Source organism: Aegilops tauschii, chromosome 4, assembly GCF_002575655.3.
Source record: "Aegilops tauschii subsp. strangulata cultivar AL8/78 chromosome 4, Aet v6.0, whole genome shotgun sequence".
Lineage (NCBI taxonomy): Eukaryota > Viridiplantae > Streptophyta > Magnoliopsida > Poales > Poaceae > Aegilops > Aegilops tauschii.
Genome location: NC_053038.3, coordinates 276,319,600 through 276,463,778, shown reverse-complemented (window position 1 = coordinate 276,463,778; position 144,179 = coordinate 276,319,600). Strand labels below are relative to the sequence as shown.

The 144,179-nt window shown below is 45.7% G+C and overlaps 1 pseudogene; it reads right to left on the bottom strand.

Annotated features, from left to right (window-relative positions):
* Positions 1–65,535: 65,535 nt before the first annotated feature.
* Positions 65,536–111,878, bottom strand: LOC109742078 (uncharacterized; annotated as a pseudogene).
* Between the last annotated feature and the right edge of the window lie 32,301 nt (positions 111,879–144,179).

The following is a 144,179-nucleotide window of genomic DNA, read 5'->3' as shown; positions in this document are numbered from 1 at the left end:
TACTAAAGATCATTAAGGTAAAACCCAACCATAGCATTAAAGTATCAAGTCCTCTTTATCCCATACGCAAACAACCTACTTACTCGGGTCTGTGCTTCTGTCACTCACGCCACCCACCATAAGAAAATCATGAACATATTGCAAACCATACAGCGGGAATCCCTCATGCTTGCGCGACATGGAGAGCACCATAGGACGGCACCAATAATAAAACATGCAACTCAAACCAATCTTGATCATCAAATAGCCCATAGGACAAAACGGATCTACTCAAACATCATAGGATAGCCATACATCATTGGGAAATAATATATAACATTGAGCACCATGTTTAAGTAGAGATTACAACGGGTAAGAGAGAGGTTACACCGCTGCATAGAGGGGGGAAGAGTTGGTGATGATGGCGGTGAAGTTGTTGGTGAAGATTGCGGTGATGATGATGGCCACGGCAGCATTCTGGCGCCACCGGAAGGGAAGGGGAGAGGGGGCCCCTTCGTCTTCTTCTTTCTTGACCTCCTCCCTAGATGGGAGAAGGGTTTCCCCTCTGGTCCTTGGCCTCCATGGCGTGGGAGGGGTGAGAGCCCCTCCAAGATTGGATCTATCTCTCTGTTTCTCTCTGTTTCTGCGTTCTCTTCTGCTGCCCTTTCACCGTTTCGTATATATATGGAGATCCGTAACTCCGATTGGGCTGAAACCTTCACCGTGATTTTCTTACCAAAAATTAGCTTTCTTGCGGACGAAGAAGGGTATCAACCGCCTTACGGGTGGACCACGAGGGTCAGGGGCGCGCCCCCCTACCTCGTGCCCACCTCGGACACCGTTTCGCGTTGATCTTTCTCCCAGATTTTCCGAATATTCCAAAAATAAGCTCCGTCCGTTTTTATCCCGTTTGGACTCCGTTTGATATGGATATTCTGCGAAACCAAAAACATGCAACAGACAGGAACTGGCACTGGGCACTGGATCAATATATTAGTCCCAAAAATAGTATAAAAAGTTGCCAAAAAGTATATGAAAGTTGAATAATATTGGCATGGAACAATCAAAAATTATAGATACGACGGAGACGTATCAGCATCCCCAAGCTTAATTCCTGCTCGTCCTCGAGTAGGTAAATGATAAAAAAGATAATTTTTGATGTGGAATGCTACCTAGCATAATCTTCATGATATGTCTAATCATGGCATGAATATTAAGACACGAGTGATTCAAAGCAATAGTCTATCATTTGACATAAAAACAATAATACTTCAAGCCTACTAATAAAGCAATCAAGTCTTTTCAAAATAACATGGCCAAATAAAGTTATCCCTACAAAATCATATAGTCTGGCTATGCTCCATCTTCACCACACAAAGTATTCACATCATGCACAACCCCGATGACAAGCCAAGCAATTGTTTCATACTTTTGAAGTTCTCAAACCTTTTCAACTTTCACGCAATAAATGAGCGTGAGCTATGGACATAGCACTATGGGTGGAATAGAATGTGATGGTGGAGGTTATGTGGAGAAGACAAAAAAGGAGAAAGTCTCACATCAACTAGGCGTATCAACGGGCTATGGAGATGCCCATTAATAGATATCAATGTGAGTGAGTAGGGATTTCCATGCAACGGATGCACTAAGAGCTATAAGTGTATGAAAGCTCAAACTGGAAACTAAGTGGGTGTGCATCCAACTTGCTTGCTCATGAAGACCTCGGGCGTTTGAGGAAGCCCATCATCGGAATATACAAGCCAAGTTCTATAATGAAAATTCCCACTAGTATATAAAAGTGAAAGCATAGGATACTCTATGAAGAACATGGTGCTACTCTGAAGCACAAGTGTGGTAAAAGGATAGTAACATTGCCCCTTCTCTCTTTTTCTCTCATTTTTTGTTTTCTTTTCCCTTCTATTTATTTTTATTTTTTTGATGGCCTTCTTAGGCCTCTTTTTTTATCTGGGCTTCTTTGGCCTCTTTTATTTTGATAACCTCACATGGGACAATGTTCTAATAATGATGATCATCACACTTTTATTTACTTACAACTCAATATTACAACTCGATATCTAGAACAAAGATATGACTCTATATGAATGCCTCCGGCGGTGTACCAGGATGTGCAATGATCTAGCGTAGCAATGGCATCAAAAAACGGACAAGCCATGAAAACATCATGCTAGCTATCTTACAATCATGCAAAGCAATATGACAATAAATTCTCAAGTCATGTATATGATGATGATGGAAGTTGCATGGCAATATATCTCGGAATGGCTATGGAAATGCCATGATAGGTAGGTATGGTGGCTGTTTTGAGGAAGATATAATGAGGCTTATGTGTGATAGAGCGTATCGTATCACGGGATTTGGATGCACCGGCGAAGTTTGCACCAACTCTCGAGGTGAGAAAGGGCAATGCACGGTACCGAAGAGGCTAGCAATGATGGAAAGGTGAGAGTGCGTATAATCCATGGACTCAACATTAGTCATAAAGAACTCACATACTTATTGCAAAAATCTATTAGTCATCGAAACAAAGTACTACGCGCATGCTCCTAGGAGGATAGATTGGTAGGAAAAGACCATCGCTCGTCCCCGACCGCCACTCATAAGGAAGACAATAAATAAATAAATCATGCTCCGACTTCATCACATAACAGTTCACCATACGTGCATGCTACGAGAATCAAAAACCTCAACACAAGTATTTCTACTAATCCACAACTACCACTAGCATGACTCTAATATCACCATCTTTATATCGCAAAGCTATTGCAAGGAATCAAACATATCATATTCAGCGATCTACAAGTTTTATGTAGGATTTTATGACTAACCATGTGAATGACCAGTTCCTGTCATCTCTCTAAATAGATATAAGTGAAGCAAGAGAGTTTAAATCTTTCTACAAAGATATGCCCACGCTCTAACAAATATAAGTGAAGCAAAAGAGCATTCTACAAATGGCAGTTGTCTATGTAATGAGAAACAGGCAATCCAAACTTCAAATGATATAAATGAAGCACATGAAGCATCCTATAAAGCCATACTCAAAAGATATAAGTGAAGTGCAATGAGCATTATATAAATCAACCAAGGACTATCTCATACCAGCATGGTGCATAAAAGAAAAAATGAAAACTAAATGCAAAAGACGCTCCAAGATTTGCACACATCACATGAATGAAACGAATCCGAAAACATACCGATATTTGTTGAAGAAAGAGGGGATGCCTTCCAGGGCATCCCCAAGCTTAGACGCTTGAGTCTCCTTGAATATTTACTTGGGGTGCCTGGGGCATCCCCAAGCTTGAGCTCTTGCCTCTCTTCCTTCTTCTCACATCGAGACCTTCTCGATCATCGAACACTTCATCCACACAAAACTTCAACAGAAAACTCGGTAAGATCCGTTAGTATAATAAAGCAAATCACTACTCTAAGTACTGTTAAAAATCAATTCATATTTTGTTTTTGCATTGTGTCTACTGTAGTATAACTTTTTCATGGCTTAATCCACTGATATAAGTTGATAGTTTCATCAAAACAAGCAAACTAAATCTGTCTAAAATAGAACAGTCTGTAATAATCTGAACACTCACCATACTTCTGATACTTGAAAATTTCTGCCAAAATTTGGAAAAATAATCAATTTGTATGTAAAGACATTGCAAAAAGAATCAGAACCATTTGACATTCCGGTAAAAAATTAAAAATCGTGCACTACAGCCAAAGTTTCTGTCCTGCACCGTACAAACCAACAAGCATTGTAAACATCCTAAAGGCAAACCTTGGAACATTATTTTTATAATACAATGGAATTGTACAAGGGGATAATTATTTTTGTTGAAATGTTTCTGTAATCAAGATTCACAAAGTTGCCGTGACGATGAACAAAGTTCAAGGAGCTCTCCCACTTCAACAATGCTTGTCTTTCTCACTTTCACTTTCCTTTTTGAAAAAGTTTTGGGTTCCCCTCTTTATTTTTGTTGTTTTTAAACTAAATGAAAGCACTCAACAGAAATAAATGACTCTCTAAAACTTCCGGGTTGTCTCCCTGGCAGCGCTTTCTTTAAAGCCATTAAGCTAGGCATATAGTGCTCAAGTAGTGAATCCACCCGGATCCCAAGGTATATCAAAGCCAATTTTAATTAGCAATGAGTTGTAATTTAGTAGTGAGCACAAAATAACGTATATCATGTAATGACGAAGTCTAACTCTCTTCCTATGCATCGGCATGTCATAAAAGAACAATTCATGCACACATAGTAAAGGCCAATACATAGTATAAACAGTTTCTTGCAATTTTATTGTATTGGAAACATAGAGAGGTGGAGATATAGTTCCTCTCTCATAATAATTGCATGTAGGAGCAGCAAGCACATGCATATTATATCTATCAAAATCATCATGTGCAACGGTAAAAGGCAACCCATCAATGTAATCCTTAATAAGTGCAAACTTCTCCGATATAGTGTAGTTTGGAGAATTCAAAAAGATAATAGGACTATCATGCGTGGGTGCAATAGCAACAATTTCATGTTTAACATAAGGAACTATAGCAAGTTCATCTCCATATGCATAATTCATATTGGCATCTTGGCCACAAGCATAGCAGGCATCATCAAAAAGGGATATTTCAAGAGAATCAACGGGGTCATAACAGTCATCATAGCAATCATCCTTCGGTAAGCACGAAGGGGAATTAAACAATGTATGAGTTGAAGAGTTACTCTCATTAGAAGGTGGGCACGGGTGATCAATCCGCTCTTCCTCCTTTTGTTCTTCGCTCTCCTCCTCATCTTTTTCATCCAATGAGCTCACAGTTTCATCAACTTCTTCGTCCATAGATTCCTGCAAAATATTAGTCTCTTCTTGGACAACGGAGACTTTCTCAATAAGTGCATTAATATCGGAATTGTATTCATAATTCTCATAGAAATATTTGAGGATAGCTAAATTTTCAGGTCTATAAACAGCATCATCAAAATATTCAAACTCTTTAAACATAGATTCAATTTCATAAGCACCCATAAAAGCAACAAATTCTTCTATTTGTTCCACATCATAGTAATCATATATACCATTAGCATAAGAAGCTAAGGTTTTATTATCATTAAATTTGCATGAAAAGGGAAGGTGTGGAGCCTTCATCCTAGAGCAACAAGTATAATCATAACTCAAGCATACTTGCCGAGCATACCACTTCAATATATAAATTTGATCCCATAATAGTTTCCCTTTTTGTGTCAAGCGATAATCCCTAAAGTATTCACGTTGATCCAACGTTACTCCCATTACCAAATTGAATGAAGTTTTCTCAGGATTATCAAAGTGGTACATAATATTTTTCACATATTGAGCATCGAGGGTTTTAGGAGGTTCCCCATCTTCATGAGCAGCAAGTACACCTAATTTTTTTTGGTATTTCATGTTCCATATCCATAACTAAAGATAGAGAACAACTAAGAACAGAAAATAAAAATTACTTAGTGATAAAGCAAACAAGCATACACGAGAATATTCACCCCACACTATTGCTCCCCGGCAACGGCGCCAGAAAAAGGTTTTGATAACCCACAAGTATAGGGGATCAATTGTAGCCTCTTTCGATAAGTAAGAGTGTCGAACCCAACGAGGAGCTAAAGGTAGAACAAATATTCCCTCAAGTTCTATCGACCACCGATACAACTCTACGCACGCTTGACGTTCGCTTTACCGGAAACAAGTATGAAACTAGAAGTACTTTGTAGGTGTTTTTGGATAGGTTTGCAAGAATATAAAGAGCGCGTAAATAAAAGCTAGGGGCTGTTTAGATAAAGACACAACTAAATTAGTTTTAGTAAAGAGCTTTTCGTCACGAGAAAGTTATTTGTCCCTAGGCAATCGATAACTAGACCGGTAATCATTATTGCAATTTTATTTGAGGGAGAGGCATAAGCTAACATACTTTCTCTACTTGGATCATATGCACTTATGATTGGAACTCTAGCAAGCATCCTTAACTACTAAAGATCATTAAGGTAAAACCCAACCATGGCATTAAAGTATCAAGTCCTCTTTATCCCATACGCAAACAACCTACTTACTCGGGTCTGTGCTTCTGTCACTCACGCCACCCACCATAAGCAAATCATGAACATATTGCAAACCCTACAGTGGGAATCCCTCACGCTTGCGCGACACGGAGAGCACCATAGGACAGCACCAATAATAAAACATGCAACTCAAACCAATCTTGATCATCAAATAGCCCATAGGACAAAACGGATCTACTCAAACATCATAGGATAGCCATACATCATTGGGAAATAATATATAGCATTGAGCACCATGTTTAAGTAGAGATTACAGCGGGTAAGAGAGAGGTTACACCGCTACATAGAGGGGGGAAGAGTTGGTGATGATGGCGGTGAAGTTGTTGGTGAAGATTGCGGTGATGATGATGGCCATGGCAGCGTTCCGGCGCCTCCGGAAGGGAAGGGGAGAGGGGGGCCCTTCGTCTTCTTCTTCCTTGACCTCCTCCCTAGATGGGAGAAGGGTTTCCCCTCTGGTCCTTGGCCTCCATGGCGTGGGAGGGGCGAGAGCCCCTCCAAGATTGGATCTATCTCTCTGTTTCTCTCTGTTTCTACGTTCTCTTCTGCTGCCCTTTCACCGTTTCGTATATATATGGAGATCCGTAACTCCGATTGGGCTGAAACCTTCGCCGTGATTTTTTACCAAAAATTAGCTTTCTTGCGGCCGAAGAAGGGCATCAACCGCCTTACGGGTGGACCACGAGGGTCAGGAGCGCGCCCCCCTACCTCGTGCCCACCTCGGACACCGTTTCGCGTTGATCTTTCTCCCAGATTTTCCAAATATTCCAAAAATAAGCTCCGTCTGTTTTTATCCCGTTTGGACTCCGTTTGATATGGATATTCTGCGAAACCAAAAACATGCAACAGACAGGAACTGGCACTGGGCACTGGATCAATATGTTAGTCCCAAAAATAGTATAAAAAGTTGCCAAAAAGTATATGAAAGTTGAATAATATTGGCATGGAACAATAAAAAATTATAGATACGACGGAGACGTATCAATCATCATTATCAATAGGTTCATGTTCATTACTAGATTGTGTTTCACCATCAGAAATAGAAATATCATTTGGATTCTCAGGTGTGTCAACAACAGGTTCACTAGAAGCATGCAAAGTCCTATCATTTTTCTTTTTCTTCTTCTTAGAAGGACTAGGTGCATCAACATTAGTTCTCTAAGAATCTTACTCAACTCTCTTAGGGTGGCCCTCAGGATACAAAGGTTCCTGAGTCATTCTAACCCCTCTAGTCATAACTCTAACAACATTATCATTTTTCTTATTATTTAATTCATTAAGCAAATCATCTTGTGCTTTAAGCACTTGTTCTACCTGAGTGGTAACCATAGAAGCATGTTTACTAATAAGTTTAAGGTCACCTTTAACTCTAGACATATAATCACTCAAGTGTTCAACCATATAAGCATTACATTTTAATTGTCTACCAACATAAGCATTGAAGTTTTCTTGTTTAACAATAAAATTATCAAACTCATCCAAGCATTGGCTTGCAGACTTATTATGAGGAATATCACCTTCATCAAATCTATAGAGAGAATTTACCTTTACTACCTGTGTCGAGTTATTAAGACCATGTATTTCTTCAATAGGGGGTAAATTCTTAACATCTTCAGCTTTAATACCCTTTTCTTTCATAGATTTCTTTGCCTCTTGCATATCTTCAGGACTGAGAAATAGAATACCCCTTTTCTTCGGAGTTGGCTTAGGAGTTGGTTCAGGAAGTGTCCAATCATTATCATTACTCAATATATTATTCAATAGCAATTCAGCTTGCTGAATAGTTCTTTCCCTGAAAACACAACCAGCACAACTATCCAGGTGGTCTCTGGAAGCATCGGTTAGTCCATTATAAAAGATATCAAGTATTTCATTTTTCTTGAGAGGATGATCAGGCAAAGCATTAAGTAATCGGAGAAGCCTCCCCCAAGCTTGTGGGAGACTCTCTTCTTCAATTTGCACAAAATTATATATTTCCCTTAAGGCAGCTTGTTTCTTATGAGCGGGGAAATGTTTAGCAGAGAAGTAATAAATCATATCCTGGGGACTACACACACAACCAGGAGCAAGAGAATTAAACCATGTTTTAGCATCACCCTTTAATGAGAGCGGAAATAACTTAAGGATATAGTTGTAACGAATTTTTTCCTCATGAGTGAATAGGGTGGCTATATCATTCAATTTAGTAAGATGTGCCACAGTAGTTTTAGATTCATAGCCATAAAAAGGATCAGATTCAACCAAAGTAATTAACTCAGGATCGACAGAGAAATCATAATCCTTATCAGAAATACAGATAGGTGAAGTAGCAAAAGCAGGTCCATATTTCATTCTAGGATTCAAAGACTTTTCTTTCAGCTTAGCTAATAGTTTCTTAAGATCATATCTATCTTCGCAAGCAAAAAGGTCTCCAGCAGTTTCTTCACCCATAACATAACCCTCAGGCACATCAGGAAATTCATATCTAGGGGGAGAATCTTCATCATCACTTTCATCAATATTATCTGTTTCAATAATTTCATTCTCTCTAACCCTAGCAAGTTGTTCATCAAGAAATTCACCTAATGGCATAGTATTATCAAGCATAGAAGTAGTTTCATCATAAGCATCATGCATAGCAGAAGTGGCATCATCAAAAACATGCGACATATTAGAATCAATAACAGGTGTAGGTGTCGCAAATTTACTCATAACAGAAGGTGAATCATGTGCAGAGCTAGATGGCAGTTCCTTACCTCCCCTCGTAGTTGAGGGAAAAATATTGGTTCTTTCATCTTTCAAGTTCCTCATAGTGATCAACAGATATAAATCCCAAGTGACTCAAAGAATAGAGCTATGCTCCCCGGCAACGGCGCCAGAAAATAGTCTTGATAACCGACAAGTATAGGGGGTCGCAACAGTTTTCGAGGGTAGAGTATTCAACCCAAATTTATTGATTCGACATAAGGGGTGCCAAAGAATATTCTCAAGTATTAGAAGTTGAGTTGTCAATTCAACCACACCTGAAAGACGTAATATCTGCAGCAAAATATTTAGTAGCAAAGTAGTATGGAAGTAACGGTAACGGTGGCAAAAGTAACAGTCGTAGTTTTTGTAGCAATTGTAACAGTGGCAACGGAAAAGTAACTAAGCAAAGATCAATATGTGAAAAGCTCGTAGGCAATGGATCAATGATGGATAATTATGTCGGATGCGATTCCTCATGCAACAGTTATAACATAGGGTGACACAGAACTAGCTCCAGTTCATCAATGTAATGTAGGCATGTATTCCAAATATAGTCATACATGCTTATGGAAAAGAACTTGCATGACATCTTTTGTCCTACCCTCCCGTGGCAACGGGGTCCTATTGGAAACTAAGGGATATTAAGGCCTCCTTTTAATAGAGTACCGGACCAAAGCATTAACACTAAGTGAATACATGAACTCCTCAAACTACGGTCATCACCGGGAGTGGTCCCGATTATTGTCACTTCGGGGTTGCCGGATCATAACACATAGTAGGTGACTATTGACTTGCAAGATAAGATCAAGAACCCACATATATTCATGAAAACATTAGTTCAGATCTGAAATCATGGCACTCGGGCCCTAGCGACAAGCATTAAGCATAGCAAAGTCATAGCAACATCAATCTGAGAACATAATGGATACTAGGGATCAAACCCTAACAAAACTAACTCGATTACATGGTAAATCTCATCCAACCCATCACCGTCCAACAAGCCTACGATGGGATTACTCACGCACGGCGGTGAGCATCATGAAATTGGTGATGGAGGATGGTTGATGATGACGATGGCGACGGATTCCCCTCTCCGGAGCCCCGAACGGACTCCAGATCAACCCTCCCAAGGAAGATTAGGGCTTGGCGGGGGCTCCGTATCGTAAAACGTGATGAATCCTTCTCTTTGATTTTCTTCCTCCCCGAAAGTGAATATATGGAGTTGGGGTTGAGGTCGGTGGAGTCCCAGGGGGCTCACGAGGCAGGGGGCGCGCCTTGCACCCTCGTGGACAGGGTGTGGGCCCCCTGATGTTGATTCTTTCGCCAGTATTTTTCATTAATTCAAAAACATGTCTCCATGGATTTTCAAGTCATTCTGATAAATTTTATTTCTGCAGAAAAATAACACCATGGGAGTTCTGCTGAAAACAACGTCAGTCCGGGTTAGTTCCATTCAAATCATGCATGTTAGAGTCCAAAACAAGGGCAAAAGTGTTTGGAAAAGTTGATATGTTGGAGACGTATGAGTGACATAGCCCGCCATAGGCCGTCACTGTCTATGACCTCGATGTCGTAGCCGGCGGCCGAGACATGCCCGCATACTCTAGCCCGCTGCTTGAGTGCCTGCCGCCAGTAATGGTCGTCAGCTTCCTCGGCGACGGCGGGCGTAGAGACCGCAATACACCTCTTTTGGGCCAGTCGCTCCTCGAGCTCCATGGGAAGCGTAGCCGGGCTTAGGCTGCGACGCTCTGGAGTGGGGTGGGGATGGGGATCTATGCGAAAGGGGGCATTTGGCAGGCGTCATCTAAGAAACTCAGGGCGGACTGGGTATGGAGATCGGTGGGTAAGCTGCAGGGGCAAACCGGCAGATGTTGACTGTCGCGCCCAATATGCGATACTATCCTAAAGAGACTCGAAGGTCCCACCAAGGATAGAACCGCATATCGACACGCTTTTTCAAGGTGGATATCATTACATCAACATTACATAATAGATGGGGATACATACCAGGCATACAAATGCCGCAAGAATACATCATTACAACATACATAGAACAACATCCGACTACGGATGAAACACAAACAGAATCTCAAACGACATCCACCCTGCTAGCCCAGGCTGCCGACCAGGAACCTATCCCGTGAACGAAGAAGAAGCGGAACAAGAACTCCAAAACAATAAACATCTCTCTTGTGTCATGATCATCGCATTACCTGTACCTGCAACTGTTGGTGTAGTAATCTGTGAGCCACGAGGACTCAGCAATCCCATTACCATGGGTATCAAGACTAGCAAGGCTTAATGGGTATGGAAGGGGTAAATTGGTGAGGTTGCAGCAGCGACTAAGCAATGTATGGTGGCTAACTTACGAATACAAGAGTAAGATGAGAATTAACGCAAACGGTCGCAAACTAGAAATGATCAAGAAGTGATCCTGAACTACCTACGTTCAAACATAACCCAACCGTGTTCTCCTCTCGAACTTCCCCGAAAAGAGACAATCACGGTTACGCAACGCGGTTGGTGTATTTTAATAGAGTTTACTTCGAGTCCTCTACAACCGGATATTAACAAATTCCCATCTGCCACATAACCGCGGGCATGGCTTTCGAAAGTTTAAACCCTGCAGGGGTGTCCCAACTTAGCCCATGACAAGCTCACGATCCGCGGAGACAATCCTCCATCGCGGGACCCTCCGATCAGACTCGGAATCCCGGTGCACAAGACATTTCGACAATGGTAAAACTAATCCAGCAAGACCTCCCAATGCACCGACCTAGCCTGATAGGAGTTCCGCGATCTCGTTCTCAGGGTACACCCCAAGTTGCCAAGGGGCGGTCCCGCATGATGCTCTAGTTTGGACTAACACTCATGTGGAGCACTGGCCCGGGGGTTGATTAAAAGACCTCGGGTGCCGGCGGGTCCCTATGCAAGTTTTAGTCATTATTAGGCAAATGGTAAAACCAATGTTGGGCCTTGCTGGAAGAGTTTTATTCAAAGCGAACTGTCAAGAGGGTCCCATACCCCTCACCGTGTTAGGGACACAAAACCAAGGAACATAACACCGGTATGACGGAAACTAGGGCGGCAAGAGTGGAACAAAGCACCAGGCATAAGGCCGAGCCTTCCACCCTTTACCAAGTATATATGTGCATTAATTAAATAAGAGATATTGTGATATCCCAAGAATATCCATGAAATCCATGTCCCAACATGGAACAACCTGCAACTGCACCTACAACTAGCAACGCTATAAGAGGGGCTGAGCAAAGCGGTAACATAGCCAAACAACGGTTTGCTAGGAAGGGTGAAAAGGTTAGAGGCTATCATGGCAATTTGGGAGGCTTGATAAACAAGTGGTAGGTAGCGTGACATAGCGATAACATCGAGACAACTAGCATAGCAAAGATAGTAGTGATATCCAAGGTGACGTTCATCTTGCCTGAGATCCCGCTAGGAAGAAGAACGAGTCCATGAAGAAGATGAAGCCACGTAGACGAACCAAGCGTAGTCGAACGGGTCCTCACAATCGCAACGAAACAGGAACTATCGAGAAGGAGCACAACCGGAAAGAAGCAAACAACATGGTAAACAACCATCACATAAACATGGCATGATGCACAAACAAGTATGATGCCCGGTTTAATGATTCATGGCATGGCAAAGTGCAACAAACAATACTACAAGTTAAGTGGAGCTCAATATGCAACGAGTTGCATATTGACAGAACACCACATGCATTTATTTAGTTCTCTCCCAATTATGCTACCCAACAATATTAAATGTTGTTGAACATGGCAAGAGGTGAAACATAAGTAAACTAACTATGTAGGCAAGTTTAAATGAGGCCGGAAATAACAAACAACAATTCCGGAAAATCCTCATGTGCATATTTTAGATTTGGTATTGTTCTTCCCTAAACCATATTTTAGAGTTGTTAAACATGCAAAGTAATGCCACCAAGTTAAACTATGCATTTTTCTACCCCATTTACATATAAAGATTGTTTAAAATGGAGCTATGGTTATTTAGTTATGAAATAAACCATTTTAACATGACATTTATGCAAAATAAAGCAAACAACAAGTTTAACATTTTAAACATGCATGAAAGTGGCATATTACGAAACTAGATGAAATTCTAAGCATTTTACATGTTTAAAACATTTTAATCCGATGCACGGTTGTGGAGTTATTAAATGCATGATCATGAAGGGGTTTTCTGAAAACTGCAGTTCTCTGGATAATTAGCAAAACGTCCAGAACAGGAAAAAAACACATGCGGGCCGAAACAGAGGCTGGCCCAACGGTGCACCGGTTTGGGGTGGCTGCTCACATCGGGCCACTAGGCCGGAAGCGGAGAAGCGGCTGGGCTTGGCGCGGGCGACTTGGAGGCCGGCCACGCTGGGGCTGGACCAAGTCAACGAGGGGCGCTCGCTCGTTCCGAACTGCTGCTCGATACTGCAAGCGACGCGGAGGAGGCCGGGAAGACGGGGACGAGCGCCTGGACTTGGATCCCGTCGAAGGGCGCGGGGACGGCGAGATCCGGCGGAGGTTGGAGCTGCAAGCGGCGGCGGAGGCACGGATCCGGGCGGTGGAGGTAGCAGGCCAGCGGCGACAGCTGATGTTTACAGAGAACCAGAGAGAGAGATCGGGAGTGAGTAGAGGCAGGAGGAAAAAACAGAAAGGAGAAGGGAGGAGCAGGGGAACGACGGCCTGGACCTTGGGGAAATGAGGACGGTAGGAGGCGGCCGGACGGAGCAGACTGGCCTGGCGGGATGCTCGCCGGCGAGGTCGGACCGCAGCGGGGAGACGCGAGGCGAGGCCGCGGCCTTGGTGCAGAGGAGGCGCGCGGCTGCACTTGCAGGGAAGCGGCAGCGTAGTAGCTTGCATGGGAGGTCCGGCGACCTGGGGAACGGCTCCGAGCGGGTCAGAGCTTGGCGGCGAGGAGCTCCGGGTCGGCGGCCGGGGGTCCATGGAGGTCGCTGCTGCGGCTGTCGATGGCGGGTCCCCTGCTCATAGACAGAGAGAAAGGCAGGGAGATGAGAGATGGAAACGGGAGGAGCACGGGAAGATGAAGAAGAAGCGGGCATCGGCGCTCATCTCCGAGGAAGCTTGCCGGCGGCGAAGTGGCACGAGGTGAAGGGGATCGAGCGTAGAGGCGCAAGAGGAGGAGCTCGGGGCTGCTCCGGTGCTGCGCTGCTGCTTGGGTGACCAGCGGAGGCGACATGCTCGGTAGCTTGGGCTTGGGAGCGTTGGTCGATGGGCGGCTCAGCTGAACGAGGGGATCCAGGGGAGGCGCTGGTTGGGGGCATTTTGGATCGAGGGAGGAGAGATGGTTGGCCAGTTGAGGAAATCGAGGGAGGTGGTGGATCGGGGTGGATTGGTAGGTTGTGGTTGCCCGATCTGGAAAACAAGGAGGAAGGTGGCGGCTTCGGTTGGTGGTTTGGATCGGGAGGGGATCCCAAGTATGAGGAGACAGAGGGCTGGCGGCGGCGGAGGATGGAACAAGTCCCTAGAAGTTAGTCTAGAAATGGACTAGTGGGTCTATATATCTCTCCCTAATTCTCCCTAATAATAAAGCATTGATTGACTCCGTGGGTTCACCGTCACAATACAATACGCTTATTCTCATGTCATAACAGGTTTTTACGATTTGTATAGACAAAATCGTAATATAAACGAGGTGGTACTAATTCTTAGTCCGTCCGCCCGCTACATCTGACCCGTCACATGTCTTCGTGCGTGGCTTGCAGTTTATGATTTAAGTGCATGGGCCAAGCTGGGCCAGCTGCGCCCCTTTCCTTCTTTTCATTGATTCGGAAGAAAAAAGTGACCATACCACGTAATTAAATAGTCCCACATCGTCCCTTTCAATGAAAACAATCAACTTATATACGGCCGAGTTATACTAGAAACAAGCAGCCTAAAATTTAAAAACAAACGAGGGTGAGATGTGCGTCTCGACAGTGTGCGGCTATGAAAAAAGAAGAAAGAAAGAAGTCTCGTGGAGACATTGGCATGCGTGGTTTGTTGACTCCAATTAAACGAGTTCGTGGGATGTGCTGGCTGAATCGGCGCCGCCGGGGAGCAGGAACAACCTGGCTTCCCACGGATGGGGTAAAAGCGGCGGTGAACTGACCGCCGACGCATCCGAAGCCGGGCCCGCTCCCCGAACATCGAGGCAAGAACCACGGTCTCGAAGAAGCCGACGACATTCAAACGAGCCAGGAGCAACCTCTGCTCGACCTTCGACCGACCGCATGAACACGGCATTGGACCCAGCTCCTCCAGCTCGCCGCACTCGACGGCGCCTAGCGGCCAGATAGCGTACGAGCCATGTAGACAGCACTCTCCCCTATCCTACGCTTCCTCTGTCTCAGCTTTGACGAACAAGGAGCAGATAGTAGAGCGCTCTCTGCCTGGAAGAGATTAGGTTGGCAGTGGATAAATATGAATTATTTTAGTAGCTGGTCAGCTGCCGTCTAAGAGTATGTGAAGAGATAAAGTTGTCTCCCTGGAAGGTCAGGATGGGTCCACGTGCTTGAGCTAAAAACAGGATAGTTCACCAATGAAAATCAAATATGTGTACTTTATTATTTTACACTATACAGTAGTTAAATAAAAATGTCTCAAATTAGTATACTCTCGTATCAATATTATTTGTCTTAGATTTGTTTAGATACATATGACGGTTTTAGATACAGATACCAAAGGGTTTTAGATACATCCATCTGCATCTAGAGAAACTAGTAGAACGCCCGTGCGTTGCCACGGGCTTTTTGAAGAAAAAAAATGCTACTCATGGTGCTAAAATAACCGAGAACAATGCATGTCTCAGCTACCACACATCTCAGATCCTCGGTTCTCAGGTAACACGCTTCTTCAATCAATTACAACTATCTTTTTACAAATTAAGAAAGTTCGACTCAGATACTAAAACTACATAAAAACATATAATCATGTCTTCTTCTGAATAAAAATATTGTAGTACACAACAGATTCAGTTATTGTGACCACTATAAATATCTATCTTCTAGTGCAAATATTTATATCCCCGGTTATTGTGACGGCTATCTATATTTATCTTCTAGAACAGATACTTATATCAAGAAGACATACATTTGCAAGTGTTTCTTGCTGCCAAAACCTACGTTTAGCTAAAATAAGTAGACGTAGCATAAAATTTGAGATGAGCATAGCACAACAAGGCCAGCTTGCCTCCATGTCAGAGAAAAAACAACTTGATTGCTCCTACTTTCGTGCGCAACATCTGTGCTAGTACATGACTAAGAGGACTACGAAAAATGACGGGTGATCACTCGGCGGCCGCCGATGCACATTTTTTACATCGCTTCACTTCTTCGAAGAATGAATTGCTGCCGTGTTCACCATGCAAAGAACGTTTTTGATGCAAACAACATACGGCAGCAAATACAACATAGATGTGCATTCTCGTTTCATACTAATCTGGGTGGATGCGATAAAAACGCCATGGACAAAGCGGTCGCTAGGATGGAGATATGAACACCAAATGAACCATAGATAATTCCCAATATTAACATGTGAGAGAATCTACTAAATAGGGAATAATTATCTCTATCAATAAGCAGAAGCAAACAACTGAAAGAAGATAACTATCTCATTTCAATCCTTACATTCACACGCCAATTTGGCATCACCTCCGCGCCCCAGCCTCACTTTTGAAAGCCTGCAAGAGCGCGAGAGATGGGAGTAAGCACAATATTCTGCAATCAAATGAAAGAGAGTCAGGGAGCAATTAGCATTTTTGCTGTGCTCCCCTGCTCAGACCATATCGGTGCCGCCACATCTCGTTCAGAAAAAAAGCAGTAGCAACAGCACCCAATCCCCATCGAGATATCTCAAGCAAGGTGCCCCTTCTCTTCTCTACACATCACCACTCCTCACCATCCAGCACTGGCGGAGCCTCATAGAGGCCAAACAGATCACGACCCCGCCTTCCAAAACTGCAAGCAAAAAATTACTACTATGCATACTAAGTGTTTGATCCAACCCATTAGTGAATAATACTCCTCCCAACCCCATTATTATTAGATGAATACCCTCGAAGGATACACACATGCATATTCGTGTGTGAAGCTAGCTAGCTACTCCATGCAACTTGATTGAATGTTGTACGAGCAGCTTCCTGCTACATGTGCACATAATGCTTGCTTACTGCTACATTAGATGGATTCACCCGGCTGGTGGCTGCCTGCTGCATATGTTGGCATTAGGTCGATTCGCCCCCTGCTTGCTGCTGCGCCTACACGGACCATCTCGTGCTATGCGCGCAATCGCCAAGACGATGAGCTGACGACCGTTGATGAGCCAAGCTGCCAAAGGATGGAAGGAGCAAGATATGTTCGATTACAGTGTAATTTTACTTCTAGGCTATTTTGAATTAAAAATTTGCTTTGAGTTGAAAATTTGCCCCTCCCCCCCTTGATTGCTTGCCACGCTCCGCCACTGCCATCCAGCGCTGCTCCTCCTCTTCTACATCCATCTCCCACAAGTGGCTTGCGTCACCCCTCCCCCAGCTCCCTCCTATCGACGGATGGCCGTGCTCCACCCGCACCCTCGTCGCAACGCCCGTGCTCCAGCCACACTTATGAAGCCGCATAGAGAGCTCAGGCTTCCTTCCTCTTCCCTGACCGTGGCAAGGGTGAAGTTGCCGCCCTGTGCTCCCTAGACCTCCATCCGCCCGTGATCCATCCCCCTACCATCCAGAACGGGCAAAAAAAAGAACGGGGCCATCCCGTACTCCCTTCCCCTCCTCCACAACCAAGCAACTGCCACATGCTCGTCCACCAAGCCTCAACTGTGGCGCCCGGATCGAGCATGAATGCACGCGCCGCCTGCCGGATCTGGCACGGATGCGCGCGGTGGCTCCTGACTTCCCTGATTTATGGGAGATGCCGTGTTGGGCATGCGATGCCCTGTCGATCGATGGGGTGAGGGAGGCTAACGACACGAAACGACAATGTACTCCCCTTTAATAGTAGAGATATATGGAATTTTTTATTATAAATTCTTGATCAACCAATATTTAGCACCTGGGGAGCTGGGCCAATAAATAAAGCCTACATGCTATAAAACGAATAGGAAGGCTCATATAGACACAAAATCAAGCATCTATCCCCATTGGATGTACATATTTTAAGCACGAGCACTTTTGAGTTTCAGTTATACAGGTTGTTTTAGCAAATTTGAAGTGCAAATGTGTGATATATTAAGAGATTTACTCACACTGCATGTGCAGTACATGAGCGGCAGCCGGCAGGCATAGCAAACAACGAGATTCTAAACTTCGCAGAAAACACAAGATCACCTTCCAATCTGAGTATAAAAGGGTCTCATTCAGATCCAAAACTATCATAAAAGACATGTCTTTTAGGAGGCATGTCTAGGAGTTTTTCTGATGATGGTGAAACAAATCCCTACATTACATATAGTTTTTAGTATCGCAAGGAGCGTACAGTTGACAATATACAAAATGGTACACCAATAACAAAAAGACTGCCCTTTTTTACTAACCTGAATTTGATCTTCAATTTGGCTCCTGACTTCAAGTAGAGGTCAATATAGCAGCAGCAGGAGCTGCATAGTAGAACATACAATTTATACTAAGCAGGCAAAAAGAAGGAATGACTGAACAGATAAGCAATCTAAGCAGACAATTAAGATGTTACTACAGAGCCTAGCTAGCTGCTCAGGTTTATCAGTAAGCTCACGGCATGGTCCGTCCCTGTCATATGCATTTGCATAGAGCATTCCAGAATATGCACATAGAAACATTACCATGCAATGATTTACATCCAGGTTGAATAGATTATAGCCAAAAATTTAGTATGAATGTCACCTGCCCTTCGTACCGATCGCAGTAAATAAAAACATATAATTTGATGCATTTTTTTTCTTCTGTTACGGTCTAATGACATGGTTGGTACAATTTAACATACCTTCCCTAGTCCAAAGGGGACACAAGCTTCTATTGATAGTCCAAAGAGGCTAAGTATGCATGCTTAAACAATACACCATGTCTATTTAGTCACATGTGAGCTCTTCTTGATCATGAAAGGTACCAGGTACCACAAAAATAGTTCAGCGCCATCCAAATTAAATAAGGACCGAATAAATTGGCAATGAATCCTAATGCAATGATTGGAATAAGAATAAGACAAAAAAAGAGAAGCAACATAATAAACAGAGAAAGATTAAATGGACAGGTGATATAATGTCTGCCTCTTCTTGGAAAATCTAATGGCAACTCTATCAATTTCAAGTACTCTTATTATAGATAACATCAGCATAAAACTTATGTATATCTATTGATTCAAGGCTACAGATTTCTTTCTTGAAAAGGAAGACAATTTATATATGAAAGGTAGCGGCTTTCATCGAAAAAGATTCTTGCTCCTGACACATAATTTCTTTACTGGTTTCTCAGCTACGGAGAAGAAAACGATTTCTTAGTCACACACAGAATTAATGGGCACCAAGAGCATTTGCACATTTCAATTCACTTGATGCTTCAAAAAAGTGTCTCCTCTGCCCGAACAACTGAACAAATGTTGAGAACTCAGAGGCCATGGCATGCTAGAAATGGAGGGAGGGAAAGGAGGAAATATTACATGAACAGCAGCTCGGGTCTCCCATGTCAGCTCACCCCCTCAAGCAGGCCTAGATCTCTTTCCTTGCGCCCGTTCAAACAATCGATCCGTCCGTTGCGTGCAGGGGATTCCACAAATGCGTCCTCTCATAGCCATGGCGGTGAACCTGCAGAGCAAACACATGCAATGACTGAAATGAATGGGATGCCTTGCTCGGTTCTTCGAGGCCCATGCATACTCGAACAGATTAATACCTGTGTTCATCCTCCAAACAGGGCACGGCCGGCACGGTCTCCTCCAATCAGTGCAACGCGACCATGCCCTGCTCTGTTCGGCGGCGTCTGCGTCGTCCGTGGGGATCCGCAGCGGCGGCGGCGTCCGTGGGGATCCGTGGCCAATTCTTTTAATGATCAGACATGACCCTTGCATAAGTGATATCAGTATCCGATTAAGATGATTTTTAAGGCACCAAAACAAGAACTAGGTGAAGACAACAATAATATATATTAGTATCCAAGTAAGATGATCTAGCTAAATACCTGTGGGTTGCCACAGAATAACTCCTCTTGAAATGCACGTCAATTGCCTCCCTTTAATAGCCCCAAATGCATAAGTTTACAACTACAAGTCGTGCGTGGGAACAAGATCACAAACATATATTCATTTCATTGGTCAAAATAGATTTATAATAACTAATTTCATTTGTCGAAATAGACCAGTAATCGTAGAAGAAGAAAAGTAATATACAACATATATTATAACTCTGCACTACGGCCAACCGGCTACATCACCCATGCGGCTTCACCTTCGACAACTAATAAAATTTCTAATATCATCCACCTTGAATAATATAATAACATTCACTTTCATTTTATTTTTATCTTGGAGCCTCATGGTCACATGTTCAAGGAAATTTTAATTTCAGACAGCAATGGTATCTACCAGCAACAAGATTTCTAGATGTCCAGAAATGCAGTATATTTCTGTGTATGGCATCATCACAATTATCCATGCCATTACAGGATCTATCAATTCAAAATAAGTGAAAATAATGGGTGTTATCCCAGTTTGCGAAATTGATGAAGTCTTACCTTGGCGCTGAAGCTGCTGGAGAACTACATCGCAAGCAACCCAGAGGACGAAGCTTCCTTCACTTCCTTTTGATACTCATTTGCTCAGTCCATGCTTATCAATGGTGGCTGCAGAAACTGGAATCAAGGAGCAAGCTATGCTTTTGCGTCTTTTTCTTGGCCCTCCTAAAAAATCATTAAACAGTTAGGCAATTAATTCGGCGGGGTAAATGCGGAAAATTGTATGTGATTTTCCTATCCTTGGAGTAAATATCCTAAGTAAAGTCGAAGCAAAGGAGGGCCAATATGCTAACAGTTCATAGCACAAGTTTAACATACATGACAAAAAAATGCCGTTGCTGCATTTTTGCAGAGCATGCCTACCATGAGATGAATATTAGAAGACTGATTGGGCCGAGAAGGCTGAGAAAGATCATCGTGATGGTGCTGGTAAACACATCTTGGGTTGGTTGGCTGGATTATACATTCACTCTCGATGGAAATCCCCAACCAGAATGTACATTTTCTAAACCAGCAGAATATCAAAGAAGAAATTCTGGTTTTTGGTTGGTGGGACATCAATCCACATATTTAATTGATTCTAAACCCAGAACCAACACTACAAGCACAACATTAAGTTTATGGGTTCGAAAGGTACATCAAAAAGTATCTACAAACAGTTTAACTTCGAAACAAGAGATTGAGGTGCATGTCCGTATGTAGGTTTATTTGTTTTCTTAGCAGTGAAAGTAGGAGAGACTCTTACTATTCAATTAGGCTATAGAAAAAACAAGTCCATTTCTCTTGTCGAGCAAAATAACTCAGGAAGCTAATTAATAGTGCAAACGGAGCTTACTTTTTTCTAAGGAAATTATTTGCTTCACATGACATTTGTTCCTGCAATATTATAATTATAATATCATGTATTGTTGGCAATAGGCAAATTTATATCTGAACAAATTCTATGAGAAAGCGACGGGGCTCCATGAAACTACACGGCTCCCTGAAAATACACATTATACCCTTTGTGTTAGTCAAGATCAAAAAATAGCTAGGCATTGTAATCATGATTGTACCTTATAATCAAGTTATTTGTTGCGTTGATGTCTGGGTTGAAGTATATGCGAGACTGCTCAGTCGTACGCAAGATAGCATCTGAAATTCAGTGCATACAATCAGAGGCATGTTACCTCCAGAAATCCCTATCAAAAGACAGTGGTTTACTTCCCTGCATTACATTTGCCAAAAGATACTAAGCATAACATTAACCCATTTAGTTGTCTAGATAACCAGATTAAATCATAAGCATTACATGGTTCTTATTTCAGTGAAAAGGAATACCATTGAATAATGATTACCAATGCATGTCAGCATGCATAATTCAGAAACCACACGTTTAATCATTTAGGGGGCAGATACATTTGTTTTCAGAGCCTGCAACTATGAAATGCTAGACAAGTTTATTGTCCTACTAAAAATATGAGGAAATTATCAATGTCAAAGTTGTTGTGTCTAGTGCCAAAATTAACTACTATATCAGGTTAGGTCTGCTAGAAATAACAGTGGTAAGTAAGAAACGTGACAAAAATTAAGCATCGACTCATATGTATACCTACAGATCTAGCCAAAAGCTTTGACACGCAAGAACAACAATAACAATGAACCTGCTCGAGTCTCGGCATATACTTGACTTCCCGTGCAAATCTATTCGCTATATTACTTACCCATAAATCACTCTACATCATCTTCTTATTTCTCTAACAACTATATCTGCATGACCAATCCAAGTTCACCACCTCTGTTAATGACATATCCAACTCACAATCCCCCCTTCCACCTCCACCAACACACTTAGAATTTCAAACACTTACCGGTGCACTTGTCTTCCACAGCTCATTAATATTTACACGGCGTAATGCAACTTCTCGAACTTCATCCCGGCTCATTAACTCCACCACTCTAGCGCACACACAAAATATTGATTATGCTCTATAGAACAAAGAACAAAAATGACTTCACATGCTAAATATTGATTCTGACAATGATATACTGTTTCGAAAAGCTGATCAATACTCGTAAGATCTGTAGTAGGTACAGATGTTGCATAAGTTGATGTACTTTCTGAAGCCGGGATGACCATGCTAGAAAAGCAAGTTGTTTGCAAATCTAATTGGATGAATAAACTGGAAGTACAAATGTACTTAAAATAAAGAAGTTTTGATCAAGTTCATTAATAAATAACATGCACCAAACCACTTGTTAGAATAAGGATGCTAGAGAGATTACTTGAAATCCATACAAGCGAGCAATTAGAATTATGTGGTGCAGAAGAATGACTTTGGGCTGTTAAAAATAAAGAACAATGATTGTGCCTATCTATACACGATTTTCCTCTGCTCAAGCAAGCAAGCAAGAATCAAACAACACAATATACAACAATTTGATTGCACACACGTTCAAACTGGATGGATACGTGCACATTAGCAAACACCACCAAGTTTTGTCCAGACCATTTGCAATCAAAAGATGAGATGTGCAGGGAAGGGGGTGGAGCTCACCACACCAGGCCAAATGGTAGGAGGAGGGAGTAGGCAGCCGCAGCAGCAATGAGGGAGGGCTCGTCCTCGTCCACCTGAAGCAGTAGGAGCAGCAGCTGGTCCAGATCCGAGCAACCTGCACAGAAAACAAAGGAAAGGAATCACAAGGAGGGGCATGAAGAAACCGACAAGACAAGGGAAGGAGGCGCGCGCACCATGGTCGGAGGTCGCCGGAGATGGCCTGCAGCCGGCGCGCGTCCTTTCCTTGGAGGTTGAGGCGTCGGACCTCCACGGGTAGCTAGGGATTCGGGCGTCTCAGTCCATGGCTGTAGCCGGGTCGGACCTCCATGGACGATCTCGAGGGACGGCGGCCCGCCGGTGCGGCTGCGGATCTGGGCGCTGCCTCCCCTTGCCGCCGGATCCCTCCCATTCCCTTCCCTCCCTTGGGAGAGGGAGAGAAGGTGAGGGGGAGGAGGAGGCCGGGCAGGGCTCCTCCCGCCTGCCCGCGACGGGAGGTGGCGGGGGCGGCGCCGACGGGCAGCAGCGGCGTTTGAGGGAGGGGATCGGCGGCGGCTGCGAGGGCGAAGGAGACGGCGGCGGGGCAGAAGCTGCAGGAGACGGCGACGGGGACCTCGAGGCCGAGCTCAGGCCATGGCTTCCCTGGCTCCAGAGGCCGTGGCGGCGCCGGACGCAGCGGCGGGGCGAGGAGGAGGCCGGCCGTCGGGGAGGCAGGAGCTCCTCGTCCCCTCGATCCAGATCGGGATCGGGGAGGGAGCAACAGGGGCGCGAGGGAGCGGGCGATAGGTTTAGGTTTTTTTGTCGCTGGTTAACCTTGGTAGGTCTTTTTTCGTTGGTTAACATTCGTAGGTCTATTTTTTGGTACGTGGATGGGTGCGGGTTGGGGCCTCAGGAGGAGGGTTTTTCGGTTTCTGGTGGATAAGTCAGAGGTGGGAGTGAGGACGAAAAAAAACCGGATGAAAATGGTGGGACGAAAATAAACCCGGAACGGAGACTACCAACTGCTCCATTAGGAGTAGAGATCTAACACAAATATTATGATATCTAAAATCAGTTGGTTTTAGATATATCCATATCTAGACAAATTTAAGACCAATAATATGGATAGGAGGAAGTATCTTTAATTTTAGGAACGCAGATGGGACAAATAAAATGCATACTATAGGAAAAATATACCCTTAGTGCTAAAAGGATGGACTGATTGCCAACTCATGTCCCATATACTATATATGGTCCAAAATACAAATGCAATATCTGTATAAATGCATCTGTCACTCATCCTAATATACTTGCAAATCTTTTATGTGCTTATGAATTATGACACATATTTTTTCTTTTTTATCGGCTTATATCCATATAGGTTCATGAAAGGGGAGTAAATTTTCCCATGATGCTACTCTAACTTTTTGCTGCATTTATAGAAGATGTGCTTGGTGGATCATTAAGATGACAATAATTTTTGCCACACCTTCCCTCTACTTGGTAGTCGAGCTGGCAGGAGGAAGATGTATGGACTGGCTACGACAGGAGCAGCAGATGGGCGGGTGTTACGCCATCATCCTGTGGAGGACATGTACAAGATGTGTGTAGTGCGTGATATGCGACCACGTCTTCACTGGCGATCCAGTTGTCGCTTGTCACTGAAGCATCCCTCTCCTGGGCACTGCCAGATAGAAGCTCGCGTCGCTGAGGAGTGAAGGTCTTGAGACGTTATTAGCACGGATCGACTTTGTCGGGTTCACCGTCACAATACGCTTTCTTCTCATGTTATAATACGCTTTTACAATTTGTATGGACAAAATCGTAATATAAACAAGGTGGTACTAGTAATTACGTAAAAATCGTTCAGCGTACGTAAAAATTCCTGCGCTTGGCGTTACACTAGCTTCATGGGCCTTCAGAAGCCCAGTTGGCTCTCTGCGGTGCTGGGGTGCTACTCACACAAGCCATCGATGAGCGCTCCGGGTAGGCCGGCTTGTTTAGCGTTCAGCCATACCAGGTTTCGGAAACCTTCTATGATCTTCCAAGCCGGTGTTTTTTCCGGTTTTGGGAACCTTCTAGAAGGTTCTTGAACCGGTTTTCCTTTTTATATTTCTTTTTCGTGTTTATTTTTTATTTTCCTTTTTATTTTTTGTTTTTTTATCTTTTATCTTTTCTTTTATCTTGATTTTTTCCTTTTTCAACTAATGTTTCAGAAATTTGAGAATGTCCTATTTTTAGTTATTTGTTCAAAACTTTCATAAATTTTACAATTTCAATTTTTTGCTTATTTTCAAATAATGTTCAATTTCAAAAAGTGTTCGCCTTTTCTTTCTTCTTTCTTTTTTTCCCTTTTCAACTAATGTTTCACAAATTTGAGAATGTTCCTGTTTTTAGTTATTTCTTCAAGAAATTCATAAAATTTTACTATTTCAAATTTTCTTGCTTATTTTCAAATAATGTTCCGAATTTCAAAAAGTGTTCGCCTTTTAAAATTTTCTTCACAAACTAATAAATGTTCGGTTTATAAAACATGTCTCAGTTTTCAAAATTTGTTCAAAATTAAAACAATATTCAGGTTTCAAAATTTGTTCATAAACTCAAAAATGTCTGTGTTATAAAATTTTGTTCACGAATTAGAAACTGTTCAGGATTTAAAAAATCCATCTTCGAAAATTGTTCTCAAAATTCAAAAAATGTTCCCGTTTTTAAAATTTGTTCAAAAATTCAGAAAAGTTTCATGTTTCAAAATTTTGTTCACAAATTCAAAAACGTTTGTGAATTTTAAAAAACTGTTCCTGTTTTCAAATTTGTTCACAAATTCAAAAAAAATCATGTTTCAAATTTTTCCTCAAATTAAAACATGTTCGGGAATTTCAGAAAATGTTCTTGTTTTCCAAAGAAATTGAGAAATTCTGAAAATGTTTCCTTGTTTGAAAATTTTCATTTAAGAAAATGTTTACAAAGCTAAAATTGTTTGTGTTTCATAAAATACTCAGTTTTGTTTCATTGCGTTTGAAATTCTAGAAATATGTCGGATCGATGCTGGATGTTGATTTTTAAATCTTTACGCTGCTATTTGTTCAACAACCTTCGTTAGCTCAACTGGTTGCGGCGCGTGGTCTCTTCCACGAGATCTTGTGTTCGATCCCTTCGATATATATTGAATCGCATGTTGGCTTTGCACGTTCCACATGCTAATAAATTAAAAAAATAATGCTATGAATTTTTGTAGCAGATTAATGCAAAAGCGTGGATTGGAGTCTTAGCTCGGTGAGGGAGAAATTTCCAATTATTCAAACAATATACTAATTTAGATACCGTCAATAATTTAGACATTGCCCCTTATCTGATTATTTTGTTGGCCACAGACCAAGATCTATGACATATGTGGACGCGAACCAGATGTTGCCAACTCTTGCATCACCTTGATGAGGTCATCGGAATGCCGTCCCCAAGTAAAAATGTTGTCACTTAGTTAGCATCATCCTTACAAGTTTAGAGCAGCGAGCCTCCAAAGCTTCGTCTTCCACCTATTTTCTTACCCGCCGTTTCATAAACAGCGTTATATTTTTTCTTGACTTTCGTTGCAACGCATGGGCATTTGTGCTATCTATCTCTATCCCTAATAATAAAGCACAGATTGACTTTGTCGGGTTCACCGTCACAATACGCTTCTTCCTGTGATTTTACGCCATCTATAATTTGTTAGTAGAGAAAAAGGTTCCGTAAAACGAGATGAAAAAATAATTGCTCGGCGCTGAACTCGAACCTGGGTATCCTACGTGTGAGCGGGCTTGGCTAGCCATGCGAACTATGGCCCGACTCTGAAAAAACCAAGGTTCAAATTTGAATGAACATGCGACGAGTAGATCCGAGCGAAACATTTGAAGGGAAATTTTCGTATTGGGCCACGGCTGGGCCTAATCAACACCCTCGCAAAAGGCCCGGCGGTATCGAACTCGTGACTTTCTGTCGTGACGAAAGGCTCGAGCAACCAACTAGATGTCCATATTTGATGTTAAATAATCCCACATTGTTCCTTTAGACCGAATCCTACCAGTTTATATATGTTAGCAAGTGTCATGTAATCAGCAAGACGCATAAGAAAAGAGACCGCGAGATGAATTGAGGGCTGTCTATTGAAGGAAATAATTGATGGTTGTCTCTTAAAGGAAGGAATTGAGGGCTGAATATGAACAAAATAAAGTAGAGATGAATTTCCGGATTGTGGGTATAAAAGGAAGGAATTGAGGGCTGTGTCTATTTTAGGAAATAATTGATGGCGGTCTATTAAAGGAAAGAATTGATCCTTGTCTATTAAAAAAGGAATTGAAGGCTGCCATGGGTATTAAATTATAAAGAAAGACAATTTACATGTGAGGAGATATTGCATTGCGTATTGGCCCATTAAATTATAAAGAAAGGAAATTTACATGTGATATTGCATTGGCGCCGAGATTTGGAGATGCTGCAATGCTCTGAACAAAAATGGATAAATAGAGCAGATACAGTGAAGATAAATTATGATGGAACAAAAGAACAACGGTTCACCGAGAATATAATACGTTTTTCATACAATACGTTTTGTGCATGCTTCTAAAAAATAATTGCATTGTGTTTGCTGATCTGATGTTTGATTTCCATACACTTGCGCAAATTATGTATTTATTTACATTGCGATATTGATATGTCTTTTTCTTTTAGCTGGAGCCTTGGCGGTACATAAAATATGGCAAGCCTTGTTGTTTGAACACTTCTACTGAAAGTAATTGGGTATATACGCAACATGAGTGTGAACTTAATTTTTTTGTGTGAGCCCATATTAAACCAGAAAAAACTTTCAAAATTATGAGGGTCCCTGGATAAAGCCCACGGAGACAAGCTGGTGGGTGAACTTTTGTGCTCTAGAATTCTATAATTTCTTTATCTCTACCACATCGGTACATCTTACCTTTTGTGTGATATATTTTCTTCCATTGCAATGCCCGGGCCTATTTGGGATCCCACTAAAAACACATACACCACTCCTCTTCCATCCAATGATAGCGCCAATCTAAAGTAGGCACCATCGAAGGACATCACTATGACTTTTTCAACTCTATACTCCATGGTCTGAACACCAACAATCGTTTTTTAAAACCACAGACATCAAACATGTGCTTTTTTAAAATAAAGAGCGTTTCAAATTGTTCTTGCTTTCAAAAAGTATTCACAGTTTTAAAGATGTTCATGCTTTAAAAAAAGCTCAAAATTCCAATACAATGTTCCATTTTTACATGAGTTCAAAAATATTCCCATTGCAATTAGAAATATTAAAAAATGTTCATTTTTTAAATAATAATATATTTGTTTTTCCAAAAATAAAAAATATAACCGATTGACAGACTATTCCATGCACTACTACTCTTCCATCAGATAGGGTGGCTCCTTCACATCCACAATTGATGCTTCGAAAAGCGATAATAAGTGTAACCTTATTACCAATGTTTATCAAGATTGGATATAAGAAATGGTGCTTGATGACACGCAGAGCAGGTTTTCTGAATTTTTTTCGCCCGGTGCAACGCACGGGCATTTTTATACTAATATAATTAATAATAATAAAGCACGGATTGACTCCGTGGGTTCACCGTCACAATACGCTTTCTTCCTATGTCATAATACGCTTTTTCATGTCCGTTTTTTCTTGATTTCGATATTTTTCTTAATAACCGATGTGGTACTATCTATTTCTTCAACGGTGCGTTTCTTTACCTAATCTTTGAGAGTCATCTATATCTTTATCCGGTAAAAAAAGAGTCAAACTGAGCGTTGTATTCTTTGAGCGCTATTGACGGTAAGCTTCTCCCCTAGGCCACGACGTCAAAAAAATAAAGAATTACATGCTGGGGATCGAACTTGAGGCCTTTGGATAAATGTTGCACGCGTATACCATCTAAACTACCATCAATTTGTGTTTTCATTACGTTAAATGCCTGTAATAACCCAAGGCGAATTATTGGCCCACAAATCGTGGCCCAGCTAAGGTTTCTTGCGCCCCGGCAGTATAAGGCAAAAATAATTGCTGGTCAATGCAATCAATCTCAAGACCTCCTGTTGATAATATCATAACACAGCCAACCACCTAGATCCTGTTGTGTGCTCTTATTAACGTTGATACAGATGTCAACTTAGTCCCACCTCGCTATTTTAGACCATATCTAACCAATTTATATACGTCTTTAAATTCCCCAGGTATCGCGAAACCGTCTGATGAATCAAACGGGGCGTTGGCAGAAATAAGAAAGGAAAAGAGAGAGGCTAATTTGTGGGCTATACTAAAAAGGAAGGAAATTAAACGAGACATGGAAGGAATAAGGAAGAAAAATAGGGAGGCAAACTTGTGGGCTTACTAATAAGGAAATCAAAGAGACGGCGACAAAAATAAGAAAAGAAAGGGAGAGGCTAATATATGGACTAAATTAATAAGGAAGGAAGAGGCTATATTTTGTGTGTGGTGGGACTCTTAAAATCAAACGGGACCTCACAGAGGAATAAATTGGTGGCTGTAAACGGGAAAACACACATGAGGAATAAATAAATAAGAAAGAGGAAACTCGACGCGACGGGCTGCCTTTTCTACCTTTGTTTGCAATGTGAGCCAAATCATCACCAAAAAAAAGTGAGCTGGTGGTATACGAAAGCTAGCTAACGAAGGAGGAGTATGGCATTTGGATGGACGAGCTCCATGTAGCTTTTTAGAAAAATAAATAATCAAAAATCCTATTTTGAAGTTTCAAAACATTCTGGAAAAAATCATACATCTTGGATGTGCTTTACATGTGTATAAAGTTTGACGATGACATACATTATGTTCAGAAAAACACAAAAAGACAAATTCATGCATTTTCCATACTAAACAGTATATATATTGTTCATCGTTTTCAAAATCATGATTTTATCTTTTTTGTAGTTCTCACCGTAATGCATGCCATCTTCAAAGTTTACACATATGGAGTAGACATCCGTATGAACATGTGTGATTTAAAAAAATGAAACTTTGGAATGGGGTTTTCAAAATTTTCAAAATAAGGAGTTCCACGACACAGCCTTCAGCACTGTTCCAACATGCTCTGGTCCTGGGACTCATCTGTCTCTACAACGTCAACGACAACATGATGGTTGCCTCCGGGCCATGGCAGGCATTCTTCCTGAAGTAGGAGGACATGCATGTCCTGATTCAATGGCGACGTGTAGATGTGCTGGCCTGTCACATGAGCAGCCCCATGGTGACTGTCTTCACGGGACTTTTCTTTCTACCAAGAGCACCGGCTGCCATATGGAGGGGCGGTGAACAGATGATGTTGGAGTACTACATGTGGTGAGTTCCAGCAGCACAAACATGGTAGCCACGTCTAGCTCCGTCTCGGTGCTTCCTCTACTCATTAATTTTGCTTTGTGCATGATATCTCCCATGTTCTTTGAATTATATATGTGCTTATTCATAATTCATAATGCTTCGATTATTTCTACTATGACGAGTATTTGATATGACTAATGCAGAAAGTTCTTCTCAAACCTTAACTAATTATTTATAAAGTCAGCGTAATTAAAAAAAACAAAAGATCAAGAAACCACACACATATTGGACAGAATTTGTAAGCTAGATTTTATAAAGTTATATTGTTTATTTTGCTTTTTATGCACTTAGCAAATTTCATGAACGCAATTAGCGGGTCCGAATGCATGTCCAATATAAAGGGTTTTTCACCAGGATCACGTTAAGTTTTTAACCCGTTGCAACGCACGGGCATTTGTGCTAGTATATATAGGGAAGGGGAGTTTGGATCATCCGATCGAAATCCGACGGTCGAGAACAAATAGGTAGGGAAGTCCAAATAAGAAAACAGAGATGTTTTATAGATGTTTGGGGATGATCCGGATCCAATGGTCACGACTGAGCGGTTCGGGTTCGGGACAACTTGACGCGCACACAAGGGGGGCCTGTGCACTGTACAGAGAGACTCTGGTTTAGGCAAGAGGGCAAACGAAGAACAAGGTTGGTCTCGGAATGGTCAATGAAAGCAAGGGGGGACGCGGCAACTACAAGCGGATGCAAGTTTTAAAAACAATGACGGCAATGAGTGCCGATGCAATGCGGATGATGCCATGATGAAATGCAACAAACAAATAAAACACACGACGACAACGACAAAACAAGGAAGGCATCTGGAAGGTCGGTCTCGGGGCATCACATTGACAATGGAGACCTTGCGGCAGCGGCGGCGGCGGCGGGGGGGGGGAGCTTGCTAGGGTTTCATGCAAGGGAGGGGTGTGTGTGCGTGCACGCCGAGGAGGTTTTGGTGTGTGTGTGTGTGTGTTTGTGTGTGTGCGGAGGGGGGGCGGGGGGTGTGTTTGAGGAAATGACGCGGGTACTGGAAATTTTACTACGCGGAAGTCAAACACGGGAGTGAAATGCCATGGCTATTGAAAATGTTGATGATGGTGCATCACACACGGTCCGGAGATAACAACCGTGTGTTATGAAACAGGAAAAACCTCGAGGCGGGCAGATATTTTTGAGGGATGCAGGCAGGATTGGGAACAAGAAACATCACACACGGTTGAAACACAATAACCGTGTGTTATCAAACAGAAAAAGCTGCAGGCGGGTAGATATTTTTTAGAGGGGAAGCCTCGTGGAGCCCAATGCACACATTTAGTTTGGGTGAATCCTATCTGTTGTGTCATCCGACTTGTCCAATGTTCATAAATTTGGCGAAAAATGACGCGGGAGTGGGTCAGAACATGAACACACTTGCATGCGGACCAAATTTAGGTATGAAAAGGGTGGTTTGATTTTCAAATACCAAATGCAACTTCGATGTGGCACCTATCTCGCAAAGCATACGGTATTGCTTGCCCCACCCCACCCCCCTCGTGTCGGCGCGAAGGGAATCCTAAGCTATGAATGCATGCCCCTCCCCCGCAACCGAGGTTCACCTAGCAGAGTGCAAAGTAGCCAGCAGCCCCCCTCCCTCGTGTTGGCACAAAGGGAATCCTAAGTATGAATGCATGCCCCCCAACCGAGGTTCACCTAGCAAAGTGTGAAGTATCTAGCAGCCCCACCCACCCCCTCGTGTTGGCACAAAGGGAATCCTAAGCTATGAATGCATGCCCCTCCCCCCCACTGAGGTTCACCTAGCAAAGTGTGAAGTAGCTAGCAGCCCCCCTCCCTCGTGTCGGCACGAAGGGAATCCTAAGCTATGAATGCATGCCCCCCCAAACCGATGTTCACCTAGCAAAGTGCAAAGTAGCTAGCAGCCCCCCTCGTGTCGGCACGAAGGGAATCCTAAGCTATGAATGCATGCCCCCCCAACTGAGGTTCACCTAGCAAAGTGCGAAGTAGCATCCCCCCACACACACTTTCAGTCGGTGGGCCAGAGAGGCATATCTCACCAAGATGGATCGTAAAACATACCAAGAATAATCCACCTTGGTCATACAACCTCTTTCTTGTTGTTGTTCAAAGTGATGGCCGTCCATGCGACCCCGGAGATGGGCTAGCTCGCCAACAATCACGAAAGTAGCTAGTCCCCGAAGACAACCACTGCATGCGTGTGGCTCAAACATATGTATGGAGATGTGTGTTTTTGAGTACACAATGGAACAACTTTGATGTGGCACCGTGATTTCAAACTAGAAATCCCCACACTGAGTGAGGGTTAGGTTGACGATGCATATGTATGTTACACCAGACTTCAAGCCAACGACGGGGATTCATGCATGCATGCGTGCATAGTATATGCGCTCAAACTTAATTAGGTCTGAATCTCACCATGACCTATACTATGATAACACGAACCAAATGAAGAATCTGCCATGGTATCCTATCTTGTTGTCGGTCAAGGTGATCATGGATGTCCACGCGGGCCCATGAATATATAGGCTTGTCGCCGATAACCACGCGAGGGAGTGTACCATTCGAAGGCAACCACTACATGCATATGTATGGAGGTGATGCATGCATGCATGTTTGAATACCATTTCACAACATTGATGTGGCGCATGCGTCGAAAATCTTACACTCCCCACATAGAGCGAGATCAGTTCATGACGTGTCGTTGTACTAGCCACTTCGACTCGGTGGGATGGATTCATGCGTACACATGCATGTGTGTGTGCTCAAACTGTATCATGCATGTCATCCCAGAGCATGACCTATATATATATACCGTATTACAAGCAAAAAAATAACCCCCTCCTAAGTCAAATTAACTTCTCTCGTTGTCAGGCAAAAAGTAGTGATGGACCAAGCGGGCCCACATATGGAAAGCATTGATAGCGCTGATTACCGCTTAAGTGGGTGCGAGAGGACAGCCACCATCGCTTTGCATGTGGGCCAAACATATATATGTTAAATACCCAAAATGCACAACTTTGATGTGCCACATGCCTTAAAAACCGTAAACCATGGACCCACACAGAGCGAGGTTCATGAAGCGTACTACATATGATGGTCCCCTCCCCCCTCTTCGACGCATACTCTATGCTCCTACCATAACACGTACAACCCAAAAAGAATCCTCATTGATGGTGAAATTAACTAACCTCTCCCAATGTAGGTCAAAGTGATGCATGCATGCATCAATGATGGCCTCGTGGGCCCACAGATGGAAGCGTCACACGTGAGTGTCCTAGCTAGGATAACCACCGCGTGCATGCATGTGGCCCAAAGAGGTGTTGTGTGATGTTTGAATAGCCAATTTCACAATTTTGATGTGGCACGTGCCTCGGAAACCGAAAAGTCCCGACACTGAGTGAGGTGTACTTGTTCACGGACGCGTACATATTGTATATATGTTGGTCCCCTCCCACCTCTTCGATGCATACTATATACCACCATAACATAAACAAAAAAGATTCTACCTTGCTGGTCAAATTAACCTCACTGCTGGCTGTTCGTCAAAGTGATGGACGACGACCTCGCGGGCCCACAGGAAGTGTCACACGCGAGTATCGAGTGTCGTGTAGGACAACCATTGACTGCATGTGGCCAAAATATGTATGTATGAAAGGGTTATGTAATGTTTTAAATAATGAATTCACGACTCTGATGTGGCACCGGCCTGCCTAACAAAACGGCCAACCCACACGGTGGCTCACAACTCGTAGTGTACCGCGAGCCACCCGCCACCCCCAGATGCACCCCCCCCACACACACACCGCGAATCCACCGCAACTACGATGCATGTTAAATTAATTATCCCACGGTGAACATATGTTACCAAAGGAGGGAAGTTTTAATTTCGAAAAAACCAAGAGATCATTAAGACATTTTAGTGCATTAATTGATTGATTTTCTACGGGTATAATGTGCAAAAGTCAAATTTGAGCTACATGCACACGTGACAGTGCACCTAAATGGATTGCAAAAACACATGTGTCTCACTGGGTGCATGTTTACTCCCCATGCAACAAATTTCAAACATTGAGAATCTTGATTTTTAAATTCTAGGACATCCCAAACTTATTTGAAGTTCATGAAACTTATCGTGTTGTCATATGGACACCAATACAAAGTGGCATTGTACTTTTTTTTCAAATTTGAGACCAGTTTTGATCTAATCTTTATCTAATTACATACGGGAGATTATTAAAAATTGGGGACCAATATCCCAAATGGATTATTTATTCGAACCGTGAGCGTTAGACCAACAATGGATATGTGTCATGCTTCGGTTAATAAGCAATAACGCAACATTAATCATCCAAATAGAAAAACAATATACGTTCCGCCTCGTGACCCGTGTGCCGTGCGAGAAGGCATGAGTTGACGGGACGCACACGAGCAGTCCGCCGCGCAGGCAGACCGGGAGGCGTGCGTGCAGATGTGTGAATTGACAGAGGCGGCTCGCTGCGCAGTGTCGTCGGGAGGCGTGCGAGTACCTGTGTGAAACTTTGGTATGCATGCCAGCAGTCCGGTGCGTAGGCTCACCGGGAGGCGAGCCATCGGTTTGACCACCGCCCGCCTCTCTCCCACTACTCCCAATATTAATGGTGCGCCCGAGCGGCCGCACCCCCCATCCTCGCCACACACACAATCCTCTCTCTCCGCTTGCATCCTCGACGCCGCTCTCAATCCTCAAAGCCGTCAGTGTATGAGGATGCTGCCGAAGTGACCCATCGGTGGGAATGGCGATGCCGGGGCTGCTAATGCACCGGAGCACGGCGTGGAGATGGAGACAGAGGTTGCCGTCAGCGCCGGCGAGTTATCGCTGCACCCTGACTTCGTCGACGGTGTCGAGCTTCCACAGCCAGAGGCGGAGTTCCACACCGACCTTGGTGACGACCACGGCGACGACTCCAACGACCACTCCGGCGATGACTCCGACGATGACGGATGGCTGGTTAGTCATCTATATCCATTAATGTGTCAAATAGATCATAGGGTTTCTCTGGTTACTCCTGCCTCCCCCTTTTTGGAATAGAAATCCTATGGTTATGTTCTCCCAATCCATCAAATCTGAGTAAGTTTCGTTAGATCCGTGTAGTGTATTGATTGTTTGAATGGTACAAGTGATAAGTGATTAGTTGTTTCATCTGTGCAAATGATTTCTGCTAGTAATCCGACTAGGGTTAGTGTTCGTGCTAATAATTCCTAGCCAGGACTTGACAATCGATTTTGAATGACCTACATATGTTTGTGCCATTATTTTCTTCAAGATTTGTCTGTACATAGACGACTGTGCTTAAAAGTCGAACCATAATCTCTGGATATGTATAAATAATTAGCCATAAATTCCTAATCCTACTTCACGGCATGTAAACATTGATTTGATGCCAAATTTGTTTTACTATTTGTATAGGTGCTGTATGACGATGAGGATATCGAGGATGAAGATGGCCACATGAGTTACAAGAGGCAAATCCTGAGGGAGCTTTATGCGGGAAAGCATAATAGGCGTATTAGGACCTGGAACGGTGGCTATCGATGCTCATTTTTCAACCAGAAGCTTCATGATGCGTATCTAAGTGTTCTGGCGCATGCAGAGGACGGGCCGTTGGCTCCTTCAAGCAGAAGTATTCTCGCAGGGTGGCGCACGGCGCGTACACTGAGTGCCTGGAGAAGCTTCAGGATCGTGCCGGCATGTGAGATGAGATGTGGGATCGAACTATGTACGCTTGAGTATGCTTAATGACGGTTGAACTAGTACTTATGGTTGAACTATGCTTGTGTACGTGTACACTTATTATCTATGTATGAGTATGTTTAATCTATGTTTACTTATGTCTAACCATGGGATATGGATGCAATCAGTTCGGTTGATGGAATCTACCTTCGTCTTGGTTTACTGGTCCCCTTTGTAATTTGTGTTAAATTTTGATCAAAGGTTTAACTGACAAAATGTTAGTGCAGGTCAGCAAAAATTATATCATTGGATTGGTATTTGAGCACAGTGTTCAATGATATAATTTTTGGTGACATGCATGAACATTTCTTAGTTAAATATTTGGTCACAATTTGGTAAAAATTACAAAGGGGACCAATAAACCAGGACGGAGGTAGTGCGTCAATCACACACGGTTCCCAAAATTGGAACCGTGTGCAATGACTTTCATTTTCCTGTTGCGTCAATCACACATGGTTGGCTCTAGCAAACCGCCGCCTCCAAAATTCTTTGTGGGACAGAAAACCCTCACCACCCAATTCAAAAAAGAAAAAAGAAAACCCTCACCATCCCCACGTCACAAAAACCCTCACCCCGCCCGCCACCCACTCCGGTCCCCATTCACACCTTCACAAGCTCCTCCGTGTCTATGCATGGCACCGCCTATCGTGGTGGTAACCACTTAGCTCGACGCCTGCCGCCGCTACCAGGCTGCCAGCAAAGCCCACCACATTTCACCACTTCTGCTTGCCGCCGCCTATCGCCATCGACTTTCTCGACGCTGCTCGCGGTCGACCCAACTCCGCTCGGTTGGGGAATCTGCCATACTGAGGGTTCTTTCTCATGGACAACAAGGTAACTAATTTAATGAGATATTATCTCCTCTCTTATCCCAGTTCATCTGCCTTCTTTAATCACCTGGCAGAAATCGTCGTGAATTCATTTTATTCGAGATGATTTTAGGGTTTTCTTCCGTTCATAGAGTGTACAGTGCGTAGACACATCAGGACCTTGCGGCCTCTGCCGGACATTCCATCTCACCGTACCTGATGACTTGAAGATGCGCGCGGTATGTTCAATCTCACCCTAAATCGGCTGACATGGCCTACTTTCCTGAACATATTCTAAATATTACTACATTTGGATAAAAGGTGCCACATGCACCATATACGTCAAAGGGGATTTTGTCCCCTCTTCTTTCTATATTAGGAAAATTAATGATGTATTGTTCTTTCGATTACTCTCATATTTCCTTGACATCATGTTTATCCTATCTGTTTAATTATAGATTTTTGTCCTTCAATTTCGACTGCTGTATAGTTCTTTCAATTTGGGCCCATATTTGCATGTTACCTTATTTTATTTAACAATCCTACCATTTTCTGTAGTGCGTCCCTTGCTATGCAACATAATTTGTAGTGCACAATCTTTCCCTTTACATAAATCAAGACTGCAGGGACGTCATACTGCACAAAAACCATGGATTTACAATCATTGCTACTATAAGACTTGATGAACGTGGTGACTCCTATTTTGGCACTGGCTTTTGGAAATAAATTTCTAAGTTTTATGAACTGAAAGCTGGCACTAGAATTGCAGTTTTTCTTTTCAACTATCTGCATGTTGACTTACCCAGCAATATCAAATGAATTGTGTAGTATTTAAGCAACCAATTGTCATTCCATTTTCTTACTATATTCCTGCCTAATAACTTCTACTCCCTCCATTCCTAAATATAAGTCCTTTTAGTGATTTCAAATGGACAACCACGTATGGATGTATATAGACATATTGTAGAGTATAGATTCACTCATTTTGCTTCGTATGTAGTCACTTGTTGAAATCTCTAGAAAGACCTATATTTAGGAACGGGGGGAGTAATTACCAATACTCTTTTCTATTGCCCTGTTTTAACTGAATATTCCCTGTACTCCCATTTCTATCAGAAAGCACCACTAACAAGGAGACTCCGGAGGTTGAGAACGGGGCTGCCAATAAGCGCAGGCGGGGCGAGCTAGAACCACAAGCGACTCGAGCAGGCCTAGACTACATTAGCAGCCTCCCTGATGATATGTTGACAGTCATCATTGAGGGAGTCCTGGATTAGGGGGTCCTCGGATAGCCGGACTATATCCTTTGGCCGGACTGTTGGACTATGAAGATACAAGATTGAAGACTTCGTCCCGTGTCCGGATGGGACTCTCCTTGGAGTGGAAGGCAAGCTTGGTAATACGGATATGTAGATCTCCTCCCTTGTAACCGACTCTGTGTAACCCTAGCCCCCTCCGGTGTCTATATAAACCGGAGGGTTTAGTCCGTAGGACAACAACAATCATACCATAGGCTAGCTTCTAGGGTTTAGCCTCTACGATCTCGTGGTAGATCAACTCTTGTAATACTCATATCATCAAGATCAATCAAGCAGGAAGTAGGGTATTACCTCCATCGAGAGGGCCCGAACCTAGGTAAACATCGTGTCCCCCGCCTCCTGTTACCATCCGCCTTAGACGCATAGTTCGGGACCCCCTACCCGAGATCCGCCGGTTTCGACACCGACATTGGTGCTTCCATTGAGAGTTCCACTGTGCTATCACCACAAGGTTTGATGGCCCCTTCAATCGTCGGCAACGATGCGATCCAGGGTGAGGTTTTCCTCCCCGGACAGATCTTCCTATTCAGCGGCTTCGTACTGCGGGCCAACTCGCTTGGCCATCTAGAGCAAATCGAGAGCTACGCCCCTGGCCGTCAGGTCAGGTTTGGAAATTTAAACTACACTGCCGACATCCGCGGAGACTTGATCTTTGACGGATTCGAGCCCATGTCAGGTGCGCCGCACAGTCACGACGAGCACGACTTAGCTCTGCCGTCGGACGGTGTTCAGGAGATCACACCTATGGCTACTCCGGCCCTAGATCCGGAGTCGATTGCGCCGTCCGAGGACGGGTGGACGGACCCCGCCTCGGAGGCCACACACTCAGTGGCGATAGAGCCGAATACTGACTTCACCTCCTATGAGACCCGTGTCGCCGGATCCTCGGATTCGTCCCCGGCCACAGGCCCCGAACCGCCTGCATCCATGCCTATCGAATCTGATTGGGCGCCGATCATGGAGTTTACCTCCGCGGATATCTTTCAGCACTCGCCTTTTGGCGATGTGCTAAATTCATTAAGGTCTCTCTCCTTGTCAGGAGGCCCTTGGCCGAACTATGTCCGGCTCGAGTGGGAGGCAGACGACGAAGAAATTCGTTCCCCACCCACCACCCACTTAATAGCCACTGTCGATGACTTAACCGACATGCTCGATTTCGACTCCGAAGACATCGACGGTATGGACGACGATGCAGGAGAAGAACAGGAACCACCGCCCATAGGGCGCTGGACAACCACTTCATCACACGATATATATATATGGTGGATACACCCAAAGAAAACAATGATGAGGAACGGAAGGATGCAGAAAGGGATAGTTCCCTCGAGAAGCAACCAAAGCGACAGCATAGGCGCCGCTCCAAATCCCACCTCGGCAAAAACATCGATAACAGCGCAAGAAAAAAAATACCCTGGTCGACCCCAGAGGAAACAACGACCACACGGACCCAGCGACAGAGCAGGATGAACCAGCGGACGGCGAACATAGTACGGAGTCATTGTCCGATCACGGCGACGCCGAGGATAAAGCTCATCAACGTCTCTCCGGAGAGGAAAACAGTCCGGACGACGATGCACACATCATCTCGGAAAGGCACTTGGAACAAGAGAACCTCCATAGAAGGCTTATTGCCACCGCGAGGAGTCTGAAGAAGCAGAAGCAAAGGCTTAAGGCTGCGCAGAATACGCTCAACAGTAGATGGAACAAAGTGCTCGACACTAAAGAAAAGTACGGTGGCAGTCACCACACAAAGAGCTATCCAAAGCGCAAGCTGTTGCCTTAATTCGATGATGAGGCCTTAGAGCCTACACAGCCGAAATATAAAACGGCCGACCGGTCGGATCGACCACCTCGTGGCCGCGATAGGGCGGCTAACGAAAGGCGGTGTGACCAGATCCATCTACGGATCTAGGAAGCGCGCTACAACGCAGAATCAAAACCGAACACTACAACCGTCAGAACGCCATGACACATCCAAATACAGGGGTGCCGCGCACCCCCTATGCTTCACCGATGAGGTGCTGGATCACGAATTTCCAGAGGGATTCAAACCCGTGAACATAGAGGCGTACGACGGAACGACAGACCCTGGGGTCTGGATTGAGGACTTCATCCTCCATATCCATATGGCTCGCGGAGACGATCTCCACGCCATCATGTACTTGCCCCTCAAGCTGAAAGGACCAGCTCGACACTAGCTGAAGAGCCTCCCTGAAAATTCAATTGGAAGTTGGGAGGAGCTTGAGTATGCTTTTAGGGCTAACTTTCAAGGGACCTACGTCCGACCTCTGGATGCAGACGATTTAAGTCATATAATTCAACAGCCCGGAGAGTCAGCTCGAAAGCTTTGGAACAGATTTCTCACCAAGAAGAACCAAATTGTCGACTGCCCGGATGCCGAAGCCTTAGCAGCTTTCAAACACAGCGTCCGAGACGAATGACTCGCCAGACACCTCGGCCAAGAAAAACCGAGGACAATGGCAGCCCTAACAAGCCTTATGACCCACTTTTGCGCGGGCGAAGATAGCTAGCTGGCCCGTAGTAGCACCAGCGACCCAGGCACATCTGAAGTCAGGGATGGCAATGGAAAACCACGACGCAGTAAAAGCAAGCGTAGAAATAACGAAGACAACCCAAACAACACGGCGGTAAACGCCGGATTTAGGGGCTCTCGACCCGGTCAACGGAAAAAGCCTTTCAAAGGCAACAGAGATGGACCGTCCAGCCTAAACAAGATTCTAGACAAATTATGTCAGATTCATGGCACCTCCGGTAAACCTGCAAATCACACCCACAGAGAATGTTGGGTCTTCAAGCAGGCCGGCAAGCTAAATGCCGAACACAAGGGGAGGGATACACCAAGTGAAGACGAGGATGAGCCTCGCCAGCAAAACACTGGGGGACAGAAAAAATTCCCACCAGAGGTCAAAACAGTGAACATGATTCACGTAACAAAAAGGAGGAGCAAACATGCACTCCGAGACATATGCGCCGTAGAGCCCGTCAACCCTAAGTTCAACCCTTGGTTGACCTGCCCGATCACTTTTGATCGCAGGGATCACCCGACTAGTATCCGGCATGGCGAATTGGCTGCCTTGGTGCTAGACCCAATAATCGACGGATACCGTCTCACCCAAGTCCTCATGGACGGCGGCAGTAGTCTTAATCTGATATATCAGGACACAGTCCGCAAAATGGGGATAGACCCGAAAAGAATCAGCCAAAGCAATACTACCTTTAAAGGAGTAATACCAGGCCCAGAGGCCCGCTGTACGGGCTCTCTAGTACTGGAGGTTGTATTCGGTTCTCCCGATAACTTCCGAAGTGAAAAGTTAACCTTCGACATCGCTCCATTCCGAAGCGGCTATCAAGCACTACTCGGAAGAACAGCCTTCGCCCGTTTTAATGCAGTACTGCATTACGCTTCTCTTAAGCTTAAGATGCCCGGTCCACGTGGCATCATCATAGTTAGCGGAAACACTTAATGTTCCTTACGCGTGGAAGAACGTGTGGCGGCTTTAGCAGCCGAACACTAAACGGCCTCTCCAACCAGAATAAATGGTCGGTCGTCAAGACCGCGGACATGGCTAGATGAGTCCAGCGCACCACTAGCTGTAACAGCTTAGATAAACCTAAGATTGGTTTGATGGATATACCCCCATAGGCGGTACCAGGGGCTTCCCGTATGTAAAAAGGACTACAGTTCGGCTTTACCTCATTTAGATTGAATTTTAATGAGAATAATCAGTTTTTTGCACGACGACTTTCATCTAAGTTTTTCTCTTTTACAGATGACAGTCGTGCTACACCCTTCCAGGATACGGCACAACGGAGACACAGGCGCAGACGTGCAGCAGGGCCCCGCTCAAAGGTTTCTTTTTAGATTAAGACCCTGTGTAAACCTTTCTTACTGTCTCTTGTTGCTTTACACCCCCCGGATACCTAACACAACCGTGAGGGATGCTGGCGTTGTTGGAATTTCGCCACGTCAGACTAATGCACGTACCTGGAAAGTTAGGGTCCATTATCAAGGGCGTTACTCAGCCCGGTACATGTTTTAAAGACCGAACACTTTAGGGAGTGTTCGGCGTCGCGAGTTTGGCCTTATATGCACCAGCTCCGAATCATGTCTTTGATCAAATGTTGGGTTTGCCCGGCTCCCATGTTTTGCTACCTTACGTTCCGCTCTATCGGCTAAGGTGGCACCGGGAGAACTACTGCGATTGTGCCTTGGTTCATCCGGATGAGTACCTCAGTAGAGAAAGCCGAAAACTGACTGTCATGATAAAGCGCGAGACTAGTTAACCACTCGATGACTTAGCGGAATCTTCGAGATTCCTCCGCATTAACGAAGGGCTGGTTTTCCCGGTCATGTACGTACGCGCCCCGTACTCGGATGAGCGCGGAAGTGCCAGGGGCTATATAGTAGCCCCACTGTCAAACTCCTATGGTTAAGTGCAAGTGTTAAAGCAATATAGTCTGATTGCCTCGTTCGCCACGCTACCACCTCCTTAATGGACCAAGTCGTTGGATCAAGTGTGAACACGCGCTTTTGCGAACACCCCTGCATTATATGCGTGGGGGCTGAAGCCGACGACTGCAAACTTTTAGGTTATATATATATATACATAAATGGCCGCACAGGAGGCATCATAATACTTTCAGGCAAAAGTATAAACACAGCCTTTATAATTCAAATAGCATTGTTCTTACAATCGGGATACATGTCACTCGAACATGACACTCTTCGAGCACTGAGCCTCTATTAAACGAGCACCTTCTAGGACTTCTTCAAAATAGTGCTCGACCGAAACCTGGTTTACGGCCGGATTCTGGGTTGCAATAGCGGTGGCCTCCATCCCTGCCCAGTATGTCTTGACACGGGCAAGAGCCATCCGCGCACCTTCTATGCACGCCGAACTCTTTACAACATCGATATGCGGCACAGCACCAAGGAATCGTTGCACTAGACCAAAATAACTATTCGGTCTTGGTCCTTCCGGCCAAAGACGATCCACGACAGACCTCATGATAAGTCCGGACAACCTATGGAGCTCGGTCCACTCGGCCATTTGCTCATTTAACAGCAGTGGACGCGTTGGAGCATTGGACTGCGACCAGAACAACTTTTCCACTTCGTGATCTTTTTGATCTTTGAAAAACTTGGTCGCATCAGCAGCACTCGCTGCCAAATCCAAGTACGCGTCCGCAGAACTCCATAATTGATCCAGAGGGGCATACTTAGGATCTCCGAACTTCGTCCGCAACAAAAAGGGCTTCCCAGCCGTGATATCTCCGGCTTGATGTAGCTCCTCCTTCGCCGCTCTGATTTTAGAGCGGGTTTCCTTGGCTGCTACCATGGCTTTCTCTAGGTCTGCCGTCTTCGTTTGACTTTCCCTTTCAAGAAGCTCATAACGGTCGGTGGCATCTTTCAACTCAACAACCATCTTGGCTATTTTCTCTTTGCTCTGGCAATGCGCAGCCTGTTCGGCTCTTAACTCTTCGACCGCCTTTAGGGCTGCCACATCACTCCTCCTGGCTTGCTCCTTGGCTCGGGCAAGTTCCGCCCGAAGGGTCTCCACGGTGGCAGCTCCATCTGCAGTTACAACATATTATAGATACTAGCATCATGCTCCTCTTAATATATGTTAACCACCGGAGAATACATACCCTATGCCTCGTCAAGCCGCTTGTTTACAAGCACGATGTCGGCATCTGCCGCATCAAGTTTCCGCTTCAGTTCGGCAAACTCACCAGTCCGGCTAGCCACCGGACCCTCAGCCGCCTGCACATGAAAGCGGCATGATCATTACATGGGACTATGATCCTCTGTTTGCCGCCTTTTTCACAGCAACCAGAGTCTCAGGGGCAACTATCTGCATAGGGCACACCTAGCGTGTGCAGTATCGTCAAAAATATACATATTACTTTGCGTACCTCAAAGCCTCTCAGCAGGCTCATAAAAGCTTCATGCAACCCGCTTTCGGCGGATGAAATCCTCTCAACCACCGTACCCATTAACGTACGATGCGCTTCTGAGATACCGCTTGCTCTAGAAGATTCATCAATGCGTCTGGTCGTGCACCGGACAGTTCCGGACTCTTTCTGTTGCTCCCCTTAGGAGCCGAATACTCCGGACCTCGGGAGGCCGATGGGTTACCTTCTGGCCTTGGTGGATCAGGAGAAATCCTTCGTGATGACACCTCTGGGTCGTCCGCCTCATGAGGCGGGGAGGCATGGGGAGGCGTTTCGCTCTCCATCATCTCCGGAAGAAGATCCCCCGAAGACGAACTCTGTCGAGAAGGGCTACGATCCGAACTACAAGACATACGTCTCGGATATTGTCCTCGGAAATAAAGTAAGATATATTTACTATAAAGTGCTTTTGTTTACTTACAGCTCGGTGGAGGACTGGTCCCCTTGCGGGCACTGTGCGGTAAGGATGCCCTCCGGGGTAGGGCCCCCTGACAAAGGTTTCTTCCCTCATTTGGAAACCATTGTTTCCAAGTCTTCGGAGGCGGCCCTCTTCATTCCTTGGGGAGAGGGAATTTTAGATTCTTCTCCAAGGTTATCCTCCTTCGCGGAGGCACTAATTCCCCCGGTTTGGATGAATAATGAGTGAGGCTCGCCTTCGGCTTCTTTATTCCTCCCTTTATCTTCCCCTGATGGCGCTTGATAAGGCGCAAGCTCAAGCATCCTGGCTAGTACATGATCCGATGAGCCTTCGGGAAGGGGGTCCGAACACCTGATCATCTTCGCCTTTTTTATCCAGTCCTGGTCAAAGACTGACTTTTCAGAATGATGTTGTGATAAATAAAGAGACAGTATGCTCGGAATTACTTACTTGGGTGTCTGGACGATTGCAGTTTAGGCCCGCATCCTCAGTGGTGTCCGGACACTTTATTCATGATCCGAAGAACAATCTGTACATCTCTTCGAGCGTCACGCCGAAGAATTAATGAATGGTTCGCGGTCCTTCCGGGTTGAACTCCCACATACGGAGAGATCGACGTTGGCATGGCAGGACCCGACGAACTAGCATGACTTGCATTACCTTGACAAGGCTGACATCTCTCTTGAGGAGATCCCGGATGCGACTCTGCAATGTCGGCACATCATTAGCCAGCCCCCAGTCCAGCCCCTTGTTGACCCATGATGCCAGTTGTGGCGGGGGGCCCAAACGGAAGGAAGGGGCAGCTACCCACTTAGTACTTCGGGGAGCCGTGATGTAAAACCACTCCCGCTGCCATAAGTTGGACATCTCAGGGAAGGATCCCTTTGGCCATGGAGCATCGACGCCTTTGCTTATTATGGCGCCTCCGCACTCTGCGTGTCACCCATCGATCATCTTCGGCTTCACATTAAAGGTCTTGAGCCATAAGCCGAAGTGTGGGGCGATGTGGAGGAAGGCCTCGCACACGACGATAAATGACGAGATGTGAAGGATGGAATCCGGAGCCACATCATGGAAATCGAGCCCGTAATAGAACATAAGCCCTCTAACAAAGGGATCATGACTAAAGCCTGGCCCTCGGAGGAAGTGGGAAACAAATACGACGCTCTCGTTAGGTTCGGGAGTGGGGATGACCTGCGGTTGAGCAGGCAGCCTGTGCGAGATTTCGGCGGTCAGATACCTGGCTTCTCTTAGCTTCTTGATGTCCTCCTGTGTGACGGAGGAGGCCGCTCACTGGCCTTGAAGGTTGGATCCAGACATGATTGAAGGTCCGAAGCGCTTGGCCTCCACCTTGGGTGCTGGAATTCGAGGTGGGAGAAGGGAAAGATCGAGCGCAAGAAGAAAAGGACATGCCTTGACCCCTTTATAAAGAGGGTGAATATCAAGCGCCCTCCGCACGACCGTCTGGAACTTGCCTAAAATCGAGGAGTCTTACCAGCGGGCACGATTGGGTTACCCACACCCGTATTGATGAGAATCCCGTGAATAGAGGGACACGATCTCTGCTTCGACAAGACATGCCAACAAAACCACCTCGCAACACGTGTTGTGGCAGGCTCGGAAAAACGGTTCGTCACGACCAGACCACGGCTGAACGTCACGTTAAGAAAAGATGTCAGCAGATTAGATTTGTGGAAATATTATTCTCTCTACGGTGGTATGTGGAATTTGTTTTGCAGAGCCGGACACTATCCTTGTGTTCAAAATCTTCTATGGAATATTCAGAGGAGGAACCCGCCTTGCAATGCCGAAGACAATCTGCGCGCCGGACTCATCGTCATTGAAGTCTGGTTCTGGGGCTACTGAGGGAGTCCTGGATTAGAGGGTCCTCGGACAGCCGGACTATATCCTTTGGCCGGACTGTTGGACTATGGAGATACGAGATTGAAGACTTCGTCCCGTGTCTGGATGGGACTCTCCTTGGCGTGGAAGGCAAGCTTGGCAATACGGATATGTAGATATCCTCCCTTGTAACCGATTCTGTGTAACCCTAGCCCCCTCCGATGTCTATATAAACCGGAGGGTTTAGTCCGTAGGACAACAACAATCATACCATAGGCTAGCTTCTAGGGTTTAGCCTCTACGATCTCGTGGTAGATCAACTCTTGTAATACTCATATCATCAAGATCAATCAAGCAGGAAGTAGGGTATTACCTCCATCGAGAGGGCCCGAACCTGGGTAAACATCGTGTCCCCCGCCTCCTGTTACCATCCGCCTTAGACGCACAGTTCGGGACCCCCTACCTGAGATCCACCGGTTTTGACACCGACAATCATCTCTCTCCTCCCAATCAAATATTGGGCGCGGACAACCATCCTTTCCCGGCGGTGGCGCCCCCTATGGAACTCCAGCCCTCTTGACCTCATCAACACCCACGAGCTCTGCCATGGCTATCGCAATAGCTTGGATGTGTTCTCCTAGATCCTCGGCAGTCACCTTGGCCCAACCAGAGGCCTTAGAATGGGCAAGTTCCATTCCAACGGCAAGGACCGAGCCAAGCTTGACGACTAGTTCCGATCCCCCGCCCTAGATCAGCTCGAGGAGCTCACTTTTGATGAAGGGCACATGCACTCGCTGCCAACGTCCGCGCTCCGCCTTGCACCCACGTTGCGCGTCGCCAAGTCCAGGAACTGCCACCCCCTCTTAATGACGCGCTCGCTCTTATTGTACCACGACTGAAGCCCCTCGAGCTCGTCACCGTATGCCTCTCAAACAGTGACATGGAGCGCCTGCTCCGTGGCTGTACTGCACTCGAGTACCTTTGTCTTCAGGCGATCAATGGGTTGAGTACCTTCCACATCACCTCCATGACTCTCTGGACTATTTATGTGTGTTGCTGGTGCGGCAGAAAGACATCACAAGATGTGTACCATGGTATGGTCACTGAGGACACACCTACACTTGAGAGATTACTTGTAGTTGATCAAGAAGGTCCAACAAGAATCAATGTCATTTTTGTGATGAAATTGACAGTGGTGGGCTACTCGTCTGACAAATACTCCGAACTTGTTATTGGGTCCACACCCGTTCAGGTACAAAAACCGCCTTCTAGCTCTTCTTCTACAAATTAACATTATTTCTAATTTTGAAGATGTTTGTTCGTCTGTCATTCAGAAAATGATTCCGACAAGCTTGACCCCGAAACTGCGCACAGCGAAGGTCTTGGCACTAGAATCTATCGGCCCCAACCTGGAGCAAGTTGTGAGTTTCCTGAGATGCTTTCCATGCCTGGAGAAGCTATATATCTAGGTGATGTTCATTTCCTGTTAAATGTTAACCATAAGGGAGTTCAATTTGTGACACCTTTTTCCAAGTTTACAATGACAATGTACTACGATTTCTTAAGGATTCTTTTGGAGGATTTCAGTACATAGATGTCCCCCCCATATTGGTTGCTTGATCCATATGGTTACAATCAATACGCATTTCTCCTTTGGATACATGTCCCCCCATATTGGTAGCACGGGAACAGGCTCACCGATGATACATTTGGCGCCTCTTCGAGCCCACGCGTGCGGTGCGGTGTTGTCAAGCGTGCACTGGAATCCTCCGCTATGAACGACGTGACAAGACGTGAAGATTACAGGCCGGCCGGCCCCCATTTATTACAGTGGCCATTTAACCCTTGTGTCTCTTCAACCTTTCGATCGCGCTCCACCATCGCAAGAAGCACACCCACCACAAGAAATTCTTAGAGGGTATCCTGCGTGGCTCCAATGGCGCTCCGAGCGGCTGCCGATGACGAGCAGCAGTTCACCATGCATGCCATGGTGGACACCCACAGAAGGTTCATGGACCTCTCGGCGGTGTACACCAACAACCCGGTCTGGGTGGAGCACTCCATCCACATCATGGAGTTGTTGCTTGCCGAGGAGAAGTACAAGGTGGTCGAGTTCGACCTTGAGTACACCTGCGCTCGTGCCGGGTCTCGTCCCAAGGTTGCCGTCGCCCAGATGTGCGTGCGCCACCATGTCCTCGTCTACCACTGCTGCCTAGCCACAAGGCCTTGCGAGCATTTCGCCAGGTTTGTCAACAGCCCCCAGTACATGTTCGCTACGGTGGACATCACCAATGATGTAAAGGCGCTAGAGAATTCGGGCATCGCCTGCCAGAATCTTATCGACATCCAGGGCCAATACAAGATCTGGGGTAGCAAGGAGCATGAGAAGGACTAACTGGTTCACCTTGCTGAGGCCATCATCGACCCCTACTACAGAGACATGAAGGATTCGTGAAACAAGGACAAGCATGCCTGGCACTCGACCTAGATGGAGAAACTCGACAAAGCTCACGTTGTGTATGCGGCCAAGGAGGTGTACACGAGCTACGACATGTACAGGAGGAACATTGACATGAGGAAGTGCCTCCTTCCCCAAAACCGCCAGGGATCCAGCTGTTGGGGAACGTAGTAATTTCAAAAAATTTCCTACGCACACGCAAGATCATGGTGATGCATAGCAACGAGAGGGGAGAGTGTTGTCCACGTACCCTTGTAGACCAAAAGCGGAAGCGTTAACACAACGCGCTTGATGTAGTTGTACGTCTTCACGATCCGACCGATCAAATACCGAACGCACGGCACCTCCGAGTTCAGCACACGTTCAGCTCGATGACGTCCCTCGAACTCCGATCCAGCCAAGTGTTGAGGGAGAGTTTCGTCAGCACGACGGCGTGGTGACAATGATGATGTTCTACCGACACAGGGCTTCGCCTAAGCACCGCTACGATATTATCGAGGTGTAATATGGTGGAGGGGGGCACCGCACATGGCTAAGAGATCAATGATCAATTATGTGTCTTAGAGGTGCCCCCTGCCCCCGTATATATAGGAGCAAGGGGGGGTTCGGCCGGCCAAAGGGGAGAGGCGCGCCAGGAGGAGTCCTACTCCTACCGGGAGTACGACTCCCCCCCTTTTCCATGTTGGACTAGGAGAGAGAGGGGGAAGAGGTGGAGGGGAGGAAGGAAAGGGGGGGGGGCGCCGCCCCCCTCTCCTTGTCCTATTCGTACTGGGGGGGAGGGGCGTGCGGCCCTGCCCTGGCCTCCTCTCCTCTCTTCCACCTAGGCCCACTAAGGCCCATTAAGTTACCGGGGGGTTCCGGTAACCTCCCGGTACTCCGGAAAAATCCTGATTTCACCCGGAACACTTCCGATATCCAAAAATAGGCTTCCAATATATCAATCTTTATGTCTCGACCATTTCGAGACTCCTCGTTATGTCCGTGATCACATCCGGGACTCCGAAAAACTTTCGGTACATCAAAACATATAAACTCATAATATAACTGTCATCGTAACGTTAAGCGTGCGGACCCTACGGGTTCGAGAACTATGTAGACATGACCGAGACACCTCTCCGGTCAATAACCAATAGCGGAACCTGGATGCTCATATTGTCTCCCACATATTCTACGAAGATCTTTATCGGTCAGACCGCATAACAACATACGTAGTTCCCTTTGTCATCGGTATGTTACTTGCCCGAGATTTGATCGTCGGTATCTCGATACCTAGTTCAATCTCGTTACCGGCAAGTCTCTTTACTCGTTCTGTAATACATCATCCCGCAACTAACTCATTAGTTACAATGCTTGCAAGGCTTATAGTGATGTGTATTACTGAGTGGGCCCAGAGATACCTCTCCGACAATCGGAGTGACAAATCCTAATCTCGAAATACGCCAACCCAACAAGTACCTTTGGAGACACCTGTAGAGCACCTTTATAATCACCCAGTTACGTTGTGACGTTTGGTAGCACACAAAGTGTTCCTCCAGTAAACGGGAGTTGCATAATCTCATAGTCATAGGAACATGTATAAGTCATGAAGAAAGCAATAGCAACATACTAAACGATCGAGTGCTAAGCTAACGGAATGGGTCAAGTCAATCACATCATTCTCCTAATGATGTGATCCCGTTAATCAAATGACAACTCATGTCTATGGCTAGGAAACATAACCATCTTTGATCAACGAGCTAGTCAAGTAGAGGCATACTAGTGACACTTTGTTTGTTTATGTATTCACACAAGTATTATGTTTCCGGTTAATACAATTCTAGCATGAATAATAAACATTTATCATGATGTAAGGAAATAAATAATAACTTTATTATTGCCTCTAGGGCATATTTCTTCAGTCTCCCACTTGCACTAGAGTCAATAATCTAGATTACACGGTAATGATTCTTACACCCATGGAGTCTTGGTGCTGATCATGTTTTGCTCGTGGAAGAGGCTTAGTCAACGGGTCTGCAACATTCAGATCCGTATGTATCTTGCAAATTTCTATGTCTCCCACCTGGAGTAAATCCCGGATGGAATTGAAGCGTCTTTTGATGTGCTTGGTTCTCTTGTGAAATCTGGAATCCTTTGCTAAGGCAATTGCACCAGTATTGCCACAAAAGATTTTCATTGGACCCGATGCACTAGGTATGACACCTAGATCGGATATGAACTCCTTCATCCAGACTCCTTCATTTGCAACTTCCGAAGCAGCTATGTACTCTGCTTCACACGTAGATCCTGCCACGACACTTTGCTTAGAACTGCACCAACTGACAGCTCCACCGTTCAATGTAAACACGTATCCGGTTTGCGATTTAGAATCGCCCAGATCAGTGTCAAAGCTTGCATCAACGTAACCATTTACGATGAGCTCTTTGTCACCTCCATAAATGAGAAACATATCCTTAGTCCTTTTCAGGTATTTCAGGATGTTCTTGACTGCTGTCCAGTGATCCACTCCTGGATTACTTTGGTACCTCCCTGCTAAACTTATAGCAAGGCACACATCAGGTCTGGTACACAGCATTGCATACATGATAGAGCCTATGGCTGAAGCATAGGGAACATCTTTCATCTTCTCTCTATCTTCTGCAGTGGTCGGGCATTGAGTCTTACTCAATTTCACACCTTGTAATACAGGCAAGAACCCTTTCTTTGCTTGATCCATTTTGAACTTCTTCAAAACTTTGTCAAGGTATGTGCTTTGTGAAAGTCCAATTAAGCGTCTTGATCTATCTCTATAGATCTTGATGCCCAATATATATGCAGCTTCACCGAGGTCTTTCATTGAAAAACACTTATTCAAGTATCCCTTTATGCTATCCAGAAATTCTATATCATTTCCAATTAGTAATATGTCATCCACATATAATATCAGAAATGCTACTGAGCTCCCACTCACTTTCTTGTAAATACAGGCTTCTCCAAAAGTCTGTATAAAACCAAATGCTTTGATCACACTATCAAAGCGTTTATTCCAACTCCGAGAGGCTTGCACCAGTCCATAAATGGATCGCTGGAGCTTGCACACTTTGTTAGCTCCCTTTGGATCGACAAAACCTTCCGGTTGCATCATATACAACTCTTCTTCCAGAAATCCATTCAGGAATGCAGTTTTGACATCCATTTGCCAAATTTCATAATCATAAAATGCGGCAATTGCTAACATGATTCGGACAGATTTGAGCATCGCTACGGGTGAGAAGGTCTCATCATAGTCAATCCCTTGAACTTGTCGAAAACCATTCGCAACAAGTCGAGCTTTATAGACAGTAACATTACCGTCAGCGTCAGTCTTCTTCTTGAAGATCCATTTATTTTCAATGGCTTGCCGATCATCGGGCAAGTCAACCAAAGTCCATACTTTGTTCTCATACATGGATCCCATCTCGGATTTCATGGCCTCAAGCCATTTTGTAGAATCTGGGCTCACCATCGCTTCTTCATAGTTCGTAGGTTCGTCATGGTCTAGTAACATAACCTCCAGAACAGGATTACCGTACCACTTTGGTGCGGATCTTAATCTGGTTGACCTAAGAGGTTCAGTAATAACTTGATCTGAAGTTTCATGATCATTATCATTAACTTCCTCACTAATTGGTGTAGGTGTCGCAGAAACTGGTTTCTGTGATGATCTACTTTCCAATAAGGGAGCAGGTACAGTTACCTCATCAAGTTCTACTTTCCTCCCACTCACTTCTTTCGAGAGAAACTCCTTCTCCAGAAAGGATCCATTCTTAGCAACGAATGTCTTGCCTTCGGATCTGTGAGAGAAGGTGTACCCAACAGTCTCCTTTGGGTATCCTATGAAGACACATTTCTCCGATTTAGGTTCGAGCTTATCAGGTTGAAGTTTCTTCACATAAGCATCGCCACCCCAAACTTTAAGAAACGACAACTTTGGTTTCTTGCCAAACCATAGTTCATAAGGCGTCGTCTCAACGGATTTTGATGGTGCCCTATTTAGAGTGAATGAGCCGTCTCTAAAGCATAACCCCAAAACGATAGCGGTAAATCAGTAAGAGACATCATAGATCGCACCATATGTAGTAAAGTACGATTACGACGTTCGGACACACCATTATGTTGTGGTGTTCCGCGTGGCGTGAGTTGCGAAACTATTCCGCATTGTTTCAAATGTAGGCCAAACTCGTAACTAAAATATTCTTCTCCACGATCTGATCGTAGAAACTTTATTTTCTTGTTACGATGATTTTCAACTTCGCTCTGAAATTCTTTGAACTTTTCAAATGTTTCAGACTTATGTTTCATTAAGTAGATATACCCATATCTGCTCAAATCATCTGTGAAGGTGAGAAAATAATGATATCCGCCACGAGCCTCAATATTCATCGGACCACATACATCTGTATGTATGATTTCCAACAAATTAGTTGCTCTCTCCATAGTTCCGAAGAACGGTGTTTCAGTCATCTTGCCCATGAGACACGGTTCGCAAGTACCAAGTGATTCATAATCAAGTGATTCCAAAAGTCCATCATTATGGAGTTTCTTCATGCGCTTTACACCGATATGACCTAAACGGCAGTGCCATAAATAAGTTGCACTATCATTATCAACTCTGCATCTTTTGGCCTTGACAGTTTGAATATGTGTGTCACTACTACCGAGATTCATTAAAAATAGACCACTCTTCAAGGGTGCATGACCATAAAAGATATTACTCATATAAATAGAACAACCATTATTCTCTGATTTAAATGAATAACCGTCTCGCATCAAACAAGATCCAGATATAATGTTCATGCTCAACGCTGGCCCCAAATAACAATTATTTAGGTCTAATACTAATCCCGAAGGTAGATGTAGAGGTAGCGTGCCGACGGCGATTACATCGACTTTGGAACCGTTTCCCACGCGCATCGTCACCTCGTCCTTGGCCAGTGTTCGCTTAATCCGTAGTCCCTATTTCTAGTTGCAAATATTAGCAACAGAACCAGTATCAAATACCCAGGTGCTACTGCGAGCTCTGGTAAGGTACACATCAATAACATGTATATCACATATACCTTTGTTCACCTTGCCATCCTTCTTATCCGCCAAATACTTGGGGCAGTTCTGCTTCCAGTGACCAGTCTGCTTGCAGTAGAAGCACTCAGTCTCAGGCTTAGGTCCAGATTTGGGTTTCTTCTCCTGAACATCAACTTGCTTGCTGTTCTTCTTGAAGTTCCCCTTCTTCTTCCCTTTGCCCTTTTTCTTGAAACTAGTGGTCTTATTGACCATCAACACTTTATGCTCCTTTTTGATTTCTACCTCCGCTGCCTTTAGCATTGCGAAGAGCTCGGGAATTGTCTTATTCATCCCTTGCATGTTATAGTTCATCACGAAGCTCTTGTAGCTTGGTGGCAGTGATTGAAGAATTCTGTCAATGACGCTATCATCCGGAAGATTAACTCCCAGTTGAATCAAGTGATTGTTATACCCAGACATTTTGAGTATATGCTCACTGACAGAACTATTCTCTTCCATCTTGCAGCTGTAGAACTTATTGGAGACTTCATATCTCTCAATCCGGGCATTTGCTTGAAATATTAACTTCAACTCCTGGAACATCTCATATGCTCCATGACGTTCAAAACGTCGTTGAAGACCCGGTTCTAAGCCGTAAAGCATGGCACACTGAACTATCGAGTAGTCATCAGCTTTGCTCTGCCAGACCTTCATAACCTCTGGTGTTGCTCTTGCAGCAGGCCTGGCACCGAGCGGTGCTTCCAGGACGTAATTCTTCTGTGCAGCAATGAGGATAATCCTCAAGTTACGGACCCAGTCCGTGTAATTGCTACCATCATCTTTCAACTTTGCTTTCTCAAGGAACGCATTAAAATTCAACGGAAAAACAGCACGGGCCATCTATCTACAATTAACATAGACAAGCAAGATACTATCAGGTACTAAGTTCATGATAAATTTAAGTTCTATTAATCATATTACTTAAGAACTCCCACTTAGATAGACATCCCTCTAATCATCTAAGTGATTACGTGATCCAAATCAACTAAACCATAACCGATCATCACGTGAAATGGAGTAGTTTTCAATGGTGAACATCACTATGTTGATCATATCTACTATATGGTTCACGCTCGACCTTTCGGTCTCAGTGTTCCGAGGCCATATCTGCATATGCTAGGTTCATCAAGTTTAACCTGAGTATTCTACGTGTGCAAAACTGGCTTGCACCCGTTGTAGATGGACGTAGAGCTTATCACACCCGATCATCACGTGGTTTCTGGGCACGACGAACTTTGGCAATGGTGCATACTCAGGGAGAACACTTTTATCTTGAAATTTAGTGAGAGATCATCTTATAATGCTACCGTCAATCAAAGCAAGATAAGATGCATAAAAGATAAACATCACATGCAATCAATATAAGTGATATGATATGGCCATCATCATCTTGTGCTTGTGATCTCCATCTCCGAAGCACCGTCATGATCACCATCGTCACCGGCGCGACACCTTGATCTCCATCGTAGCATCGTTGTCGTCTCGCCAACTATTGCTTCTACGACTATCGCTACCACTTAGTGATAAAGTAAAACAATTACATGGCGATTGCATTGCATACAATAAAGCGACAACCATATGGCTCCTGCCAGTTGCCGATAACTCGGTTACAAAACATGATCATCTCATACAATAAAATTCAGCATCTTGTCTTGACCATATCACATCACAACATGCCCTGCAAAAACAAGTTAGACGTCCTCTACTTTGTTGTTGCAAGTTTTACGTGGCTGCTACGGGCTTAGCAAGAACCGTTCTTACCTACGCATCAAAACCACAACCATAGTTTGTCAAGTTGGTGCTGTTTTAACCTTCGCAAGGACCGGGCATAGCCACACTCGGTTCAACTAAAGTGAGAGAGACAGACACCCGCCAGTCACCTTTAAGCAACGAGTGCTCGCAACGGTGAAACCAGTCTCCCGTAAGCGTACGCGTAATGTCGGTCCGGGCCGCTTCATCTCACTATACCGCCGAACCAAAATATGACATGCTGGTAAGCAGTATGACTTATATCACCCACAACTCACTTGTGTTCTACTCGTGCATATAACATCAACGCATAAAACCAGGCTCTGATACAACTGTTGGGGAACGTAGTAATTTCAAAAAATTTCCTACGCACAGGCAAGATCATGGTGATGCATAGCAACGAGAGGGGAGAGTGTTGTCCACGTACCCTCATAGACCAAAAGCGGAAGCGTTAACACAACGCGGTTGATGTAGTTGTACGTCTTCACGATCCGACCGATCAAATACCGAACGCACGGCACCTCCGAGTTCAGCACACGTTCAGCTCGATGACGTCCCTCGAACTCCGATCCAGCCGAGTGTTGAGGGAGAGTTTCGTCAGCACGACGGCGTGGTGACAATGATGATGTTCTACCGACGCAGGGCTTCGCCTAAGCACCGCTACGATATTATCGAGGTGTAATATGGTGGAGGGGGCACCGCACATGGCTAAGAGATCAATGATCAATTGTGTGTCTTAGAGGTGCCCCTACCCCCGTATATATAGGAGCAAGGGGGGGTTCGGCCGGCCAAAGGGGAGAGGCGCGCCAGGAGGAGTCCTACTCCTACCGGGAGTAGGACTCCCCCCTTTTCCATGTTGGACTAGGAGAGAGAAGGTGGAAGAGGTGGAGGGGAGGAAGGAAAGGGGGGGCGCCGCCCCCCTCTCCTTGTCCTATTCGGACTGGGGGGAGGGGCGTGCGGCCCTGCCCTGGCCTCCTCTCCTCTCTTCCACCTAGGCCCACTAAGGCTCATTAAGTTACCGGGGGGTTCCGGTAACCTCTCGGTACTCCGGAAAAATCCTGATTTCACCCGGAACACTTCCGATATCCAAACATAGGCTTCCAATATATCAATCTTTATGTCTCGACCATTTCGAGACTCCTCGTTATGTCCGTGATCACATCCGGGACTCCGAACAACCTTCGGTACATCAAAACATCTAAACTCATAATATAACTGTCATCGTAACGTTAAGCGTGCGGACCCTACGGGTTCAAGAACTATGTAGACATGACTGAGACACCTCTCCGGTCAATAACCAATAGCGGAACCTGGATGCTCATATTGTCTCCCACATATTCTACGAAGATCTTTATCGGTCAAACCGCATAACAACATACGTTGTTCCCTTTGTCATCGGTATGTTACTTGCCCGAGATTTGATCGTCAATATCTCGATACCTAGTTCAATCTCGTTACCGGCAAGTCTCTTTACTCGTTCCATAATACATCATCCCGCAACTAACTCATTAGTTACAATGCTTGCAAGGCTTATAGTGATGTGTATTACTGAGTGGGCCCCTCCCTGGAGAGCACCCGTATCAAGACGAGGTCACCCACCTCGAGGGTCCTGGGGCGGATGCTATGGCAGTGATACTGCCACAGCGCCTGTTGGTACCTCGCAGCATCGAGCGAGGCTTGGCAGCGGCCCTCCTCCCCAAGCACGAGGTCCATCCCCCGCGAGGCTGTAATGCCCCGGGACCGATGCTCGAGTTGCCTTCCATTTTTTTGCGTTGTTGTCGTGTGTTTATTTTGCTTGTTGCGTTATCATAATTGTTTTGCATATTCCATTCCTACCTGTTTATGCCGTGATCATGTTGAGTGCCTTGTCATATTTTGCTTCTTGCATCATGTTCATTATTGATTATAGTATGCCATCCTTGTTGTTGCCATGATCATCTTGCTTTGCTATGCTATATGATTTAATATGCCTTGTGTCATTTTATTGCATTATGATCACCATGTGGGTTGCTTTCTTCATGGTGATGTGTTGTTGGTCCTCTATCCATCTTCACATTTTCCATCGACATTTTCCCCCAAGTGCACAACCTATCCACTTCTTCCTTTATATCAATTTTGGCTTTCATGTCAAGCGACATTATTTCCTCCTCCATTAATGTTCATTCTTTTCCTGATGCTATTTCACCATGCCTAAACCATCTCTGCCAATTTTAAGCTCTTTTGGACTTGATTTGGTTGGAATCAAAATTGCCTCAAGTTTGAGTTTAGTTCAAACTTGCGATAATTTTGTTTATCTAAAAATGCCCAAACCAATTATTTCAATTAGTGCATAATTCCAGCTTCGTGGGGATATTCTTATATCTCTCATACACCCCACTTTTATCCCTGTGCTTTTCTGTTTATTTTCTGCATGAGGAAAATGAAAAAGAAAAGAGACAGCAGCAAGAGCGGCCTACCTGGGCCTCCTCCTCCCAGGCCGGTCCAGCAGCAGCCTCAGCGCAGCCCCCCTCGCTCTCTCCCATGGTGAATCCACGCTGGATACCCATCCGGACCCACCTGGCAGTCTCTCTACTCCTACTTTTCTTCCTCCTCCCGATCACCTCTCCTCTCACAGTAATATTCAGGGGCACATGGCCACCGTGGCTACCACGGCGCCCACGCCCCTCCTTTTTAACCAGCGCCCCCTCTCTAGGGTTTCCCCTTCCTCCTCCCTTCCTCCTCCATGCCGCCAGCCAGGTAAGGGGAGCTCCACCTCGCCCCATCACCGCCGCCCGACGCCATGGCCGGCTCGTGCTCAAGCTTTCCTCCGGCGTAGCAAGCTCGTCGCCGACCCTTTCTCCATCCACGCGCATCGAGACGCCGCCACGACCCCGTTCCTCTGCGATCCAAGGCTGGAGACGCCAGGTCCATCGACGTCTTCCTCCCCTGCTTCCTCTGCTTCATGGAACCGAGGACGCTGCCCCGATCAGCGAGTCTTCTCGCCGTCCCAGGCCACCGGCGACCACGTGCAACTCCAGCAGCAACCCCTCGGTGAGCAGCCGCTCATCCTATTCCCTCTCCGAATCGTTTCCCTCGCCGTAGTCCTCTTCCCGAGCAAGCAAACGCCATGTCCGCCATGGACGAGTTCCTGGAGCTCGCCCCGCTCGGGTATACACGTCCTCACACACACGTATCACAACCCATCGCCCTGTATGGTCCATCCAGGGAGCAGCAGCTCCGTGCCGCCCCTTGACATGGCCGGCCCTTGCTTCCCGAGCACGTCGGAAGGCAAGTCCGGTGAGGTGGCTCTGCCTCCTCGGTTTCTTTGCACGCACGTGCACATCCTTCTTCAGTGAACTCTCTCAGGGATTCCGCACACCACACCCGCAGCCACCGCCGCTTGTACGGCAGCACCCCCACCTGTTTCCGCAGCCCCGCCGGCGACCTGCAGCCGCTGGTGTTGGCTCCCGGCGCCGGCCATGTCCACCGTGCGTTCGAGCCATCTTTGATTCCGTTTTCAGCTTCGTCAGATCAACGCCAGGGCATTCATCTTTTCTGTTATTTTTTTCCAGTCAGGTTTGCTTGAACTGTTGGTTTAGTTACAGTTTGTCTGCGAATTATCTTAGGTGCACTTCTGTTGCTATTGGTTAGACTAGCAGGTTTGCACCCAGGCAACCAGGGATCAAATCCCCACGACAACATCTTTTTGCACCAATTTTGGCTCACCCAGATCAAGCCCTTGTTCTTCTTCATCTTGCGCCTATCCCCTATCATACCACCGACACACTGCTATCCTAGTGGTCTTCAGAGTGTGCAACGAATCAGCAGGTCCTGTGTTCGATTCCCAGGTGCTCCTAATTTTCGCCCTGTTTTTTCTTTCTTTCCGCCGCACACACACTGTCACTTGGGCCAAATCTTCCTGGGCCGTTGCAGGTTGCTGCAATCTGGCCTGCGTTTGTTTTTTTTCCATCTCAGAGATTTTTCTCTATTTTCAGTGCATGCATAATTACAGGAATGCCATCATTTTAAAATGCTCATATTTAAATATCCATGCATCCAAATGAAACATGTCATATATGCTTCTTGCTCAGTTTTTCATGTTCTTTCACAATAGGCAACTTTCATCCCTGTTAAAAATATTTAAAACTGCTGGTTGCATTAATTTGCATAAAGCACATGCTAAAATGTTTTATTTCATAACTAATTAACCGTAACTCGGAATTTAATAAACTTTATATGTAAATGGGGTAGAATAATGCCTAGTTCAACATGGTGCACTTTATTTTGATGTTTAACAACATTAAAATTGTGTTTATGGCAGCACAGTACCAAATCTAAAATATGCACATGAGGATTTTCCGGAATTGTTGTTTGTTGTTCCGGCCTCATTTAAACTTGCCTAAATAGTTAGTCTATTTATGATTCACCCTCTTGCCATGTTTAACAACATTTAACTTTGTTGGGTACATAAATGAGAGGGAACTAAATAATTGATGTGGTGTGTCGTCAATATGCAACTCGTTGCATATTGAGCTCCACTTAATTTGTAATGTTGTTTGTTGCACTTTGCCATGCCATGCTCATTAAATTGGACATGCATCATACTTGATTGTGCATCATGCCATGTTTATGTGATGGTTGTTTACCATGTTGTTTGCTTCTTTCCGGTGTTACTTCTTCGGGTTAGTTCCGATAACGTCGCGTTTGTGAGGATTCGTTCGACTTCGTCTGTTTGTCTTCCTCATGGACTCATTCTTCTTCCTTGCGGGATCTCAGGCAAGATGACCATACCCTCGAAATCACTTCTATCTTTGCTTGCTAGTTGTTCGCTCTATTGCTATGCCGCGCTACCTATCACTTGCTATATCATGCCTCCCATATTGCCATGTCAAGCCTCTAACCCACCTTTCCTAGCAAACTGTTGTTTGGCTATGTTACCGCTTTTGCTCAGCCCCTCTTATAGCGTTGCTAGTTGCAGGTGAAGTTGAAGTTGGTTCCATGTTGGAACATGGATATGTTGGGATATCACAATATCTCTTATTTTAATTAATGCACCTATATACTTGGTAAAGGATGGAAGTCTCGGCCTTATGCCTGGTGTTTTGTTCCACTCTTGTCGCCCTAGTTTCTGTCATACCGGTGTTATGTTCCTTGATTTTGCATTCCTTACGTGGTTGGGTGATTTATGGGACCCCCTTGATAGTTCGCTATGGTTGAAACTCCTCCAGCAAGGCCCAACCTTGGTTTTACCATTTGCCACCTAAGCCTTTTTCCCTTGGGTTTCCGGAGCCCGAGGGTCATCTTTATTTACCCCCCCGGGCCAGTGCTCCTTCGAGTGTTGGTCCGAACCGAGCAGCCTGCGGGGCCACCTCGGGGCAACTTGAGGGCTGGTTTTACTCGTAGCTTGACTTATCCGGTGTGCCCTGAGAACGAGATATGTGCACCTCCTATCGGGATTTGTCGGCACATCGGGCGGCTTTGCTGGTCTTGTTTTAACATTGTCGAAATGTCTTGTAAACCGGGATTCCGAGACTGATCGGGTCTTCCCGGGAGAAGGAATATCCTTCGTTGACCGTGAGAGCTTATAACGGGGTAACTTGGGACACCCCTGCAGGGTAGTATCTTTCAAAAACCGTGCCCACGGTTATGGGGCAGATGGGAATTTGTTAATTTTCGGTTGTAGAGAAATTGACACTTGACTTAATTAAAATGCATCAACCGCGTGTGTAGCCGTGATGGTCTCTTTTCGGCGGAGTCCGGGAAGTGAACACGGTTCTTGGGTTATGTTTGACGTAAGTAGGAGTTCAGGATCACCTCTTGATCATTTCTAGCTTCTCGACCGTTGCGTTGCTCCTCTTCTCGCTCTTATTTGCGTATGTTAGCCACCATATATGCTTAGTGCTTGCTGCAGCTCCAACTCATTACCCCATCCTTTCCTATAAGCTTAAATAGTCTTGATCTCGCGGGTGTGAGATTGCTGAGTCCTTGTGGCTCACAGATTTCTACAACAACAGTTGCAGGTGCAGGTTATGCGATGATCATGACGCGAGAGCGATGCTTGCTTGCTTTGAGTTCTTCTTCTGCTTCGTCGTTAAGGGGATAGGTTCAAGGTGGGCAGCCTGGGCTAGCAGGGTGGATGTCGTTTGAGTTTCTGTTTGTGTTTCATCCATAGTCGGATGTTGCTCTTGTGTATGATGATGTTGTATTCGTGTGACATTGTATTCCTTTTGTATGTATTCCCAACTTTTATGTAATGGTACGATGTAATGATATCCACCTTGCGAAAGCGTCTCCAATTTGCGCTTCTATCCTTGGTGGGACCTTTGAGTTCCTTTAGGATAGGGTCGCATATTGAGCGTGACAGAGGCGTCCTGGCGTGCCTCGTGAAACGCCAAGACCCGCGGGGAGCGATGTTTGACCTCATGAGGGAGGATCATCTGAACCCCATAGATGAGGAAGAATGGGGTCTCGCTGGTGGGCTTAGTCACGGTGGTGCGGATGGACCACCGCACGGACTGAAGCTCATCGAGCCAACTCCTGCCGCAGGCCTCGAGTTTGTTCTTACGACCTCTGCATTGGCGCGCTCGGCTTGGCCGTTACTCCATGGGTGCACCACTGATGCGTAGCATATCTGTGTTCCAAGGTTAGCACAATATGTTTTGAAGGGGTCGCTCATGAACTCAGAGCCATTGTCAGTGATGATACGGTTGGGGACTCCAAAGCGGCTCACGAGGCCCTTGATGACCTTGATGGTCGAGCCAGCTGGGATGGTGCGCACGGGTTCTAGCTCCGCCCACTTGGTGCACTTTTCGATGGCGGCATAGAGGTAGCGGTAGCTCCCGGCTGCTCGAGAAACGAACCTAGGATATCCATCCCCCAGACCGCAAACGGCCATGAGCGGGTTGGTGGATCTGTTTGTCATGGAATTGACATGACTCGTAGGATCTCACTAGCTCAGTGGCATCGCTGAGTGTTGTGGGCCAGTAGAACACGTTGCAGAATGCCTTAACCACAAGGGTGGGCAACGAAGAGTGGTGCCCACAATTCCCGCTGTGGATGTCAGCCAGCAGCTCGCACCCCTGCTCCTTGGAGATGCACTGCAGAGAGACGTCGTTTGGGCGCCTTCGGTAGAGCTCGCCATCCTGGATGCAGTAAGTGGTGGCCTAGCGGGCCACGCATTCTGCATCTTCCTCCTTCTCGCGCAAGGTTCCTCGGAGTAGGCGAGCTCCAGAGGTCGGACCGCAGGCTAGGGCGCCCGAGATGGGTGCCATGGGCGGTTCCTCCCAAAGCAGCGCCGGGCCTGTAGTGGGGGGGGGGAGCCGCCGATGGCTTGAAGAGCCGCTCTTCAAAGACGCCAGGCTTCTGGGGTTCACGTTGGGACGCCTTCTTGGCTATGTCGCCCGCCTCCTTGTTCGTGCCACGTGGTACGTGCTATAATTCCAAGACCAAGAATCGTTCTTCAATTTTGCGTACCTCTTCTAGGTATGCCTCCATGCGCTCGTCTTTTGGCTTGTACTCCTTCTTGGATAAGTTGACAAGGAGCTGAGAGTCGCCCTTGATGGTGAGACACCTGACCCCCCAGAGCCGCCGCAGCCTTCAGGCCGGTGATCAGGCCCTCATATTCCGTGATGTTTTTGGAGACCTTCTCACCATGCTGGAAGCAGAGTTGCACGACGTAGTAGAGCTTGTCCTGTGTAGGTGAGATGATCACGGCTCCAGCCCCCGTGCCATGTCATGCGAACGCACCGTCAAAGTACATAACCCAGCCATTTGGTGCCTCGTCTCTGGGCATGAGGGAACGGTCTTAGCCAACCCCTCAGTCAGGGGCGTCTATCCATTCTGCCACAAAGTCAGCGAGGGCCACGCCCTTGATGACCCTGGTGGTGCTAAACTCCAACTGGAACACCTGTAGCTCGATGTTCCACTCAGCAACCCTGCCCGCGGCGTTGGGGCTCCGAAGCACCTTCTCCAGGGGGTATGCTGAGATGACTTTAATGGGGTGGCCTTGGAAGTAGTGGCGCAGCTTCCCTGAGGTGACAAGGAGCGCGAGCAGGAGCTTCTGTGGCATGGGGTAGCGTGCATGCGCGTCACGCAGCACCGTGCTGACAAAGTACATGGGGTGCTCGATGAGGGAAGAGGTGTCGATGGTGTTCGGCCCTTCTTGAGACGAGGGAGCCTCTGGAGCCTTGCCGTCCAGTGGGGTAGTCGGAGCCTCAGGAGCGCCATCCTAAGGTGGCGATGGCACGGTCAGGCGCGGGGCGCTACGCCGCGCACCCGCATCCGCGCGCTCTTCGCGGACCGACATGACTGCCGCGCTGGCCGAGTGGGGTGTGGCGGCCAGGTAAAGCACCAAGGGCTTAACAGGGCGAGGTGCCACCATCACTGGCGGGCTAGTGAGGTACCTCTTGAGGTCTTGGAAGGCCATCTCGGCCTCCGGAGTCCATTCAAACGGGCCCTTCTTCTTCATCAGTTTGAAGAACGCGAGGCCGCGCTCGCCTAGCTTGGAGATGAAGCGCCCCAACGAAGTTACGCAGCCCGCGAGCTTCAGCATCTCCTTGAGGGTCTGCGGCGGGCTCATCCTTTCTATTGCCTTGATCTTCTCTGGGTTAGCCTCAATCCCTTTGTGTGAAACCAGGAAGCCTAGCAGCTTGCCAGACGGGACATCGAACACGCACTTCTCCGGATTGAGTCGCAGGTTTACCTTGCACAGGTTGGTGAACGTTTCTTCCAAATCTTCTACGAGGGTCCTCGCCTCACGTGACTTGACCACTATGTCGTCGACGTACGCCTCGGCGTTCATTCGGAGCTGTCGGCCCAGGGCGATGTGCATCAATCCTTGGAAGGTTGCGCCATCATTGCGCAGCCTGAACGGCATGCAGGTGTAGCAATACACCCGCACGGGGTCAGGAAGGTTGTATTCTCGACGTCCTGCACCACCATCTTGATTTGGTGGTAGCCCAAGAAGGCGTCCAAGAAGCACAGCAAGTCGCACTCAGTGGTGGAGTTGACGATCTGGTCGATGCGCGGAAGAGGGAAAGTGTCCTAAGGACAAGCTTTGTTGAGGCTCATGAAGTCGACACACATGAGCTCCTTCCCTCCATTCTTGGGAATGATGACCGGATTGGCCAGCCAATCTGGGTGCCGGACTTCCTGAATGACGCCAGCTTCTTGCAGCTTGTGGACCTCCTGGACGATGAACGACTGCTTCTCCGGGGCTTGCCGCCGCGCCGTCTGCTTCACTGGGCGCGCACCGGGGCACACCATCAAGTGGTGCTCGATCACATCTCGTGGGACGCCGACCAGGTCTATTGCCTCCCATGCAAACACATCCTTGTTCGCACGGAGGAAGCCGACCAGCGCCTCTTCCTGGTCTAGGGGGAGGCCGACGCCTATGGTGAGGGTGGGGCCTGAGCCCCCATCGTCGACTAGCACTTGCTTCATCTCGGCCCAGTCTTGAGAGAACAACTGTTTCTTCTTTGCGGGTGCGGCTTCCGGGATCTCCCAAGTGCCTTTGGCGCCAGGTTGCACGAACGCCGTTGCCTTGAAGGCGAGCTTGAGGGCCAGGAGTGCATCCTGGGCATCCCCCGTCACAGTGAGTATGCCGCCGCTCCCCGGCATCTTGATGATGTTGTAGCCGGGGTGCGTAGCTGCCATGAATTTGGCGAGGGCCGGATACCCAAGGATGGCATTTTATGGGAGGCCGATGCAAGCGATGTCAAAGTCGATTTGCTCAGTGCGGTAGTTGTAGCGCGTGCTGAAGGTGACAGGGAGGCGCATATGTCCCAGAGGGACGGTGGAGCCGTCGACCACCCCTGAGAAGGGTTTGGTGGGGCGAGCTGGTCGTAAGGCACATGAAGCTGATCGAAAGCTTCCATAGAGAGGACATTGAGGCCAGCACTACCGTCTATGAGGGTCCTAGTGATTGCAACATTGCTGCTGGTGGGCGTACAGAGCATGGGGAGCGCACCGGCGGTGACTGTGGTCTTGGGGTGATCCCTAGAGTCGTAAATGATGTGGGTCTCTGATGTTTGCCTGAACTATGTCGGTATTTCCCCAAAGAGGAAGGGGTGATGCAACACAGCATCGGTAGGTATTTCCCTCAGTGATGAGACCAAGGTTATCGAACCAGTAGGAGAACCTAGCAACACAACATAAACATCGCCTACACACAAATAACAAATACTCGCAACCCGACGTGTAAAAGGGGTTGTCAATCCCTTTCGGGTAACGTCGCTTAGAGATAGGCAAATGGACGTGAGAGAGTTGTAAATATTGATAGATCGGACGCCAAATAAAATAAATTGCAGCAAGGTATTTTTGTATTTTTTTGGTTTAATAGATCTAAAAATAAAAGGTAAATAAAATAGATCGCAAAGGCAAATAATATGAGAAAGAGACCCGGGGGCCGTAGGTTTCACTAGTGGCTTCTCTCGAGAAAATAGCAAATGGTGGGTGAAGAAATTACTGTTGGGCAATTGATAGAACTTCAAATAATCATGACGATATCCAGGCAATGATTATTATATAGGCATCACGTCCAAGATTAGTAGACCGACTCCTGCCTGCATCTACTACTATTACTCCACACATCGACCGCTATCTAGCATGCATCTAGTGTATTAAGTTCATGGAAAACGGAGTAATGCAATAAGAACGATGACATGATGTAGACAAGATAAATTTATGTAGAAATAGACCCCCATCGTTTTATCCTTAGTAGCAACGATACATATGTAACACCCATGATGCGGCTATATCTCTCACGTGTCGGGGCACGAGTTAGAGGCATAGCCGCATTGTGGTTTTGTCGCAAGAAGGGTCATCTTCACATAATCCCATGTATATGAACAAGAAAGGGATAAAGAGGGTTGGCTTACAATCGCCACTTCACACAATACTTAAATAATTCATACATCATAAAAAATACACACATAGTCCGAATACGGACAACCAAATGAAAAAGAAGATAACCCAACTGCTAGATCCCCAATCGTCCCAACTAGTCTCCACTACTGATCATCAGGAAACGAAACATAGTAACGACCAAGGTCCTCGTCGAACTCCCACTTGAGTTCGGTAGCATCACCTGCACTGGTATCATCGGCACCTGCAACTGTTTGGAAGTATCCGTGAGTCACGAGGACTCAGCAATCTCACACCCGCGAGATCAAGACTATTTAAGCTTATGGGTAGGATAAGGTAAAGAGGTGGAGCTGCAGCAAGGACTAAGCAAATATGGTGGCTAACATACAAAAATAAGAGTAAGATGAGAAGCTACGCAACGGTCGTGAAGCTAGAAGTGATAAAGAAGTGATCTTGAAACTGCTTACGATCAAACATAACCCAAAACCATGTTCACTTCCCGGACTCCGCCGAAAAGAGACCATCACGGTTACACACGCGGTTGATGCATTTTAATTAAGTCAAGTGTCAAGTTCCCTACATTCGGACATTACCAAATTCCCATCTTCCACATAACCGCGGGCACGGCTTTCAAAAGTTTATACCCTGCAGGGGTGTCCCAACTTAGCCCATCACAAGCTCTCACGATCAACGAAGGATATTCCTTCTCCCGGAACAAACCGATCAAACTCGGAATCCCGGTTACAAGACATTTCGACAATGGTAAAACAAGACCAGCAAGACCGCCGGACTGTGCCGACAAATCCCGAGAGGAGCTGCCCATATCTCATTCCCAGGGCACACCGGATAGGTCAAGCTAGCCCTCAAGTTTCCCCGAGGTGGCCCTGCAGGCTGCTCGGTTAGGACCAACACTCAGAGGAGCACTGGCCCGGGGGGGGGGGGGGGGTTAAAATAAAGATGACCCTTGAGTCTGCAGAACCCAAGGGAAAGGTATAGGTGGTAGGTAGGCAAATGGTAAAACCAAGGTTGGGCCTTGCTGGAGGAGTTTTATTCAAAACGAACTGTCAAGGGGGTCCCATAACCCCAACCGTGTAAGGAACACAAAATCAATGAACATAACACCGGTATGACGGAAACTAGGGCGGCAAGAGTGGAACAAAACACCAGGCATAAGGCCGAGCCTTCCACCCTTTACCAAGTATATACATGCATTAGATTAAAATAAGAGATATTGTGATATCCCAACATATCCATGTTCCAAACATGGAACAAACATCAACTTCACCTGCAACTAACAACGCTATAAGAGGGGCTGAGCAAAAGCGGTAACATAGCCAAACAACGGTTCGCTAGGAAGGTGGGTTAGAGGCTTGACATGGCAAAATGGGAGGCATGATAAACAAGTGGTAGGTAGCGCGACATAGCGATAGAGCGAACCACTAGCAAGCAAAGATAGAAGTGATATCGAGGGTAATGGTCATCTTGCCTGAGATCCCGCAAGGAAGAAGAACGAGTCCATGAAGAAGATAAACAGACATAGTCGAACGGATCCTCACAATCGCAACGTAACCAGAACTATCAAGGAGAAGCGCAACCGGAAAAAAGCAAACATCATGGTAAACAACCATCACATAAACATGGCACGATGCACAACCAAGTATGATGCATGTCCGGTTTAATGATTCATGGCATGGCAAAGTGCAAAATTCAATACTACAAATTAAGTGGAGCTCAATATGCAACTCTGTTGCATATTGACGAAACACCACATTCAATTATTTAGTTCGCTCTTGTTTATGCTACTCAACAATATTAAATGTTGGTTAACATGACAAGAGGTGGAACATAATAAAACTACTTATCTAGGCAAGTTCAAATGAGGCCGGAACAACAAACAACAATTTCGGAAAATCCTCATGTGCATATTTTAGATTTGGTACTGTTCTGCCTAAAGTCATATTTTATTGTTGTTAAACATGCAAAGTAATGCCACCATGTTAAACTATGCATTATTCCACCCCATTTACATATAAAGTTTATTAAATTCGGAGCTACGGTTAATTAGTTATGAAATAAATCATTTTAACATGGCATTTATGCAAAATTAAACAAACAATAAGTTTAAACATTTTAAACATGGATGAAAATAGCAGATTATGAAACTAGATGAAAAACTAAGCATTTTTCATATATAGATTATTTTAATCCGATGCACGGTTTGTGAGATATTAAATGCATGAACATGAGGGTTTTTCTGCATATCTGCCAACTCTGGATAAATAGACAAAATCGTAGAACCCTAAAAAAACCTATACGGGCCGAATCTGGCTGGCCCAACAGTGCATGAGAGAGAGGCAGAGGCGTTGGGGCTCACCATGTGCCAGGCCCAGGTCAGCGGAGGGGAGCTGGGCCGCGGAGGAGGTCACGCGCGACCCAGGAGGTGGTTGAGGCAGGGGAACGAGCAAAGCCCCTCTGCTCGATGCAGAGCGAGCAAAGGCCGGTAGCGCTGGGACTTGGCGAAGGCGGGGCATCGCGAGGCGATGACGCGTATCCGAGAGGTCTTGACGACGGGAGCCGGTTCCCAGCAAGACCCAGGGCGCGGGGCAAGGTCTTGGGGGTTCGGGCGTCCATGGGGTCTCCTGTTGACGAACAGAGACAGGGGGAGCGATGTGAGAGGGAGAGAAGGAACCGGGGGAAGGAAGGGCAGGGATGAGGAAGAGAAGCAGGGCGCGAGGATCTGGTCGGCGGGACCTGCTGGAGCTGCCGTCGGTGAGGTGGTACGGGCAGCCCGGGGGTTCCTTGAGGCGTAGACGGTCTGCAGGTGCGGGCGCAGGAGGAGTTCAGGTCGGAGGCGGACATGGTGTTCCCTGATTCAGCAAGAGAGAGGGAATGCTTAGCGGAGGGAGGAACCAGAGGAGGGAGAGAAAGGAACAACGAGGGGCCACGACGAGCAGTTCCTGCTGGTGCTCGGCGTCGAGGCAGAGAAGGAGCTCCTCTCCTTTGGGCTTGAGCGAAGCAAGGAGGAAGAGGCATCGAGAGGGAGAAGAGCTCGGGCGCGGGGCTGCGTGGATGGATAGGATCTGGGTGGGGCTGGTGGTTGGCGCAGGGGGAATGAGAGGATCCCGAGGTGGGAGATGAGTGCGGCGGCGGCTGGGAGGATCCCTAGAAATTAGGGATTTGGTCTCGGGTTAGGCTAATATATATAGCGAGTGGTTAGGTTAGTGGCTACTCGGGCCCTCCGATTGCAATCGGACGGTCAAGAAATAAATAGGTTGGGAGTCCAAATAAGAAAACGGAGATGTTTTATAGATGTTTGGGGATGATCCGGACCCATCGGTCACGATAGTTCGGTTCGGGTTAGGGAAAGTTTTGGACATGGTTGTGAAGGGGTTTGACAAAAGGCCACGGAGAAGACAAGAGAGAACAAAGTTGTCTGGTTGATCTGAGCAGAGGTTGACAGAGACAAGGAAGGAGTGGCAACTACAAACGAATGCAAGTTTTTGAAAAATGACGGCAACAGAGTGCCGATGCAATGCGAATGATGCGATGATGAATGCAACAAACAAAAATAAAACACACGCCGACAACAAAATAACTGGAAGGCTTCTGGAGCGTTGATAATCGTATCTACTTTTCCAAACACTTTTGCCCTTGTTTTGGACTCTAACTTGCATGGTTTGAATGGAACTAACCCGGACTGATGCTGTTTTCGGCAGAATTGCCATGGTGTCATTTTTGTGCAGAAATAAAAGTTCTCGGAATGACCTGAAACTTCACGAAGAATATTTTTGGAATTAATAAAAAATACTGGCGAAAGAATCAAGGCCAGGGGGCCCACACCCTGTCCACGAGGGTGGGGGCACGCCTACCCCCCTGGGCGCGCCCCCTGCCTTGTGGGCCCCCTGGTGCTCCACCGACCTCAACTCCAACTCTATATATTCATGTTCGGGGAGAAAAAAATTAGAGAGAAGGATTCATCGCGTTTTACGATATAGAGCCGCCGCCAAGCCCTAATCTCTCTCGGGAGGGCTGATCTGGAGTCCATTCGGGGCTCCGGAGAGGGAAATCTGTCGCCATCGTCATCATCAACCTTCCTCCGTCACCAATTTCATGATGCTCACCGCCATGTGTGAGTAATTCCATCGTAGGCTTGCTGGACGGTGATGGGTTGGATGAGATTTACCATGTAATCGAGTTAGTTTTGTTAGGGTTTCATCCCTAGTATCCACTATGTTCTGAGATTGATGTTGCTATGGCTTTGCTATGCTTAATGCTTGTTACTAGGGCCCGAGTGCCATGATTTCAGATCTGAACCTATTATGTTTTCATGAATATATGTGAGTTCTTGATCCTATCTTGAAAGTCTATAGTCACCTATTATGTGTTATGATCCGTTAACCCCGAAGTGACAATAGTCGGGATACTTACCGGTGATGACCGTAGTTTGAGGAGTTCATGTATTCACCAAGTGTTAATGCTTTGGTCCAGTACTCTATTAAAAGGAGGCCTTAATATCCCTTAGTTTCCAATAGGACCCCGTTCCCATGGGAGGGTAGGACAAAAGATGTCATGCAAGTTCTTTTCCATAAGCACGTATGACTATATTCGGAATACATGCCTACATTATATTGATGAATTGGAGCTAGTTCTGTGTCACCCTATGTTATAACTATTGCATGAGGAATCGCATCCGGCATAATTCTCCATCATCGATCCAATGCCTACGAGCTTTTCACATATTGCTCTTTGCTTAGTTACTTTTCCGTTGCCACTGTTACAATTACTACAAAACTGCTACTGTTACTTTTGCCACTGTTACCGTTACTTCCATAGTACTTTGCTACTAAATACTTTGCTGCAGATACTAAGTTATCCAGGTGTGGTTGAATTGACAACTCAACTGCTAATACTTGAGAATATTCTTTGGTTCCCCTTGTGTCGAATCAATAAATTTGGGTGGAATACTCTACCCTCGAAAACTGTTGCGATCCCCTATACTTGTGGATTATCAAGACTATTTTCTGGCGCCGTTGCGGGGGAGCATAACTCTATTATTTGAGTCAATTGGGATTTTTATCTGCTGGTCACTATGAGGAACTTGAAAGACGAGAAAACCAAAATTTATCCCTCAACTACGAGGGGAGGTAAGGAACTGCCATTTAGCTCTGCACTTGATTCTCCTTCTGTTTTGAGTAAACTTGCGACACCTAAACCTGCTTCTGCTATTAATTCTGATATGTAGCATGTTATTGATGATGCCACTTCTGCTATGCATGATACTTATGATGAAACTACTTCTATGCCTGATACTACTGTGCCACTAGGTGAATTTCTTGATGAACAACTTGCTAGGGCTAGAGAGAACAAAATTATTGAAACTGATAATATTGATGAAAGTGATGATGAAGAATCTCCCCCTAGATATGAATTGCCTGTTGTGCCTGAGGGTTATGTTATGGATGAACAAACTGCTAGAGACTTTCTTGCTTGCAATGATAGGAACGATCTTAAGAAATTATTAGCTAAGCTGAAAGAAAATTCTTTGAATGCTAGAATGAAATATGACCCTGCTTTTGCTACTTCACCTATCCGTGTTACTGATAAGGATTATGATTTCTCTGTTGATCCCGAGATAATTACTTTGGTTGAATCTGATCCTTTTTATGGCTATGAATCTAAAACTGTTGTGGCACATCTTACTAAATTAAATGATATAGCCACCCTATTCACTAATGATGAGAAAACTCGCTATTACTATATCCTTAAATTATTTCCGTTCTCATTAAAGGGTGATGCTAAAAAATGGTTTAATTCTCTTGATCCTGGTTGTGTGCGTAGTCCCCAGGATATGATTTATTACTTCTCTGCTAAATATTTCCCCGCTCATAAGAAACAAGCTGCTTTAAGGGAAATATATAATTTTGTGCAAATTGAAGAAGAGAGTCTCCCACAAGATTGGGGGAGGCTTCTCCAATTACTTAATGCTTTGCCTGATCATCCTCTCAAGAAAAATGAAATACTTGATATCTTTTATAATGGACTAACCGATGCTTACAGAGACCACCTGGATAATTGTGCTGGTTGTGTTTTCAGGGAAAGAACAGTTGATCAAGATGAATTGCTATTGAATAATATGTTGACTAATGAACATAATTGGACACTTCCTGAACCAGCTCCGAAGAAAAGGGGTATTCTATTTCTCAGTCCTGAAGATATGCAAGAGGCAAAGAAATCTATGAAAGAAAAAGGTATTAAAGCTGAAGATGTTAAGAATTTACCTCCTATTGAAGAAATACATGGTCTTAATTTGCCGCCTGTTGAAGAAATACATGGTCTTGATAACCCGGCACAGGTGGTAAAGGTAAATTCTCTCTATAGATTTGATGAAGGCGATATTCCTTGTTATAAGTCTGCTAGCCAATGCTTAGATGAGTTTGATAATTTTATTGTCAAACAAGAAAACTTCAATGCTTATGTTGGTAGACAATTGAAACGAAATGCTTATATGATTGAACACTTGAGTGATTATATGTCTAGAGTTAAAGGTGAACTTAAACTCATTAGTAAACATGCTCCTATGGTTACCACTCAAGTAGAACAAGTGCTTAAGGCTCAAAATGATTTGCTCAATGAATTAAATAATAAGAAGAATGATAATGCTGTTAGAGTTATGACTAGAGGGGGTAAAATGACTCAGGAACCTTTGTATCCTGAGGGCCACCCTAAGAGAATTGAGCAAGATTCTCAGAGAACAAATGTTGATGCACCTAGTCCTTCTAAGAGGAAGAAAAAGAAAATTGATAGGACTTTGCATGCTTCTAGTGAACCTGTTGTTGACACACATGAGAATCCCAATGATATTTTTATTTTTGATGCTGAAACACAATCTGGTGATGAACATGAACCTAGTGATAATGTTAATGATGATGTTCATGTTGATGCTCAACCTAGTAATGATAATGATGTAGAGATTGAACCTGTTGTTGATCTTGATAACCCACAATCAAAGAATCAACGTTATGATAAGAGAGACTTTGTTGCAAGGAAGCACGGTAAAGAAAGAGAACCATGGGTTCAGAAACCCATGCCTTTACCTCCTTAACCATCCAAGAAAAAGGATGATGAGGATTTTGAGCGCTTTGCTGAAATGATTAGACCTATCTTTTTGCGTATGAGTTTTACTGATATGCTTAAAATGAATCCTTATGCTAAGTATATGAAGGATATTGTTACAAACAAGAGAAAGATACCGGAAGCTGAAATTTCCACCATTTTTGCGTATGTGGTTTTGTCGCAAGAAGGCTCATCTTCACACAATCCCATGTAATGAACAAGAATGGGATAACGAGAGTTGGCTTACAATCGCCATTTCACACAATACACAAATTAATTCATTCATCAACCAAAATCCACACATAGACCGACTACGGTCAAATCCAAATTAAAATAAGATAACCCCAAATGCTAGATCCCCGATCGTCTCAACTGGGCTCCACTACTGATCATCAGGAAAAGAAACATAGTAACGACCACGTTCCTCGTCGAACTCCCACTTGAGCTCGGTTGCGTCATCTGCACTGGTCTCGTCGGCACCTGCAACTGTTTTGGTAGAATCTGTGAGTCACGGGGACTCAGCAATCTCACACCCGCGAGATCAAGACTATTTAAGCTTATAGGAAAGGATTGTGTAATGAGGTGGAGCTGCAGCAGGCACTAAGCATATATGGTGGCTAATATACGCAAATGAGAGCGAGAAGAGAAGCAATGCAACGGTCGCGAAGCTAGAAATGATCAAGAAGTGATCCTGAAACGGTCGCCGAGCCTTCCACCCTTTACCAAATATATAGATGCATTAATTAAATAAGAGATATTGTGATATTCCAAAATATATCCATGTTCCAACATGGAACCAACTTCAACTTCACCTGCAACTAGCAACGCTATAAGAAGGGCTGAGCAAAAGCGGTAACTTAGCCAAACAACGGTTTGCTAGGAAAAGATGGTTAGAGGCTTGACATGGCAATATGGGAGGCATGATATATCAAGTGGTAGGTAGCGCAGCATAGCAATAGAACGAACAACTAGCAAAGCAAAGATAGAAGTGATTTCGAGGGTATGGTCATCTTGCCTGCAAGGTTCTCAGAGTTGTCGAAAGCTTGATCCTCGTAAGCGTACTCAATAGGTTCCTCATTCATGAACTCATCTCCCGGCTCTATCCACAGCAAGAACACAAGCAATGGAACCACAATCAATCACGGAAAATGCACAAGCAACATGATGCAATACATGCATGATATGCGAGATATGATTGCGATGCATATGCGTGCTCCGGAAGAAAAAGGATGAACAAGGAAGTAACTTGGCAAACCAAGTATGCCACTGTAAATATGAGATGATTTCGGTCGAAATCGATATAAACATCACCGGAAACGGATGCACGGTTTGCAAATGGCAAGCAAAACAAGAATGACACGATTCTGCGATTAACAGCATGATAGCACTTAGAATACATCAAGTAACGATGCTACAGTACCCCAACATAGCAAAAAAGCATATGGCAGTAATCTACAGGAGATGCTTGACAAAATATGAACACTGAGCTACGGCTAGATCACACCATAACAGGCTCAAACAAGCATGGAAAAAGTGCAAAAGATATCAGCTTAACAGACTTGGAGAAAATACTGGACATGGCTGAAACAACATCAGGTAGCAATGTTCAGAGCAAGCAAAACACATGCTACAGGAACTTAACGTAGCAAAACAAGGCATGGAATCAATCTACTAAATGCATAGAACAAAAGTCTCTTACTGACCATGAGCCAAAAAGGACTAGAAGATATGATGGCACCCATGTAAACATAGCAAGTTTCGTTAACAGGTTTCAGACTTAGCAGAAAACAGAGCATGGCATTAACAGATTTATGAAGGCATCTTGGTGAGCTTGATTTACTCATCACAAAGCAATGCATGACAAAACAAGCATACCTACAACAAAAAGACATGTTTATGAAGCTAACCATCGCAAGATAAAGTTCATAGCATGTATGGATCAACTACAACAACCTTGGCAAAATTGAATATCATGTTAACAATCAGCAAGGAATATTTTATAGCAAAAGTATAGCAAGATTAAGGCATGCTATGGCACTCTATATTTGCAAAAAGGGGTATGGATGGAGAGAACACAACTATATCTACAAAACATCCTTACTGAACATACCCAAAATAAGCATAGATCTCACTGTAGACACATGGATACATGGCAATAAAATAACAGCAGTCACAGACTTGGCAAAATTCTAAGTCCCTGAAAACAGAAACATCATGAAGCCTAGTTTGCATGCTTGTGCTAGTCACCACATAGATCACAAAAATACATGACATACACCCCTGTGAAGATGACATGGCATAGATCAAAACACCTGTAGAGCTCATGCCCATAAGATGCACACATCAAATGCAACAAAAATAACAACACCTCAAGTTCTGATAAATAACAGCAGTAAACATCATATAGCCCCCTTGCACCAGAGATTTGGGCATCAAGATGAACTCAAACTAGCATGGCACAATGGAACAAAATGAAGAGCATCTCGAGACGAACATTTCTATATATATGCACGCAAAACGGAGCAGCTCGTAATGAGATATGATGCGATGAACGTGAGCACATAATGCAATATCCTCGGGACTTGGAGTTTTAGGGTCAACCTTCCCCGGATCTGGATCCGTGGCATGGAAGCCGAGGCGGGCGGCTCGCCGGAGATCCTGCCGGAGAGGGAGAAGGAGAGGACGGAGGAGGAGGCGCCGGGGTTCGGGGACGTCGCCGGCGGGGGTGGAGCTCGGGCGCGGGAGGCGCGACGGCGGAGGGGTCTACGACGGCGGGTGCGGGCGGTGGCGCCGGCGGGAGTAGAGGAGGCGGCGGCGCGGGTCGGTGGTTGGCGGTGGACGCGAGGCGGCGGGGAGCGCCGGCGCTGGAGACGGCGGGGCGCGGGCGAACCGGGCGCGGGCGGTCGTGGGAGGACGAGGAGGCGACGACGTACGGGCCGCGGGGGCCTCGCGCGGGCCTCGCTGGCCGGCGGCGGCGGAGACGGCGGCGGATTGGGCGAGGGCGGCGGCGCAGTTTGTCCGGCGCGGACCGGACGTGTCCGGCACGCGGAGGGAGCGGGGTTAGGGTTTGATTTGCGCGAAAATATCGGGGGGATCACCTATTTGTAGCTAGAGGGAGCTAGGAGACTCCAAATGGAGTGCGGTTTTCGCCCACACGATCGTGATCGAGCGACCAAGAGCATGGAGGGGGCTTAGATGGGTTATTGGCCTGTTTGGAGGGGGGTTTTGCTGCAACTCACAAAAGCCCTTTGCGGTTACCCGGTTAACCGTTGGAGCATCAAACGACCTCCAAATGGAACGAAACTTGACAGGTGGTCTATCGGTGGTATACCAAGGCCACTTGACAAACCTCGGTCCATTCCGAGAACGTTTAACACCCGCTCACGAAAATAAACAAGAGGGGTGCGCCAGTGCATGTGGGAGTGCCGGATTGCAAAACGGACAACAGGGAAAATGCTCGGACACATGAGACGAACACGTATGCAAATGAGATGCACATGATGACATGATATGAGATGCATGACATGAACAAAATGCAAAACGAAAGACAAAACCTGTCGTGGAATTGTCACGGCAGATGTCCTCGTGCTAGAACTTAGTCGTGGAGCCATCGCAACTAGGAAGCTTAAAGGGGTTAAACGGGACAAGGAACACGGGGGTTATACTGGTTCGGCCCCTTACGGTGAAGGTAAAAGCCTACGTCCAGTTGAGGTGGTATTGCTTATGGTTTCGATGACCAGGGAGCTTGATTGCTCTGCCTGGCTTTCGACGAGATCTTCCCTTTCTTCTGAACCGCCACCGGGTCGCCCCTTTATATAGAGAGGTTGACGCCGAGCGGCTCTCAGAGTCCCGGCCGGCTCATAACAGTGTACGGCTCGGACTCTTATCTATTCTTGCCTTACACTACAAGTTTTACCCTAACGGCGGCTAATGCTACGGGCCCTAAGCCATCTCCGGGTCTTGGGCCCGTTATTGACCCGCCGTCTTCAAGATTGGTACTGGGCTTCGCGTGATGACCATTATGAGTAACCCGGCCCCTCCTGGCGGGTGACTCTAAGGTTTATATCCTCAACATTAGGCCCCAGATTGATTTGAACCGGTTCATGTCAATCTTCAATTCTTCTGAGAGAAAAAATCTTCCGGCTTATGGTCGTGTGAAGGCTATAACCCGCCGTGACGTCATCTTCTGGATTCCTGATAACCCGCCATGACGTCATCTTCCATTAAGTTCATTTCTTTATTCCATTAAATCCCAACGGATCTTATCTTTAATGGTCATCCCGAAGATCGAGGCGCCTCGGGGGCGAGATAATCACGCCGTGACCTCCTCGTTTCTCGCGCCCACTTATGAGCTTCACCTTATAAATAGCCCGGCCCGTAAGCCTCCAGTCACTCGTCGCCTCCATCTTCTTCCTCCACTCGCCACTGTGCTGCTGCCCGAGCTCTGCCGCCGCCGCGGGTTTCCTCATCTTCACCAACTCAGGCCGCTGCATCAACCTGACGTGACCAGAGAAACTCGACGAACCCCCGCCGTAACTCCGCACCTGTAAGTCCCCGCTCCTCTCCACCGTAGATCCGCATTAGGGTTCCACTGTTCTTCGCTGTTCTTCGCAAGTTCCCTGTAGTTCGGCCACTATGGTCATGTTTTGATCCAAGAGTAGCACAGATCTCCTGCGGTAGTTGTGGTACATCCATTTTTCCACTAGTAGATCCCCTTTGTTTGAAATAAGATCCCACTCTGAATCCATGAACTTCTTCTGCGTTAGTTCTAGGTCTAGAAAATTTTTTCTTTAGCCGACCGTTTTGATCCAAAATAATTAGTGCGATCTGTGAAACTTGTTTTCACCACACTTAGTGAAAAATTGCATCTGCTGAGCTATGGCGGCTTACATTTCCGGCTCAAAGAAGCCATGCGCCGTAAATTTTCTGGCTCATTTATGATAAAGCTATAGACAATTTGAATTACTCATGATACCTGCAGCGGCTTAGATAACCCGATGCACTTAACCATATGTCATTAGACCCCTCTCATAAGCCGCCATTTGAGTATTTAAACTGTAGACATCTGCCGGCTTATAATTGAACCGGACATTTTCCTTTTGTCATAGGCTTCATCTTTTACAATGCCTCCCAAAGCTCCAAAGCACCCATCATGTGCAACTGGATGAGGTCCAACGTCACCGACGACACCTTAGCTGATTTCGTAAAGACGGGTTACTTGCCCAAGAAAGAGATCATGTCTTATCGTGCCCCTGACCCGTCGGAGGAGAGACCGCAACCAAGGGATGGGGAGGTGGTGATATTTGCGGATCACATGAGCCGGGGCTTCGCACCGCCCGGCTCAAAATTCTTTAGAGATGTGCTGAATTTCTTTGATCTGCGGCCACAAGACATAGGATCCAACTCCGTGTCAAATATATGCAACTTCCAAGTATTCTGCGAAGGCTATCTTGGAGAAGAGCCCAGCCTGCTGCTCTTTAGAGAGCTCTTTTATCTGAACCGCCAGAACGAGTGCGCCAACGGGCCGAGCTTGGAACTTGGTGGAATCTCCATTCAACGATGGAGAGATTGCCTTTTCCTTACGCTGAGCCGCCAAGCCACCCAAAGGACTGGAACCAGACGTGGTTCTACTGCCAGGACACTTCTCCGGCTGATGAGAGCCCTCTGCCCGGCTTTCGTGCCGTGCGTCTGGAACCAAACCACCCTCTGCCAGACAAACTATCTCAGGCGGAGCGTCAACCTCTGATCCCCAGCATCAACAAGATCAAGGCTCTCCTGGGAAACGGCCTCAACGGCATTGATCTGGTCCGGGTTTGGATCTCCTGGTGGGTGATCCCTTTGAGCCGCCGCCCCGACTTAATGTGTGCTTATACGGGCCGGAAGGATGACCCTCTGTGGCACAGTCCCAATGATCTTCCTGAGGATGTTATGGACGACATGACCAAGTCTCTCCTGAATGAGAGCTTAGCCGACTGTGGGAGGACCGGCTTGAACCCCTTCTTCCAAGCTAACCCGGCCCCGGCGGTAAGTCACTGACCTGACCACCTTGGTTTTCCTTTGAATAATTTCCATTTGAGCTTTAAGAAATCTTTGTTGTATATTTCAGGCTAATGACAAGTTCTGGAAGGTCAAATATGACCATGAGGCAGCCAAAAAGGCCAGGAAGGCTAAGAAAGCCGCCAGGAGAGCCGCCCCTCGCAAGAAGGGAAGCAGGCCTACTGCCTCAGAGCTGCTTCAGCTAAGCGATAGCTCCGAGTCAGAGGTAACCCCTGAATCTATAGACTCTTGTTTTTGTTTCCGCTTTTCTGCTGTCTTTTGACCACCTTATTAACTTGATTATCCACAGGATGACACCGGAGCAAGTAACCCGGTAACTGAAGAGGTAACTATACTTTCTTCCGACTCGGACCCCTTGCCAAGGCTGAAAGTCCGAAGAGTAACCTGGAAAGTAAGCTTTTCGCAACCTTTAGCTTATCAAGATCCTCAATTTCTTTTGAAGCAACAGATTCATGAGAGCCGGAGGCAAACCCGGGCCAGCAAGGATGCAGACCTCTCCTCCGGCTTACCCGAAGCATCAAGAAAGCGCCGGACTGAGGTTATCTCCAACTTATACCCTTGTCATCCTTTAGTGGGTGTCACTCGTCAACCGCTCAATTCGTCTGATTCCAATTATCAGGAAACTTCACCTTCCTCTGGTGATTCTATGCAATCGAACCTGCCGGCTTTTAAGACCGCGCCCGGGTAATAATGATCATCTTATGTTGTACTTATCTTACCCATGCTTTTGTACTAACCTTTTGTCCTTTCAGTGCTCAAGCAAAGCTCAGTAAAAGAGCGAAGAAGAATAAGCCGGTCGAAGAGCCGGTCTTGGCTGAGCCGAAGGTTTCAGCTCAAGAGCCGCCAGCTGCCTCTGCTCCTGAAGCAACCGCTCCAACTGACGAGCCAATCACGGAGACTTCTGCTAACCCGGAGACCTCCAGCCCAGCTCAGCCGGCCGATGACCCGGACGTGGTAATCACCCAGACGAAGTTTGTCGAGCCGGGGAGACCCACTGCGCTGGCTAAGTGCTCTGCCAAAGAAGAGTTGCTAGAGCGCCGCAGGGCCAAGCTGGACATCACCAACTACGCCAACCTGAGCATTGGAGATATCATCTCCGGCTATGTCAATCAGGTGCACAGCAGCCGGGACCTGGAGATTGACATGGTGAAGCAGATACAGCAGAAGTCTGAGGTACCACTACTTCTTACGGCATAGTCATCTTTACCATACTAGCCCCCAAGTCTACTACTTATGATAGAGTATGTTGTAGACTTAACTTTCGGCTTACTTCCATGAACCGGTAATCTGTAGATAGAAACTTTCGGCATGCATTTGCCCCCAAGTGCCAAGTGTCTTTGCTTGGAAAGTGCTTGGGACTTTAAAGTTGCATAATAATTGTTCATACTATAACCCGGAAATTGTGCAGGCTGCTTGCATGAAATTTGAGGCTGATATCTCGGAGCTGAAGAACCGCCTGAAGACTCAGGAAACTGAGACCCGGAAGGCCAATGCCAAATTCGAATGCAGCATTGCTGCTCAAGAGAAGCTGAAGAAGAAGTTTGAAGCTGAAAGGAAGACTTGGGCCGAAGAGAAGGCTGCTCTGGTAAGCCAGGCCGAACAGGCGGAGAAGGCTCTGACGGAGAGAACCGCCGAACTCTCCGGCTTAAAACGCCATGTGTCACAGATGGTCGCCGCAATCTTCGGTAAGTCATTTTGCAGGCTTTGAACAAGTTTACAGTCTTTATGTATCATAACTCCCATCATTGATAACGGCTTATCTTACTTTGTTAAACAGGTCCCAGAAGCGCCAACCTCAATCAGAGCGTGCTGACCAAGCTGAAGGCCGTGTACACCCTGGTGGAGCAACTCTACACCGGGTCGCAGCGCGCTTTGGCCATGGTGGCCCTATCCAATGAGGTGCCGACTCACCTGGCAGACATACTTCACCGGCTTGCCGTTCTTCCTCAGCGTTTCCAAGAGCTGCGACGGGCCTCTGCAAGAGCCGGAGCCATAGCTGCTCTGAGCCGGGCCAAGGCTTTCCTTCCAGAGCTAGACCCGGCTGACATCGCACTTGGTTACCCTAGCCTGAAGGAAGATGGCACCCCCTTCGACCAAAAAGACTTTGCTGCCTGTGTGAAGATCGTGCGCCCGGTGGCCACCCTGATTGGGAATGACACCGATCTGACCAAGTACCAGCCGGGCTACGACGCAGAGAATCAGAGGATCCCTACTCCGCGTTATGAAGCCATCAGCTTGGTCCCGCCGACTCGTAAGCACACCTTTGCCCCAGAAATTGACCCGGCCGGGTTAATTGACGAGGAGGCTCAATTTGAAGCTTTGAGCGGCATTGACTGGAAATCGTCAACCTTCCAGGTCATGGGAACAGTCGGAGGAGCGGAGAGGGATGAGCCGGAAGTTTCGACCCGGCAAGCATCTTGACTCTGTAGACGGCCCATGATTACGCTTGTTAAACAATGCTTCACCCTTTTGGACTCGGGGAGTCTTGTAATAGAGTAGGACCAACTTTTTAACTTTGTCGTGCCATCGTGCACGTGTTGAATGCTTAACTCCATTGAAGCTGCTTCCTTATATTCTTCCGGGTCATAAGTGATCATTTATTTTCCTTAAGCTCAAATAGCTGTCTTTAACCATCCTGCATAGAAAAACAAGTCACAAGTCTCTAGGCGGCTTACTGCACTGAGAATCATAGTCTCATACATACAACCCGGAACATGAATCTAAGTCACTAAAGACTGGTCCTCAATTATGTCCTTGATGTAACCATAATAGCATACTTACAGGCCTTCAAGTATGCTTCCGGTTTATGTAACCCGGATAATAAGGTTGGTACCTCAACTCCGGTTTACCAGTCTTGATAATGCTGATTGTGTGTGACTAACACTGTGAATCAAAGTTAAGTCAGCCTAATAAGAACCGCCGTGTACACTGTTGATACAACCAGAAGAACTTGTTGTAAATCAGAAAATCAAAACTTAGGGGCTTCCGGTTCGAATACGACCAGAGACCCGTCCCAAAGGGGTTAAGCTAAGATTCAAATGCGATCATATAGCCCCCAGTGGGTTTGGCGATGCCAATCGAGAGGGTACCGACAGCTATGTTCTCTTTGGTTCGAATACGACCCATGTTTGAACAGGAAGCCCCCAAATGACCTTAAGAGTTGTTTAACGATGCTGATTCAAATACGATCCACGTCGGTTCCCAAAGGGGGTTGAGCTATGATTCAAATATGATCAAAGAAAACTCCCCAATGAGCTCGGCACTTTGCCAATCAAGTGGGCATCGACAGCTATGTTCTCTTTGGTTCGAATACGACCTATGTTTGAACAGGAAGCCCCCAGGTGATTATATTGTTTAACGGCAAGATTCGAATACGATCATAAGCCGGATCCACCTCCAAGTTACCATGTGACCTTGTAATGGAAACAACGCATTTACCTTTGGAGGAGAAAAAAGGACAGAGGTCCTGCTTTATTGCTTGTCATAATATATTCATGGCTATAGAAATATGTACATTATGAGAGTCGGTGGCTCAAGTGTAATAAGGCCGAAGCTGAGCTATGTTCCACGGCCGACGGGTCTCTTCCTCCGACTTACGTGAATCTTTATGCTCCCGAACGTCAATAAGGTAGTATGACCCGTTGTGCAAGTTCTTGCTGACCACAAAGGGCCCTTCCCAAGGCGGGGTTAACTTGTGCGCATCTGTTTGATCTTGGATGAACCGGAGCACCAGATCACCTTCCTGGAAGACCCGGGTCTTAACCAGGCGACTGTGATAACGGCGCAGGTCTTGTTGGTAAATTGCCGAGCGAGCTGCTGCCACGTCACGCTGCTCGTCCAACAAGTCAAGAGCATCTTGGCGCGCCTGTTCATTATCCGCCTCAACGTAAGCCGCCACTCGAGGTGAGTCATGATGGATGTCGCTAGGGAGGACTGCTTCCACTCCGTAAACCATGAAGAAAGGCGTATAACCCGTTAGGAGTAGTATTGATGCTCCATAACACGGAGGGTAACTCCTCCACCCAACAACCCGGCGTCCGTTGCAAAGGGACCAAAAGCCGGGGCTTGATGCCTTTCAGAATCTCTTGATTAGCTCTCTCAGCTTGACCATTGGATTGAGGGTGAGCCACTGATGAAACATCAAGTCGAATATGCTCTCGTTGACAAAACTCCTCCATGGCGCCCTTGGACAGATTGGTACCATTGTCAGTTATAATGCTGTGTGGAAAGCCAAAGCGAAATATCACCCTTTTCATGAACTGAACCGCCGTGGCTGCGTCACACTTGCTAACTGGCTCTGCTTCAACCCACTTTGTGAATTTGTCAACTGCCACCAAGAGGTGGGTCTTCTTGTCCTTGGACCTTTTAAAAGGCCCAACCATATCAAGCCCCCAGACCGCAAATGGCCAAGTGATTGGTATCATCCTCAGCTCCTGAGCCGGCACATGATCCCGTCGCGAGAACCTCTGGCAACCATCACATTTATTGACCAAGTCCTCCGCATTAGCATGAGCCGTCAGCCAATAAAAACCATGACGGAAAGCCTTGGCCACAAGGGATTTTGAGCCAGCATGATGGCCACAATCTCCTTCGTGAATCTCACGTAAGATTTCTTGACCCTCTTCAGGGGAAACACAACGCAGGAACGCTCCCGTAACACTGCGGCGATGCAGCTCACCATTGATAACAACCATTGACTTAGACCGCCGGGTTATTTGTCTGGCCAAAGTTTTGTCCTCAGGAAAATCTCCCCGGGTCATGTAAGCCAAGTATGGCACCGTCCAGTCCGGGGTGATGTGGAGAGCCGCCACCAGCTGTGCCTCCGGGTCAGGGACAGCCAAATCTTCCTCTGTAGGTACCTTAACAGAAGGGTTATGCAAGATGTCCAGGAAAGTATTAGGCGGCACCGGTTTTCACTGAGAGCCCAGCCGGCTTAATGCATCAGCCGCCTCGTTCTTCCTGCGATCGATGTGCTCTACTTGGTAACCCTGAAAGTGTCCAGCAATGGCATCCACTTCACGGCGATAAGCCGCCATGAGAGGGTCCTTGGAATCCCACTTGCCTGATACTTGTTGAGCCACTAAGTCTGAGTCGCCGAAGCACCTTACCCGGCTCAAGCTCATCTCCTTAGCCATCCGAAGACCATGGAGCAAGGCCTCGTACTCAGCCGCATTGTTAGTGCAAGGAAACATCAATCGTAACACATAATGAAACTTGTCACCATTAGGGGAAGCCAATACAACTCCAGCCCCCGAGCCCTCCAATTGCCTGGACCCATCGAAGTGAATAGTCCAATATGTGTTGTCCGGCTTTTCTTCGGGCACTTGTAGCTCTGTCCAATCGTTGATGAAATCCACCAAGGCTTGAGATTTAACAGCAGTGCATGGTACATATTTCAGACCATGAGGCCCGAGCTCTATAGCCCACTTAGCCACTCTTCCTGTGGCTTCTCTGTTTTGGATGATATCTCCAAGGGGAGCAGAACTGACCACAGTGATAGGGTGACCCTGGAAATAATGCTTAAGCTTCCGGCTTGCCATGAACACACCATAAACAAGCTTCTGCCAATGTGGATACCGTTGTTTGGACTCGATGAGCACTTCACTGACGTAATAAACCGGTCGCTGAACCGGATGCTCCTTACCCTCTTCCTTGCGCTCCACCACCACAGCCACGCTGACGGCCCGTGTGTTAGCAGCTACATACAGTAATAAAGGCTCCTTGTCAACCGGAGCAGCAAGGACTGGGGGCTCCGCCAGCTGTCTCTTCAAATCCTCAATAGCAGTATTAGCAGCATCATTCCAGACAAAGTCATCAGTTTTCTTCATCAACTGGTACAATGGCATGGCCTTCTCACCCAAACAGCTTATAAACCGGCTTAAAGCAGCGATACGACCCGCCAGGCGCTGGACGTCGTTTATACACGCCGGCTTAGCCAGAGAGGTTATTGCCTTGATCTTCTCCGGGTTAGCTTCAATGCCTCTATGAGAAACCAGAAAACCCAAGAGCTTGCCTGCAGGAACACCAAAAACACACTTGGCCGGGTTAAGCATCATGTTGTAGACCTGGAGATTATCAAAGGTTTCCCTCAGGTCATCTATCAAGGTTTCCTTCTCCCTGGACTTAACCACAATATCATCCACATAGGCATGAACATTGCGCCCAATCTGGTTATGAAGACAGTTCTGCACGCAACGCTGATAAGTCGCAGTGCACTCTTGAGTCCAAAAGGCATAGACACATAACAGAAGGCTCCAAAGGGAGTGATGAACACCATCTTCTCCTAGTCCTTAACTGCCATTTTAATCTTGTTTAAGTCCGTGTAGTCCACACACATCCGCCAGGTGCCATTCTTCTTGAGCACGAGCACCGGGTTAGCTAACCACTCTGGGTGAAAGACTTCAACAATAAACCTGGCCGCCAAGAGCCGGGCCACCTCTTCTCCAATGGCTTTCCGCCTTTCCTCATTAAACCGCCGAAGGAATTGCCTGACCGGCTTGAATTTCGAATCAACATTGAGTGTGTGCTCAGCGAGTTCTCTAGGTACACCTGGCATGTCACAAGGTTTCCATGCAAAAATGTCCCTATTCACACGGATGAACTCGATGAGCACGCTTTCCTATTTTGGATCCAGATTGGCACTGATGCTAAACTGCCGAGATGAATCACCTGGAACGAAATCAACAAGTTTTGTCTCATCAGCCGACTTAAATTTCATTGCCGGCTCATGCTCCGTAGTCGGCTTTTTCAGAGAGGTCATATCTGTTGGGTCAACATTGCCCTTGTAAAATTTCAACTCCTCTGTTGCACAAATAGATTCTGCATAAGCCGCATCGCCTTCCTCACACTCCAAGGCCACCTTCCGGTTGCCATGAACCGTAATGGTCCCATTGTGACCCGGCATCTTGAGCTGTAAATACACGTAACACGGCCGTGCCATGAACTTGGCGTAAGCCGGCCGCCCAAATATGGCATGATACGGACTTCTTATCTTGACCACCTCAAAGGTCAATTTTTCCACCCTGTAGTTGTACTCGTCTCCAAAGGCCACTTCCAACTCGATCTTACCAACTGGATAAGCCGACTTACCAGGCACCACACCATGGAAAATAGTATTGGACTGGCTGAGGTTCTTATCAATCAACCCCATACAACGGAAAGTCTCATAATAGACGATGTTGATGCTGCTGCTCCATCCATGAGCACCTTAGTGAACTTATATCCTCCCACCTGAGGAGCCACCACCAGGGCCAAGTGACCCAGATTATCAACCCGGGGAGGGTGATCCTCCCTACTCCACACAATAGGCTGCTCAGACCATCTTAAATAGCGTGGAACCCCCGGCTCAACAGCATTCACAGCCCTCTTATGAAGCTTCTGATCTCGCTTACACAGACTGGTGGTAAATACGTGATACTGTCCACCGTTAAGCTGCTTTGGATTGGTCTGATAACCCCCCTGCTGCTGTTGATGACCCTGGCCAGACTGCTGATTAAAGCCCCCTTGACCGTTCTGAGGATTAGAATTTGAGCCGCCGCCCGGGCCATGAAAACCGCTAGCGCCTGAGCCGCCGCCCAGGCCATTGTTGCCATTAAAGGAATTGGAATTCTTAAAGGCCTTCATGATTGCGCAATCCTTCCATAGATGAGTAGCTGGCTTCTCCCTAGAGCCATGCCTTGGACAAGGCTCATTCAACAGCTGCTCCAGCGTCGGGCCTGACCCGTCGGCTCGGGGAGGTGGCCTCCCCTTGCGTCGCTGGTTATTACCCTGTGAGCTGGCGTTGGCCACGAACTCTAGGCTGCCGTCGGCCTTACGCTTGCCACCTCCTTGGTTCCCCGGGTTATGCTGAGGACCCTTGCCATTGCCGTTCTTCTTTCCCTTCCCTGTCCTTTCATCATCTGAAGCGGGGTCCTTGGTACTATCAGAGTCGGCGTACTTGACGAGAGCCGCCATCAGCGTACCCATATCATTGCAGTCGCGCTTAAGCCGCCCGGGTTTCATCTTCAGGGGCAGGAAATGACAATTCTGCTCCAACATTAAGACTGCAGAGCCGGCATCCATCTTATCAGATGAATGTATTATCTCTTTGACCCGGCGAACCCAATGTGTCGTAGACTCACCCTCCTGCTGTTTACAGTTAGTCAAATGCACAATTGACATAGACTGCCTACAGGTATCTTTGAAGTTTTGGATGAACCGGGCTTTCAGCTCAGCCCAAGACCCGATGGAATTCGGTGGTAGCCCTTTCAACCAAGTGCGGGCAGTCCCATCAAACATCATGGTGAAGTACTTGGCCATCGCCGCTTCACTGAACTCCAGCAATTCCATGGCCATCTCGTAACTCTCGATCCAGGCTCTGGGTTGTAAATCAGCCGTGTAATTAGGCACCTTCCTGGGCCCTTTGAAGTCCTTGGGTAGACGTTCATTGCGGAGAGCCGGCACTAAACAAGGGACACCTCAAGTCCTCGTAGGGATACCCACGTCGACGGAAGTCGTCGGATAAGCCGGGGGTGTCTGGTAAGCCGTCAACTCAGGCACCTGCTCCGCCTCTTCCCGCGCTCTGTCTTGGTATGTTGCGTGAAAGGCTCCGTTATGAGCCAGGCCATGGCCAGGGGGCAAGCCATGGCGTCGGACATTACTTGAGCCGGTCGCTGAAACCATGTGTCTGCTATAACTCGAGCTCCGGCCTGGACGAGGGGTTGAATGGATCTTGCCCCGGCTGTAAGAGTACGCCTCTTGCTGCGCCAGCGCTGTCTGAAGGAGTTCTCTGACCCGGCGGGTTTCAACAGCCGTTGGAGAGTCGTCGTTAATTGGGAGAGCCGCCAGCCGTGCTGCCGCGGCGACCATGTTTTCCAGCGGGTTAGCATAATGACCCGGTGGAATTGGCACATACTGAGGCGGGGCAGGGTTCACCCGGGGTGGCCCCATCACTTGTGGCTGAATAGGTGTCCCAGCCCCGGGCACTATGATCTCCGGCGGGTTACTAGACCCTGCACCTGGCGTGTTGAAGAGGTTTCGAGGATCGTAGACCGGAGGGAGTCAAGATTGGGCCTTTTGATGCCTCCTTCTCATGACCTCATTGGATGCGTTCTGATCCATCGTGAGCCGGAAGGACTGCGCCTGAATCAACTGAGTCTGGGCATCGAGAGCCGCCCTCTCCGCAGCCATCCTGATCCCTTCCGCCGCCAGATCCTCCTTGGCTTTCACTAGATCTAACTTTAACTGCACCACCTCCGCGTCATGCTGAGCTTGATCCGCCGGGTCAACCGTAGCGGTCAACAGGGCCGTCATCTTGTCCGTGAGATCCATCAGCACTTGAGCCGGCGAGGGCACCGGGTTTCCTGACCCGGCCGCAGGGTTTTGAACAGGCTGTGCACCGGCCATGAAGATTCCAACCCGGCTCGGCGGCTCAAAGGGGTCCGGAATACTGTCACCATCGGAACAACCCCTAAGCCTACCATCTTGAAGTTGATACAACGAGTTTGACTCATCTGTGGACGACTGGCCGTCAGAGCCGGCAGCCGTCTCATCGCCAGATCTAGACCCTTCAGAGAGTCCTCCTTGAATGCATCCCACAAAAGCGTGCTTCAAGGTGGGTAGAGCCCGGGCGGGTCGTGCACGCTGAGCCGTCTCGATGAGGTCGGTGGAGAGATCCGGCTCAGGGCCCGGCTCACAAATTTTGCCAATGAAGACGTGAATTCCGCCGAAGGGGACTCGGTACCCGTACTCAATTGAGCCGGCGTCGGGGCCCCAGTTTGCATCGTCGATGTAGAGCTTGCCGCGACGACTCTTGGTCATCCGGCCCACAGCGTATCCCTTGAGCCCTTCGAAGCTGCCCTTCAAGAACTCAAATCCACCGTGCGCTGGCCCCACGGTGGGCGCCAACTGCCGTGGAATTGTCACGGCAGATGTCCTCGTGCTAGAACTTAGTCATGGAGCCATCGCAACTAGGAAGCTTAAAGGGGTTAAACGGGACAAGGAACACAGGGGTTATATTGGTTCGGCCCCTTACGGTGAAGGTAAAAGCCTACGTCCAGTTGAGGTGGTATTGCTTATGGTTTCGATGACCAGGGAGCTTGATTGCTCTGCCTGGCTTTCGACGAGATCTTCCCTTTCTTCTGAACCGCCGCCGGGTCGCCCCTTTATATAGAGAGGTTGACGCCCAGCGTCTCTCAGAGTCCCGGCCGGCTCATAACAGTGTCTGGCTCGGACTCTTATCTATTCTTGCCTTACACTACAAGTTTTACCCTAACGACGGCTAATGCTACGGGCCATAAGCCATCTCCAGGTCTTGGGCCCGTTATTGACCCGCCGTCTTCAAGCTTGGTACTGGGCTTCGCGTGATGACCATTATGAGTAACTCGGCCCCTCCTGGCGGGTGACTCTAAGGTTTATATCCTCAACAAAACCCGACCACGAAGGGAATATCATAACGCATAGCCGAAAATGGCAAGAGTTGGAGTTACAAATATGGAAAGTTACATCCGGGGTGTTACAACACTCCACCACTACGAGAGGATCTCGTCCCGAGATCTAGGACTGAAAGAACTCCGGATATTCGGAACGGAGGTGGTCCTCGCGTTCCCAGGTGGCTTCTCGGTCGGAATGGTGCGACCACTTCACTTTCAGGAATTTGATTGACTTGTTGCGAGTCTTGCGCTCAGTTTCTTCAAGAATAGCAACGGGGTGCTCATGATAAGGCAGATCTTCTTGGAGGTCAATCTCTTCAAACTTGATGGTGCGCTCAGGAGTCTTGAAGCACTTGCGAAGCTGTGACACGTGGAACACATCGTGCACGTTTGCCAAGTTGGATGGAAGCTCAAGTTGATAGGCGAGGTCGCCTCTTTTGCCAATGATCTTGAAAGGACCCACGTATCTAGGGGCAAGCCTCCCCTTGATACCGAAGCGATGAGTGCCTTTCATTGGAGAGACGCGGAGGTAGACATGGTCTCCGATCTCGAAAGCCACATCACGATGCTTACTATCATAGTAACTCTTCTGGCGCGATTGCACGGCTTTGAGATTTTCACGGATGACTTTACACATTTCTTCAGCCTCTGTGATTAAGTCGTTGCCAAGAAGTTGGCGTTCACCAGTCTCTGACCAATTGAGAGGAGTACGGCACTTTCTGCCATAGAGAATCTCGAATGGGGCCTTGCCCGAACTCGCTTGGAAACTGTTGTTGTAGGAGAATTCGGCACATGGAAGACAATCTTCCCATTTCATGGCAAAGGAAATAACACAAGCCCTGAGCATATCTTCAAGAATTTGATTTACTCGCTCAACTTGGCACTAGTTTGAGGATGGAAAGCTGTGCTGAAGCGAATGTTGGTGCCCATGGCCTTCTGGAAAGAGTCCCAGAACTTAGAAGTGAAGATGCTTCCACGATCTGAAGAAATCAATTGTGGAATGCCATGCAAGGAGACAATCCTGGAGTTGTATAGCTCTGCCAACTGAGCTGCTGTGATAGATTCTTTGATCGGAAGGAAATGAGCCACTTTAGTAAGCTTGTCGATGACAACGAAGATAGCATCATTTCCGCGCTTGGACTTGGGAAATCCAGTCACGAAGTCCATTTCGATATGATCAAACTTCCATTCTGGTATAGCAAGAGGTTGGAGGAGACCAGCTGGTCGTTGGTGTTCTGCTTTCACCCTTCGACAGACATCACATTCATTCACGAATTGAGCGATTTCTCGCTTCATTCGAGTCCACCAATACGACTGCTTGAGGTCATGGTACATCTTCGTACTTCCAGGACGAATGGAAAGAAGAGAATTGCGCGCCTCGTTCATAATGACTTTCCTTAGATCACCTTTAGGAACCACAATCCGGTCCTCGAAGAATAAAGTGTCTCTGTCATCAATGCGATAGCACTTGTATTTGGAAAGACCCTTGTCGATACCACGTTTCAGCTTCTTCACCATGGCATCAAGAAGTTGTGTCTCACGAATTTGATCTTCCAAAGTAGGAGAGACTATGAGGTTGGGAAGAAAGCCTTGAGGAACAACTTCGAGATTCAGCTTGCGGAAAGCTTCACAAAGATCCGGTTGGAATGGCTTGAGAATTAAACTGTTGCAATAAGCCTTCCTGCTCAAAGCATCTGCAATGACATTGGCCTTGCTTGGAGTATATTCAATACTCGGATTGTACTCTTGAATCATTTCGACCCATCGAGTTTGCCTGAGGTTGAGGTTGGGCTGAGTGAAGATGTACTTGAGACTCTTGTGATCGGTGAATATGTCCACTTTTCTTCCCAACAAGAGATGTCTCCATGTTATTAATGCATGGACAACTGCCGCCAACTCGAGATCGTGAGTGGGGTATTTCTTTTCGTTGGGCTTCAACTGACGAGAGGTATAGGCCACAACTTTCTTCTCTTGCATTAACACAGCACCGAGACCTTGAAGAGAAGCATCACAGAAAACTTCGAATGGCTTGGATTCGTCAGGAGGAGTTAAGACAGGAGCTGTGACGAGTTTCTCTTTGAGAGTGTTGAAAGCAACGTCACACTCAGGAGACCAGACATACTTCAGATGCTTCTGGATGAGGTTGGAAAGATGCTTTGCAATCTTAGAGAAATTCTCAATGAATCTTCGGCAATACCTTGCAAGACCAAGAAAACTGCGGAGCTGCTTGACATTCTGAGGAGGTACCCAATTCACAATTGCAGACACCTTCTCGGGATTAACAGCGATGCCCTTGGCAGAGATGATATGACCAAGGTAAAGAACTTCATCAAGCCAAAACTCACATTTGGAAAACTTCGCATAGAATTGATACTCTCTGAGCTTGTCGAGCACCAATCGCAAATGTTTGGCATGATCCTTCTTATTCTTGGAGAAGACCAAGATATCATCGAGATAGACCAGGTTGAATTCATTGGTATAGGGGTTGAAGATGAAGTTCATCATTCGAGAGAATGTTGGAGGAGCATTGATAAGGCCGAAAGACATGACAGTATATTCATAAGAACCAAAGCTTGTTCTGAATGCTGTCTTGGGAATATCTTCTTCACGAATGCGAATCTGATGATAACCCATTCGAAGGTCAAGCTTGGATAAGACTTTAGCACCTTTAAGTTGCTCGGATAGCTCATTGATGTTGGGAAGTGGATACTTGTTCTTGATAGTCTTCTTGTTCAATGGACGGTAGTCGACACAAAGTCGGTCCGTGCCATCCTTCTTCTGGACAAAAAGAACACCACAACCCCATGGAGATGAACTCGGTCTGATCAAACCCAGATGCTCTTGTTCATTGAGCTGTTTCTTCAATTCCTTCAGCTCCTTGGGTCCAAGCTTGAAAGGACGCTTGCAAAGGGGTTCAGTGCCGGGCTCAAGATCGATAACGAACTCAACTGGCCGGTGAGGAGGCATACCCGGAAGTTCTTCTGGAAAGACATCTTGATACTCACAAACGACTGGAATTTGAGAAATAGCATCCAATTCACCCTTCTCATTGAGAGAAAACAACCGAATGGTTTCATCACGAGCGGCATAGATGATAACATCCTCAGAAGAGTGTGTCAATTGAATTTCCCTGGCAGCACAATCAAGTTGAGCCTTGTGCTTAGAAAGCCAGTCCATCCCGAGAATAAGATCAATATCCGAATCACCAAGAACAATTGGTTTAGACAGAAATTTATAGTTTCCCATCTTGATGGAAACATCCGGGACACAATTATTAGATGTCATTTGCTTACCCGGGGACACAATCTTCAACGGGATAGGAATCTTTTCCGTCACAAACTCATGCTTGGCAACAAATGGTCTTGAAATGAAAGAAAGAGATGCACCAGTATCAAATAAGACTTCTGGAGGAATATCATTAACTGAGAGATTACCCATTATCACATCAGTAGATTCCTCCGCTTGAGATGCATTCATCATGTTCACCTTTGCAGACTTGGGATTATGCTTGACCACTGCATTGCTGGAAGATCTCACAGGGGGAGGAGGCAGAAGGTGCCTTTGGTTGAAGCATTTGTTAGCATAGTGACCTTTCTGCTGACACTTGTTGCAAGTCACCTCTGAGAGCGGACGATGATAAGGAGCATTCAACTTTGGAGCTTGATTCTGAGACCTGTTCTGATAGCCAGGGTTGGATGAGTGGGAAGATCCATGGCCACCTTTGTTCTCCTGCTGGAAAGGCTGACGAAACGGAGGAGGAGGAGGCAACCAGAACTTCTGTTGCTTAGCAGCCACTAGTGAGGAAGAAGAAGACTGAACTGCGTCCCTGACTCTCTTCTTAGAAGCCTCACACTTGAGGTGAGCAACCTCTTGCTTCAGAGCCATATTGTAGAAATCATCATACTTGGTCGGCTCAAAAAGCACGAGAGGTAATTGCAGATCTTCTCTGAGACCACCTCTGAATTGATAGATCATGCTCTTTTCATCAGGAACGTCTTGCTTAGCGAAGTGAGCGAGTTTCTGAAACTGAGTATTGTATTGATACACGGACATGCTGCCTTGCTTGAGATTGCAGAACTCCTCACGCTTGCTCTCAACAACACTTTGTGCAATGTGGTGAGCTTTGAAGTCTCGGCGGAAATCATCCCAGGTAATCACACGACCTCCTCTGGAATCTTTGTATTGTTGATACCACTCGGCAGCTTGATCCTTGAGTTGAAAATAAGCGAACTTCACAAAGTCCTCAGGCCTGATATTGCTACATTCAAAATGCTTGTTGATGTCCACGAGCCAATCATCGGCGTCTGTGGCCTCGGCACAGCAGCTGAAAGACTTCGGCTGATTAGCGAGGAACTGGTTGAGGGTAGCGAAGTGAGGCTGATTGTTGCCTTGGCCTTGATTTCCTTGATTGCCTTACCCTTGGGTGCGCTCTTGCAAGAGTTGCAAAATCATCTGAGCATTGACGTTGGTGGCTGCCATGATAGCTTGCCATGCGTCCGGAGGCGGAGGTGGTGGCGGAGGGTTCGCCTGACTCCGCTCATTGCGTTCCGGATTCTGACGCATTAGCGGAGCCATCCTGAAGCGGGTGACATCCATTAGCATCTTGATAGACAAATAGACAAGTTGAATCAACAGATAGAAATTGCAACATATAGTCTTCACAATAAACATTCGAACGAGGATGAACGAATGAATTCCATAGTAAATCATCACACTTCCATTAAGGTGAGAAGCCACTTGATAAAAGGATTGATGAATAAAATAAAAAGGTACGAGTGGAACAAATAAATGGTAAGGATTACCCAATCACAAACCAAATATCTGCGGGAAGAAATGCTAAGAGCTACTTGAATCCCACCTATAAACTCCTGAAACTTTCTGGTTATGCAATCTGGTGTTGGGGATACAGGGGACACAAAATATATCACCCAAACTAGCAATCCCTAGATCCAGCTCCATCCGTCAACACATAACCAAGAAACCTTCGGAAATCATGTACCTCAACCTTCGAAAAGCATCCGTTATATGAGTTATGGCAATACTCCCGAACTCCTGCTAGTACTGGGTGGCGTCGAGGTGATCTCACCAAAAACTACATAAAAGAGATTTTCGATGTCGGCGAAACTCAGGTATTCCAGAACTGCAACGATAAAATTGTGACGACAACACCTCGGAGCTCAACTCCCTGGGACACTGCCACAACCCCTAAATGTCAGGAGGCACCAAGAACAATGTTCTCGTCACAAAACCATCGGAACGATTCCAAGATACCCGCGTGATCCTAAATTTTTTTAGTGAAATTTGAGGAGAGAATAGTCAAAACTTCTACGTCAGGAGGCCTCACCAGAGCGACGAAGGGATTGAGGAGTAAAAAGAATCCTACTCTCCGATATATATAATCCTAAGACTCAAAATATTTTTTGTTCTAGACTCAACAACGCCAGCGATTCGATCAAGCAGGGGGCTCCTAAGACGGGGATTGCTCTGATTACCAACTTGTAACGCCCACGGTGCGGCTATATCTCCCATGTGTCGAGGCACGACTTAGAGGCATAACCGCATTGTGGTTTTGTCGCAAGAAGGGTCATCTTCACACAATCCCATGTAATGAACAAGAATGGGATAACGAGAGTTGGCTTACAATCGCCATTTCACACAATACATAAATTAATTCATACATCAACCAAAATCCACACATAGACCGACTACGGTCAAATCCAAATGAAAATAAGATAACCCCAAATGCTAGATCCCCGATCGTCCCAACTGGGCTCCACTACTGATCATCAGGAAAAGAAACATAGTAACGACCACGTTCCTCGTTGAACTCCCACTTGAGCTCGGTTGCGTCATCTGCACTGGTCTCATCGGCACCTGCAACTGTTTTGGTAGAATCTGTGAGTCACTGGGACTCAGCAATCTCACACCCGTGAGATCAAGACTATTTAAGCTTATAGGAAAGGATGGTGTAATGAGGTGGAGCTGCAGCAGGCACTAAGCATATATGGTGGCTAACATACGCAAATGAGAGCGAGAAGAGAAGCAACGCAACGGTCACGAAGCTAGAAATGATCAAGAAGTGATCCTGAAACTACTTATGTTCATGCATAACTCAAACCGTGTTCACTTCCCGAACTCCGCCGAAAAGAGACCATCACGGCTACACACACGGTTGATGTATTTTAAATACGTCAAGTGTCAAGTTCTCTACAACCGGACATTAACAAATTCCCATCTGCCTCATAACCGCGGGCACGGCTTTCGAAAGATAATACCCTGCAGGGGTGTCCCAACTTAGCCCATTATAAGCTCTCACGGTCAACGAAGGATAAACCTTCTCCCAGGAAGACCCGATCAGTCTCGGAATCCCGGTTTACAAGACATTTCGACAATGGTAAAACAAGACTAGCAAAGCCGCCCGATGTGCCGACAAATCCAGATACGAGCTGCACATATCTCGTTCTCAGGGCACACCGGATGAACACTACGTACAACTAAAACCAGCCCTCGAGTTTCCCCAAGGTGGCGCTGCAAGTGGCTCTAGTTTGGACCAGCACTCAGAGGAACACTGGCCCGGGGGTTTAAATAAAGATGACCCTCGGGCTCACGAAAACCCAAGGGAAAAAGGCTTAGGTGGCAAATGGTAAAACCAAGGTTGGGCCTTGCTGGAGGAGTTTTATTCAAGGCGAACTGTCAAGGGGGTCCCATAAATCACCCAACCGCGTAAGGAACGCAAACTCAAGGAACATAATACCGGTATGACGGAAACTAGGGCGGCAAGAGTGGAACAAAACACCAGGTGTAAGGCCGAGCCTTCCACCCTTTACCAAATATATAGACGCATCAATTAAATAAAAGATATTGTGATATTCCAAAATATCCATGTTCTAACATGGAACCAACTTCAACTTCACCTCCAACTAGCAACGCTATAAGAAGGGCTGAGCAAAAGCGGTAACTTAGCCAAACAATGGTTTGCTAGGAAAAGATGGTTAGAGGCTTGACATGGCAATATGGGAGGCATGATATATCAAGTGGTAGGTAGCGCAGCATAGCAATAGAACGAACAACTAGCAAAGCAAAGATAGAAGTGATTTCGAGGGTATGGTCATCTTGCCTGCAAGGTTCTCAGAGTTGTCGAAAGCTTGATCCTCGTAAGCGTACTCAATTGGTTCCTCGTTCACGAACTCGTCTCCCGGCTCTATCCACAGCAAGAACACAAGCAATGGAACCACAATCAATCACGGAAAATGCACAAGCAACATGATGCAATACATGCATGATATGCGAGATATGATTGCGATGCATATGCGTGCTCCGGAAGAAAAAGGATGAACAAGGAAGTAACTTGGCAAACCAAGTATGCCACTGGAAATATGAGATGATTTCGGTCGAAATCGATATAAACATCACCGGAAACGGATGCACGGTTTGCAAATGGCAAGCAAAACAAGAATGACACGATTCTGCGATTAACAGCATGATAGCACTTAGAATACATCAAGTAACGATGCTACAGCACCCCAACATAGCAAAAAAGCATATGGCAGTAATCTACAGGAGATGCTTGACAAAATATGAACACTGAGCTACGGCTAGATCACACCATAACAGGCTCAAACAAGCATGGAAAAAGTGCAAAAGATATCAGCTTAACAGACTTGGAGAAAATACTGGACATGGCTGAAACAACATCAGGTAGCAATGTTCATAGCAAGCAAAACACATGCTACAGGAACTTAACGTAGCAAAACAAGGCATGGCATCAATCTACTAAATGCATAGAACAAAAGTCTCTTACTGACCATGAGCCAAAAAGGACTAGAAGATATGATGGCACCCATGTAAACATAGCAAGTTTCGTTAACAGGTTTCAGACTTAGCAGAAAACAGAGCATGGCATTAACAGATTTATGAAGGCATCTTGGTGAGCTTGATTTACTCATCACAAAGCAATGCATGACAAAACAAGCATACCTACAACAAGAAGACATGTTTATGAAGCTAACCATCGCAAGATAAAGTTCATAGCATGTATGGATCAACTACAACAACCTTGGCAAAATTGAATATCATGTTAACAATCAGCAAGGAATATTTTATAGCAAAAGTATAGCAAGATTAAGGCATGCTATGGCACTCCATATTCTAAGTCCCTGAAAACAGAAACATCATGAAGCCTAGTTTGCATGCTTGTGCTAGTCACCACATAGATCACAAAAATACATGACATGCACCCCTGTGAAGATGACATGGCATAGATCAAAACACCTGTAGAGCTCATGCCCATAAGATGCACACATCAAATGCAACAAAAATAACAACACCTCAAGTTCTGATAAATAACAGCAGTAAACATCATATAGCCCCCTTGCACCAGAGATTTGGGCATCAAGATGAACTCAAACTAGCATGGCACAATGGAACAAAATGAAGAGCATCTCGAGACGAACATTTCTATATATCATGCACGCAAAACGGAGCAGCACGTAATGAGATATGATGCGATGAACATGAGCACATAATGCAATATCCTCGGGACTTGGAAGATTTTTAGGGTCAACCTTCCCCAGATCTGGATCCGTGGCACGGAAGCCGAGGCAGGCGGGTCACCGGAGATCCTATCGGAGAGGGAGAAGGAGAGGACGGAGGAGGAGGCGCCGGGGTTCGGGGACGTCGCCGGCGGGGGTGGAGCTCGGGCGCGGGAGGCGCGACGGCGGCGGGGTCGACGACGGCGGGTGCGGGCGGCGGCGCCGGCGGGAGTAGAGGAGGCGGCGGTGCGGGTCGGTGGTCGGCGGTGGACGCGAGGCGGTGGGGAGCGCCGACGATGGAGGTGGCGGGGTGCGGGCGGTCGCGGGAGGACGAGGAGGCGACGACGTACGGGCCACGGGGGCCTCGCGGGCCGGCGGCGGCGGAGACGGCGGCGTGTACACGTGGCGGCGGCGGATTGGGCGACGGCGGCGGCGCAGTTTGTCCGGCGCGGACCGGACGTGTCCGGCGCGCGGAGGGAGCGGGGTTAGGTTTTGATCTGCGCGAAAATATCGGGGGGGATCACCTATTTGTAGCTAGAGGGAGCTAGCAGACTCCAAATGGAGTGCGGTTTTCGCCCACACGATCGTGATCGATTGACCGAGAGCATGGAGGGGGATTAGATGGGTTATTGGGCTGTTTGGAGGGGGGTTTTGCTGCAACTCACAAGAGCCCTTTGTGGTTACCCAGTTAACCGTTGGAGCATCAAACGACCTCCAAATGGAACGAAACTTGACAGGTGGTCTACCGGTGGTATACCAAGGCCACTTGACAAACCTCGGTCCATTCCGAGAATGTTTAACAGCCGGTCACGAAAAGAAACAAGAGGGGTGCGCCGGTGCATGTGGGAGTGCCGGATTGCAAAACGGACAACGGGGAAAATGCTCGGACACATGAGACAGACACGTATGCAAATGAGATGCACATGATGACATGATATGAGATGCATGACATGAACAAAATGCAAAACGAAAGACAAAACCCGACCACGAAGGGAATATCATAACGCATAGCCAAAAATGGCAAGAGTTGGAGTTACAAATATGGAAAGTTACATCCGGGGTGTTACAGGGTTCGGGAAAGTTTTGGACATCGTTGTGAAGGGGTTTGACAAAAGGCCATGGAGAAGACAAGAGAGAAGGCAGTAGTCCGGTTGATCTGAGCAGAGGTCAATAGAGACAAGGAAGGAGTGGCAACTACAAACGAATGCAAGTTTTTGAAAAATGACGGCAACAAAGTGCCGATGCAATGCGAATGATGCGATGATGAATGCAACAAACAAAAATAAAACACACGGCGACAACAAAATAACTGGAAGGCTTCTGGAGCGTCGGCTTGGGGCGTCACAACATACGTGTCGGTTCCCATTCTGTTACTGGGATCAAGCACCGTAAGATCGAACCCACGACAAAGCACCTCTTCCCATTGCAAGATAAATAGATCAAGTTGGCCAAAAAAACCCAAATATCGGAGAAGAAATACGAGGCTATAAGCAATCATGCATATAAGTGATCAAACAAGACTCAAATAACTTTCATGGATAAAAACATAGATTTGATCATAAACTCAAAGTTCATCCGATCCCAACAAACACACGGCAAAAAGAGTTACATCTATGGATCTCCAAGAGACCATTGTATTGATAATCAAAAGAGAGAGAGGAAGCCATCTAGATACTAACTACGGACCCGTAGGTCTACAAAGAACTACTCACGCATCATCGGAGAGGCACCAATGGACATGATGCACCCCTCTGTGATGGTGTCTAGATTGGATCTGGTGGTTCTGGACTCTGCGGCAGCTGGAATTGATTTTCATCGACTCCCCTAGGGTTTCTGGAATATTGGGGTATTTATAGAGCAAAGAGGCGGTTCGGGGGGCACCCGAGGTGGGCACAACCCACCAGGGTGGGCCCGGGCCTCCTGGCGCGCCCTGGTGGGTTGAGCTCCCCTCGGAGCAACCCCCCCCCCCCCCCGAGGCACTTCTCTGTCCCACTGGATGTCTTCTCGTCAAAAAAATCCACAAAAAGTATCGCTGCGTTTGGACTCCGTTTGGTATTGATTTCCTGCGATGTAAAAAACATGTAGAAAACAGCAAGTAGCACTTGGCACTATGACAATAGGGTAGTACCAAAAAATGATATAAAATGACTATAAAATGATTAAAACATCCAAGAATGATAATATAACATCATGGAACAATAAAAAATTATAGATACATTGGAGACGTATCAGCATCCCCAAGCTTCATTCCTGCTCGTTCTCGAGTAGGTAAATGATAAAAACAGAATTTTTGATTTGGAATGCTGCCTAACATGTCATATCATATTATTTTCTATATAGCATGGACATTTGGACTTTTATATGGTCCAAAGCAATAGTCTAGTTTTGACACGAGATTTAAATACTCAAGCATATCAACAAGCAACCATGTCTTTCAAAATATCAATGCCTAGCACATCATGCTCAACCATTGTTCCATTCTTGAAACACACTCGCATATTAACTACAACCAATGCTCAAGTACGATCATAGCGCCTCCTAGTTGGTGCTTTATAAGAGAAGATGGAGACTCAAATTCAAAATAAAAATTGCATGAAGTAAAAGAAAGGCCCTTCACAGAGGGAAGTAGGGATTTGTAGAGGTGCCAGAGCTCAAAGGAAAAAATATAGAGATAAAAACATTTTGAGTGGCATACTTTTCCCACCAACAAAGATGACTTAGAGCTCTCAACACTTCCCATGCTAGATATATCATAGGCGGTTCCCAAACAAAAAATAGAGTTTATTCCTTTTTCCACCATACTTTCACTTTCCATGGCTAGCCGAATCCATGGTTTCCCTCCATACCAACACTTTCCAAAGAATTTATTATTTGGCAACATAAGGTAAATTCATTTTTCTTTTCGGGACTGGGCATCCCTAATACCTTTGCCTTACTGTCGTGCAATGAGAAGTGAATAAACACTCATCGTGAGAATAACACATCTAGCATGGAAAATATTGACCACCCCTCACCGCCTCGCGAGCGGTACGAGCACACAAAAGAGAAATTTATTTTGAAAATTAGAGATGACACATACAAATTTTCTTAGAATGGCAAAAGAATACCGCATATAGGTAGCTATAGTGGACTCATGTGGCAAAACTGGTTTAAAGGATTTTGGATGCACAATTAGTGATCATACTTAGTGCAAAATGAAGGCTAGCAAAAAAGATTGAGAAGCGACCAACCAAGAAACGAATAATCTCATAAGCGAGCATTAAGCATAATTAACACCGAATAATGCACCAAAAGTAGGATTTAATTTCATTACATGACTATTGACTTTCGTGCTTGCATAGGGAATCAGAAATCTTAACACCAATATTCTTACTAAATCATAATTACTCATCAACATGAATCACATATCACATCATCATATCTCAAAACTATTAAAAGAATCAAGTTTATTTTGTCCAATGATCTTCATGAAAGTTTTTATTATATCTATCGTGGTTTTGTCACGGCAGATGTCCTAGTGAAAGGACTTAGTCGTGGAGCCATCGCGACGGGTTAGCTTAAAGGGGTTAAAGCGGAAAAAGGACGCAAGAAGTATATACTGGTTCGGCCCCTTGCGGTGAAGGTAAAGGCCTAATCCAGTTGTTGTGGAATTGCTAGGGTTTCGATGACCAGGGAGCGAATCCGCTATGCCTGGCTCTCGAGTTGTTGTTTGTTCTCCCTAAACCGTCGCCGGGTCGTCCCTTTATATACATAGGTTGACGCCCGTCGGTTTACAGAATCTCGAGGCCGGCTCATAAACGTGTCCGGCTCGGTTTCTACTCTTTCCTATCTTACAACACAAGTTTACATATCAATGGCGGTTTATGTCTACAAGCTTTAATCCGCCCTGGGCCCTGGGCCTTCGTAAAGCGCCACACTCCTTGTCTTCATGGGCTTCAAATATAAATAACCCATTTTGGGGATAACCCGGCCTATCCTGGCCGGTTTATACCTAGTAGTAATATCCCAACATTAGGCCCCAGATTGATTTGAACCTGTTCATGTCAATCTTCAACACTTAGAAAAATTCCTCATTCAGCACCTTCGCGTAAATTTTGTAAACCGCCATGACGTCATCTTCCAAGGTCATAATAAACCGCCGTGATGTCATCTGTTATTAAAAATTGTACATGTATCCCCTTCATTAATGAGCCTATGACAATCGAGGCGACAACTCTGTCACATATCCAACGTTTGGGCTCCTCGATTTTCGCGCCTATCACTTATCCCTTCGCCTTATAAATAAGACCGAGGGGTCTTTTTCATTCCCCCCCCCCCCCCCGTGCCTCTTCGCTTCTTCTTCCTCCTTGCGCCTGACCTGACCTTCATGCGCGGCCGCCGTCGTCAAGCTCCGCCCTCGACTTCAACTCCGGCCGCCGCATCAACCTGAACACACCAGAGAAAGGCGGCGCTCCTCCGCTGTTCCATCAGCATCGGTAAGTTTCCCTTTTCTTTGCCCTAGATCCACCATTAGGGTTTCGGTGTTCATCAAAACTTGAAGCTGTTCTTCCCTGTTCTTCTTCATAGCACAAATGACAACCTCAGATCTGCTATTTTCTTACACAGTTGCAGTTATAATCCCATTCTTCATCCTTAGATCATCAGCTTTGTGTAGAAAAAACTCATCTATATCTGAGAAACTGCTTAAGCACCTGTATTTTAGGTCTGAATACATTTTGATTTACTAATATGCTGCAGATCTGAAATCACTATGTCAATCTGTGAAACTTGTTTTTTCCTTACTTAGACATTTTAGATCTGTACCTTCCATACCAGTGTAGGCGGTTTAACTTTTTAGAAAATGATAATCCCCTCTTAAACCGCCAATTCGTTATCTTTGTAACTCCTCCAATGTCAAACTCCGGTTTAACAAAGTGTTTATACCTCTGTTTCTGCTTCTCATCTGGTGTTGCTTTATGCTTGTCCGTCATAAATCTTAAACCGGCATTGATCTTTTTCCAGCTTTTCATTGAAATAGCCTAACAATTTTATGCTTGTAACTGGGTCCCTTCCCGGGTTACGGAAGCACAACTAGAGGGATGTGTCGCAATTGGCACTTTAGCAAAGAAAGAAGTCATCCACTGGAGGGTCCCCGGTCCGGAAAATCCTCCTGAGCCCAAAGATGGAGAAGTAGTTGTATTTGTTGACCACCTGGTCGAGGGTTTAGTCCTCCTGGATCAAAAAATTTCCGAGATGTACTTGCTAGTTTCCAACTCCATCCTCAGGACATTAGACCAAACTCTGTGTCCAATATTTACAATTTCCAAGTATTTTGAGAGGCTTATGTTCCAGAGGAACCCACAGTTGAACTGTTTAGGGATTTCTTCTATTTGAACCGTCATACAGAGTTTACAGACGGACCCAACACTGAACTTGGTGGAATGGCTATTCAAAAGAGGAAAGATGTCAGCTTCCCTCATGCCAAGATTCATAGTCACCCCAACGACTGGAATCAGACTTGGTTTTATTGCCGGGATACATCTCCAACTGATGAAAATCCTCTATCGGGTTATCGTCCTCACCGGCTTGGCAACACTCATCCGTTTCCTCAGAGGCTAACTGCAAAGGAACGGTCCAACTATGCACCACAACTCTCAAAACTCAGAGCCTTTATGGCAAACGTTTTAATAGGTGTCGACTTTGTTCGCTGCTGGATATCCTGGAGCATTCTGCCTTTAAGCCGGCGCCCCGGTTTAATGTGTGAATACACGGGGAGTTTGAAAGATCCTCAATGACATGTTGACATACAGTTAACCAAAGCTGAAGTTACTGAGTCTGTCAAGAAAATACTGAATGAATCGGAGGCTGTCTGTAGCTAGACCGGATTAAGTCCTTTCTGCACTTCCAACAAACCGCCAGCTGTAAGAATCATATAACTTTTGTTTTTAGTTTAATCATTTTAAGTATTCTCTCAAAATTTTGTCCATCTTTGACAGGGTGATGATCCGTTCTGGAAGAAGAAACCACAAGATAAACCGGCCAAGACACCTCGCCCCAAGACCAAGGTTACTAAAAAACCTGCCAAGAAGCGGACCACTGAGTCTTGTGAACCAAATGCTGATGCTGAACTGGATAATCCGGACTCAGAGGTAGAACTTGAATCCCTTGGTTCTTTTTTCATACACCTCATTGACAATGACTACTATCAGGACGAGGCTGAAGGCAGCCAAGCTGATGATGTAGAGGTAATTATTCTTTCCTCCGGTTCAGATCCTCTACCAATGTAGAAAATCCGTCGAGCAAACTGGAAAGTAAAATTTTCTCACCCCCTAGCTCACTTGGACCCAAACTTTCTTTTGAAGACGCAGCAACACGAATCTCGCCGCACAACCCGGCACAGCGGCCAGGTAGTTACCTCCGCCGGTTTACCGAATACTCCAGTCCGGAAACGCCGATTAGAGGTCTCTTATATTCCTGATACTTCATGCCCCAAGGCAGGTTGTTTCCGACAGCCTCTTAATCCGTCTGATTCAAATTATCAGGGCACACCTCACTCATCTTCTGGCGAGTCAACGGCCACACAACTTCCAACCCTCAAGACGGTTCCTGGGTGAGTTATGCTTTAAATTTACCCTTAATACCTTATGTTCACCCGGTGTATTGACCTTTATGTTTGTTCTTCTCAGTGCCAAGCCAAGACCCAGCAAGAAGGCTCGGCTAAATAAACCGTCTAATGACAATGTCACTATTGAACTAGAAAAGACTCCAGATCTGGTAGAGACAAATGCTGACGCTATGCTTGATGATCCGCCACCTCAAGAACATGACTTTTTAGCTGAACAAGTAGAAGTTGACGCCACAGGCATGCTGATACTCTGACAAGCCCGGCCCGAACTGATGATAAACCGGCAAGTCCAGCTAAGGCTGCTGACAAACTGTCAACTCCAGTGAATGCTGCTGATGACAAAGAAGATCACATTATGATTACTGGCTTCGGCCACACCGCTCCTGGCAATCTTGTTGCTTTATCGAAGCATAGTGCCAAGGACGAGCTTTCTGCTATGGGCAAAGGCAAATGGAACACAGATTTGTCAAGCTATGCCCACCTCAACGCCCAAGACATCCATTCTGTTTTTTTAAACCGTCTGTACACAAGCTGCGACCTCGAAGCCGGTTTAGTGAATCTGATGAAGGAGCGATATGAGGTAAATGCATAACCGCTTCTCTCTTATGTCCAATTCCAAATATCAACTCCAGTAGCCCCCAATTGCCGGTTTATGATATCCATCTAAATCGGGACTTTGTAATATCTCAACTTTGCATGCTTAGCCTCCAAGGGCCGGGTTATCTCTTTAAGATGAACCGGTACTTTAGAATTGTAATATTGCAACTTTCGCCGGTGTAGTCCCCAAGGGCCGGTTTAACTTATGAAGATGAACCGATACTTTAGAATTGTAATATTGTAACTTTCGCCGATGTAGTCCCCAAGGGCCGGTTTAACTTATGAAGATGAACCGGGACTTTAGAAGAATACCCATAATGTTACTTTGAGAAAACATACATTAGCCCCCAAGTGCCAAGAGTAATACTTGTATTGTGCTTGGGACTTGTAGAAATTTCTGATAACGAGCAAATAGGCATTAGCCCCCTAGTATCAGGTGCATAACTTGTTATGTGCTTGGTACTTCAAACATGTACTGTCAACTCATGATATATCTGTCTCTTATAGGCTGAGCTGAGCAAAAAGGAAACTCAAACCGCTGATCTGCAAGAAAACATCAAGTCCCAGCAAGCAGAAACCTCCAAAGCCAAAGATGAGCTGACCAGTGCCTTAGCCGCCATGGCAAAGCTGAAGGAGGGTTTCAACAAGGAGCGGGCGGATTGGTACATAGAAAAATCCGCATTGCAAAAAAGAGCCGAGGATGCAGAAGCAGCTCTTAAACCGGTGGTAGACGAGTTGACTGGTGTGAAATGGCAAATACATGCCATGACTGCTGCTGTGTTTGGTAAATATCCTTGATTTAAGTTTTCAACATATCATCCCATACATTGCCGGTTTACAGATGTTCGCAATGATACAGGAACTCGAATTAGTCATCTGGGCTCTGACATACAGAAGAAGCTGAAGGCTGCCTATACTCTTATAGAGCAGTTATATACCGGCGTGCAATGGGTCATATGCACTACTTCTCATAACAAGCCGCCCCCAACCTTAATCAAGGAAACTTTAGAAAGGTTGTCAATGCTACCTGCCCGGGTCGAAGAATTAAAAAGATCGGCTGCCAGGGCAGGTGCTCTGACCGCGCTAACCAGGGCTAAAGCATGGGTGCCTGATCTTGATCCGGTGGATGTTGGTAAAGGCTATCCGAGCTTAAGGGAGGACGGATCAGAGTTTGACAATGATGCCCTCTGAGTCATAACTAGGGAGATGCGTCCACTGCCTTGCCAATTGGCTGAAGAAGCTGACCTTTCATACTATCAGGCGAGTTATGACGTCAACAACAAACGTGTTGCTACACCAACTCCTGAGGCTCAAAATCTCATCCCGCCAATCCGTAAGCACACCTATGCCTCTCTCATTGAACCGTCCACCCTTATAAGCGACGAAGCTATATTCCAAGCCCTAACTGGAATCGATTGGGCAACCATTGATTTCCAGCCACTGGGTGGAGATGACGAGGATGAAACGACGCAAGATGATCCGCAACCGTCAAGTCAGCCTGGTGACGAGTCATGATCTGGAGGCCGGTTTAGCCTTCTGCGTGCTGCAACAGTTGCCAAAAAACAATTATTATTTTGGGCATTAAAGCGCCTTGTAATAGGCTAGTTCAAACACTTAGTCTGTTATGCCATCGCGCATATTTATTTTGCCTGACACTGTAAATCCGCCATGCTTTAAGATATATTATGCTCATAATCCATAGCAGTTTATTCAAGTTGTTCTTGCATACAAGAAGTTGAAAGTGTCCTGGCGGTTTACCACCGGACGGGTCATGATGCCCAAATATATAGCCAGGGTTTATAACCAAGGCTATAAAAAGATAATCAAATATGAAAATAAATGTTATCTGTGACATTGAATCACATCGTTGGTTGCCCAACTTTGGTAGTAAGGGTGATAACCCCAATCTTCAGTACTGATAACTCCTTCCATATTGTAACGGTTTATGATAAAACCGTACCGGGTTGTAATAAACACCGTGTAGGATCGAAAGTATGTCTAGAGGGGGGCTGATTAGACTACTTGGCCAAATAAAAATCTAGCCTTTTCACAATTTTACTTCTTGGCAGATTTTAGCAACTTAGCACAAGTGAAGCAATCAACCTACACATGCAATTCTAATAGTATAGCAGCGGACTGTAAAACAATTGCATATGAAGGTAAAGGAAGGAGTTTGAGGGAGCAAACGCAATGTTGACACGGAGATTTTTTATCAATGGTTCCGATAGGTAGTGCTATCGTACATCCACGTTGATGGAGACTTCAACCCACGAAGGGTAACGGTTGCGCGAGTCCACGGAGGGCTCCACCCATGAAGGGTCCACGAATAAGCAACCTTGTCTATCCCACCATGGCCGTCGCCCACGAAGGACTTGCCTCACTAGGGTAGATCTTCACGAAGTAGGCGATCTCCTTGCCCTTACAAACTCCTTGGTTCAACTCCACAATATTGACGGAGGCTCCCAAGTGGCACCTAGCCAATCTAGGAGACACCACTCTCCAAGAAGTAAAAAATGGTGTGTTGATGATGAACTCCTTGCTCTTGTGCTTCAAATGATAGTCTCCCCAACACTCAACTCTCTCTCATAGGATTGGATTTGGTAGAAAGAAGATTTGAGTGGAAAGCAACTTGGGGAAGGCTAGATATCAAGATTTATGTGGTTGGAATGGAATATCTTGACCTCAACACAAGTGTAGGTGGTTCTCTCTCAGAAAATAAATGTTGGAAGTGTAGGCATGTTATGATGGCTCTCTTCACGAATGAAGAGTGGGTGGAGGGGTATTTATAGCCTCCACACAAAATCTAACTGTTACACACAAATCACCAAACTCGGTGGGACCTATTCAGAGAACTCGGTCAGACCGATTTGGTTCATAATATGACCGTTAGGTGTTTCGGTGGGACCGATTTCATTAGGGTTAGGGCCTAACGTAATCTCGGTTAGACCGATCACACAAACTCGGTGAGACCGATTTTGGTAATAGTCAAACAGAGAGTTGGTCAGGCAAACTCGGTGGGACCGATTCGCTCATCTCGGTTGGACCGAAACGTTACGAAAGGGAAACAGAGAGTTTGCATTGCAATCTCGGTGGGATCGATCGCTCATCTCGGTTTGACCGAAACGTTACGAAGGGAACAGAGAGGTTGCAATCCCATCTCGGTGAGACCGAGATCCCTATCGGTGAGACCGAAAAGACTTGGGTTTCTGGCAATGGCTATGTCAACTGAACTCGGTGGCTCCGGATAGAAAGAATCGGTGGGGCCGAGTTGGATATTTGGTTTGGGATATATGTGGATATGAGAAAGTAGTGGAGGGTTTTGGAGCATATCACTAAGCATTTTGAGAAAGAACCTCATTAAGCAACACCTCATCCCTTCTTAATAGTATTGGCTTTTCCTATAGACTCAATGTGATCTTGGATCAGTAAAATAGAAAATGTAGAGTCTTGTGCTTTGAGCTTGAGCCAATCTTTTGTCCTTAGCATTTTGAGGGGTCCACTTTCTAATCCATGCCATGCCAATCATCGAGCTTTCCTGAAATATTCATCTTGAAATAGCATGAGCTCAATGAGCTATATGTTGTTAGGAATTACCAAAATCACCCAGGGATAGTTGCACTTTCAATCTCCCCCTTTTTGGTAATTGATGACAACATATAGATCAAAGCTTCGACAATTGATAGATAATATTGAAAAAAACATCGGCGCTTTGAGAAGTATGTGATAAGCAAGAGCTCCCCCTAAATTTGTGCATTATTTAAAATTTGCTTTTGAATGCAAATGCACAATCGATTAGGATCATGGGTTAGTCTTCCATGTCACATACATCTTGGTGGAGTGCTCAAAATGATAGAAGTTAAAGCATGCAGTCATCACCAAAACAAGTGAATGATCATCTAGGATATAAGAAATAATATCATCCAACAAGCATTAAGGGTAGCATATGATCAATCACATGATCAAACAAGTAGCTCACACAAGCACACAATAAAGTTTCAACCAAAAAAATAGCAAGAGAGAATAAAAAGCAACACTCTCTCTCGAAGCCTATGATCTATACATTTTTCTCCCCCTTTGGCAACAAGTTACCAAAAAGTTCAAAAATGCATAGTGCTAAACGACTCTCAGGCTTGATCTTCGGGAGGTGGTGTCGAGAGAACTCCAAGAACGAAGGCTTCAGATGAAGTAGCTGGAGCTGGTGGAGTAGCTGCTGGAGGTGGAACTGGAGCTGTAGCTGCTGGTGCTGATGATGTAGCTCTGGTGTCTGTCACTGGCACTGCAGCAGATCTCTGTCCTCTGGGCACTCTGGCAAAAGCATCTGTGGTAGACTTGCCCTTCTTCTCCTCAGCTTCCTCCTGAAGTTGCTCAACTGCAGTTTGGATCTCTGTTACCTTGACATCAAGGTCATAGAATTTCTGCTCAATGATCCTCTCCAGACTCTCCTGGTTCTTGGTCAGGGTGGCCAAGCCCTTCTCAATCCTCAGGGTGGATTGGGTCAGATATCCATGCTGGTCTTGCTTGCTCTTCAAGAATACCTGAGATGGCTCCTCTGCTGTTGGCATCTTTGCAGCCTTCTCTGCCTTAGCCTTCTCTCTCTTTTCATGTGCTTGAGCTGAAGATGGTTCATTCTCATTCATCACAACGGTGTTATCTTCAAATTCAGGATAGATGGGCAGGTGCTCCTTGTCCAAAAGATATGTGCCTGTGCCCATCTTTGAGTTGATGAGCTCCTGAATGTGTGGGGCATACCCACAACTCCTCTTTTGGTCAGCAGCAGTCCTCTTGATTGTCTCTACAATCAGGCTCATAACTTTGAATTTCTGTGGGACATCAAATATGTGTAGCAAGTTGATGGCATGTCCTCTGATCATCTGACTTGGGTAGTAGTCTGTGCCTTAAGATCCAGTTTATGGTTGGCAGACCAGACAACAGATAGTGAACTAATCCAAACTTATGTGTATCCAAAGCAGCATCTGGGATCTCTTTGTACATGTTGGCCATAGTGTTGTTGTCTATCTTCTTATCTGCATAAATGTCCAAGTCATCCTCATGTTCCTCAGGAGCATTGATTAGCTTAGCCCATTCCTCAACTGTAGACTGGTACCTAGTGCCCTCAGACATCCATACTATCCTTCCATCTGGATAGAAATGTGCAGTGGAGTAGAATTGCATGATGAGCTCATCATTCCACTTGGTGAGCTTCTGGGCAACAAAAGTATCCACTCCACATGCCTTGAAGCTATCAAGCACACCAGGGAAGTGATCCTCATTCTCCTTGATGAATTCCCAGTCAACCCATCTCATATCACACACAATGGGCTTCTTGTCAAGCAGAACAGTCTCATAGAAGTCCTGCTATTCCTTAGTGTGAAACCTGTAGTCCACAACAGTCCTTCTCCTGATAGCATATGGATCAGACTATCTCCATAGTCTCAATCCTGCATCCTTCCTGATTTTCATGTTCTCTGCAACTGGGTGTGCATCAATGTGGTCAGGGATCTTGGGCTTCAGCTTCCTCAAAACAACAGAATCATCATCTTCTTTAGCAGCTTCAGTCACTAGGGCCTTGTTCTTCTCTTCAGCAGGTATGTTCCTAGTGCTTCTCTCGGGTTTTGGCTTTAGACCTGGAGCAGTAGCCTTGGGAGCAGCTTTGGGCTTTCATGGAGCAGCCCCTGATTTGATTGCATCTCCCATAAGCTTTTGTGCTTTGGGTGCTGGTGCAGCATCCTCTTCCTCTTCCTCTTCAGAATCTTTCCTCATTGAGGGCTTGCCAAGAACTCCGGCAGTAGTGGTTCTGGCCCTCTTCTTCTTCTTATCCTCACCAGCTGCTTCTTCTTCAGATTCAATGGTGAACTTCATAGTTTCACCTGTGGCAACTTTTCTTGGCTTAGACATGGGCTGTCTTCTTGCTGGCATCTTTGTTTTCAGACCAGGTTTTGTTGCAGCAGCTGTGCCATACTCTTTCTTAAGCACCTTCTTCTTTGAAGTGGCTTCATCTTCAACTGCCACATAATCTTCATCCTCAGAGTCAGAAGTTTTCTTCTTCCTTGTCTTGGTAGCAGCCTTTGGCAGATCGCTTGGTGTGCTCCTGCTGCCTTCATCATAGCTGCTAGAGGGATCTGAACCCTCACTCATCTGCACCTGTTGCTCAGATATGTTCTGACTATCACTCTGGTCAGACATCTTTGCAAATACTCTTACAGCAGACCTGTGAATAGGTTATAGATGAGGTAGAGTAGATGAGCATCACAAAGTACATGAGTTTTGCAAAATGGATGACTTAAAAACTTAGTTTTAGTTCTTCACAGAAAGCATTTCGGATCTACCGATTCGTAAACTCGGTGATACCGAAGCAGCTTTTGGAACCTAAACTGATGAACTTGGTTAGACCGAGTCACAGTTCGGTGGTACTGAGACTGCTAGGGTTTCATAGAGAATCGAACTCGGTCACACCGATTTGCAATTTTCGGTCAGACCAAAAACGCATGTGCTCTGGCCTAAGCCAAGATCGGTGAGACCGATTTCTACAACTCGGTCGGTCCGAGATGAATTCGGCGGAGACCTAACCCTAAATTTTCAAATCAAGACTAATCTACGGGACATTTTCGCTGGACAGGATGATTTCAATCGTGGCAAGAATCATGGCAAAGCAATGTGCTAAGAATCGGAGTTAAGGATTAGCACAAAGCAACGGCGGTGGAGATTTTCGTTGACGGCGGCGGAGACCAGAGGCGGGAGGTCGCTCGCGATGAGAGGACGATCCGGAGACCCGAGGAGGCAGAGCATGTTACGCGCGGGCGAGGATGTTCGGAAAATTTTCCAAAATTTGTCCTGTCAGTATATATAACCTGACCCTGTCGGTGTGACCGAGTGGAACGACTCGGTGTGACCGAAAAGTTCTAATCGATTGCACCGAGATTGAAAACACTAGATCAACTTAGTGACTCGGTAGGACCAAAAAGGATGAATCGGTCAGACCGAGATGCACAAAGAGGTTTTGGAGGTTTAAGTCTATGACGAATCGGGAACTCCGAGTGCTCCTCCACGGAGTGGTTCGAATCTGACTTGATCAAACTTTGTGATGTAGCATGAATAGAGTTTGAGACGAGAAAAGCATAGATAGCTAGAGGGAGTTCTTAGGCATTCTTGTCCATCCATTTGGCAAAAGAGAAAGAGCCAAACAATCAAAACAAAAAATGGATGTCCTCGAATGAGTAAAATGTGCAATCAACATGCTCAGACAATAAAATAGCGAATGAAATATGTGACAAAGCATGCACAAACACTCTAGAATCTATCAAGCAATTTGGCGATGACTAGGTCATCTATATATGAGTATATTGACTTAGGAGTCAAATGAAAACATTTGATCATAGGTCATACTCATCGTTTAAGCACAAGTGGGGTTACCACTTTTACATAAAGCATTGTTGTGTTCACACTATTAGAGTTGCTTTAGCTCAATTGATTAGAGTAAAGCTCCCCCTAGATGTGATATCCCCCCTAAGAGGGATGAACTAACCTTGGGTTTTGTCGATGATGACTTCATGTAGGTGTTGAAGATGTAGATGCTCAATGTTGATGTAGATCATTTGGAGCAATCCTTTGGAGTGAGTTGCACTTTCAATACCTACACGGGTTAGTCCCACAAGGAACAAACAAGGATATCCATAGACATAGACTGATGCATACACAAGATGATGTCCATGAAAGCATTGGGTTACCTTGTCCCTTGTCTTACCAACAAGAGGGTTTGTGACTCCTTGAACTAGTGCAAGATATGGAAGTTGTTTGCACTTGTCCTCGCCAAAATGATAAGAGTGAAGTATGTTGGCGGAGTCACCCTCAAGAACTCTTTAGTTCTTCTTCTGGACCCACACCATCTTGATGGGAATCCTTGGAGTTGTAGTTGTACTTGATGAAGTAGAACTTGATGTAGTCTTGGGAACCCACTTGACCAAGGCCTTAGGTGCTTCTTCAAATGCATCAATTTCCTCTTGAAGCTTGTCCTTGCCTTTTTGCTTGTAGTCTTGTGGTGGAAGATCATCTTGAGCTTGTGTCCCTTTGAAAGAAGTAGGATCATACTTCTCTTGTTGAGGAACAAACTTCGTCTTGGGGTATTGATCTTCTTCCCACTCAACTCCATTGGCATTGAATTTTCGTTCAAAACCAACACCTTGATTCTTCCGGTGTCTTCCTTGCTTGCATACAATTTCCTCAAATTGCTTACTTCCGGCAAGGCTCTTGTAAACACCTTTCTCTATAATTCCCTTCAATAAGCTATTTTCTTGCTCAAGTGTAACTTGGCTAAGAGAATCATTAGTGGAATCAAGAGAATTACTAGAAGCAACAACATTGGATTTAGCATGATTGTTGTTACTACTAGATGAAGCATCTTTCTTGTTCTTGTTGCTAGATTTAACTTGTGGCATGTAAGTAGACAAGAGTAAACGCTTGGCAATGTAAGAAGAACTTTTGTTGTGAAGATCATCATTGATTGCCTTTAAAAACTCATGCTCTTGCTCAAGATTGAACTTTTCAAAGCGTAGCTTATCATGAGTATTTAAAAGTTCTCAATGATTTTCCAAGGTAGTTTCATGAGCTAACTTAAGAGTGTTTAATTCTTTAGTTAGGCGCTCAATCTCCTTCTTATCATCGTCATTCGTTTTATCTTGATTAGCATGATTAATTGACGTTTCATCATAGTTTTTATTACTAGAGTTGTCAACAAGTAAATCATCATCACCTAGCAAATCATCTTCATCACTATTGAAATCAACATACTAGGGATGTGTTACCTTTGGACCTTTGGCCATGAAGCATCTTCCAATTCCTTCATTTGGTGAGTCAAATATGTCGTAGGAGTTGGTTGACACAAGTGCTAGACCGGCAACACCTTCATCTTGAGTATATTCGGAGTTGGAGTGATAACTTCTTCCGGAGTGATTTTCGGAGTCGGAGCCGGATACCCATTCACCAACATGAGCTTGATGTCTTCTTTTTGTGTAGCTCCTTGATGACTTCTCCTTCCTTTCCAAATCCTTGCTTCTCCGAGAGGGTCTTCGTTCATAACGATCATCTCTACTCCTCCTTTCTATTGGTGGTGATTCTTCTCTTCTACTTCTTCTTTTGGGAGAATCTTCTCTTCTTTTGTAGAGGGTCGTACACTCATTGGAGTAGTGTCCGGGTCTTCCACAATTGTAGCAATTTCGCTCACGACTAGAAGATCTTTTGTCATTGTAGGACCTTGACTTGGAGCTTCTTTCCTTGCTTCTACTCTTGTAGAACTTGTTGAAGTTCTTTACCATTAGGCTCAATTCTTCATTGAAGGTTTGTTTCTCACTTGATGATGTGGGAGCATCACACGAGGCTTTGTAAGCACCACTTGACTTGTTGTGAAGCTCTTCCTTATCCTTGAGTGACATCTCATGGGCAACAATTCTTCCAATGACTTCCGTTGGCTTGAGATCTTTGTAATTGGGCATCATTTGTATCAATGTGCACACGGTATCATATTTTCCATCCAAGGCTCTTAGGATCTTCTTGATGATGAATTTGTCGGTCATCTCTTCACTTCCTAAGCCGGCAATCTCATTTGTGATGAGATCAAGCCTAGAGTACATTTTGGTGACACCTTCACCATCCTTCATTTTGAACTTGTCAAGTTGACTTTGAAGCACATCCAATTTGGATTCCTTGACGGAGTCGGTACCTTCGTGCATATCAATCAAAGTATCCCAAATTTCCTTTGCATTCTCAAGATGGCTGATTTTGTTGAATTCTTCGGGGCACAATTCGTTGAAGAGAATATCACAAGCTTGAGCATTGTATTGTAGCATCTTCAACTCTTCCGCGGTAGCTTCACGGTTAGGTTCTTTCCCATCGAAGAATTCACCTTGCAAGCCAATACACACAATAGCCCAAACGGCGGGGTTATGTCCAAGAATATGCATTTTCATCTTATGCTTCCAACTAGCAAAATTAGTACCATCAAAATAAGGACCTCTATGGTGGTAATTTCCCTCGCTAGACGCCATACTCTCCTAGGTTGTGAAACCAAGGCTATGACCACCAAAAGCTATGGAAATCAAAGAAAATGGAGACCAAAGCTCTAATACCACTTGTAGGATCGAAAGTATGTCTAGAGGGGGGGGGTGATTAGACTACTTGACCAAATAAAAATCTAGCCTTTTCCCAATTTTACTTCTTGGCACATTTTAGCAACTTAGCACAAGTCAAGCAATCAACCTACACATGCAATTCTAAGGTTATAGCAGCGGAATGTAAAACAATTGCATATAAAGGTAAAGGGAGGAGTTTGAGGGAGACAACGCAATGTTGACATGGAGATTTTTTATCTGTGGTTCCGGTAGATGGTGCTATTGTACATCCACGTTGATGGAGACTTCAACCCACGAAGGGTAACGGTTGCGCGAGTCCACGGAGGGCTCCACCCACGAAGGGTCCACGAAGAAGCAACCATGTCTATCCCACCATGGCCATCGCCCACGAAGGACTTGCCTCACTAGGGTAGATCTTCACGAAGTAGGCGATCTCCTTGCCCTTACAAACTCCTTGGTTCAACTCCACAATATTGACGGAGGCTCCCAAGTGACACCTAGCCAATCTAGGAGACACCACTCTCCAAGAAGTAACAAATGGTGTGTTGACGATGAACTCCTTGCTCTTGTGCTTCAAATGATAGTCTCCCCAAAACTCAACTCTCTCTCATAGGATTGGATTTGGTAGAAAGAAGATTTGAGTGGAAAGCAACTTGGGGAAGGCTAGAGATCAAGATTTATGTGGTTGGAATGGAATATCTTGACCTCAACACAAGTGTAGGTGGTTCTCTCTCAGAAAATAAATGTTGGAAGTGTAGGCATGTTCTGATGGCTCTCTTCACGAATGAAGGGTGGGTGGAGGGGTATTTATAGCCTCCACACAAAATCTAACCGTTACACACAAATCACCAAACTCGGTGGGACCGATTCAGAGAACTCGGTCAGACCGATTTGGTTCATCATGTGACCATTAGGTGTTTCGGTGGGACCGATATGTCAACTCGGTAGGACCGATTTCATTAGGGTTAGGGCATAACAAAATCTTGGTGAGACCGATTACACAAACTCGGTGAGACCGGTGGACCGAAACGTTACGAAAGGGAAACAGAGAGTTTGCATTGCAATCTCGGTGGGACCGATCGCTCATCTCGGTTTGACTGAAACGTTATGAAGGGAAACAGAGAGGTTGCAATCCCATCTCGGTGAGACCGATATCCCTATCGGTGAGACCGAAAAGACTAGGGTTTCTGGCAATGGCTATGTCAACTGAACTCGGTGGCTCCGGATAGAAAGAATCGGTGGGGCCGAGTTGGATATTTGGTTTGGGACATATGTGGATATGAGAAAGTAGTGGAGGGTTTTGGAGCATATCACTAAGCATTTTGAGCAAGAACCTCATTAAGCAGCACCTCATCCCTTCTTAATAGTATTGGCTTTTCCTATAGACTCAATGTGATCTTGGATCACTAAAATAGAAAATGTAGAGTCTTGTGCTTTGAGCTTGAGCCAATCTTTTGTCCTTAGCATTTTGAAGGGTCCACTTTCTAATCCATGCCATGCCAATCATCGAGCTTTCCTGAAATATTCATCTTGAAATAGCATTAGCTCAATGAGCTATATGTTGTTAGGAATTACCAAAACCACCCAGGGATAGTTGCACTTTCACGCCGGATTATTCATATATAACACCGACAACTTATAGTCGAAAACAGACCGGGTTAATAAACACCGGATTATAACTGATCATGTCCTGACCACTTGTAGTTGAAAGCCAAGCCGGGTCAATAAACACTGGTCTATCATAAAATATTATAAACCTCATCAAAAGAGAAAAAACTTGACAAATAAAGCAAAAAAACACGCGAGGCTTTTCACGGGCTGCCAGGCCCCAAATCGAGGCTTTTCATGGGCTGCCAGGCCACTGAGTTAAACCATTTCACAAAGCCTTTTAAGATGGACCTCAATCATTAACCAATCGTCGTTTTAACTTTGACAAGTTCAGGGTCTATAAGATTGACTTGTCAAACGTTCGGCGGGTCATACCAGGTTTACCTGGATGGAGTGGCTTACTTAAAGAGGCAGGATAACCCGGGGTTTTAAGTGAATACACCTGGCTTCCAAGCCGTCGCTTGATAGCCTATTACAAGTGTAGACTCTTTGTTCTTTGCGAAGAAAGGAGTCCCCAAGCAATATTTTGAGCTGTGCTCAGTGGGTGCCTATGTTTGAGTTGTTCTTTTGCAACACTCTCTTTGGCCCCTAAGTAATTTTCTTTTGGCCTTGAGCCGATCAAGAGGTGTAGCTATGGTTCGAATACGACCAAGCCCCCAACTGATTTTCTTTTGGCCTTGAGCCGATCAAGAGGTGTAGTCGTGGTTCGAATACGACCAAGCCCCCAAGTGAGTTTTGTATATGGCTTTATAAGCTGAATCAAGGGGTAAACCGGATGCCGCTTTATAAACAGAAGCCCCCATGCAACCACACATGATGTAAGAAAAACAACAGATACCCCACTTTAGCTGAGGCTCCGGTTTATTAAATTGATCATAATATATACATTGTCATAACTATGTACATAAGCAGAGCATGTGGCTCAAGTATAGTAAGGCCGAAGATGAGCGATATTCCACGGCCGGTGGGCCTCCTCCTCCGATTTACGTGAGTCTTTATTCTCTCGAACATCTATAAGGTAGTATGACCCGTTATACAGATTCTTGCTGACCACAAAGGTTCCTTCCCAAGGTGGGGATAACTTGTGCATATCAGTCTGATCCTGGATGAGTCGGAGCACCAGATCGCCTTCTTGAAAAGTTCTGGTTCTAACCCGGCGGCTGTGATAGCGATGCAGATCTTGCTGGTAAATCACCGAACGAGCTGCTGCAATGTCACGCTCCTCATCTAACAGGTCAAGCACTTCCTGTCGTGCCTTCTCACTATCAGTTTCGACATAGGCCTCCACACGAGGCGAGTCATGACGGATGTCACTAGGGAGAACCGCCTCTGCTCTGTAAACCATGAAAAAAGGCGTGTAACCCGTAGATCTGTTGGGGTGGTATTAATGCTCCATAACACGGAAGGCAACTCTTCCACCCAACAACCCGGCGTCCTCTGCAGGGGGACCATAAGCTGGGGTTTGATGCCTCTCAAAATCCCTTGATTAGCTCTTTCCGCTTGACCATTAGATTGGGGGTGGGCCACTCATGACATTTCAAGCCGGATGTGCTCTCGTTGACAAAATTCTTTCATAGCACCCTTGGACAAATTAGTGCCATTATTAGTTATAATGCTGTGTGGAAAGCCAAACCGGAAAATCACCTTCTTGATGAATTGAACCGCCGTAGCTGCGTCACACTTACTAACTGGCTCTGCGTCCACCCATTTAGTGAACTTATCAACTGCCACCAGAAGGTGGGTCTTCTTATCCTTAGATATCTTAAAGGGCCCAACCATATCCAGCCCCCAAGTCGCAAACGGCCAAGTGATTGGAATCATCCTCAATTCTTGAGCCGGCACATGAGCGCGCCGTGAGAATTTTTGACAGCCATCACACCTTTTAACCAAGTCCTCAGCATCGGCATGAGCTGTTAGCCAATAGAAACCGTGACGAAAAGCCTTGGCTACCAGAGACTTTGAACCGGTGTGGTGACCGCAATCTCCTTCGTGGATCTCACGCAGAATCTCACGGCCTTGTTCAGGAGACACGCAACGCTGAAACGCCCCTGTCACACTGCAATGATGTAACTCTCCATTGACAATAGTCATGGACTTGGACCGCCGGATTATCTGCCTGGCCAAAGTTTCATGTTCCGGTAACTCGCCCCGGTTCATATAGACCAAATATGGGACCGTCCAATCCGGGATGACATGAAGAGCCGCCACCAACTGAGCCTCCGTATCAGGAACAGCCAGATCCTCCTGTGTGGGGAGCTTGACCGACGGATTATGTAGCACATCCAGAAAGACGTTTGGTCGAACCGGTTTACGTTGGGAACCCAAACGGCTTAAAGCGTCCGCCGCTTCATTCTTCCGCCGGTCCACATGATCAACCTGATAACCTTTGAAGTGTCCAGCAATAATATCCACCTCTCGACGATATGCCGCCATGAGCGGGTCCTTGGAATCCCAAGTACCAGACACTTGTTGAGCCACTAGGTCCGAGTCACCAAAGCACTTAACCAGGCTTAAATTCATCTCCTTAGCCATCCGAAGACCATGGAGTAAAGCCTCATATTCAGCTGCATTGTTAGTGCAAGGGAACATTAAACGGAGAACATAACAAAACTTATCACCTCGTCGGGAAGTTAGCACGACTCCAGCCCCCGAGCCCTCCAATTTCCTGGACCCATCGAAATGAATAGTCCAATAAGTATGATCCGGCTTCTCTTCTGGCACCTATAATTCTGTCCAGTCATTGATGAAATCCACAAGTGCCTGAGATACGATCGCTGTCCGGGGCATATATTTTAACCCGTGAGGCCCAAGCTCAATAGCCCACTTGGCAACCCGGCCAGTTGCTTCTCTGTTTTGGATTATATCCCCAAAGGAGCAGAACTGACCATACTGATGGGATGGCCCTGGAAATATTGCTTAAGCTTCCAGCTCGCCATGAAAACTCCGTACAATAAGTACCTCTGCTTGGACTCAATAAGTACCTCACTGATATAATAAACCGGCCGTTGAACCGTATACTCCTTTCCGGCCTCCTTGCGCTCCACCACAATAGCCACGCTAACAGCACAGGCATTAGCAGCCACATATAACAACAAGGGCTCTTTATCAACAGGAGCAGCAAGGACCAGCGTCTCGGCCAGCTGCCGCTTCAAGTCCTCAAACGCTTCATTGGCGGCGTCACTCCAGACGAAGTCATCTGTCTTCTTCAGCATTTGATATAAAGGGATTGCCTTCTCCCCAAGGCGACTGATAAACCGGCTCAAGGCTGCTATCCAACCTGCCAGGCGTTGAACATCATTGATACAGTTCGGTTTAGCCAAAGAAGTTATCGCCTTGATTTTCTCCGGATTAGCTTCAATGCCCCTGTTAGACACCAGAAAGCCCAAGAGTTTGCCTGCCGGTACACCAAAAACACACTTTACCGGATTAAGCATCATTTTATAAACCCGGAGGTTATCAAAGGTCTCCTTCAAGTCATCTATCAATGTCTCCTCCTTTCTGGATTTCACCACAATATCATCCACATAAGCATGAACATTGCAGCCGATCTGATTATGAAGACAATTCTGCACACATCGCTGATAAGTCGCCTGGGCACTCTTGAGCCCAAAAGGCATAGACACATAGCAGAAGGCTCCAAAGGGAGTTATAAAAGCTGTCTTCTCCTGGTCCTTAACTGCCATTTTGATCTGATGGTAACCAGAGTATGCATCCAGAAAGCTCAAATGCTCACAACCCGCCGTAGCATCAATGATCTGATCAATACGAGGGAGAGAAAAAGTATCTACTGGACAAGCCTTGTTCAAATCTGTGTAATCCACACACATACGCCAAGTGCCGTTCTTCTTAAGTACCGGCACCGGATTAGCCAACCACTCAGGATGAAATACTTCGACGATAAACCCAGCCGCTAAGAGCCTGGCTACCTCCTCACCAATAGCCTTGCGCCTTTCTTCATTGAAGCGGCGGAGAAACTGCTTGACCGGTTTAAACTTGGGATCAACATTAAGAGTGTGCTCAGCGAGTTCCTTCGGGACACCTGGCATGTCGGAGGGTTTCCATGCAAAGATGTCCTGGTTCTCATGGATGAACTCGATGAGCGCACTTTCCTATTTCGGATCCAAGTTAGCACTGATGCTAAACTGCTGGCATGAATCGCTAGGAACCAAATCAACCAGCTTAGTCTCATCAGCCGATTTAAACTTCAAGGTCGGATCATGCTCTGTAGTTGGTTTCTTCAAAGAAGTCATGTCCACCGGATCAACATTGTCTTTGTAGAACTTCAACTCCTCTGTCGCACAAACCGACTCAGCATATGCCGCATCACCTTCTTCACATTCTAAACCGATCTTGCGGCTCCCATGTACTCTGATGGTCCCCTTATGGCCCGGCATCTTGAGCTGCAGATAAACATAACAGGGCCTTGCCATGAACTTGGCATAAGCTGGCCGTCCAAATAAGGCATGATATGGGCTCTTGATCTTCACCAATTCGAAAGTCAGTGTTTCTGTCTCGAGTCATGCTCATCTCCAAAACCAACCTCCAGAGCTATCTTACAAACTGGATACGCCGATTTACCATGCACCACACCATGAAAAATGGTGTTTGACTGTTTAAGATTTTTATCTGTTAACCCCATGCGACGGAAGGTTTCATAATAAAGTATATTGATACTACTCCCTCCATCCATGAGTACCTTGGTGAACTTATATCCTCCAACCTGAGTTGCCACCACCAATGCTAGATGACCCGGATTATCAACCCGAGGTGGATGATCCTCTCGACTCCACACAATGGGCTGTTCAGACCAGCGCAAGTAATGGGGCACCGCCGGTTCAACGGAGTTCACTGCCCTTTTATGAAGCTTCTGATCTCGCTTGCACAGGCTTGTGGTGAAGACATGGTACTGCCCACTATTCAACTACTTCGGGTTGCTCTGGTAACCCGACTGCTGCTGTTGCTGCTGACTCCCCTGATGATTATAACCACCTTGGTTGCCCTGATTGCCTCGATTGTCATGTCCGCTCTGATTACTGTGAAATCCTGAACCAGAACTGCCTCCACCGTAACCCGGCCCATGAGATCCAGGGCCTGAACCGCCGTCCGGTCCATGATCATACCGAAAAAATCTGAATTTTTGAACTCCCGCATAATATAACAATCCTTCCGGAGGTGCGTGGCCGACTTATCCCGCGACCCGTGCTTTGGGCAAGGCTGGTTTAACAGGTGAGACAGGCGCTCAGGATTGGGACCTGATCCTCCACCACGCGGGGGCGGCTTACCCTTAGGACGCTTTCCATTATCCTGCGTGTTGGTATTAGCCACAAAATCTAAACTGTTATCCGCTTTACGCTTACCGCTGTTTCCATGACCCATCGAGTTATGATGTTGCCCTTTGGTGCTGCCGCTCTTCTTTCCCTTCCCTGTCTTGTCATCGTCAGACTCGGGGTCCTTGGTACTATCAGAGTCGGCATACTTCACCCGAGCTGCCATAAGTGTCCCCATGTCATTGCAGTGACGTTTGAGCTGTCCCAACTTCAACTTCAGAGGTGCAAACCGGCAGTTGCCTTCCAACGTTAAAACTGCTGTATCAGCGTTGATGCGGTCAGATGAATGCAATATTTCTGAAACCCGGCGCACCCAATGGGTTGTTGACTCTCCTTCCTCCTAGACACAGGCGGCTAAGTCCACAATTGACATGGGCTGCTTGCACGTATCCTTGAAATTCTGGATAAACCGGGCCCTTAACTCGGCCCATGACCCAATGGAGTTAGCTGGCAGATTTTTCAACCATGTGTGAGTTGTTCCCTCCAACATCATGGTGAAATATTTAGCACACGCTGCATCATCCACATCCAGCATCTCCATTGCCATCTCATAGCTTTCAACCCATGACTCGAGGGATAAATCGGTAGTGTAATTCGGCACTTTACGTGGACCCTTGAAATCCTTGGGCAGCCGTACGTTGCGCAGCGCTGGGATGAGAGAAAGGCACCCCCAAAGAACTGGAGGTAACCCCTGGTTCCACCGAAGTTGTTGGACGAATCGGAGTAAGTTGGCGGGCTTCGTGCTGCGCCGCTAACTCGGCCTCTCGACGTGCCCTAGCATGATCCACCACATCTTGAGCATCACCACCGCCACCTGCCGGGTTATGACCACGAGGCGGATTACGATTCCGCGCACTGCTAGACACGGCCGGTTCATCCATATGCCTGATGTAACTCCGGCTCGGGCAGGGAGTAGAATGAATCCTTTCGCGACTGTATGAATAAGCCTGCTGCTGAGTCAAGGCTGTCTGAAGGATCTCTCTAGCCCGTCGTGTCTCGACCGCTACTGGGGACTCGCCTTCGATCGGGAGAGCTGCCAATCGTGAAGCGGCGGCAACAATGTTATCAAACGGGTTAGAGTAATGACCCGTGGTGTTGGGACGTGCTGTGACAGGACGTTGTTCTGACAAGGCTGATCTATTGGACCTGGCTGAACTGGCGCCCCCGTTCCAGGTGCCTCCACCCGGTTTACCACTGGCTGATTACTGGTTCCTGCTCCTGGGGTATCAACGAGATTCCTGGTCTAATAAACCGGAGGCAGGTGAGACCGGTACCTTCTTCTCATGACATCGTTTGACGCGCTCTGATCCAACATAAGCCGGTAAGCCTGTGCCTCCAACTCGGCCCGCTCTGTGGCCATCCTCGTATCCTCGGCTGCCAGGTCTGCCTTGGCCTGAGTTATCTGATCCTTCACCTTCACGATTTCCGCGTTATGCTCCTCTTGATTAGCAGGGTTAACTTCCGCCATCAGCGTTGCCAAAGCATCAAATAATTCAGATAAAACCTGAGCCGGCGGTCGCACAGGGCCTCCTGCCCCGGCTACTGTCGCCGCCACTGATCCGGAAACCATCGCCGCTGCGGTCGAAGAGTGGTGCGCTGGCTGTGTACCGGCCATGAAGATCGCAACCCGGCTTGGCGGATCGAAGGGGTCCGGAATACTATCGCCATCGAAACAACCCCAATCCTGCCATCTTGCAACTGGTACAATGACTCGGTCTCTTCGGTCGATGACTCGTCATCAGAGTAAACGACGGTCTCACCACCAGATGCCGATCTAACCTCATATTTTGCTCCGTGGATGACTCCCACGAAGGCACGCGTCATGGAAGGCTGAACCCGAGTGGGTCTCGCACGCTGAGCCATTTCGACGATGTCGGTGCAAATGTCCAGCTCAGGGCCCGGTTCACCGATCTTGGCAATGAAAACGTGCATGCCGCCGAAGGGGACCCGGTACCCGTACTCAATTGAGCTGGCCTCGGGGCCCCAGCCTGCATCGTCGATGTAGAGCTTGCCGCAACGACTCTTAGTCATCCGGCCCACAGCGTATCCCTTGAGCCCTTCGAAACTGCCCTCTAAGAACTCGAAACCATCGTGTGATAGCGCCACGGTGGGCGCCAACTATTGTGGTTTTGTCACGGCCGATGTCCTAGTGAAAGGACTTAGTCGTGGAGCCATCGCGACGGGTTAGCGGACAAAGGACGCAAGAAGTTTATACTGGTTCGGCCCCTTGCGATGAAGGTAAAGGCCTAATCCAGTTGTTGTGGAATTGCTAGGGTTTCGATGACCAGGGAGCGAATCCGCTATGCCTGGCTCTCGAGTTGTTGTTTGGTCTCCCCAAACCGCCGCCGGGTCGTCCCTTTATATACATAGGTTGACGCCCGTCGGTTTATAGAATCCCAATGCCGGCTCATAAACGTATCCGGCTCAGTTTCTACTCTTTCCTATCTTACAACACAAGTTTACATATCAATGGTGGCTTATGTCTACAGGCTTTAATCCGCCCTGGGCCCTGGGCCTTCGTAAAGCGCCACACTCCTTGTCTTCATGGGCTTCAAATATAAATAACTCATTTTGGGGATAACCCGGCCTCTCTTGGCCGGTTTATACCCAGTAGTAATATCCCCAACAATATCCTTCTTGGATATCTATCACTTTGGGACTAATTTTCATGTGTTGCTTTTGATAAGCACAAACAAATATAAGTGAAGATCATGAGCATAATTTTTCTGTCTCTCAAAATAATTTAAGTGAAGCAAGAGAGAATTTCTTGAAAATTTTACTAACTCTCAAATAAATTTAAGTGAAGAAAGAGATTATTTCTTAAAAAATATTAAAGCACACCGTGCTAAAAAATATATAAGTGAACCACTAGAGCAAATCCATAGCTCATAAAAATTTAAGTGAAGCAAAGAGAGCTATTCTAACAAGTCATGGCATAATTTTGGCTCTCCCAAATAGGTGTGTCCAGTAAGGAGTCATGACTTAGAACACAAATCAAAACAAGCAAAGACTCAAATCATAGAAGACGCTCCAAGAAAAACGCATAGTATGTGACAAATAAAAATATAGCTTCGAGTAAAATATCGATGGTCGTTAGAAGAAAGAAGGGATGCCACTCGAGGCATACCCAATCTTAGTTACTTGCTTCTCTTTGGATAATAACTTGGGGTTCCAAGGGCATCCCCAAGCTTAGGCTCTATATACTCCTCCTTCATCCATCGTAAGATAACCCAAACCTTGAAAACTCCAATCACACAGAAGTCAACAAAACCTTCGTGAGATCCGTTCGTATATGAAAACAAATCACTACTATAAGTACTATACCAAACCAATTCATATTTTATTCTTGCATTATATCTATTGTATTCAAACTTTTCTATGGAAAAAACTCATCAAAAAAACCGTAGAATCATCAAAACAAGCATACAACGCAAAGAAAACAGAATTTGTCAAAACAGAACAATTTGTAGTAATCTGGATATTTCGAATACTTCTGTAACTCCAAAAATTCTGAAAATTTAGGATGACCTGAGCAATTTATATATTAATCTTCTTCAAAACGAATTGGTATTTTATCACGCTTCTGTGATTTTTAACAATTGTTTTCCTGGGCGCGAAAGTTTCTGTTTTTCAGCAAGATCAAACAACTATCACCCAAGAAGATCCTAAAGGCTTTGCTTCGTACAAACACTAATTAAAACACAAAAAACACAATCATAACAGTAGCATAATTGTGTTAATACTCAAGAACAGAAAGCAAAAAGCAAAAATAAAATTTATTCATTGGGTTGCCTCCCAACAAGCGCTATCGTTTTACGCCCCTAGCTAGGCATAAAGCAAGGATCTAAGTTTTGTCATCCTTGTTTTTAGTTTCCTTAGGGGTATCCTTGTCATGAGGTTTTGTAAAGACAACATAAAACATATTATCCATAGAGACCTTAGCATTCCTAAGTTGGTTTTCATCATATCCCCTTTGATTTCCAGCAACGATCCAAGAGTGAGGTTGGTTAACATTATTGAAAACTTGTTCAATTATATCTAGAACGGGGACTTCCTTTTTAAGATTATCATCAAAGATTTTATTATCCCCAAGCAAATGCCTGAGAGCATAATCACTATTGTAAAGAATTTCATCTATCACGGGTTTTTCACGATTCCTACCATAAAAATTAAAGATTTCCCTAGCTTCCCATATTATTTAATCAAATTCATTCATAAGGACAAGGGTGGCCAACTTTTTAGCCCTAGGATTCTTTATAATGGGAAGCTCAAAGAACAACCTTTGCAAAGTAGGATGAGTACGAATATATTTACTTTCAAGTTTCAGAATTAGTGCTAAAATAGCATCCGCATAAGATCTATTAGTTCTAAGTATAGGAGCATCATCAAGACTTAGATTCCCAACACAATTGAAAAATCTTGGATACGTTCTTTTCCCATAACATTCCCTTGCCCCAAGATAAAAGTTTTAGCATCCAAATTGCCCGTACGTCCAATCTTGAGAGTTAGGCCATCATCTGTTGGTGCCATACCGAAATCACTCATGATTTTAAGCAAAGGATAGATCTGACAAGAAAACGTCGAACGAAAAAGAGGGCGAATAAAACGGCAATTTTTTGTGAAGTGGGGGGAGAGGAAAACGAGAGGCAACTGGAAAATAATGTAAATTGCGAGGAGATGAGATTTGTTATTAGGAACCTGGTATATGTTGAAGATCCTCCGCGGCAACGGCGCCAGAAATTAGTGCGTGGCCGGGAGACTATCTTGACTTGATCCTCCCCGGCAACGGCGCTAGAAATTCCTTTTGATGTTTGCCTGAATTACGTCGGTATTTTCCCAAAGAGGAAGGGATGATGCAGTAGGTATTTCCCTCAGTGATCAGTAGGAGAACCAAACAACACAACGTAAACAACACCTGCACACAAATAACAAATACTCGCAACCCGACGTGTAAAAGGGGTTGTCAATCCCTTTCGGGTAATGGCACCTAGAGATAGGCAAACGGACGTGAGAGAGTTGTAAATATTGATAGATCGAATGCCAAATAAAATAAACTACAGCAAGGTATTTTTGTATTTTTTTGGTTTAATAGATCTGAAAATAAAAGGCAAATAAAATAGATCGCAAAGGCAAATAATATGAGAAAGAGACCCGGGGGCCGTAGGTTTGAATAGTGGCTTCTCTCAAGAAAATAGCAAACGGTGGGTGAACAAATTACTGTTGGGAAATTGAGAGAACTTCAAATAATGAAAGGATCGAGAAGAGGTGTCTAGAGGGGGGTGAATAGACTCTTAGCAAGAAAAGTGGCAGTTTTTAATTTCTTCACGTTGAGGTGGAGTTTAGCACATGTTTAAACATTCACAATACATATCAAGCAAGCATGACAAGAGTATATGGGTAGCGGAAAGTAAAGCATGCAATTTTGCAAGAATGTAAAGGGATGGGATTGGAGTGTGCAAACGCAATTGGAGACACGGAGATTTTTGGCGTGGTTCCGATAGGTGGTGCTATTGTACATCCACGTTGATGGAGACTTCAACCCACGAAGGGTAACGGTTGCGCAAGTCCATGGAGGGCTCCACCCATGAAGGGTCCACGAAGAAGCAACCTTGTCTATCCCACCATGGCCATCGCCCACGAAGGACTTGCCTCACTATGGTAGATCTTCACGAAGTAGGAGATCTCCTTGCCCGTACAAACTCCTTGGTTCTACTCCACAATCTTGACGGAGGCTCCCAAGTGACACCTAACAAATCTAGGAGACACCACTCTCCAACAGGTAATAGACGGTGTGTTGATGATGAACTCCTTGCTCTTGTGCTTCAAATGATAGTCGCCCCAACACTCAACTCTCTCTCATAGGATTGGATTTGGTGGAAAGATGATTTGAGCGGAAAGCAACTTGGGGAAGGCTAGAGATCAAGATTTATGTGGTTGGAATGGAATATCTTGACCTCAACACAAGTTTAGGTGGTTCTCTCTCTGAAAATGTATATTGGAAGTGTAGGCATGTTCTGATGGCTCTCTCCACGAATGAAGAGTGGGTGGAGGGGTATATATAGCCTCCACACAAAATCTAACCATTACACACAATTTACCAAACTCGGAGGGACCGAATCAGAAAACTCAGCCAGACCGATTTATTTCATAATGTGACCGTTAGGCATTTCGGTGGGACCGACATGTCAACTCGGTGGTACCGATTTCATTAGGGTTAGGGCATAACGTAATCTCGGTGAGACTGATTACACAAACTCGGTGGGACCGATTTTGGTAATAAGCTAACCAGAGTGTTGGTGAGGCATACTCAGTGGGACCGATTCGCTCATTTCGGTTGGACCGAAACATTACGAAGGGGAAACGGAGAGATTGCATTGCGAACTCGGTGGGACCGATCGCTCATCTCGGTTAGACCGAAACGTTACGAAGGGAAACAGAGAGTTTGCAATCCCATCTCGGCGAGACCGAGATCCCTCTCGGTGAAACCGAAGTGACTAGGGTTTGTGGCTATGTCAAGAGAACTCGGTGACGCCAGATAGAAAGATTCGGTGGGGCCGAGTTTGACTTTTGGTTTGGGACAAATGTGGATGTGAGAAAGTAGTTGAGGGCTTTGGAGCATATCACTAAGCACTTTGAGCAAGCAAGCCATTAAGCAACACCTCATCCCCTTTTAATAGTATTGGCTTTCCTATGGATTCAATGTGATCTTGGATCACTAAAATAAAAATGCAGAGTGTTGAGATTTTAAGCTTGAGCCAATCCTTTGTCCTTATCATCTTGAAGGGGTTCCACATCCTCTAGTCCATGCCACTCCATCTGTTGAACTTGTCTGAAATATACTAGATGAAAACATTTGTCCAGCAAGAGATATGTTGACATTAATTACCAAAATCACCCAGGGAGCACTTGTGCTTTCAATCTCCCCCTTTTTGGTAATTGATGACAACATACATCAAAGCTTTAGATAAAGATATGAAGAATAACAAGTAAAGCTTTGGAAGGACATGCAACATGCATAGGCTCCCCCTACATGTATGCAATCATGTAAATATGGAATATAGGAGCATGTGAATGCATAAGCATGTCAGAGCAAGCCATGAGTTACATGTATCTTGGCTATAGGCATCAGAGAAAATGGTGTGAGTATAGGAAATGTACCTTCGTTCTCATGAATCCTTCTTGCAAACAATATGTACATCAGCAAGAAATCCTTATGCACATGAGTGTGATGCATATACTTACCTTGTGGTCTTGAGCTGGCTTTGGAAGAGATGAACCTGAGTAAACAAGGTTAGATAACACAGAAACATCTACTAAGCAGAGCAAGAACAGCAAACCACAAGAGTACCAAGATTGGGATGACATGTAGAGTGTGAGTACTGGGTACTCTATTGGATATAGACATGTCCCCAAAAGGTAAAGACATGCAATGAATTCAAAGATTTCCTTCAGAGCAAAGAAAATCAGAGCAAATGCAAACAGCCAAACAAACATGAACATGTCTTTTCCCCTCTAAAGACATGTGACTTCTCTCCTCTTTGAATACCAAGCATCTGGGGCCTTTGATGTGAGTCCTCTTTCCCCCAGTTGAAGAATTCTCTCCCCCTGTTGAAGTGATTAAGCTTTGATGTGATCTCTCTCTCCCCCTTTGACATAAATTTCCAAGAAGGGATCTTCTGGAGTGTGAGTCAAAATAGGTTTGGTTCTTGAGTCATAGAGCAAAGCAGCATGTAAATTGTGATGCTGGTAGAGGACAAGAATCATTGAGTGGAGCTAGAACAAAAAAACAGGAACATGTGGCAAACTGTTTTCTTTGAAGTGAAATCAGTGATACCGAGTTGTAGTGTTCGGTGGTATCGAATTGGTTCGGCTTGACCGAAAACAACAGACCGGTGTGACCGAGTTCAACACAGAGAGAACACTTGTCACCTCAGCTCACAAGGCAAATAAGATCTCACAAGGATTTGCAAGGAATTAACTGAAGGATTTGCAATGAATTGGATGCAGAAAATGCAGAACACAACAGATAAAAGAAAATCTAGATGAAGTTTTTTTGATAGAAGAAGGGGAATAAATATGCAAAGGACAAATGCAAAAGCTCAGAGAAACACTGGAGAACTTCATCTAGAAATGGGCGGTGACACCGTCACCTATGTTAGAGTATATTGACCAAGGACGCAAGTGAGAACACTTGATCATAAGTCATACTCATTGTTTAAGCTCAAAATGGGGTTACCATTTTTCGTTTAAGCATTTGATGTATTCACATATTGTTGAGCTGCTTTGACCCATATCTTGGGGTAAAGCTTCTCTAAGATGGAATAACATACCTTGGGTGGTGGTGTTGATCTTGATCATGTAGTTGAACTTGTGTGGGTTTCTCAAGGTTGATGTAGCTCATCAAGAGTTGGGAGCACCACTTGGAAGTGAGTTCATCTACCTACATGGGTTAGTCTTGCAAGGAAGAGCACTTCTGTATCCAAATGACAATCATGAAATTTGATACCAAATGAAATTTGATATATAGAATTTGTCAAAGGATATGTTGAAGAGTTTCATGCTTCCTTGTCTTCAACCACCATGTTGTAGAGACTTGATGATGTAGAGATTGCTCAAGATGTGAGTGAGTTGCAAACTCATAGATTTAGATTCATCCAAGTACCTACAAGGGTTAGATAGCATGCAAGGGTGCAAGTATATCCAAGACATATGAATAGCATCATGAAAGAAATATCAAGGATTAGTCATAGGCTCATGCCTTGGATGTATCCAAATGGAGTTCCTACTCCAAGTTTGAAGCATCAATGATGTTCAATTCACCTCTCAAACCTCAGAAGACTTTCTCATCAAGCGGTTTGGTGAATATATCTGCCAATTGCTTATCGGTACGAACATGCTTAAGATCAATGTCCCCTTTAGCAACATGATCTCAAATGAAATGATGACGAACTTCAATATGCTTAGTTAGAGAATGTTGCACGGGATTGTGAGCAATCTTAATAGCACTTTCATTGTCACAAAGCAATCGAACATGTTTCACATATATCCAATAATCTTTAAGAGTTTGGGTCATCCAAAGTAATTGAGCACAACATGATCCAGCGGCAATGTATTCCGCTTCGGCGGTAGATAAGGATACGGAGTTTTGTTTCTTGGAGGACCAAGACACAAGAGATCTACCAAGAAATTGACACGTACCCGAAGTGGACTTTCTATCAACCTTGTCTCCGGCATAGTCCGAATCGGAGTATCCAACAAGATCAAAAGAGGACCTCTTAGGATACCAAATGCCAAAATTTGGTGTATGTATTAAGTATCTCACTATCCTTTTCACAGCCTTAAGATGACATTCTTTAGGGGCCGCTTGATATCGTGCACACATGCACACACATAGCATAATATCAGGACGGGATGCACATAGATATAGTAATGAACCAATCATAGAGCGGTAAACCTTTTGATCAACCAGTTCACCGTCCTTAGTCAAATCAAGATGTCCACTAGTAGGCATGGGTGTATTCATACCATTGCATTCTTGCATATTGAACTTCTTGAATAAGTCCTTGGTGTACTTTGTTTGAGAAACAAAGGTGCCTTCCTTAGTTTGCTTGATTTGCAAACCAAGAAAGAACCTGAGTTCGCTCATCATAGACTTCTCAAATTTCTTTGACATTAGCTTCCCAAAAATTTCACTAAAATGAGGGTTAGTTGAACCAAATATGATATCATCAACATAAATTTGGCACACAAATAATTCTCCATTAACCCTTTTAGTAAAAAGAGTGGAATCTATTTTTTGAATCTCAAAGCCTTTTTCAATAAGGAACTTGGTAAAGCATTTATACCATGCTCTAGGAGCTTCTTTAAGACCATAAAGAGCTTTGTGAAGTTTGTAAACATGATCGGGCTTCTTAGGATTGACAAAGCCGGGAGGTTGTTTAACATAAACTTCGTCCTCAATTTCACAATTTAGAAAAGCACTTTTAATGTCCATTTGGTACAAGGTGATATCATGGTGATTAGCATAAGCAAGTAAGATGCGAATGGACTCAAGTCTAGCAATGGGGGCATATGTCTCACCGTAGTCCATACCTTCGACTTGAGTGTAGCCTTGGGCGACGAGACGTGCTTTGTTGCGGACGACTTTACCATCTTCGTCTTGCTTGTTGCGAAACACCCATTTGGTACCAATGATGTTGTGGTTGTTGTCCGGCCTCTCGACCAATGTCCACACTTGATTTCTCTCAAAGTTGTGTAGCTCTTCGTGCATGGCATTTATCCAATCCGGATCTTCCAATGCTTCTTCAACCTTCATAGGTTCAATGCTAGAGATTAATGAATAGTGTTCACGAAAATTAGCTAGATGAGTTTTAGAGCGAGTGATTCTCCCGGTTTGGATGTCATTGTAGATTTGCTCGACGGGATGGTCTCTGGCGACTCTTGCTCGAACTCGTGAGAGCTTTTGCTTGGTTCGGGGTGGAACATCTTCTTCATCCTCTTGTTCTTCTTCTTGTCCTTCTTCATTGTTGACGTTTTCATTCTCTTGCCATGGTGGAGAAGGAGGTTGATGAGGTTCATCTTGGTGTACTTCCTCGTTTTCTTCATCTTGGTGTGTCCCACTTGTGGATGTTTTCGTATCAAGTCTTGGTTCACCTTGTCGTGAGGTAGAAGCTTCCACATGGGTGGACGAAGTACTCTCCTTCACCTCCGTTGGACGGATCTTGCCAATAGACAAGTCTTGAATTGCTTCCGAAGGATATTTATCTCCTACATCAATTGGCAATTGCTCTACTTGCGAGCCGTTAGATTCATCAAACTTCACATCTACCGTCTCTTTAACCTTTCGGGTGAAATTGTTGTAGACACGGTAAGTGTGGGAGTTTGAGCCATAACCAAGTAGGAAACCTTCATGAGATTTAGGAGCAAATTTAGAACGACGATGCTTATCAAGAATGTAGCACTTTGAGCCGAATACTCGAAAGTATCCAACTTGGGGTTTGTTACCGGTGAGAAGCTCGTATGCCGTCTTTCCGAGTAGCTTGTGAAGATACAAGCGATTTGTTGTATGACAAGCTGTCTCAACCGCTTCTGCCCAAAAGTGTTTTGGAGTCTCGTACTCATCAAGCATCGTTCTTGCCATCTTGATAAGAGTCCGGTTCTTCCTCTCAACAACTCCATTTTGTTGAGGCGTGTACGTAGCCGAGAACTCGTGTGAAATCCCTTCTTCGTCAAGAAAGGTATCCACATTTGCGTTCTTGAACTCCGTTCCGTTGTCACTGCGAACCTTCTTGATCTTCACTTCAAATTGATTTTGGGCCTTCCTAGTGAAGTTCTTGAAGATCTTTTGGACCGGCGATTTATCATCAAGAAAGAACACGCACGTAAATATTGAAAAATCATGAACTATGACTAGGCCAAATGAGTTATCACCGAGACTCTTGTAGGCATTGGGACCAAAGAGATCCATGTGAAGTAGCTCGAGTGGTCTTCTCGTGGTCATGATGTTCTTCACGGGGTGGCTTCCTCCAACTTGTATTCCTGCTTGACAAGCACTACAAAGTCTATCCTTGTCAAATATAACATCTTTTACTCCAAGGATATGATCACCTTTAATAACCTTATCAAGATTTCGCATGCCCACATGACCTAACCTTCTATGCCACAACCAGCCTTTTGAAGATTTAGCAATTAAGCAAGTTCTAGGTTGAGCCTTTTTAGTGAAATCAACAATGTAAAGATCGCCTCTACGAATACCAGTAAAGACCATTTTATGATTATCTCTACAAAACACTTGGCAATCTACTTTAGTAAATAGGACATTGAAGCCAAAGTCAGCAAGTCTAGATACGGAAAGTAAATTGTAGCCAAGAGATTCAACGAGCATGACATTTTGTATGGAGCTATCATGTGAGATGGCCACCTTACCGAGGCCAACCACCTTACCCTTTGAGTTATCACCAAAAGTGACATACTTTCGAGGGCCGTCGTTTTCAGCAAGCTCACGAAACATATCCTTGTCTCCGGTCATATGATTGGTACATCCACTATCAAGGACCCATTCCTTTCCTCCAGCCATGTAGCCACGAAGATTAGCCATAAGACCAAAGTGTCTCATCGCATCATCAAGATCGTAGTCACTATCATCATCCTCATCATAGTATGCATGTTCAACATCGTCATGTGATGTATCAATTCCTCGAGAGAGTGATTCATTAGAATTATGACTGTAACAATGTTCATCTCTATGAATTCTAATGACTTCGGAAATGATATTGCTAATAATTCTAACATCTCCTTTGGCACGCATGAGATCACGAAGCTCAAAAGACAATCATCAAACTTAGGATCACTAGTACTCATCCTATTCAAGGCAATAGACTTATGGAGAATCTCATCTAGATTTTTCAAGGAATAGTTTGGAAAGCGTTCCTCAAGAAATCTCCATATAGTGTAGGCACAATCAAGAGTAGGTAAGCTAGCAATCAAATTTTTGGGCAATCCTCTAACAATAAGATTGATAGTTCTAAGATTGTGAATCATGTCAAGATCCTCATCGAGAGTGAGATGCAATGGATCACTAGGGGAAATGCAAGGACTAGTAATGTACTTATTCATTGAAAATCTCAAGCATCTCATTTTTTCACTCATGAAAGTACTCTCCATCAAGTATAGGCACTGTATGTCTAAGACTCCCCAACGTAGACTCATCCATCTTCCTCCAATGGTGGTTAAACCAAAGCAATGGAGACCAAAGCTCTGATACCAATTGAAAGGATCGAGAAGAGGTGTCTAGAGGGGGGTGAATAGACTTAGCAAGAAAAGTGGCAGTTTTTAATTTCTTCATGTTGAGGTGGAGTTTTAGCACATGTTTAAACATTCACAATACATATCAAGCAAGCATGACAAGAGTATATGGGCAGCGGAAAGTAAAGCATGCAATTTTGCAAGAATGTAAAGGGATGGGATTGGAGTGTGCAAACGCAATAGGAGACATGGAGATTTTTGGTGTGGTTCCGATAGGTGGTGCTATCGCACATCCATGTTGACGGAGACTTCAACCCACGAAGGGTAACGGTTGCGCGAGTCCACGAAGGGCTCCACCCACGAAGGTTCCACGAAGAAGCAACCTTGTCTATCCCACCATGGCCATCGCCCACGAAGGACTTGCCTCACTAGGGTAGATCCTCACGAAGTAGGCGATCTCATTGCCCGGACAAACTCCTTGGTTCAACTCCACAATCTTGACGAAGGCAGCCAAGTGACACCTAACCAATCTAGGAGACACCACTCTCCAAAAGGTAATAGACGGTGTGTTGATGATGAACTCCTTGCTCTTGTGCTTCAAATGATAGTCTCCCCAAAACTCAACTCTCTCTCATAGGATTGGATTTGGTGGAAAGATGATTTGAGCGGAAAGCAACTTGGGGAAGGCTAGAGATCAAGGTTTAAGTGGTTGGAATGGAATATCTTGACCTCAACACAAGTGTAGGCGGTTCTCTCTCAGAAAATGTATATTGGAAGTGTAGGCATGTTCTGATGGCTCTCTCCATGAATGAAGAGTGGGTGGAGGGGTATATATAGCCTCCACACAAAATCTAACCGTTACACACAATTTACCAAACTCGGTGGGACCGAATCAGAAAACTCGGTCAGACTGATTTAGTTCAGAATGTGACTGTTAGGCATTTCGTGGGACCGACATGTCAACTCGGTGGGACCGATTTCATTAGGGTTAGGGCATAACGTAATCTCGGTGAGACCGATTACACAAACTCGGTGGGACCGATTTTGGTAATAAGCTAACCAGAGAGTTGGTCAGGCAAACTCGGTGGGACCGATTCGCTCATTTTGGTTGGACCAAAATGTTACGAAGGGGAAACAGAGACTTTGCATTGCGAACTTGGTGGGACCGATTGCTCATCTCGGTTAGACCGAAACATGTTGAGGAATGTAGTAATTTCAAAAAATTTCTACGCACACACAAGATCATGGTGATGCATAGCAACGAGAGGGGAGAGTGTTGTCCACGTACCTTCGTAGACCGAAAGCGGAAGCGTTAACACAACGCGGTTGATGTAGTCGTACGTCTTCACGATCCGACCGATCAAGTACCGAACGCACGGCACCTCCGAGTTCAGCACACGTTCAGCTCGATGACGTCCCTCGAACTCCGATCCAGCCGAGTGTTGAGGGAGAGTTTCGTCAGCACGACGGCGTGGTGACGATGATGATGTTCTACCGACGCAGGGCTTCGCCTAAGCTCCGCTACGATATTATCGAGGTGTAATATGGTGGAGGGGGCACCGCACACGGCGAAAAGATCATTGATCAATTGTGTGTAGAGAGGTGCCCCCCTGCCCCCGTATATAAAGGAGCAAGGTGGAGGCCGCCGGCCAAGGGAGGAGAGGCGCGCCAGGAGGAGTCCTACTCCTACCGGGAGTAGGACTCCCCCCCTTTCCATGTTGGACTAGGAGAGGAAGGGGGAAAAGGTGGAGGGGAGGAAGGATCTGATTGTAGAAACTTTATTTTCTTGTTACGATGATTTTCAACTTCGCTCTGAAATTCTTTGAACTTTTCAAATGTTTCAGACTTATGTTTCATTAAGTAGATATACCCATATCTTCTCAAATCATTTGTGAAGGTGAGAAAATAACGATATCCGCCACGAGCCTCAATATTCATCGGACCACATACATCTGTATGTATGATTTCCAACAAATCAGTTGCTCTCTCCATAGTTCCGGAGAACGGTGTTTTAGTCATCTTGCCCATGAGACACGGTTCGCAAGTACCATGTGATTCATAATCAAGTGATTCCAAAAGTCCATCATTCTGGAGTTTCTTCATGCGCTTTACACCGATATGACCTAAACGGCAGTGCCACAAATAAGTTGCACTATCATTATCAACTCTGCATCTTTTGGCTTCAATATTATGAATATGTGTATCACTACTATCGAGATTCAACAAAAATAGACCACTCTTCAAGGGTGCATGACCATAAAAGATATTATTCATATAAATAGAACAACCATTATTCTCTGATTTAAATGAATAACCGTCTCGCATCAAACAAGATCTAGATATAATGTTCATGCTCAACGTTGGCACCAAATAACAATTATTTAGGTCTAATACTAATCCCGAAGGTAGATGTAGAGGTAGCATGCCGACCGCGATCACATCGACTTTGGAACCATTTCCCACGCGCATTGTCACCTCGTCCTTAGCCAATCTTCGCTTAATCCGTAGCCCCTGTTTCGAGTTGCAAATATTAGCAACAGAACCAGTATCAAATACCCAGGTGCTACTGCGAGCATTAGTAAGGTACACATCAATAACATGTATATCACATATACCTTTGTTAACCTTGCCATCCTTCTTATCCGCCAAATACTTGGGGCAGTTCTGCTTCCAGTGACCAGTCTGCTTGCAGTAGAAGCACTCAGTTTCAGGCTTAGGTCCAGACTTGGGTTTCTTCTCCTGAACAACCACTTGCTTGCTGTTCTTCTTGAAGTTCCCCTTCTTCTTCCCTTGGCCCTTTTTCTTGAAACTAGTGGTCTTATTGACCATCAACACTTGATGCTCCTTTTTGATTTCTACCTCCGCTGCCTTTAGCATTGCGAAGAGCTCGGGAATTGTCTTATTCATCCCTTGCATGTTATAGTTCATCACGAAGCTCTTGTAGCTTGGTGGCAGTGATTGAAGAATTCTGTCAATGACGCTATCATCCAGAAGATTAACTCCCAGTTGAATCAAGTGATTATTATACCTAGACATTTTGAGTATATGCTCACTGACAGAACTATTCTCTTCCATCTTGCAGTTGTAGAACTTATTGGAGACTTCATATCTCTCAATCCGGGCATTTGATTGAAATATTAACTTCAACTCCTGGAACATCTCATATGCTCTATGACGTTCAAAACGTCGTTGAAGACCCGGTTCTAAGCCGTAAAGCATGGCACACTGAACTATCGAGTAGTCATCAGCTTTGCTCTGCCAGACGTTCATAACTTCTGGTGTTGCTCTTGCAGGAGGCCTGGCACCTAGCAGTGCTTCCAGGACGTAATTCTTCTGTGCAGCAATGAGGATAATCCTCAAGTTACGGACCCAATCCGTGTAATTGCTACCATCATCTTTCAACTTTGCTTTCTCAAGGAATGCATTAAAATTCAACGGAACAACAGCACGGGCCATTTATCTACAATTAACATAGACAAGCAAGATACTATCAGGTACTAAGTTCATGATAAATTTAAGTTCTATTAATCATATTACTTAAGAACTCCCACTTAGATAGACATCCCTCTAATCATCTAAGTGATTACGTGGTCCATATCAACTAAACCATGTCCGATCATCACGTGAGATGGAGTAGTTTCAATGGTGAACATCACTATGTTGATCATATCTACTATATGATTCACGCTCGACCTTTCGGTCTCCGTGTTCCGAGGCCATATCTGCATATGCTAGGCTCATCAAGTTTAAACTGAGTATTCCGCGTGTGCAACTATTTTGCACCCGTTGTATTTGAACGTAGAGCCTATCACACCCGATCATCACGTGGTGTCTCAGCACGAAGAACTTTCGCAACGGTGCATACTCAGGGAGAACACTTTTATCTTGAAATTTTAGTGAGAGATCATCTTATAATGCTACCGTCAATCAAAGCAAGATAAGATGCGTAAAAGATAAACATCACATGCAATTAATATAAGTGATATGATATGGCCATCATCATCTTGTGCTTGTGATCTCCATCTCCGAAGCGCCGTCATGATCACCATCGTCACGGGCACGACACCTTGATCTCCATCGTAGCATCGTTGTCGTCTCGCCAACTATTGCTTTTACGACTATCGCTACCGCTTAGTGATAAAGTAAAACAATTACATGGCGATTGCATTTCATACAATAAAGCGACAACCATATGGCTCCTGCCAGTTGCCGATAACTTGGTTTACAAAACATGATCATCTCATACAATAAAATATAGCAACACGTCTTGACCATATCACATCACAACATGCCCTGCAAAAACAAGTTAGACGTCCTCTACTTTGTTGTTGCAAGTTTTACGTGGCTGCTACGGGCTTAGCAAGAACCGTTTTTACCTACGCATCAAAACCACAACGAAAGTTTGTCAAGTTGGTGCTGTTTTAACCTTCGCAAGGACCGGGCGTAGCCATACTCGGTTCAACTAAAGTGACAGAGACAGACACCCGCCAGTCACCTTTAAGCAACGAGTGCTCGCAACGGTGAAACCAGTCTCGCGTAAGCGTATGCGTAATGTCAGTCCGGGCCGCTTCATCTCACAATACCGCTGAACCAAAATATGACATGCTGGTAAGCAGTATGACTTATATTGCCCACAACTCACTTGTGTTCTACTCGTGCATATTACATCAACGCATAAAACCAGGCTCGGATGCCACTGTTGGGGAACGTAGTAATTTCAAAAAAATTCTACGCACACGCAAGATCATGGTGATGCATAGCAACGAGAGGGGAGAGTGTTGTCCACGTACCCTCGTAGACCGAAAGTGGAAGCGTTAACACAACGCGGTTGATGTAGTCGTACGTCTTCACGATTCGACCGATCAAGTACCGAACGCACGGCACCTCCGAGTTCAGCACACGTTCAGCTCGATGACGTCCCTCGAACTCCCATCCAGCCGAGTGTTGAGGGAGAGTTTCGTCAGCACAACGGCGTGGTGACGATGATGATGTTCTACCGACGCAGGGCTTCGCCTAAGCTCCGCTACGATATTATCGAGATGTAATATGGTGGAGGGGGCACTGCTCACGGCTAAAAGATCGTTGATCAATTGTGTGTAGAGAGGTGCCCCCTGCCCCCGTATATAAAGGAGCAAGGGGGAGGCCGCCGGCCAAGGGAGGAGAGGCGCGCCAGGAGGAGTCCTACTCCTACCGGGAGTAGGACTCCCCCCTTTCCATGTTGGACTAGGAGAGGAAGGGGGAAAAGGTGGAGGGGAGGAAGGAAGGGGGGCGCCGCCCCCCTCTCCTTGTCCTATTCGGACTGGGGGGAGGGGCGCGTGGCCCTGCCCTGGCCTCCTCTCCTCTCTTCCACCTAGGCCCAATAAGGCCCATTAAGTTACCGGGGGGTTCCGGTAACCTCCCGGTACTTCGGAAAAATCCCGATTTCACCCGGAACACTTCCGATGTCCAAACATAGGATTCCAATATATCAATCTTTATGTCTCGACCATTTCGAGACTCCTCGTCATGTCCGTGATCACATCCGGGACTCCGAACAACCTTCGGTACATCAAAACATATAAACTCATAATATAACTGTCATCGTAACGTTAAGCGTGCGGACCCTACGGGTTCGAGAACTATGTAGACATGACCAAGACACCTCTCTGGTCAATAACCAATAGCGGAACCTAGATGCTCATATTGGCTCCCACATATTCTATGAAGATCTTTATCAGTCAGATCGCATAACAACATACGTTGTTCCCTTTGTCATCGGTATGTTACTTGCCCGAGATTCGATCGTCGGTATCTCGATACCTAGTTCAATCTTGTTACCGGCAAGTCACTTTACTCGTTCCGTAATACATCATCCCGCAACTAACTCATTAGTCACAATGCTTGCAAGGCTTATAGTGATGTGTATTACTGAGTGGGCCCAGAGATACCTCTCCGACAATCGGAGTGACAAATCCTAATCTCGAAATACGCCAACCCAACAAGTACCTTTGGAGACACCTGTAGAGCACCTTTATAATCTCCCAGTTACGTTGTGACGTTTGGTAGCACACAAAGTGTTCCTCCGGTAAACGGGAGTTGCATAATCTCATAGTCATAGGAACATGTATAAGTCATGAAGAAAGCAATAACAACATACTAAACGATCGAGTGCTAAGCTAACGGAATGGGTCAAGTCAATCACATCATTCTCCTAATGATGTGATCCCGTTAATCAAATGACAACTCATGTCTATGGCCAGGAAACACAACCATCTTTGATCAACGAGCTAGTCAAGTAGAGGCATACTAGTGACACTCTGTTTGTCTATGTATTCACACATGTATTATGTTTCCGGTTAATACAATTCTAGCATGAATAATAAAATTTATCATGATATAAGGAAATAAATAATAACTTTATTATTGCCTCTAGGGCATATTTCCTTCAAAACGTTGCGAAGGGAAACAGAGTGTTTGCAATCCCATCTCGGTGAGACCGAGATCCCTATCGGTGAAACCGAAGTGACTAGGGTTTGTGGCAGTGGCTATGTCAAGAGAACTTGGTGGCGCCAGATAGAAAGATTCGGTGGGGCCGAGTTTGAATTTTGGTTTGCGACAAATGTGGATGTGAGAAATTAGTTCAGGGCTTTGTAGCATATCACTAAGCACTTTGATCAAGCAAGCCATTAAGCAACACCTCATCCCCTTTTAATAGTATTGGCTTTCCTATGGGCTCAATGTGATCTTGGATCACTAAAATAAAAATGCAGAGTCTTGAGATTTTGAGCTTGAGCCAATCCTTTGTCCTTATCATCTTGAAGGGGTTCCACATCCTCTAGCCCATGCCACTCCATCTGTTGAACTTGTCTGAAATATACTAGATGAAAACATTAGTCCAACAAGAGACATGTTGACATTAATTACCAAAATCACCCAGGGAGCACTTGTGCTTTCAAATAATCATGACGATATCCAGGCAATGATCATTATATAGGAATCACGTCCAAGATTAGTAGACCGACTCCTGCCTGCATCTACTACTATTACTCCACACGTCGACCGCTATCCAGCATGCATCTAGTGTATTAAGTTCCTGGAAAAACAGAGTAATGCAATAAGAACGATGACATGATGTAGACAAGATCTATTTATGTAGAAATATACCCCATCATTTTATCCTTAGTAGCAACGATACATACCTGTCGGTTCCCATTTTGTCACTGGGATCAAGCACCGTAAGATCAGACCCACTACAAAGCACCTCTTCCCATTGCAAGATAAATAGATCAAGTTGGCCAAACAAAGCCCAAATATCGGAGAGGAAATACGAGGCTATAAGCAATCAAGCATATAAGAGATCAAAGAAAACTCAAATAACTTTCATCGATAAAAAGATAGATCTGATGATAAACTTAAAGTTCATCCGATCCCAACAAACACACCGCAAAAAGAGTTACATCATATGGATCTCCAAGAGAACATTGTATTGATAATCAAAAGAGAGAGAGAGAGAGAGAGAGAGAGGAAGCCATCTAGCTACTAACTACGGACCCGTAGGTCTACAAAGAACTACTCATGCATCATCGGATAGGCACCAATGGACAAGATGCACCCCTCCGTGCTGGTGTCTAGATTGGATCTGGTGGTTCTGGACTCTGCGGCGGTTCGGAGGGCACCCGAGGTGGGCACAACCCACCATGGCGCGCCTGGGCCTCCTAGCGCGCCCTGGTGGGTTGTGCTCCCCCCGGAGCACCCCCCAGGCGCTTCTCCAGCCCACTGGATGTCTTCTCGTCCAAAAAATCCACAAAAAGTTTCGCTGCCTTTGGACTCCATTTGGTATAGATTTCCTGCGATGTAAAAAACATGCAGAAAACAACAACTGGCACTTGGCACTATGTCAATAGGTTAGTACAAAAAAATGATATAAAATGACTATAAAATGATAATAAAACATCCAAGAATGATAATATAACACCATGGAACAATAAAAAATTATAGATACGTTGGGGACATATCAGTCTCGGGCGCCGCCCGGCCTGGAGGAGCCCCCTGCCGCGGCTGGGCGGCCCCTACCTGTCGGAAAAACTTCTTGATGTGGTGGCTCGAGGCTGTCGCTTGCGACCCGCCGAGAATGGCCGCAATGGAGTGGGGTGCCGGTGCCGCTAAGCGCGCGACAAACAGATCGCGCAGCTCCTCCCAGGAGGACACCAAAGACTCCGGCAGGCTGAGTAGCCAGGAGCGCGACACACCCATGAGGGCCATAGGGAGCTGTTCGCCATGACTTGTAGTCGCCGCCCGCCGCCCAGACGGCCTCTGCTTACACCCGGAGGAACTTTGTGGGGTCCGCCGCACCGTCGTACCGCGACGGCAACACCGGCCTG